This window comes from Pleurodeles waltl, chromosome 8 (assembly GCF_031143425.1).
Source record: "Pleurodeles waltl isolate 20211129_DDA chromosome 8, aPleWal1.hap1.20221129, whole genome shotgun sequence".
NCBI classification, from domain to species: Eukaryota; Metazoa; Chordata; class Amphibia; order Caudata; family Salamandridae; genus Pleurodeles; species Pleurodeles waltl.
The window spans coordinates 67951849-68096027 of record NC_090447.1 but is presented as its reverse complement, the minus strand read 5'-3'; the positions used below and the strand labels follow the sequence as shown (position 1 = coordinate 68096027).

General features: G+C 44.6%; 1 long non-coding RNA gene across 1 annotated transcript; it reads right to left on the bottom strand.

Annotated features, from left to right (window-relative positions):
- Positions 1-50908: 50908 nt before the first annotated feature.
- Positions 50909-122804, bottom strand: LOC138249055 (uncharacterized). The gene is made up of 4 exons (XR_011194689.1): positions 122788-122804; positions 98898-98927; positions 78713-78742; positions 50909-50921 (listed from the first exon to the last, which is right to left on the bottom strand). It is a non-coding gene; the product is annotated as an uncharacterized lncRNA (long non-coding RNA).
- Positions 122805-144179: the final 21375 nt, after the last annotated feature.

Here is a 144179-nt window from a genome sequence, read left to right as displayed (position 1 = left end):
GTGGATTATTAGTAAGGACAGGTAAGTACCTACACTTAGAAATTGGCCACTAACCTAGTTAGGTCTCATTAAATAAATTCCAGCTCAGCCCTTGGTAGCTTAGCAATGAGCAGTTAGGCTTAACTTAGAAGACAGGTGTGTAAACATTTGAAAATCACAGAACAGTACATAAGTAAAACACAGAACAAAATACAAATCCAATGCCAATTTAGAAAAGTGGATTATATTTTTATCTCTAAAATGACACTAAAATGACAAACATCCAATGTAGGGGACCAGAGATATACATTTTTAAATATTAAATATAATTCTGTTACTTAGAAGCAAATAGTGCTCAAAGGGTTAAAAAAGGTCACACTGGACACGGACAATGTCCAGAGTTCAGGTCGCCCACGATGTAACACTGTTACACTTACTTTCAGAAGTGCTTCTTGATACAGGAAAGTGGTCCACAGCATCGGCCAAGTGTTCAGAGGCTCTGGTTTGCCTCTTGGGGTCTGGGACTACAGTTCTCAGAATGCACCTCTTAAACTTATGGAGCTGTTTACAACAGTTGCTTCAAATGTCTCTAAATGTCTGGATCGTCATCCAGAAGTCCTTTTTGGGCCCTTGTAGTGTCCATAACTTGATCCAAGGTCCCAGAAGCTCTAAGTTGCATCTTGGGAGTTGTGACTACAATTCCCAGAATGCACCTGGTCAGAATTCTCAAATGGACACTTGACGCTGGTCAGCTGGGCTTTTCTTACAGGACTTGATGCGGGAGACTCTGGGCAACTCTTTTGTACCTGTAGCTTACAGGGAGTCCACTCCTGGAGTTGCAGAAGGAAGGCAAAGTCCTTTTCTTGTTGAAGCCCAAAGTGTACAGCTGGTGCAGTCCATGTGAGTACAGTGTCCAGGTGCAGACCAGAGTTCCAACAGGGCAGTTCTTCTTCCCCAGTAACTTCTTGCAGCAGGGATCTGAGGCGTGGGTGCAGCGCTGCCAAATGTATCCTTGCTCCTAGGGTGAAAAGCAAGGGGGGGAACTGTCCGATCATGGGCAGGACACTACCCTCTTGAATAACCACTTCCTGGGAAGTGTGTCAAGAAACAATCCCAGGGAGCAACATTCCTTAAAAATAAAAAATGTCAGAAACTATAATTTGGAGCTTAGGTCTGGCAGAGCCCACCCACAGGTGTGGCTAAAAATCGTTAACACATCAGTCTCCTGCCCTCTTCTAATCTAATCAAGAGGACCCCTGGTTTTCAAGGTTTGTAGGAAATGGGGGAGGTCCTGAGCTGCTCCCAATGTCCTTCCCTCCTTTGAAGAACAGTTTTTCTGCTCTCCTCCCTTCCTGTTTCACCATCTGCGGATGCAGATCATCCCCCCCACTCAGGCATTTCCTTTGTGTTCAGTGCAGGCACTTCACACCTCATCAAGGCAGCTTGGCAAGGCTGAACTAAGTATATTAACTCCAACAATGGCAAGTAGTTGTATTTATTATAACCACCAGTTTGAGACCAAACTTTCCTTATCTAGCTCCTTTGGAGACTTTATTAATTAAAATAAATTCTCCAAATTCTAGCATATTGAGCCTCTTCACTACAATGATGGAAAAATGCATTTTGTTATTTTTCCTCACCAGGGTTTATAAAACATATTTTATAAGGTCCCTCTCTATAGTTATACTGCACCGAACCCTGGGGGCACCTAGGGCATACCTTAGGGGTGACATCTGTAACAATAAGGTAGTTTACGACTTTGGAAGTACTTTTAATTCCATAGTCGAATGTGCATGTAATTTTACTTTAAAAGCAGCCAGCAGGAAGGTAGGCCTGCCTTTAAAATGACCCTGGGCACCTCAGCAGTGCAACTATGGGTGTACCACCTATACTGGGGTCCTTAAACCTACATGCCCCACCATATAATAGGGACTCATAGGTTAGTTGACATAGCCAAGTATAATTAGCTTATTTTGCATACACAGAGCACAGGCCCTGTGACTGGATAACAGTACCTAGGGCACTACCAGAGTGAGGAAACAACAGCAAAAAGTAGAAAAAGGGTGCAGAAAGTTAGTGTGCTTCCGCAATCAGCCCACTTTTCTCACATTCTGTAACTCCAAACACCAGCCCAGTTTTCACATGTCTAAATACCCTTGTTTCTGAAACTCTCAATTGAAGTGTACTCACCAGGGGGGATACCATTGGTATAGTGTGTATAGTAGAGGTAGTGATATGACTGCAACTCCCAGGAGGCCCTGTTTCTGTAACTCCAACAACCAGTCCACTGTTCACTAAAACAAATACCCCTGTTTGTGAAACTCTTTAGTATTTGCAAGACTGTACTCATGATTCCCCCAGATTTTGTGGTAGGTCCATACCTGCACTTCTATTTGATGCTGACACTCCATTAATTTCCCTTACTCCCATGGATCCAAAAAACCTCTTGAATAAATGTATGCTTGTTTGTGATGAGATGGTTCTTAAAGTCAATACATCAAATACAAAGTCGATGATCCTTAATTCCCATAGATTCCACATGAATGCTTTTAGCATGAATGGAATATCTTTATAGCTAGTGGAAAATGTGATTATCTAGGCATTTCAAAAGACAAATGAACCACCTGTTTGTCACACATGGGTAATTGAAGTGCTTCTCCTTTGTCTCGAGCATTTGATGTGTTGAAAATATACAAAAGCACAATATCAAAACATGTCTCCCCAGCTTCTTAAATCTACCATGCAAAGGTTCTGAGTGATGACTTATATGGAGGAGAGGTTTTGGGATATGTGGTGGAAAAAGACATGATCATTAAAGAAACCCTAATCTTTTGATCTCTGTTTAATTTGATGCAGAGTACTTCTATCATCACACTAGTCTTTAATATTGTTTTAAGTGGCTTAGTGACAAAGCAGTCTTGAGACCCCCGCTAACTGGGTGCACCATCTATCCAATGGCTCATTCATTTGAGATCTACTTTTCAAGCTATAGGTATGAACTCACTATGGAGCACTACTTCCGCTATAACCAATAACTGAAAACTAGCTATCAAATCAGCATACTGGTCCTATGCTGCAGATCAGTATCTTAGTAATAGTAATATCGGATCTTTACCATCAGCCTGCTTCAGTTAAAATGTAATGCAACCTTTGAACCATATCATGATGATATAAGAGCAGGTCTTGCAAAGGATTTATTCATCAAATTTAGGTTGGGCGCTCTCCAGATTGGGCACTACGCTAAAAGCTGGAATAATCATTCAGTAGATTTATCCTCTTGTGCCATTTGTGGAGCACCCTGCAAAAATATTGAACACCTACTGTTCTTTTACACTCAATACAAATACAGTCGTAGGGAACGGCTTATACCCCTTTGTAACAATCTCGGACTTAGAAGCTACTTAGCAGCAGCTTTTAGGGTATGAACAACAAACACAGATGGGCTCATTGTATTTGCCATGAGTGGATACCTTTATGCAGTTTGGCTACTACGAAAATGAGCTGGTAGGTCATTGTAATCATGCGCTCCCTGGTAACACTCTAGTGTCTTAGCTCATTTGTATGAGAAGTTAACTGCTAGCTAATTTTAGGCAGTTGGCAATGCCTTGGTAACCTATCTTAATTGATCTATATATTTGGGATTTTAGATGACTGTGATCGTCACAAACAACATTTAGCAATGAACTGCTGATACTGTCTTCGCACTTGATATAGCTAGATTGTCATATCATGGCAGCTGTTTTCTCTAATGGAAATTTTGTATACTGTTTTAACTTGCAGGTCTATAATACACCATGTAAGAATTGTTTTTTATGACTATTTACTGTTTCGTGGTTGTTCAGCTGTTAAATCTTAAGTTGTCATATTAGTTTTGTTAGTCAAGTGCAGAAAACTTTAATTTCATAGTGCATGTTTTAAAATAATATTAATTGAAATGTTCTATTTGTACGCTTTTTAGAGTTGTTATAATTGCATATGAGATGTTTTTCTTTCATGTATTGTTTGGGGGTATATTTAATTTGAATTACACTTGTTTTGCTTTGTTTGATTTCTGGATCATTGCATCATTTTGATTTGTTTGTTAACGGAAAAACAATTGGTTATATATTAACCCACATTTTTGTATGTTTCTGTTATTTAATTGTTTTCCTTAGCATTCCTGGATATTTTACTTTGTGGGTTTTGGATTTTTGATTTTTCAAGTTGTGTATTTTAGTTCATTCTTTACATTCATTTAGATTGTGGAATTTCATCTTTTAAGGATTACTTTGAGTTCATTGACTTCAGCTGTAACATATCGGAACTGTTTATGTGTTTTCAACTTTGAAATGTATGTGTTTTACGCATTTATTTATTTATTGATATCTATCTATGTAATATTTACCGTTCAGTTTAACTAGGTTTTGTTTAAAGTTAAATTTGTATTTGACTGATAATTAGCAATTGGTTTAATATACTGACATATGATGTTATTATTCAGAGCTATACTTTGCTTGTAAATGCAGACTTTTCTAAAGTAATGTTCTTGCTATGGAGTCTTGGTATGGTAGATCTTCATTGTTAGCAAATAGTGGACTCTGCATTGTATTAGTTAATGCTTTTGTTTGGTTTATTTTTATTGTGTAGGTTTTAATTGGGTTCTAAGTTGTGCCATTCGATATTGTTGGTAGCTTTGTCCCTTTTTAATATTTGCAGGAATTGGCAGAGTGTAGGGGCTTTGTCCTAGTATCGGTTGGAAGGAGTTGTACCACCTTTCCACTGGATTTATTTTGCTAGTTATGCCATGCTGATTTAATATGCATTCCATCATGGTGTAGGATACCTGGGATGGTGTATTTAACTTGAACTAAGCGATCAGGCTACTCAAGAGATATTAGCTCTTTCGAAAGCTATGCGTTATAATCCATTCAGTACACGCATGAACATGTTTCTTTTAGTTGTATGATATTAGCGCAATGTAAATGAGTTGTTGTTTAGGTAATAGTTTATTTTTGTGGCATTTTAATCAAGACAGTTGTAAAAACAATATCTACTTACACATCAATGTTAATATTATACCATTTTGTCACACAAAATAAAAAGCACTGAAACCATCAAAACATCTGGTTTGGAAGTGAAAGAACTTCTTCATGAGTTGTATTGTGGTTCAATATGAGAATGAAGGATTAAAATCATGGGAAATGAATGTAAATTTTAATGGTTAAATAGATTAGTGAAAACACAAACAGATGGATTGACAGAGATTAAACTGTTTACAAACAGATGGATAATGAATGCATAAATCAATGGTCATTTCATTCACACACTTAATCATGCATGTACGCTCCAATCTATCCACTAAATTTATGCACAATCTAAATGCACCTCTAACCATGAATAGAGATAAAATAGGGAACCAAATTGAGAAGACTTACAGTTTATATAACAAAACCCATTGGCTTTGGCAATGACTGTTTGAAAATATTTGCATGCTAAGTAGTTTGATGTATAAGGAAGGCAGTATATGTAAGAGGCTGTGATACTGGGGCCCTTCTATGATTTGTTTGGATAATGGACTTTTTCTTCTAGTGAGATAGAAGATGGAGTATTGGACTATTTGAATGAGTGCTTGCTAGGGGAATTAGTGTAATGAAAATACTATGGCCCAATTATGTGCGTGAATATGTGCGTTATGTGCCGAAACTCCTGTTATCACAAGTATCTTCATTGCGATTTTTGCAATACGTTCCAAGTCCACCATGTTCCCTTCATAAATTTAGGTAGATAAAACCTCTCTGCATTTACTGGAAGCAAAGGGGCATATTTATACTCTGTTTGCGCCGGATTTGCGTCATTTTTTTATGCAAATCCGACGCAAAGCTAACTCCATACTTATACTTTGACGCTAGACCCGCCTAGCGTAAAAAATCATGGAGTTTGCGTCATTTTATAGAGTGGACACCTACCTTGCGTTAATGAGATGCAGGGTAGGCGTTTCCACACATAAAATGACTCCAAGGCATTTGCGCCTTATTTAAACTCCCGTACAAAAATGACGCACGGGAGGGGGCGGACCTTAAAAAATGACGGCCAGCCGCATTTGCGTCATTTTTTAACGCCTGGTCAGGGCAGGCGTAAAGGGTTCTGTGGGCTCGGAAGCAGCCCACAGGTGCCCTTGCCTGCCCCCAGGGACGCCTCCTGCCACCCTCGCCCACCGCCACCCTCGCCCACCCCTGGAGGACACCCATGGATGGGGGGACCCATCCCAGGTAAGTACAGGTAAGTAGAGGTAAGTATTTTTTATAATATTTTAAGTGGCAAGGGGGGCCTAACTTGGGCCCCCCTACATGCCACTGTGCCCAATGGCCATGCCCAGGGGACAGAAGTCGACTGGGCATGGCCATTGGGCAGTGGGGCATGACTCCTGTCTTTGCTAAGACAGGAATCATTTCCATGGTGGTTGTGCGTCATAAAATGCCGCGAGTCAGGTTAGCATCATTATTCCCCACGCCAGCGCCGGCTAGCGTCATTCCATAAATATGACGCCCGGCTGGCACGTTGGAATGGGGTTAGCCCGCGTTAAATATTTTGAAGCAAAACTGTGTTAGCGCAGTTTTGCGTCAAAAAGTATAAATATGGCCCAAAATGTCTTACTAATAATGAGGCATGCTAGGCCTAATTTTGCCTAATTTTTCAGGCAATATTTGTTCAGAATTTATCAGAGCGGAAAAGTTCCATTCTCTTTGTTGTCTGAGTATATCAAGAGTGTAGGTTCCCATTTTCAACATTTTTTTTATTTTGTTTTTATTTTAGTGGTGTTTTCTGAACATTATAAAACAAGTTAATTTCAAAGTTTAGTCAGTTGGCCACCACCGAAAATACACAAAAACTATGTTTTGTCTAGTTTCTAAAAGCATTGCTTTTGTAGTGATTGTATCAAAGCACATATTTAAATCAAGGAGACATAATGCAGTATATGAAGTGTCTTCCCATTGAAAATGCTTCAAATGGACTTATGTTAGACTGCTCTATGCATAGAAAGTATGTGCATTGCACTGTCACACAGAGTTGCAGCCTATTACGCTCTCTCATATCTCATTATCTGTCACACTCTCTCTGACAGGACTCTGGGCCTTATTACGAGACTGGCAGCCCACCCAGCAGCCTGTCAGCCCTATTTAGAGATGATCACTGTAGTTCTGGAGGTCTTCTCTCTGGGCTAATTTTGACTTTCCTACTGGTCTGATGGGTGGGAACAAAGGGTTCCGTCATCAGCCCAGTGAGAAAGGTGCTGCACCATTGTTGCCGGCTCATAATAGACCTGGTGGAAATGCTGCTGCACACAGGGTGCACCAGGACCATTGAAATGTGCACTGTCTGCATGGGCAGTGCAGGAGGGCCCCTATGTTACCCTGCACCAATGGGCAGTGCAGGAGAGCCCCTATGGTACCCTGCACCAGATTTCCATCAGCCTTTCCATGGTGGTTGGACATCCATGGAAAGGCTGGTGGAAAGCTGAGTTGTAATCAGCCCGGGGGCACTGAGTTCAGTGCTGCTGTGGTTGGTTCCAACTCAGACCCCCATCAGCCAATCAGGAACCTTGTTCCTGGCTGGGACGGTGGTCCCATAGTGGCTCCGGCCACCACAATCATAACGTGGTGGTTGGACCACCATATTCATGGCGGTCTGACCTCTACCACAATGCTGGCAGTCAGTGGACCACTAACCGCGTACTGAAGGCCTCTGTTTGGTTTACAAGACTATTAATTGATTAAACTTTTATAATAGTAAAATATGCTATATTCAAATCTATTAACAAACAAATTCTTAGACACAGTTTGGGGCCATTCACCTTCTTTTTATTGATCATTACGACATTGTAGGGATGATCAACCCTACCAAGAGCAAATAGTACCTAGTGAACCCTTTAAAAATGTTGAAATTCCCCAGATTATTTTGTAGCTCTACATACTAAGGCCCCAGACACTCAATATTTTAAGAATACTTACAATTTTTTTTTTTTACTCTTTTCATTACTATAGTAACATGGTGTTCCCATTGTTTGCTCAAAACCCCAAAGGGTAGTTTGCCTTAATGTTATTGGAACCTATCACATACAAACAATGGGACACCTTGCAGCTATGATTTTGTATGTGGTGATACTTGTGCCATGATTTCACCACCATTCATATGGATGGTGACACCACTCTCTTAACAGGTACTAGTCCCTTCACCTTGCATTGAATGTTTAAAGTCTGTCGTGTTTGATAAGTGACCTGCTATCACTACTAACTTATTGGAAAAGAGAGCTAATGTATCAAGGGAATTCTTATCAGAAAGACTTTTAATCAATAAGTGAAAGAATTAAAAAATACCAAAAGATCATATATGTTATAATGTACTCAGATTTCCTACATTGAGTACAGTAATTTGATTAGACATAAACATTCTTCTAATCCCTGCATCTTTAATCAAAGCACCCAAATTGGAGTAAACAAAAGAAAGAAGATACACATAAACACATAGACCCTTATTATGAGTATGGCAGATTGGAAAGTCAGTCAGCCAAACTCCAGACATGGTGGGTGCCACAGTAGTGGCGACCACTCAGCTGGACCTCTTAGGAGTTTCCCGCTAGGCCGGTGGGCAGAAACCTAGGTTTCTGCCTGCCTCTCTAGTGGGAAACAGGCTACAGCATTGTCTCCGATTCTTAATCAATCCAGCAGCAATCTTGAAGCCCGCAGGGTGCACCAGCACCCTTGCAATATTCTGGCCCCCTGCACCTGTTCTCTGCCAGCTTTTCCATGGCAGAGAAACCACCATGAAAAGTCTGGTGGAGAATGAGATCGTGATCCACACAACAGATTACGATCTCCACCACCTGCAAGCCATCAGGATTACTGATCCCAGCCGTGATTGCGGAACCCTGGCGGTCTGATCGCCAGGGTCTTTATGTGGCGGTGGGACGGCCACATAAGCAGCCATTCCGCCCGCAATCACAGGGCTGGCGGTCTTGATGACCATAATCTTGGTGCAGTCTGTAGGAAAGTACCCTCTTTTTCCATGGTTACCCCCATTTTCTGCCTGACATCAGACTGTGCTTGGCTGTGTTCACTGGGATACTGCTAACCAGGTCCCCAGTGATTATGCTCTCTCTCCTCTAAATTTGGTTGTTGCATACTGGTAACATAGTATTTCATCCATAATTGGCATACTGGAGCCCCCTTATAAGTCCCTTCTATATGGTACCTAGGTACCCAGGGCATTGGGGTTCCAGGGGATCCCGAAGGGCTGCAGCATATCTTTTGCCACCTATAGGAAGCCCATGCAGAGGCTTCTGCAGGGCTGCCATTGCAGCCTGCGTGAAAAGGTGCATGCACTTTTTCACTGCCATTTAGACTGCACCAGGTCACTTATATGTCACCCCTAAAGCAGGCCCTCCAGCCCTGAGGCCTGGTGCAGAGTACCTGTGTGTGAGGGCACCCCTGCACTAGCAGAGGTGCCCCCATGACCTCCAGGACCATTTTTCTAGACATCATGAGTGCGGGGATGCCATTTTATGAGTGTACTGGACATATGTCACTACCTATGTCAGGTACATAATGGTAGCTCCGAACATAGGCATGTTTGGTATCAAACATGTTGAAATCATACCCCAAGGCTTTTGCAAGCATTGGTTGTATGATTCCATGCATTCAGGGGGCTCCTTAGGGAACCCCCAGTATTGCCATTCCAGCCTTTTGAGGTTTTCCAGGCAGCCCCAGCTACTGCCACCTCTCAGACAGGTTTCTGCCCTCCTGTTGCTTGAGCAGCTCAAGCCCAGGAAGGCAGAACAAGGTATTTCCTTTGAAAGAGGGGTGTTACACCCTCTCCCTTTGGAAATAGGTATTACAGGCTCCCCAAGCCACTTGAAATGCTTTGAAGGGCACATTTGGTGCCCTCCTTGCATAATCCAGTCTACACCTGTTCAGGTACCCCCAGTCCCTGCTCTGGTGCAAAACTGGACAAAGGAAAGGGGAGTGACCACTCCCCTGTCCATCACCACCCCGGGGGTGGTGCTCAGAACTCATTCAGAAGGTCCCTGGGTTTTGCCATCTTTTATTCCAAGTTGTTAGGGAACTGTGGGAGCATCTGAGTGACCAGTGACAGCAGGTGATGTCAGAGCCCTTCCCTGATAGGTGCTTAACTGTTTAGCTGAACAATCCCCCTTTCAGGGCTAATTAGGGTCTCTCTCTTGTATGGTTCTTAAGATGTGGATTGAAAGACTCCAGCAGGAATCCTCTGCATCCTGTACTTCACCTTCTCACTGAAGAAACTGCATCTGGACCCTCCAGGAACTCTAGAAACTGCAACAAAGAAGCAAAGACGACTTTTGCAACATTGTATTTTCAGCTCCTGCCAGCAACTGCAACTGTTTCCCGGTCATGCATCCTCAGAGGACAGCCTGTCTTCAGGCTGTACCAGAAGAGCGAAGGAATCTCCCTTGGAGTGAAGGACTCACTCTCCTGCTTCAGCAGGCACCTCACTGCATTGATGACCAGCAGCGTGGATCCCCTCTCCTGACGAGCTGCATGGATCCTGCATCTCGGGTGGGGAACTGATTTGTCCTGATCGTCCTGACGTCCTTCTGTGGAGGTGAGAACTTGCTTCCCCGCGCAAGACAGTACACCTGTGCATGACGTGTTTTGCATTTATCAAGGCTTGCTGGCATCCTTCCACCAAGTTCTTCATGCTCTGTGCAGCTCCGGCCCCCAGCAATCTATCCTGTGAGGTATATCTTCCTGAGTGGTTCTTCGGCGGCATGGGAGCCGTTGTCGTAGTGCTGCATGGGCCTGCTTTTGCACCTCCTTTGTCCCCATGCTGAGGGACTCCTGTGCATGCTGGCTGGTCTTCTGTGGGTTCTCTGAGTTGCTGTGGGCCCCCTCTGACTTTCCCTCTTGGGTAGAGTCCACCAGGACCCTCCTGGAGCCGGGCAGCACCATTTTTCAATAACCCAAGCTTTGCACGTGCCAAGGCTTGTTGACGGACTCCAGTGACGCAAACCAGACTGTAATTCTCCATCCAGCGTGGTACATCAGGTGCATCATATGCACCAGCCAGGAACCTGAATCCGTCTTCTTGGGTGCAGTCCTGACTGTTGTTCTTCACCAGTGGTTCTTCTTGTGCACCTTCATCTGGGATAGCAGGGGCTCCTGTTCTCCCTGGACTCTTCTGTGCTTCTTGGAATTGGTCCCTTTCTTCCACAGGTCTTCAGGTCCAGGAATCCACTGATAGTGTGCTTCAGTCTCTTCTGGTTCTTGCATAATCGTGTTTTTCTGTGTATTCTGGGAAAGTTATTGTGTTTTACTCCACTTTCCTGGGCTCTGGGGTGGGTTCTAGTACCTACTTTTAGTGTTTTCTAATACTCTCTAATACTCTCTTAGCCCCTCTACACAGTATACTTGCCTAGGTGGGAAACCTACATTCACATTCCACTTTCTTAGTATATCGTTTGTGTTCCCCCTAGGCCCCATTCTAACTATATTTATAATTTGTGTATTACTTACCTCCTAAGGGAGTATAGTCTCTTGTATTTTTGGCATTTGTGTCACCAAAATAAAGTACCTTTATTTTCTTAACACTGAGTATTTTCTTTCATGTGTGTGAGTACTGTGTGACTACAGTGATATTGCATGAGCTTTGCATGTCTCCTAGATAAGCCTTTGCTGCTTACCTACAGCTACCGCTAGAGAGCCTGGCTTCAAGACACTGCCTACATTTTACTAATAAGGAATAACTGGACCTGGCATAAGGAGTAAGTACCATAGGTACCCACTACAAACCAGGCCAGCCTCCTACACAGTCTTTTTTGGTACTACTTTACGTAACAAAGTTACAATGTGTGAGCCCCTTAGAAACAAATATGAATTACTGATTCTCTTTCACTTTCCTGGCGTTTTAGTTTGTGGTTCACCACATGTGTATTAATGTTCATATGTTTACATTGTTGATGGTGTTTTCCCTTTCAGAAGGATTTTATCAGTTATTATCAGCATTAAACCTAAAACAGGTTAGATTACAAGTGTGATATTTTCCCATTTTCCAGATGGAGAATATCTGGGCCCAATGTAAAATTGCATTGCAGAATTAAACAAAGCACTGTTAGCAGCATTAGACAATTAGTGAACTAGTGGAGGTCTGTTAAATATTTGAGTGTAATATCCCAATTTTCAAAATGTTCAAGATGAGAGGAATCACATAGTGCCATTTGTGGTGGCACAAACAAAATAAAGGGCTGCATGAAACTGGTTCAGGTAGTTATGAGTGCAACATCTCAGTTTATTATAAAAGAGCCTAGAGGTATAGCTCAAATTGCCTTAGCCTATTCCGTAGTTGGCTACCTAAAGCCAAACATGCAGCTATAAGATGTACAGTGCCTTAAATTATCCTAAAGAGATTGCTAGCATAAAGCCTACTTCTTTGTTAACCATGGCACTATTTAGCTGGCCTGACCTGCAATTTAATGGTGCGTCAAGTAGAGAGGAAAAGAAGATAATTGAACTGGTCAATGATGTTGAAAACTTTCAGACACATGAATAGAGCTTAGTGTCTATGGGCCAGATGTAGGTAGATTCCAATTTGCGACTTGCAAATTGCAAGCCAGAGCGACTCGCAGTTCGCGAGTTGCAAATTGGAATGTAGGATGGTGTACCTGACCCCATCTGCGGCTCGCAAGGGGGTCGCAAAGGCCCACCTTATTAATATTCATCAGGTGTGTTGCAATTTGCGACCCCCTTGCGAGTGGCGGCATTCATGTCTGTGACTGCTTTTTAATAAAGCAGTTTTTTTTTTTTGGTAATCTAGCCCGTTTTCCTTAAAGGAAAACGAGATGCATTTCAAAAACGAAAAATGAAACATGTTTGTTTTATTTTTTCAGAGCAGGCAGTGGTCTATAGGACCAAGTGATTATCAATTGAGTTCATCACTTGTTGTTATCCTAAGCTTTACTGCAAACACCGGCAAAACTATTGAAAGATAGCTGATCATTTAGTGGACTGACTTTTTCTATTCATATTATCCATGTTTTGCTCCATCACCAATTCGAGAACAGACATACTAAAATCATCAATCTGAAATTTTGATTGTGTCATGGTGTATTCTACCAATAATTGTTTGTGGTCACAATGACTCGCTAGGATATTCCCTGTGAGGAAATGTTTCATGAAATCAAACCTTAAAAACAGAATTTAAATTGTATGTATCTTACCTTCACGACATTCTAAGATAGAGAAACATTATTGAGAAAGACTAATTAGTAACATTTAAAGATAAAATACCAGTATAAAACATACCCTTCATCAAAAATGTGCATTGTGACTATTGCTGAAACCAAACTCTTTCCAAAGATGAGTTTATTACTAAAGAACAAGCAATGTTTTTTAGAAGCAACAAATGAAAATGCAATGCAAATGAGTATCAACAGAAGAAGTCAGTATTGACAAAAGTATAATATCACGTCATGGTCCATTAGAAAAATATAATTTATCAAGCTAGATATATTATCATCATTAATCCTGGACATATGAGCAGGTACAGAAGAAAGAGAAACAATTTCCTACAAGGCTGGTAGTTTAAGACGCGACCCAAGGTCACAAACCTGCATATGTTTAGCCCAGAAAGTATGGGATTGCATTAAATATGATAAAGTCAAACAAATACTAGTCCCTGACATTTGTAACATTTTTCGGAAAGAAATTCCTACTAGTTTTGATATCTAATTTGCAGCAAACTCCTATCTCAAAATATGGTGAATGAGTCACTCAATTTAAAACATGCTTGTACCAAACTATGATGGCCTCTGTATATACCAACCAAAAACGAAACCTGTTTGAACGAACAAGCAGTAAGCCTTTTACCACCTACTGATAATAGATTGAGGGTTAATTAAGTAAAACCTTCATTGCTCCTGAAATGAATTCCTCCAATATGAATGAAAGAGTGAAACTGAAGTTCTGGCTGAAAAATACTGTGAGAAAATGGAACTTTTTATGTTATGACAACTGCAAGAAGCCTTTTTGTGTAGTGACCAACTGACCAGTAACAGCTGGACCTTGATTGGACCCCGCTGGCTACAGGGATACAATAGACTGTAAGAAGCCTTTTTTGCGAGGTGCAGAGGGCTCTGCAAAAACCAAGAAAAATTTCCACAGGATGAAAGCAGTCATCGCCTGGATGGAAGTCAGCTATCTCAAACCTAACTCGACAAGACAGACACCCTTGTAATCGACTCCACCCCTTCTGCATGGAACGACCTCTGGTGGTCCACCTGGGCTCCTCTCTATCCATGACCCACCAAGTCAACACCATCTCTTCGCTATGCTTCCACACACTTTGACTCCTGTGAAAGATTTTCAAGTGGATTCCCTCCGACAGTCACCCATGGACTCGTCACTACCAAACTGGACTACGGCAATGCACTCTATGGGGCATCAGCAAAAAAATTCCATCAAGACTGCAAGGAATAAAAAATGAAGCAGCCAGACTCATCCTGGACATTCCCCGACTCAGCCACAAATATTCCCACCTCAGAAACCTACACTGGCTCCCAGTCAACAAGCGCATCACATGCAAACTCCAGATCCACACCAGCAAGCCCTCTACCTCCACATAGCCGAGCACCACTCTTTGCCAAGGACGTAATACACACAACCTTTGCCTTGTAAAGAAATATGCATAGAAATGCCTCTCCTTCCATACAACCAAGAGGGCAAACGTCTACTGTGCACACATGTCACTTCTAGGCACCCAACTCCCATTCAGTGGCCAGGAACACACTACACACAGTCTTTGCCTTGAACAAAAGTCTTCTTGAAGTACCAGCTCTCTCCAGGCAGATAAGCCAAATACGGTGGTCAAGCTCCATTGACACAACCCTTCACATTTTACAGAGAGTGTCTTATCCAGGTGTCTGGTTGACATCTGTTCGGTATAAGTCAATAAGGACGCTCAATGAAGGACCACACGTCAAGTATAAATACAATTTAGCTTTACTAGAATTGCAGGTAAAATGTAGGCATTTAGCACATTAACAATAGTAGAATAAGAATAGCAATGAAAAGCATCTATTTATATATATAAGCAAAGAATTCATTGACTAAAATGCATTGCACTACGATATTTAGGAAGCAGAATATAAATAAGTTGAATACTTCAGATAAGCTTTGATTTACTGCACACCAAAATGCATGTTTCAATTACTGCAGCAGGCTCTCACTACGATGTTCAGGAGGCAAAATATAAACAAACTGAATACTTCATTTAAGCTTTGATTTACTGCACACCAAAATGCATGTTTCAATTACTGCAGCAGGCTCTCACTACGATGTTCAGGAGGCAAAATATAAACAAACTGAATACTTCATTTAAGCTTTGATTTACTGCACACCAAAATGCATGTTTCAATTACTGCAGCAGGCTCTCACTACGATGTTCAGGAGGCAAAATATAAACAAACTGAATACTTCATTTAAGCTTTGATTTACTGCACACCAAAATGCATGTCTCAGTTATTGAAGCAGTTCACACTAATAGGTTTAGAAAGCAAAATATAAACAAGCTGAATACTTCAGGTTATAAACACACTGCTGGCATAAACAATCAGTCATAATAATAGAGCAGAGAAACAAAGGTGTTTTATCCCTGTGTGAAAACTTAACTTAATCCACGACATGCTGGGGAGCCCTCTACTGCCTGCTTGGACCTCTCTCCCCCTCAAGCACCACGAGCAAACAGGGAGGCAGCGCTGGGCCATGGCAGCTTCCACAATTCCCTCTGCGAGCTTCCTAATCCCTCACCCACAGTTCAGTGCTTAAATAACTTGAAGCTTGGATTCTATCTCATTCTGGCATTTTCTAGCTAATGTTATCAGTACTTGGCTGCTCTGCTCTGCTCCAGCCTTTGTTTTCATTCCATCTTCTCCCTGTACTCTCGTTCTCAAGGTTGAGACGGAGTCTTCTACACAAACAAGCGTGAAAATAATATCATGAACTTTTCCACGATGTTTGGGAGGGGGTTTCAACAGGCATTACGCTCATCTACACTGCTCAAGCTAATTAACCCTTCGCGTTACAATGTCTTCCGCATCTTTCCCTAATACTGCACACTCCACCCCTTAGATGAGCGTGATGCATGTTGAAACAGATATCATTTACTTTGACATTCCGCTAGATAGGTTGCTACTAATACTGGTCAACGTTATTCTAAGCGCTTGCATCTTTAGTATAAAAACTGCTTTGTGCATACATATAGTCTACATAGTATAGTCATTAGCGTAACACAAACAATCAATAACCAAATTAGCTGTTGTAACAATGTAGTTAGCGTCTTTATTGCTCCTAGTGGCCAGCCTAAGAAGATGTCATACCAATGATGCTCAGTTATTTGCTGGATGCATGAAGCAGTGTGCATAAGCTGTTTAGTGTTTATGGTCATCAGTATGGCTGTATCCTTGGTGTATTTAGCTGCCATATCAAGGTTAGCAAAGGTAACTTGTGCGTAGTGCCTGATTGCCTCTTATCTGGGTAGCTTAACAACAAGTGAGATGTTCCACTCTAACTGCGCACGCATTTGCGTCTGTAATGTGGTCATAGTGAACTTGGTCGGTACAAGATGTGAATGCTTATGTCAATAATGCTAGTAATATTACACGTACACATCACTTGCTCTCCGGTGGTTTGTATAAATCCGTTAATAAGTAAGGGATGATTAGTAACGTAACATATACTCTCTGTTCCTATCTGATATAAGTCTGTGCCATTAATATTATAACCATTCACATTCTCCTGGTATTGGGTGAAGGCATGGGTCTAGCGCCCGTCCAGTGTGGGTACATACCCACCCCTTAGACCAATCTGCACATCTAGTGGGGTCTACGGTGTGATTTGTTTGATCAATCCATTTTTGTTAGCGTGAGGTATCCACCATTCTTCACCTATTACTACAGGGAGCAATATAAAGGGGCACCATATTTCAGGGGGAAGATTACTTCTAGTTATATCAAAATGAGCATAACACATCTCTCCCTCACAATGGAATTGTATAGGCTTTACCCATATTTCCTCAGACAAATGCAATTGTTGTCTCCAATATTCACCTTGAAGCTGTCCCCATTCCGTTTTGAAGTCTACATACTGTTGATTAACAATACTTTGCCATAGTATGCACTGAATTCCTTCGGACATTGTTTGGGTGCTTTGAAAGCTTTTTTCCAAATTGTTCATAAGTGAAATTATGTCATTGCCAATCACGATACAACCCACGCAGGACTTTCCATACTTCTTGTGAGTGTGTAGGCCCCCATTGAGAAATTACTTTTATGGCCTCTCCTGTACTATGTCCTGTAGAAGATAGCTTATTCCTAATGGCTTCAACATCAAAAGAATTCAGGGCCCCTATCCCGATTCCGGTGGCCCCAGCTATCAAGGACCCTAGATCTCTCATATTGCGTAACTTTGGCAAGGGCCATAACTGTGGTGTCCATGGTGCACATAATAGATCATACTTTGAGACATTCCCCTTGACAAAATTTATCTGTAACACAATACGATTAATTATCCTTGCATGCAGAACTTGCTTACATCCTATTCTATATTGCATTATAGAAACGTTGCTTAAGTTGTAAACCATGCGTCTTTCGGTTATGTAAAACATGAACGCTGGTAATCTATTGTTCAATGTAACACCCACCATGTGTCCTGGTATCACAATATTTACATATTATGATTAGCATGTAACTCAAAGCCTTTACTGTTGCTGGCGTCCTCTCCACCTTGTTCAGTCCATTGGCATGTCGGATTTGCTGTCCAGTTACCTTCCCGGTCACAGCTTTGGCAGCCATCCACTTGCCTCCAGGTACCTCCACGTTGCAAAGTAAAACATTTCCATGGTCATCAGTTATGTTAGCTGCTTGAGGTGCACAAGTGACATGACAGACTATATTCGGTTGGACTCATACACTTTTTCCGGTTATAATCATGAACCACGTCATCGATGCAGATGTCATAATTTACGACCGTGGGGTAAGTCTCACTGCAAGTACAAATACAGGTACATTTGAGTTCTTTAAAAGTATAATATACATACTCCCCACCCCTTGACTCAATAGCTCTCCTGCCTCTGGCTTTTTTCCTGGATGGTTCACCCATTCTTTTCTTCCTGTGCTTCCAAATCCTCCCTCACCTCTCTGGGTGTTATCGGGGGGCAGATCTTTCTTCAATGTGAGGGGTGTACGCTTGTTCACAAATCACTTGAGCAAGTCTATCATGAGCTGATAACTTTTTTAGCTGCTCTTTCAACAATCCGTTATATCTCTGAATCATGCCTACAGCTTGTGGATAATAACTAAGGTACACAATCCACCGAATTCCTTGTTCCTGCGCCCAGCCCTGCACTGTTTTCCCTGAAAAGTGTGTGCCCCTATCTGTTTGGATCTCATCATGTGCCCCATAATGTTTTATCAGGTAGTTTAGCCTTCAAAAATTGGACTTTTGGTCTACAGACTTACAGGGCATACCGAACATAATGCCAGAGTAGGTGTCCACCATGGTCAATACGTAGCTTTTTCCTCCTTCCTTTGGTAGTGGCCCGATATAGTCCAATTGCCAAACTGTATTAGCTACAGTTCCTCTTCTGATATGGCCGCTAGGCTTCTTTTGCATGGGCATTTGTCTAATCCGGTTGCATGTGGGGCACTCCTTTACTGCTTTTTGCACTTGTTCTTTAGTGGCTGGAATTTGTCGTAGCTGTGCCCATGCATAAGTGCCATTCTCTCCTGGATGTCCGGATGTTGCATGGGCCCTGTTTGCTAAAGCGGCTTCAGCTTCCTGCTTGATGACCACCGTTCGCGTTTTGGCCATCTGATCTACTGTGTTGTCGAATAGAGATGCAAGTGAGGTGTCCAATGGGAAATGGGCATCCACATGTCCCACATAGATTTGACATTTGTGCCCTGTCTTCCACATCTCTTCCCATAGCTGTTCGCCTCCCGAAATGGGGGTGCCTTTAATTTTCCATCCATCCTTGCGCCAAGTCGGGGCCCAGCATGCTAGTCCTTGGTAAGTGGCCCGACTGTCAGTGTACACAAATGTTTTCTCTCTGATGGGGGCTTGTTCGATCACTGCTGCTACCCCCTGCAGTTCTGCAAGCTGGCTTGATTTATCATCCCCTCCTCGCAGCAACATATTTTCTGTAACAGGCTGGAATGCGACTATTTGCCTTTGTCTTTTTTCTTGATAGTACCGGGCGGTACCATCTGTGAACCATACATTTTGCCGTTCTTCTTCGGTGAGTTGTTCAAAAGGCGGGGCTGTTTTAAGTGGTGACTCCATCTCAGATGGCTCTGGTGAGGGGACCATTGCTTGTAAGTCCACTGCCCCCACCATATCTTCTTGTAACTTCGATACTCCTGCTGGCCCCGGTTTTGCACTCTGCTGCAGATACCATTTCCACTTCACGATGGCAAACTCCTGCACTCTGCCTACTTTATTGCCAACCCCTCCTTCTCTTGTCCAACCTAGTAAGGGGACCCATGTTTTTAAAGTGACCGGCCGATCATCAATTATGCGTTCTATTTTTACTAAGGCCCAATCTTGTGGCACCCTCATTTTTTTTCTGCCTCTGCCATAGGCTCCACATCACTACATCATCTACATCATCCTGTACTATCATTTCCAGCTCAAACGGGTCTCCTTCTGTAATGGGACCGAACGTAAAAGGATTCTGTAATGCATCTTTTGCTCCAGTGTCCCACAACCTCACCAACCATTTAAACAAAGGCTCTGCAGGCATCTGCCTAAACATACGGGTTCTCTGCAACAATTCACTCTGCGTATAATCTCTTACCAAACAAGAATTCTGTATTTGCCCGCCATTCGCTCCCTTTTCACCTTCAATTTCACCTACACGTCCTTCTCCACTTTCAACTCCACCTAGTTCTGTTACACGTACTTCCACCTCATCCTCCCAAGTATGTGGATCCCAATTTTATTTGCGTACCAATGCCCTCACTTGCACAGTTAAGGGTATTTTAGGCTTCTACCTACTCTTCTGTTTGCGTATCAGTGCCCTCACTTGCACAGTTGAGGGCATTTTAGGCTTCTGCCTACTCTTCTGTTTTGCTACTCGTACTGCTAATGCGGTGCACCTTGCCTCCATTTGATCACCCCAAGTCACTGCACTTTCTATTGTCTCTTTCATAAGTAACTGCCTTTCCTGCAAGGCTGCAACCTCATCCCGCAGTTTTATTATCTCTGCATCGTGTGTTAATGTTTTCCTGTATACTGAACGGAGCGCAGACAGGAAAAGCCATCCCACTTGCCCTGCTGCTTTCAGCTCCAGCTTCGCCCTTCTTAGCTTCACACTCTCAACCGCATCTTCCACTAAGAGAGGAGTCACTTTCTCATCTAATGCCTCCCATACCACCGGCGCTGCCCACCGGTTCAGGAGTCCTGCCACACCAGAGAACGGGTCAGTTGCTAACCACCCGGGAATTGATCTGGCTTCTGCCCCATGCTGCCTTCCGCTCTCTGCCTCACTTTTCTTACGTCCCCAAAGAGGCATTATTGACTTATACCCCACTTCTGGTACCAAATGTCTTATCCAGGTGTCTGGTTGACACCTGTTCGGTATAAGTCAATAAGGACGCTCAATGAAGTACCACACGTCAATTATAAATACAATTTAGCTTTACTAGAATTGCAGGTAAAATGTAGGCATTTAGCACATTAACAATAGTAGAATAAGAATAGCAATGAAAAGCATCTATTTATATATATAAGCAAATAATTCATTGACAGATATAAGTTTAAATTAACTGTATACTAAAATGCATTGCACTACGATATTTAGGAAGCAGAATATAAATAAGTTGAATACTTCAGATAAGCTTTGATTTACTGCACACCAAAATGCATGTTTCAATGACTGCAGCAGGCTCTCACTACGATGTTCAGGAGGCAAAATATAAACAAACTGAATACTTCATTTAAGCTTTGATTTACTGCACACTAAAATGCATGTTTCAGTTATTGAAGCAGTTCACACTAATAGGTTTTGAAAGCAAAATATAAACAAGCTGAATACTTCAGGTTATAAACACACTGCTGGCATAAACAATCAGTCATAATAATAGAGCAGAGAAACAAAGGTGTTTTATCCCTGTGTGAAAACTTAACTTAATCCACAACATGCTGGGGAGCCCTCTACCGCCTGCTTGGACCTCTCTCCCCCTCAAGCACCACGAGCAAACAGGGAGGCAGCGCTGGGCCATGGCAGCTTCCACAATTCCATCTGCGAGCTTCCAAATCCCTCACCCACAGTTCAGTGCTTAAATAACTCGAAGCTTGGATTCTATCTCATTCTGGCATTTTCTAGCTAATGTTATCAGTACTTGGCTGCTCTGCTCTGCTCCAGCCTTTGTTTTCATTCCATCTTCTCCCTGTACTCTCGTTCTCAAGGTTGAGACGGAGTCTTCTATACAAACAAGCGTGAAAATAATATCATGAACTTTTCCACGATGTTTGGGAGGGGGTTTCAACAGGCATTATGCTCATCTACACTGCTCAAGCTAATTAACCCTTCGCGTTACAATGTCTTCCGCATCTTTCCCTAATACTGCACAGAGAGCATACTCTCTCTAGACACCAAAAACTAATTAGGTGGCCAAGCCCCTGCTGCACACACCCTTTGCCTCTATACACCCAGCCCCTAATACATGACCAATCCCCTACACCATGTAGTCTTTAACTTGTACAGACATCATCATGGAGAGACCGGTTCCTCCACACACACAACACCTCTACTACACACAGGTGTAGCCTTCACCCAGTTACCATTTTGAGTCCAAGTCAATATTATGGATGCATTTGCATTTTACAGAAATGTTCTTGGTGAGTCCATTCGATCCAGGCAACTGAGTCCATTAGCTGGCAAAGTCTCTCCAACACACACCCTTTGCCTCTAGCAATCCAAGCCCCATTACATAGCCAAGACACTAGTACGCCCAGCCTTTGCCATCAGAAACCCAAGTCACATTAGGTGGCTAATCCCCTTCGAAGCAGGGACTTAACCTTGTACAAAAGTCTTCAGTGTGAGCAAATGACCTCTTGACAACTGGGCCCCATAAAATGCCCAAGCACCTAAGTTCCAATATGTAGCCAAACCCCTATTAGGCACAGTCTTCACCGCCAGACAACCAAGCCCTAATATGTAGCTATGCCCTTACCACTGCACACCCTTCACTTCAGGACCCCCAGACCCCCTACGGTGCCCAAACCCCTACTATGCACAGTCTTTCCATTGTACAGAAGTCTTCATGGAGAGAAAACACTATTCAGTCACCAAAGCCCCATAAGGTGGCCAAGCCCCTATTAGGCACAACCTTCACATTCTATAGAAAACTCTATGGAGAGCCCACTACCTCCAGACATCTAAGCCTTATTAGGTGGGCATAGCTTTTACCTTCAACAGAAATCTTAATGGAGAGCCCAATCTCTCCAGACAGCCAAGGCCCATTAGGTGGCTAAACCTCTAATAAGCACACACTTTGCCTCCCGACAACCAAGCTCCATTAGTTTTCCCAGGGCCTACTTCTCACCGCCTTCATTGTGTACAGAAGCCTTCATGAAGAGCCTGCTCGCTCCAGACATCCCAGCCTCATTAGATGGCCAAGCTACTTATATACACCATTTGTCTCAAGACTTCCCAGTCCCATTATGTGTCCAAGCCGCTACTACAGCAGCATTCAGCTTTTACAGAACTTTTCATAGCGCGCACTCCTTCCAGATCCCCAAGCCCCATTAGGTGATAGAGATAGTCCTGCACTCTCCCTTTGCCTCTGGAAACCCACACCTTTTTAGGTGGCCAAGCCACTATGATGCCCACCCTTTGCCTCTGGATACCCAAGGCACATTAGCTGGACAAGCCTCTACTAAGAACAGCCTTCACATTGTAAAGAAGTCTTCATGACATGCCCATGCCCTCCAGATAGCCAGGCAGCATAAAGTGCACAAGCTCCTACTATGCACAACTTTTACCTTGTAAAGAATCTTCATGAAGAGCCCACTAACTCAGAACAGACATAACCAATTAGCTGGCTAAGCTTCTAGCGCTGCCTATTCTTCACCTCCAAACACCCAGGCTCTATTAGTTGGCCATGCCATACTACACGCAGCCTATACCTTGTACATAAGTCTTCTTAGAGAGTCTACTCTCTCAAGACACCCAAGTCTCTTTAGATAGTCAAGCCCCTAATACACAAACACTATACCTCAAAACACCATAGCCCATAAGGTAGCTAAGACCCTATTATGCACAGCCTTCACTGTGTAGCAGAGCCTTTATGGGAAGCCCACTCGTGATAGACTTGCAAGCCTCATTGGCTGACAATGCTACTACTCCATACACTCTTCGCCGCCAGGTTCCCATGCCCAATTAGATGGCCATGACCCTACTAAGCACATATTTCACCTTGTACAGAGGTTTTTACAGAGATCCCACTCCCCCTAGACAGCTACGTCCCATTAGGTAGCTAAGCCATTACTACACCCAGCCTTTGTCTCCAGACACAAAAGCCCTATTAGGTGGCCAAGCACCTACTATACATGGCCTTTGCCTTGTACCGAAGTCTTCATAGAGAGCCTATCCCAGCAGGACAGTCAAACTCAATTAAATAGCCAAACCCCCTACTATACACATGCTTCACATCCAGGCACCTTAGTCCCATTAAGTAACCATACCCTTATTAAACACAGCCTTCAGCTTGTACAACAGGTGCTGTGGAAAGCTAACTCTCCCCAAAATACCCATCCCCATTAGATGGCCAAGTCCTTACTACACACACTCTTCCCCTTATACAGAAGTATTCATGGTAAACCCACTCCATCAATACAACCAGGCCCCATTAGTTGGTCCTGCCCCTTATACGCACACTCTTGGTATGCCACCAAAAAACCATTGGTTTCCCGTCCATCACCTTGGTGGTCCGCCAGCCTGATTTAGATGTTGGCGGGACCACAGACGTAATACCTCCTGAGTCCCGCCAACTCCACCAAGATTTTTGATGGCAGCATTGGGGTTATTGGTTCACAGTTAGACTCCAGTCACCTTTACCGCTGAGCAGATTTAAATGTGCTTTCCAGCCAAACCAGCTGTTGCTGTCTGACCTCTATGTCTGAGTTGGTGGATTGGGGGGAGTGGTGTCCAAAATGCACCTTTTCCCCCATTTCCGCTTCTGTTTTTGGCTGGACACAACTGTACAGCACCTTCCATTGCTGCTGCCACTGGACCACAGACAAAATATGACCCCCCCATCAGTGTCTCCTCAAGGTAGGAAACCTGCATTGGCTCTATACATTATGTGGGCAGCGCATATTGGCACAGGACCACTGCAGTCATACAATTAACTAAGTTACAGTGTGTATGTGTGACTTACCTCTATTCTATGGCCAGTGTCATTGTCCGATGCCCACTGGATCCAGCAATGGTCACCTTCCAACATCAATTCATTACCAGTACACTGCCTGCAGACTGTAATATCTAAAGAGGCTCAGTGAGCCGCTGCCAGCCTGATGGCTAGGAAGAGCATTCCATTGTGTGGGCGGAACACCATTGACTTGTAGGTCTATTTGGGTCTGGTGTCACTGTGGATTGGTTGTAACACTGCCAAGATCTGAATCAGGCTGAGAGCACATCCCTCTAAATAACCAAACCACATTAGGTGGCCAATGCCCTATTAAGTAGGCCTTGGCAAAATTTTACATTTGCCAGAGCAATCAGAGGAATCTAATTATTTGCATATTACTCTTGTGATGTAATATTATTGAAATTATCCAATTACTCCAGCTTGAGTAATTAAGAGCATTTTCAGGCAAAAAAAACCTACTCTTTGATCCCAGGAACTACGAACTAAGAGAGACTGAGCGGCTGCCAGCTCTGCTGTTTGTGTCCTGTAGTACACTGCAGCTGTTATTGCCCCCACCTGGCGGTAGCAGCTACTCATGCTTGCACCCGTCAGATGGAGCAATCACAATTTCCCTGCCATCAAGAGCACAGGCAAAAAGACAGAAGAGTACTTCCCCAGGTAGGAACATATTCAAACCTCTCACCTGGTGGAACAAAAACTTATTTCCCTGTCTGCTGTTCTGCAGGTAGGGAAAATCATGGTGTCTCAAGGGTGGCTTTTCAGGATACAGTTGAGGAACCGCACCCTGGGGGGGGGGTGTCTCTTGGGCCTTGTAAGGCTCGGGGATGGTGCACCCCTTTACCTAATGTTATTGTTTAGTCCCAGGGAGTAGGGTTTCCCTCCCCAAAAACTGCACACTTTGACCAATGGGGATAGGGTCTGAGTGTCTATTTGGGCTTGAGGAGGGGAGCTGCATGCCTATTTTGATTTTTTCTGCCTCAAGGATGGGATTCCCATGGATTCTGAAGGCTTTGGGAGGGGGCATGCACTCCATTGCTTTTTTAATTAAAATATAAAGGGCTTCACTCGGTGATCAAGGCCAATATCCATCAATGTGGCCTGATTGCCAGTAATCATTAATAAACATTAGGGGGTGTTAATCTATATGGCATATCCAAATTACTTCACTTAATAACAGACCCATCATGCCTAGGTGGGCTAGTAAATCCATTTTACCATATACATTCAGATAATCTTCTTATCAAGCCCTACTTGAAGAAATAATGCCCAAAATATATACAGTCCTTTGAAATCTTTCAAAGAACGCAACACTGTCCTACCTTGGCTGCATCACCCAAAGCTCCTGGCACCTAGGAAAGAAGATCAAAACCCAAACAGATTAAAATTATATTTAAAACCTCTTATAAAAACACTTCTCCAAAATCTGATTCTCTGCTCAGAGATGACTACTAAACTCAGGTGGTCATTCTGAGTTTGGTGGGCGGCGGCCACCTGACTACTAGTGCCACCAGGACACTACCGGCCATATTCCAAGTTCACTGCAGGGCTGGCTGGTGGAAACAGTGTTTCTGCCCGCTGGCCCTGCGGTGAAGAGGGCCTTAACATTGATGCCGGCTCGGAATCGAGTCAGCACCAATGTGGTGGTGGAGGGGGTCCAGGAGCACCCTTCGCGCATTTCACTGCCCATAATTCAGGCAGTGAAATGCACGATGGGGCTGTTCATGGGGGCCCCTGCACTGCCCATGCCAAGTGCATGGGCAGTGCAGGAGCCCTCAGGGGGCCCCAGGCACCCCATTCTGCCAGCTTTTTCACAGCGGTGTAAACTGTCATGGAAAGGCTGGCAGAATGGGACTTGTAATCCAGAGGGCACCACTACTTCCAGCGCTGTCCTGGCAGATTACTACCGCTGGGACTGCCAGGCTGCAGTCTGACTGCAGCCAGGCAGTGTTGGCGGTTTGACTGCGGCAGCTCAGCCTTGGTCAAAATGTGGCGGATCGGACCCCAACTACCACGGCGGTCCGACTGCCACCCTGAGTCTGGCTGATCTTTTTATTAATTGCAATAGAGCACACACATGCCCCCTAGGCATATCTGTGCTCTACATGTGCACCCCTAATTTTGGGGTGCACCAAGGGGGGCTTTTTCCCATTGCCATCACTGGTTTCTCATTTCGTAAATAGTGATTTCTTAAGAAGAAATCTCTATTAAGCAAATGCAAACCCAGCCCATTGACTCAAATGCAATGGGATTTCTTAAAACAGATTTCGTAATAGCGATTCCTACTTTGTAGGAATTGCTATTAGGTAACCTGTATCTTTGTACATAGCATTTCTACGAAGTTGCTATTTAAGAAATGAAAAATTGCATTTTTGAACATCTGGCCCAATGTGCTTGTCTTGCATGCTAGAAGAAAACTTTTAAAGCATTTTTCATGCATTTTCTCCACCTTCTCTCTTGTACATTAGTGACTTAAGTATGATAATTAGTGGGTGCTTTTTGAGAAGCAAATACTTGCAGAATTAATAGATATTGTGGGAATTTTTAAGATAAAGAGCACAACACAGACAGGGTTGAGATTTAGAATAGTTTATATACAGAAGAGGAATGTAGAACGGAAGCCAAGGTGTATTAAAGATAAGGGTAAAAGTAAAAAAAAATATTTCAAGGTACATTTTTCATGCAGGTTTTAAGAAATGCATCAGGTGGAGATTTGTTGGGATAGCATTCACTCTCTGGATGTAATCCTGTTTTAAGAAACTGTATTAAATTCTCCTTGTAAGGAATGTGACTTTTAGTAGGCTTGCTAAAGATACTTTCCTGGCATATACTTGGGTCATGGCAATAAACAAACTTAATGCTTGTTGAGAACGCCTTATGAGCGAAACAAAACAGCCCGGAGTGCGGAGGCTGTGTGTGGCGGTCCAGGCAGAGTTCTGCTAATCCACATATCGGATAAACATCCTCTCTCCCCCTCACTCTCTTTCTCTTGCTCTCTCTATTTCAATCTCTTTCTCCCTCTCACCCACCCACTCAGACACTTAGGTACTGACTCACAGACACACTCAGACACTGTGGTTTTGTACGTTTAAAATGTGAGCCTAACCATAACGTCAGTGTAAATATTGTTTTTTAAACAAATTTCGATGTTTTTTTAACTTATACTAATTTTCATTACTATACGTTAATCCAACTACTACTGCCCAAGGCCTTCGGCTGTGCAGCCTTCTATAAGCACCCAGCCTTGCACCATAACATTCCTGTAACCTTTGTTTTTTAAAATGAATATATATATATATACACTCAGACACACATATATTCACTGACAAAACTAAGGTCACAGTGAAATTATAGTTATATAATTTAGCTCAATATGTCAGTTAAAATGTACTGATTTCAAATAACAAAACCACTAAAACTCATCAGTTTTAGTCATCTCAAGTAACTATAACTTGTGCCCTAAGGTAACTATAACTTGGGTCCCCATAATGCAGTGTTGTCATCAATGATTTCGTTATGGATGTTTCAATGATGTTATCAACAATTTAGTGAGTAATGTAATATAGGAGAGAATTAGCATATATAATATATACATTGGTTAGGGTACATATGTATGAAGTTAGGTATAGTAAACCCATACTTACATTTACAATACAATAAATTTGATATTTTGGGCCATGGTATTTTATGCTACACATTCTGTTGGAATACTACTGATATATAAGCCTGGGAGTAATCAGAGTAACTTTGGAAATTGTGCATTACTCTTTGACACAAAATTGCTGATAACTATGTGATTATTCCTCCTCCTGTGATTAAGAATAATTTAGGGTAAAACATCCTGTTAGAGAACACATGTATCAAGTGCAAGAGGCTGCTTGTGCTCACTATTTGCTTTCTGCTGCATTAGAATTGTTTCCTTGCGCAAAATAATCTTCATGTCCATTTTCGACATGAATGTGCATTTTGTGCTAAGAAAATAGTGTTTAGTACCAGGAGTAAGTTGGGGGAAAGTCCTAAGCCAAGAGCAGATTTAGCACGCACGAGCAGCTACTCTTGCTTGCTCTTTGTGCTCTTTTGCATTCGGTCTATTTCTTACCTTAAAATGCATCATTGTATCCATTTTGGGCTTGAAGGCCACTTTGTGGTAAGAAAATATCCGCTAAACGCAGAATTATTTTTATTGCATAATTTGATGTAATGTTATGGAATTCCTGGGTTCCATCAGAAGCCAGGGACTCTCCATGTGAGCTCTGCTTAAAACCTTCATTTGCCATGCCAAGGAAGAGCAAGTGCCTAATGGTACAGCTATTCTAGAGATTAACATTCCATGTTCTCTTCAAGGCTCAGTGCAGTTTTCAGCACGTGGAACTAGGATGCCCTAGGATGCTGCAACTCCCACTGATGGCTTCCTAAATGTTATCTCTCCCTTGACAGGAAGGTAGCAGCCCAGCACCAGAGGAATCAGTATCTGTGATGTGATATCAGAGAACATATAAATAGAAACAAGTTGCAACTGCAAGCTAGGATTTTGACCGTGAATTAGCTGAGTTGGTAAAGGTAATTCTTTCTTCCTTGTTCTGATTTACTGTTCCTACCCATGTCTAATTCCTACATTATTCCATTACCAGCAGGGCATTTAGTGGTTTAGCATCTGTTGTGTACATTCATAAATTCCTTTTTTGCAAATGCTCCAGTTTGCCTATAGCAACAGACCATAATTTGTCCTAGTGACTGTTGGACATAGCCTGCTCTTGTTCACAGTACTATTATTTTTTTTTTTAAGTCCTGTATATAATTCCTTGCCTTGGTTTTCTCACAGTCTCCTTGCTGTCACGTTCGTCCCATATTCTGGATATTCTTTCCACTCTTGTTGTCTGTTCCATTCCAAAATCAGTCCATTGCCTATATTAGTCCAAATGCCATTGCAGTGTGACCTCTGTCTTGGCCTCCGTTCTGATCAGATAAGGGAAAGACTTCTGTTGGTATGCTCAGGTTCTATAGATTCTTACCAGTCTCAGTGTTGCTTTCTGTCTTGGTCCACCTAACACTGAGTACAACATTATCAATACCAGCAGGCCCAAATCTGACTTCTCTGTATGACTGTTAGGAGCAATCTTCCCTAAGTTACTAAGGCCCTCATTATGACATTGGTGGTAAGTCCAGCTTATTGCCATGCCGACTGCTGCCAACATACCACCGCTGCAGTGGTTTACCACTACCCATATTATGACCTACACATAGCAATCCGTCACTATACAGTCACACACACAAGTCCGCCAGCCCAAAGGTCAGTGATAAAGTGGCGGTAGCAAAACCCACACCGGTACGGCAACAGAACTACGCCCACAGCATTATGACCCACAAATCACAGCGGCGGACATTCAACCGTGATAAACCATTGGTGGTACATACCGCCATGCTCAAAATACACACAATCTAACAAAACAACACTACATTGGACAATTCAAACTTCACACACCTGACACACATACGCACACCACACACCCACACCACTATAAAACACACACTACCCACAACCATTTACCCACAATAATTGACAACAGAGAGAGAGAGACACCAAGAGCACCCACAGAACCAGAGCCACACAACACCATCACCCATACACCATCCACGCACCTTACAGCACACACCCCAACACATCACCCCACACACAACACCCATGGCACCACAAAGACACCCCAGATTCTCAGAGGAGGAGCTAAGGGTCATGGTGGAGGAAATCATTCGCCACAGCTATTCGGATCACAGGTGCAGCAGATATCCATTGCTAGGAAGATGGAGCTATGGCGGAGAATCGTGGACAGGCTCAACGCCGTGGGATAGCACCCCAGAACAAGGGATGACATCAGGAAGAGGTGGAATGACCAACGGGGGAAGGTACGTTCCCTGGTTGCAAGACACCAGATAGATGTACAGAGGACTGGCGGTGGACCCCCACCTCCTCCCCCACAACTAACAACATGGGAGGAGCAAGTCTGGGCAATCATGCATCCTGAGGGCCTGGCCGGAGTAGGAGGAGGACTGGACTCTGGTAAGTCAAATCTCTATTACTATCACCCCCCCTACCCACCACCATCACAAGCCACCCATCTCAATACCAAGCCCTGCATGCAACACTAATGCATGGACATCACTCACAGTCCTGCATGGACACCCATCACTAAAGCATGCACATTAGAGAGAATCACCTAGCCCACAAAATCACTACTCACACAAGGCAAAGCTGACAGGGCAATCACAACCATACAGGACAGCACACCCATGCACAAGATGTCACATGCAGAAACAATAACACTGCATTTACATCCCCACAGGTCCCCCATACAACGTCACCGGAGAGGAGGTGCCAGCAACATCAGGTCCCCCCCAGAAGAGGCCCACAGTGATGACAGCAGCTCTGGACGCCTGGATCTGGATGACCTACCTGGCCCATCAGAGATCTCCGGAAAGTTGGTTACCCAGACACAATCCGGTACCACCACAGAGCCTCCCTCCTCAGGAAACACCAGCACAGCACCCACCCAGTGGGCCCAAACCTCTGTCCCCAGGACACATCAGTCAGCAGTGTGTCCACCACTACAGGGACCACAGACAATCCCTCAAACACAGGACGATCAGGGACCTGGGATCAGTGGCAGTGGGCACACGGTTCAGGGGACAGAGGCACAGGACAACAGGGAAGCTGGGAGAACTGCTGTGCGACAGGGGGAAGACAGGCCCAGGGTACCGACTTTCCAGGAGGCACTCACCAACATCCTGGGAGCATACCACCATTCCCAGGAGACGATGAGCCAGATACTGGACAAGTTGCAGGAGACCCAGCGGCTGCAGGAGGGACAGTACCTGGGGATCAGGGAAGACCTGAAGGACATCCACACCACCCTGGTCACCATTGCAGGGGTGCTGTCAGACATGGCCAACACCATGAAGGAGGCAGTGGCACACCAACGGGCCCCTGACACTAGCCAAACAGATGAACAGCCTTCCACCTCCGCTGCCGCTAGTGGACAGGAGGCCAGCCAAAGGAACAACAGGCCACCAGTACCCCTCCCCCATCAGAAGGAGAACCATCCCACAAACAGTCCCTGCGATCCAGGCAGAACCCAGAGAACATTGCCAAGACCCTTATTGTCACCCTTGTATCCCACTCTGTCACCCTGTCCACCTTGAACTGCCATTGCTCCACTTCCTATGCCCCGTTGGACAATACACCTGTGATACAAAGAGACTGGACTCTATCCTGGACTTTCCTCCACCATCACCTCAGCCCATTGCACATACCCCTCTACTTATTAGCACTTAAATAAACACCCTTTGAAAAAATACAAGTATGGAGTATGTCAAATGATTTAAGTATGTATTTGTTTAACAAGGTTTAAACACTGCAATACAACTGTACATTAATATATACATAGGAATGACTTGTAATTGGCTGCAGTCAACACACCAAGTGCCAGAGTGGGGCACAGATATCTGAAAATAGAGATGTCAAAGGATGCAGTAAGTGGCCATAGAATTGGGAGAATCTGCCTGCCATGTACAATGTCAAATACAAAACTGTCAATGCAAAGTGAAGTTACAGTATCTTACCTGTGTGTCACTGGAAGTACTGTCGTATAATAGCTGTTCTGTTATCCTCATACTCATCCTCTGCCCCCTCATCTTCACTGTACACAGGGTCCACTATTGCCACACGCCCATCTCCAGCCTCATCCTCCTGCAGAAAAGGCAGCTGGCATCTCAAGGCAAGGTTATGCAACCTGCAGCTGCATACCACGATGATCTGGCACACCTTCTTGGGTGACTAGTACAGTGATCCACCTGTTAGATGGAGGCAACGAAACCTGGTCTTCAGGAGGCCGAATGTCCTCTCTATTATTCTTCCTCCATCTGCCTCCTTGAAACGTTCCTCTGCCCTTGTCCTGGAATTCCTCACAGGGGTCAGTAGCCATGAGAGGTTGGGGTAACCAGAGTCACCTGCAAATATCGTGGAATACCTGTTAGCCAAACACTAACCCTTATGGTCAATACCATACACATACACCAACATATACTGGGTGGGAACCATGGGCTCACCTATTAGCCACACCCAGTGCCTCTGGAGTTGAGCAATCATATATGGGATGCTGCTATTCCTCAGGATATAGGCATCATGCACCCAGCCAGGATACTTTGCATTGACATGGGAGATATACTGGTCCACCAGGCACACTATCTGCACATTCATGGAGTGAAAGCTATTTAGATTTCTGAAGACCTGTTCATTACACCTGGGGGCGGGGGAACAAATGCAATATGTGTACCATCAATATCCCCAATAATGTTGGGTATATGTCCCATTGCATAGATGTCAGCTTTCACTATGGTCAAATCCTCCACCTGGGGGAAAACAATGTAGCTGCGCATGTGTTTAATCAGGGCAGACAACACCCTGGTCAGCACTATTGAAAACATTGGCTAAGACATTCCTGCTGCCAAGCCCACTGTCACTTGGAAGGAGCCAGTTGCCAAGAAATGGAGCATAGATAGGACTTGCACAAGAGGGGGGATCCCAGTGGGCTGACGGATAGCAGATATCAGGTCAGGCTCCAATTGGGCACACAGCTCTGTGATTGTGGCCCTGTCCAGTCTATAGGTGAGGATAATGTGCCTGTCCTCCATTGTTGCCAAGTCCACCAGGGGTCTGTACACTCGGGATTGCCTCCATCTCCTATTCATCCGTGGTGAGCAGCTGGTCAGTATTCCTTATTTCCAGACAGTACATTGCATTGCATGTTGTGACTGTAACAACATGTTGTTGCATAGGCCCAAATGGTGCCTATGTGCACTGTGACGCAGTTAGGTGCCATGGCCTGCCCCCCCCCTGAAATGGCATCCGCCTTTCCTGTGTGGATGGACATGTGGAAATGAAGTAATGCCGCTGATGTCGAGTCGAGTACCGCCGTGCGACTCCTCAGTGGTTGTTATTGGGCCCTATGGGTTACAGTGGCCAATGGTGATGTATGCCGACGGTGACGGTACGCACTGCTGTGGACGTGGCCGCCATTTTCTATCTGTTCACTCACTTGCTACCTGACCTTCAACAGGAGAGGACCTACACTGCAAGTGCTGCTGTGACCTGTGTCTGGAACCGACCATGGCTCGTGTCACTGGGGTAAGGGCCCCTGTTTTCACCGCTGCGGAGTTGGAGAGACTGGTGGATGGGGTCCTACCCCAGGACCGAATGTTGTATGGGCCTCCAGACTAACAGGAGAGTACACTGTGAGCATGGATGCATTGAGTGCTGTGTGTGAAGGCCTCGTGTAGGGAGGGGTTGGTGGAAGGGTTCTGGGCAGCGTGCTGCATGTATGGTGGGCAAGTCTGAACGTAAGGGGAATTGAGGGCTATGGTGGGCCATGAGCGTAACAGACCGGACGGTATGACTGATACCTTTTTCTATGTTTATTTTTCTTCAGGTCAGCGCCCATCAGAAAAAGGGTATATGGTGTGCCATCGCCAAGGACGTGCATACCCTGGGGGTCTACGGCAGGCGGAGCACCCACTATCACAAACGGTGGAAGGACCTGAGACGCTGGGCAAGGTAGACAGCGGAGGCCCAGCTGGGGATGGCCTCCCAACGAGGAATGGTGTGCCCGTCGAACCCTGACCCCCCTGAAGGCCCGCACACTGGCAGTGGCCTATCCGGAGCTAGATGGGCATTTGAGGGCATCACAGCAGCCACAAGGGGGTGAGTACAGTTTCCCAATATACTACTTGCACGTGGTGTGGTGGTCTCCGGGTGGGGGATGTGGGCCTGTGGGTGCCCATAGGCCAGGCAGGACTTTGCAGGGTCGGTCCCATGTTGAGCAGGGGCTGATGAACACCACCTTCTACCAAGCTAGTAGCCATCCACTACTGGGAAGGCAGGGGTCTGTGGGTGTCAAGTATTCTGCTATTGGCGTTAGGTATTCCTGTCCATGGGCTGATGACTAGCATTGTGACTGGTGGTGCTTTGCCTAGTGCGTAGGGCTGTTCCCTGTGTTTGTGTGTCGTGTACGCCAACGGTGGTGGTGTTGCTGCCATTGACCAAGTGTCTCCTTTGTCTCTTCCCCCCCTTTTTGTTTTGTCACCCTGTTCTTATGTGCAATAGCATCATCTGGCGGAGGAGCAGAGGCACCAGTGATGGAGGGAGCTGCATCCCACAGGGCCCAGGAGGCCGAATCCACCGACGTTGAGGGCACCAGTGGGACGGAGAGTGAGGGGAGCACCATGGGGGAGACAGGAGGGGACAGTTTGGACAGTGATACCTCCTCCGATGGAAGCTCCATGGTGGTGGCGGACACCTCTGTGCCCATCCCAACTACAGGTACAGCTGCCACCCCTGTACCAGAACCGTCCTCCCAGCAGCCCCTCAGCGAGTTTCCCGTGCCCGCTCACCCAGGAGTGTGGGCATCTCCTTCGCCCAGGCACCTTAGACCCTGCCCCAGTTAGCCCTGCTGCCCTGAGTGAGGAGGCTATTGCCCTCCTGCCATCCATTTCTGTTAGGCAGCCAACCATAGTGAATGCCATCCAGGGGCTGGAAGCCCATTTGCAACAAACAAATGCATTCCTGGAGGGCATTCACTCTGGCATGGCGGCCCAACAGAGATCAATCCAGGCTCTGGCCTCCTCCCTGATGGCAGCCATTGTACCTGTCTCTAGCCTCCCCCTCCAACATCCTCTTCCCAGTCCCATTCCCCTCAACCCCAACCTATCCCAAACACACATTCAGACCAGCATGCACCCAAGTCAACACACAGGAGTGGTTCAGGCAAACACAAGCACCACACATCATCCCACAGGCCCTCACACAAACACCATCTAGAGGCAGACATACCAACATCTACTGCCTCCACTGTGTCCCCCTCCTCGTCCACCACCCTCCCAGTAGCGTCTCCACTCACACCTGCATACACTACATCCTCATCCACTACCCCCATCACCATCATGCCTATCACTAAACACCCCTCACTGGCAGTCACCACCCCAACATCCATGCACACATCCCCTGTGTCCTCTCCCACTGTGTCTGTGCCCCCTCCTCCCAAAGTACACAAACCCAAGCACTCAGGCACCCAACAGCCATCCACCTCACAACAGCATCCAGCCCGTGCACCTGCACCCAAACACTGCAGACAGACACCTCCTACAACCACTCCCTCTTCCTCCACTCCCAAACCTTCACCCTCTTCCCACCCCAGTGTCCCTAAGAAGCTTTTCCTCTCCGCCGTTGACCTCTTCCCTACCTCTCCCCCCCGTCCTTCATGTAGGGCCAGGGTGGTCATAACACAGGCGAGCACCTCAGCCACCTAGTCCACGGCCACAGTAGTGTATGCAGCTACTGCAGGTGGGAGAGGCTCCAGGGAACCAGCCATCAGCACTGACAGTGTGCCAGCACCAGCTGCCAAAGGGAAGGGCAAGGAGGCACCACCAGCTGCCAAGGGGAAGGGCAAGGATGCACCACCAGCTGCCAAGGGGAAGGCTAAGGAGGCACCACCACCAGCTGCCAAGGGGAAGGCCAAGGAAGCACCACCAGCTACGAAAGGGAAGGGCAAGGGTACTGCACCTGCAGGCAGGAATGACAGGAGGGCTGGTGCTGGGACTGATTCTGAGCCCCCACCACCAACCATGGAGGTTCAGCCATCCAAGGCTGCAGGGGAAGGGCTGGAGCCTTCCCCCACCACTGGCATCTCCGCCACCAGCACCACTGCCAGCAGCAGCAGCCCCTTTGGGCAGCCGTCCGAGGCTGCAGGGGAAGGGCTGGAGCCTCCCCCCACCACTGCCATCCCCAACACCAGCACCGCCACCAGCACCACTGCCAGCAGCAGCAGCCCTGGTGGGCAGCCATCAGAGGCTGCAGGGGAAGGGCTGGAGCCTCCCCCCAGCACTGCCTGCACTGACACCAGCACCACTGCCAACAGCCCTAGTGGGCAGCCGTCCGAGGCTGCAGGGGAAGGGCTGGAGCCTCCCCCCACCACTGGCATCCCCAAAACCAGCACCGCCACTGCCACTACTGAGCAGCCGTCACTGCAGGCGGGCAGTGTGTAGTCCTGCCTCCATGGGCTGTAGTACATCCTGGAACCTGCAAATCGTGTAGGTGTGACACCCAGGTGAGAGACTGTGACCTTGCACTCCCCAAGTGCTGCATCACAGGGCACAATGCCCCCTCCAGAACCAGTGGAAGAACGTATCCACTCACCCACTCCTTGCCAGGATGAAGCACACTGGGCACAAGGCCCCCTCCAGAACTAGTGGAAGAAGCCATCCACTCACCCCCTTCTTGCCAGAATGAAGCACACTGGGCACAAGGCCGCCTCCAGAACCAGTGGAAGAAACCATCCACTCACCCCTCCTTGCCAGGAGGAAGCACAAAGGGCACAAGGCCCCCTCCAGAACCAGTGGAAGAAGCCATCCACTCAAGAGACTGTGGCTTTGCACTCCCCAGGACCAAGCAGTGGGCAAACCACCCACTTGTGAGACTGTGGCTTTGCACTCCCCAGGAACAAGCAGTGGGCAAACCACCCACTTGAGAGACTGAGGCTTTGCATTCCCCAGGACCAAGCAGTTGGCAAACCACCCACTAGAGAGACTGTGGCTTTGCACTCCCCAGGACCAAGCAGTGGGCAAACCACCCACTTGATTTGGTCAAACCACCCACTTGAGAGACTGTGGCTTTGCACTCCCTAGGACCAAGCAGTGGGCAAACCACCCACTTGAGAGACTGTGGTTTTGCACTTCCCAGGACCAAGCAGTGGGCAAACCACCCACTTGAGAGACTGTAGCTTTGCACTTCCCAGTACCAAGCAGTGGGCAAACCACCCACTAGAGAGACTGTGGCTTTGCACTCCCCAGGACCAAGCAGTGGGCAAACCACCCACTTGAGAGACTGTGGCCTTGCAATCCCCAGGACAGAGTGATGGCCATGTTGCCCCCTCCAGGACCAGTGGTGTTGTATCATCTTCCGGCTGAGGTGCCCCCTGTTCCCCATCTCCCTGAGGTGCCTGTCTATTTTTGACCTGATGAACCTGCAGTGTTGTCTCCGTGCTGTTGCAGGAGTCAAGTGGGGCCTTGGCCTATGTGATGTGGCCCTGTGGCCCATGGACATTGAGGACTGGGCAGTGTCCCTCCATTTGTATATATGTATATACTGTTTTGATTTTGAAGCACACATTTCTACTATTCTATCTTATTACACTCACTTGAATCAATTCCTTTTGTCCTTGCATTATTCCTGAGGGGGACGGGGTACATATGTGATGTTATTGCATCTGTTTGTGTTTATGGTGTTGGAGGTGTTGCGTGTTGTGTGTGTGTGTCACTCTCTTTTTCCTCCCCCCACCCTTGTGTGCTAGGAGGCAGTACTCACCATGGTCGTCTTCGCCGGCGTTGCTGTTCGTAATACATGTAGAGGTATACAAGCATGGAGAAGATGTGAAACTCGGGCTCCATGGCGTTGTGGTTCTTACTTGAATCTCCAGAGGTGAGTCCTTTGCCTTCTGAGTACTATTTCCGCTGTGCTTTTGATGTCATTGGTGGGTGGTACATTGTCTTCCACCTGGCTGTTGGCGGTTACCGCTGCGGTGCTTGTTGCTACCACTGTGGCGGTCGGTGTGTTAAAGTGGCTGTCTGTGTGGGCGGTTTCCGCCGTGGTCATAATACATTTTTTTACTGCCCGCCAGTATTACCGCCACTTTATCACCGACCGCCAGCGTTATAATGTGGGCCTAAGTGACCTCTTGGATATATCAGTACATTTTTACTTTTATCAAAACTTGTTGATCTCCTCTCTATATTCTATACTTTTTAGTTCTGTTAGCACAATTATATTTTGGTTAGACTACTATTTAGCTTCTATTGTCAACTTGCTAATTATTATTTCTAGAACCACCCGCCCATGCCTTCATTCCCCGACAAAAGCATGTCATGTATCTTCCATTACAGCAAAAACTAATCCTGATGTGTTGATGTTTGCCAGAATATCAAATTAAAACTAATTGGTTATCAAAATATTATTGTATTTGTATTATGATTACCAAATTATTATTGTTTTAAATATACCAGACACAAATATTGTTTTAGTTCTTTATCTAAATTCACAATTTTTTTTAAATTATTTATACTATTGTCAGAAATGTGTATAATTTATATGCTATTTATTTTTGTTTTATTCCAAATGGTTATGTGGTTTAGGAACTAGATCATTTATATAGAGGTATGGGATAGTTTTTATATGATTTACCATTTTGTAAGTTTTAAATACAATATTTACTTTTATTTTTTATTATATTTTGTTCTTTTTGTTTTTTATGTATAGGAAGTTTCATTTTGCTTATGTTTTTAATATGAAATTTAGGGTTTTTTTTAGGAAATGGGTGGGGAAGGCGCCATAATACATTTATGAGTTTTTACATTCTTTTTCTGATATATATATTTTTCAAAGATACTATTCTTTTTTACAAGTAAAACATTTTAAATCTCAATTTCTTTATTTTCATGTTACATTTTATTATTTTTTTCCTTGCTAAGGAAACAATAATTTATGACCATACCATGAAGTGTACCTTTGAAATGTGTAATGTGATTAGGAAGTATTTATGTATTTAGTTATTTGCCAATTATTTATACATTTCTGTTTTTCTTTACCTCTACTATTTTTTTATTTTCGGAAATTCAATGAAAAGTGTGTAATTAAAATTGTAATGTTATTTTTTTATTTTGCAGTACTTTAAATTGTACATAGAATTAGAAAATACCTAATTATTAAGTTTCATAATTTTTATTACTTTAAAATATGTTATGAAAATGTTTTTTAATATTTATTTTGCAGTAGTGTATATGTTTATTTTTTATTTTTTAGTCTTTCTACCTCAGTTTGAGTTGTCTGAGCATGTGTGTGGTTGTAGTTTCCTATTTCTACACTCTGGATCATTTATGACTGATACTATGGTACGTTTTAGGTTTAACACTTAGGGTGATGCTTTTAGAGTTAGTTTAGTTAGTATAAATTAGTGTTTTGTGGTTGTTCATTTATTACATCTTAGGTTATCATTTTAGTTGCAGTAGTAGAGTGCAGTAGGGCTTAATTTATAGTGTATGCTTTAATGTAATATTTATTGAAATATATTATTTGTATGTGTTTTTAGAGTTGTTAGATTACATTTATGATGTTTGTGTTTTTTGCATTGTGATATTTTATTTTGTTTTACAGATGTTTTGTTTTGTGTGACTTCAGGATCATTCCATCATTTTGATTTTATTGTTAAAGGAAATACAATTGGTTATGATTTAACCAATAATTTGTGTTATATTTCCTATAATTTAATTTTTAATTAGCATGTCTGATATTTTATTTTAGGGTTTTGGATCCTATGTGGGGAATTTTAATTTGTGGGATTACTTTGAGTACATGAACTTCAGCTGCAACAGGTAGGACATGTTTATGTGTTTTAAATTTGTTGTGTTTTTATATTGGTTTATATGCAGTATTTCATTATATATTTTTTTATTGTTGTGCTGTAAGATTTAAAAATGTGTATGGTTTATTGTTTTATTCATTTATTAACATCTATGTATAAATGTTTACTATTCAGTTCAACTAGATTTTGTTTAAAGTAAAACATAAATGACTGAATATTAGGAATTGTTTTAATAATATTTATCAATAAATAAATTATTGACATTCGTGTTTATTGTTCAGAGTTATACGTTGTTCACAAATTTAGATTTTGTAGAGTAATATGCTTGCTATTGCGTCTTAGTATGGTAGACCTTCATTGTTAGCAAATAGTTGGACTTTGCATTGTATTAGTTCATGCATTTGTTTGGTTTGTCTTTGATTTTTTAGGTTTTATTTGGGGTAAATATTGTTTTATTCTATGTTGTTGGTAGTGTTGTCCCTATTTTAATATTTGTAGGAAATGACAGAGTGTCAGGGCTTTGCCCTAATGTCAGTTAGAAGGATTCCTGTCAGTTTTCCATTGCAGTGTTTTGCTTGTTATGGCATGTTGTTTTGTGATACCTTCCACCATGGTGTTGGATACTTGGGCTAGTGACATTGACCTGAACTATGCAATCTGCCAACACAAGAGATGTTTGCTCTTTTGAACGCTATGTGCTATAGTGCACCAGAGGCACATATGGACATCTGTCTTTAAGTTGTATGATAGGTGCACAATATGCATGAGTTGTGGTTCAGGTAATGGATGATTTTGTTTTGCATTTTAATCATGCATTTTTTAAAAACAATATCTACTTACACACCAATGTTATTACTACACCATATGGTCTCACAATATAAAATGGACTGAACATGTCAATAAATCTTTTTTTGACGTGAAAAACACTCTTACATAAGTTTCATTGTGGGTGAATAGAATATGATTATCAAGCAATAAATGAATGAATGAATGAATGAGAAGTTTAGTGAGAACACAAACAGATGGATAATGAATGCATAAATCAGTGGTTAATTCAAACACACACTCAGTGATGCATTCGCACATTTAAACTCCTATCTATGCACTAAGGGCCAGATATAGGTAGGTGGCAAATTGCTATGCAGAAAGGTGTCTCAGACACCTTCTGCGACTCGCAATGGGGTCGCAAAGACCCACCTCATTAATATTAATGAAGTGGGTCGCAGTTTGTGACCCCATCGCGAGTCTGGGCACTCATGGGGATGGTGGCCTGCTGGAGACAGCAGACCACCATGTCCGTGACTGCTTTTCAATAAAGCAGTTTTTTTTTCCCAAGTGCAGCCCGTTTTCCTTAAAGGAAAACGAGCTGCACTTGGAAAAAAATACCGAAACCTTTTGTTTCGGTTCTTTTCAGAGCAGGCAGTGGTCCATAGGACCACTGCCTGCTCTGAAAAAATATTTTTGTGTTCATTCACATGGGGACCCCTTCCCATTAGCGAATGAGTTACCATCCACTTGAAGTGGATGGTAACTGCGAGTTCATTTGCGACCGCTTTCGCGGTCGTAAATCAACTTGCATCGCGTTGAACACCCCTTCCTATTTGCGAGTCGGAAACGCATTTTGTGAGTCGGATCCGACTCGCAAAATGCGCTTCTGCATCGCGTAGAGTCTTTTGTGCCTCGCAAACAGCGTTTTTCGCCATTTGCGAGGCGCAAAAGCCTTGCTACATCTGGCCCCTAAGTTCATGCACATTCTAAATGAACTTATAACCATGAACACATATAAAATAGGGATTGAACTGAAAATCCTTAGAGTTTATACAACAAAAATCATTGGATTTGGCAGTGCTTGTTTGAAAATATTTACATGCAAAGTAGTTTGATGTATAAGGCAGGCAGTACGGGCCAGATTAAGTGGCTGAGGATTCAAAGACCACCAGCCTCGCAGCGGCTGTCAGACCGCCACAGCTGTTGCAGCCCAACCACCACATTATGAGGTTTGCAGGCAGACCTGCCAATTTCCTGCCATCCCCGCCATATTCTCAGATCCCATCGGGTTGATTGCAGTGCAGGTTGCACTCATCCAGGATGGCGCTGAACTCAGCCTCACCCTGCTGATTACAATCTTGCTCTCTGCCAGCCTTTTCATGGTGGTTCAACTGTCATGAAAAGGCTGGCAGAGAATATGTGCTGGGGGCAACTGGAGGGCACCTGCACTGCCCATAACCAGGGCATGGGCATTGCAGGGGGCCCTGTGCAGACAGGGAACATTTTGAGGGTGCTGGTGCCCCCTGCATGCAGCAGCATTTCTGCCGGCTCTATTATGAATTGGCGACAATGCTGCTGCCCCTTTTCTACCAGTTGGCCCAGTGGGAAAGTTAAAATGGGGCCAGCAGGGAGGTCGACCATCTGGCGGCAACCACCGCCACTGGAGTTTGGCAGACAGGTGTTTTTGTCCACCAAACTCTTAATCAGCCCTTATATGTAAGAGGTGGTGATACTGGTACCCCTTTTAGATTTGTCAGGGTGATGGATCTTTGCTCCTAGTGAGCTAGAAGATTTATTTTGGCCTGTTTAAATGAGTTCTTGCTAGGGAAATTAGTGTAAAGAAAATATTATGGCCCAGTTATATTCAGCGTGATGGTGTGCGATATGTGAAGTAACTCCTGTGATCACACATATCGCCGTTATGATTTGTGCAAAAAGAACCAAACCACCATTTTTCCATCATAAATGTAGGAAGATAAAACCTCCCTACACTTACTGAAGGCAAAATGTCTGGTAATAATGTGGCATGTTATGCCTCATTTTGCCCCATTATTCAGGCAAAATTTGTATCTTAGCAGTATTGATCACACCAGAAACATTCCGAACTCTGTGTTGTCTGAGTATATCAAGTGTGGATGTTGTTCTGTTTTCAGTGTTTATTTTCTTGTGGATTTTAGTGGTGTTTTCTGAGTGCTTTCTAAACATTTTTAAACAATATTTTATTAGTGTTTATCTGTTGTCCACCACCCAAAATATACAAAAAGGACCTGGTTACAAGTTTGTTGGTCAGACCTCAAGACTGCCATGTTGCCGGTCCCAAAAAGACTGCTGCAGCAGTGGTCCCTAGACTACAGTATTACAATGTATACAGGCAGAAATTCCACCCACCAAGCATAAAAGGTAGGCCACCAGCAGTACAGCAATCTGCTATGTAGGCGGTCTGACCTCCAGCACCATCAGCGCCTTGGCCAACTGCAGACCCTATTATGAACACAGTCACCAAGGCGGTCCCCCAGCAGCAGCAAAGCAATGGCGGCCGACATCCGTGGTCTACACTCAGCAATGTAATAGACAAGTGCCTATTGGCTGAATAAAGAAAAAATACAGCTAACACACATTGACCCAGTGGAAAAACCTGAAAATCAACTATATAACACACCCCTTCACAGACCACAATCTTTTGAATCGCCCCTGCACTCTGAAGACCACAGACCACCATTTCACCATATCAAAATAGATCAGGCACAAACAATCACATTTAAGACACTGCACACTCTTTTGTCCATCCACTCCCTATTGCACTTCCTCTGTTAAGTAAGTCCCTGTCACCCACTTTATTTGTCCACCATGCCCCACCACAAAAATCCACTTTTCTCTGAAGATGAGTTGAGTCATGGTGGACGAATTCTGAGTAGAGCCACAATTGTTTGGAGATAAGTCCAGCACACTCCTCTCATTATGAAAATAGAAATGTAGCAAAGGATTGTTGCCAGACTGAATGCTGTAGGCACCACTCTGCATGCAAAGGAGGACATTAGGAAGAGGTGGAATGATCTGTGGGCAAAGGTCAGTTTCCTAGTCTCCAGGCAGAATATGGATGCCCAAAAGACTGGTGCTGGGAATTCCATTGCCCCATGAAGATCCTTTCCCTGGGAGGAGGAGTTGGCCATCTTGAGGGCTTTACTGGAATATCTGGGGGAGTGGAGTCTGGTAATTTACCACAGAAACTCGGTCACAAAACCGCAATGTCCTGCATGGTCACAGCTCACCTTTTACCACTGTCTTGTTCATGTACTCAACCAACATTCAATAACCTGAGTTATCACTATCAATGTGTATCGTTGGACCCACCACCACAGCTACCAAGGCCCATGCCATGCCATAAGATGAAATGGTGCCTGTAAAACTTGCAATCGCGAAAACACATCCCAGGACTCATGTAACATCGAAATGTAGTGCTCAAGCCTTAATACAGTCTGTACATAGATAAGTAATACACAAAATTCGACTGATGTGTGTGTGTGTGTAGTAGAGGGAGTGACCTGACTGCAAATCCCAGGAGGCCCACTTTCTCTAACTTCAACCACCAGCCCAGTGTTCACTTGACCAAATATCCCTGTTTGTGAAACTCTCAAATGAAGTGTCCTCACCTGGGTGGTTACCACTGGTATAGTGTGTGTAGTAGAGGGAGTAACATGACTGCAACTCCTAGGAGGCCCAGTTTCACTATCTCCAAACACCAGCCCAGTGTTCACTTGTCCAAATACACCTGTGTGTTAACTATCAAATAACCTCAGCTGGGAGTATAACATTTGTTAAATGTGTGAAGTAGAGGGAGTGACATGACTACAATTGTCAAAATGCCTTGTTTTTGTAATTCCAACCACAAGCCCAGTGTTCACTTCTCCAAATACCCCTGTTTGTTAACTCTTAATTGAAGTGTACTTATCTGGGATCTGGAAGGGTAGCATTTGTCTAGTGTGTGAAGTAGAGGGAATGACCTGACTACAGCTCCCAGGAGGCCCTGTTTCTGTGTTGGAAAGTGGATTATTGGAAAGGACAGGTAAGTACCTACATTTAGCAATTGGCCACTTATCCCCACTAGGCCCAGTTAGGTTGCAATAAAATAATCCCAGCTCAACCCTTGTTAGCTTGGTAATGAGCAGTTAGTCTTAACTTAGGAGACAAGTGTGCAAAGAATTAGAAAATCACAGAACAGTAAATAAGTAAAACACAGAACACAATAAAAATCCAATGAAAATGTATAAAAATAGATTATATTTTTATCTTTAAAATTACACTAAAATGACAAAAATCCAATGAAGGAAACCAGATATATGAATTTTTAAAGATTACAAATAATTCTAGAACTTGGAAGAAAATAGCCCACAAAGGGTTAAAAAAGGTCACCCTGAACAGGGACAAAGTCCAGATTTCAGGTCACCCACAATGTAACACTGTTAAACTCACTTTCAGGAGTGTTTCTTAATACAGGAAAGTGGTCCACAGCACCGGCCAAGGGTCCAGAGGTTCTGGTTTGCCTTGTGGGGTCTGGGACTACAATTCCCAGAATGTGTCTCTTCAGCTTATGGAGCTGTTTACAACAGTTGCTCCAAATGTCTTCAAATGTCTGGATCTTCATCCAGAGGTCCTTTTTGTGTTCTTGAGGTGTCCGCAACTTGATCCAAGGTTCGAGAAGCTCTGAGTTGCTCCTTGGCAGTTGGGACTACAATTCCAAGAATGCACCTGGTCATAATCTTCAAATGGCCACTGGACACTGGCCAGAGGGCACCTGGTTGTCTGGGTTTGCATGAAATGGGCGAGGACCTGAGCTGCTCCAAATGTCCTTTCTCCCTTTAAAGACCAGTTTGGCTGCTCTTCCCCCCATCCTGTTTCACCATTTGCTAAGGCAGATCCCCTCGCCTCAGGCACTTTCTTTGTATTCAGCCCAGGCCACTTCACACCTCATCAGGGCAACCTGGCCAGGCTGCCAGAGGCTGGCCAATCAGAGAAGGGCACTCCAAAGGTGAAACTGTTAACTTTTAGTAAGACTTCTAAAACTCTTTCACTAAACAAGTTATATTAAATCCAACAATTGCAAGTTGTTGCATTTATTATAACAGTTAGTTTGAGGCCCAACTTGACATATCTAGCTCCTTTGGAGACTTTATTAATTAAAATAAAGTCTCCCCATTTTAGCCTATGAAGCCTATTCACTACAATGAAGGAAAAACAAATCTGGCTATTTTTCCTCACCAGGGTTTATTAAACATATTTTATAATGTCCCTGCTTATAGTTACACTGCACCCACCCTGGGTTCACCTAGGGCACGTCTTAGGGGTGACCTACATGTAAAAATAAGGTCGTTTAAGGCTTTGGAAGTGCTTTTAATTCCAAACTCGAATTTATATGTAACTTTAATTTAAAAGCAGTCAGCAAGGCAAGCCTGCCTTTAAAATGACCCTGGGCACCTCATCAGTGCACCTTTGGGTGCACCACCTATACTGGGGTCCCTAAACCTACATGTCCTTCCATGTACAAGCGAATCACAGTTAGGTTGCCATAGCCAATTATAATTAGTCTAATTTGCATACTCATTTTACACAGAGCACAGACCCTGGGACTGGTTAGCAGTACCTTGGGCACCATCAGAGTGAGGAAAACAACAGCAAAAAGTGGAAAATGGGGGCAAAATGTTCTGCAATCAGCCCATTTTTTTCACATTCTGAAACTGCAAACACAAGCCTAGTTTTCACATGCCTAAATACCCTTGTATGCGAAACTCTCCATTGAAGTGTACTCACCTGGGCGGATACCATTAGTATAGTGTGTTTAGTAGAGGGAGTGACATGGCTGCAATTCCTGGGACCCACTGTTTCTGTAACTCCAACCACCAGTCCGGTGTTCACCTCTCTTTGTCGAACTCTTAAGTACTTGCTAGACTGTACTCATGATTCCCACACATTTTGTGGTAGGCCCACACCAACGCTTCTATTTTCTATTGACACTCCATTAATTTCCCTTACTCCCATGAATCTACAAAACCACTGGAATTAATGTACTCTTTTTTGTGATGAGAGCGTTCTAGAAATCAGTACATCAAATACAAAGTATCTGATAATTAATCCCCATAGATTCGACATGAATGCTTTTAGCACAAATGGGATTTCTTTACAGCTAGAGGACAATTTGATTATCTAGGCATTTCAAAAGACAAATCAACTACCTGTTTGTCACACATGGGTAAAATAAGTGCTTCTCCTTACTTGAAGCATTTGCTGTGTTGAAAAGATACAAAAGCTCAATACCAAGACATTTTGAAATCTACCATGGAAAGGTCCAGAGTGCTGCCTTGTTTGGAGCAGAGATTTGGGGATATGTGGGAGAAAAGGAGGTGACCACGAAAGAAAACCTAATCTTTAGATTTCTGTTTAATTTGATGCAGAGTACTTCTATCATTCCACTAGTCTTTCATATTGATTTAAGCAGATAAGTGAAATAGCAGATTTGAGATCCTGCTAATCTGGCTGCATCTGTAGGTACTCTAGAGTTGGAACCATACCAAAATGTACTGAAGTTATGAGAATGCCCAATTCACCATCTATCAAATGGCTCATTCATTTGAAATCTACTTTTCAAGCGATGGGTGTGGTCTCACTATGGACCACTACTTCCGCTTTAACCAATAACTCAAAACCAGCTGTCAAATCAGCATACTAGTCATATGCTGCCGATCAGTATCTTGGTAATAGTATTATAGGATCTTTGACATCAGCCTTCTTCAGTTAAAATGTAATGCAGCCTTTGAACCATATTGTGATGATATAAGAGCAGGTCTTACCAAGGCTTTATAAACAAAATGTAGATTGGGTACTCTCCAGATTGGCCACTACACTAAAAGATGGAATAATCATTCAGTAGATTCATCCCCTTGTGCTATGTGTGGAGCACCTTGCAAAAATATTGAACATCTACTGTTCTTTTGCCCTTAGTACAACTACTGTTGTATGGAAATGGCTTAAACCCCTTTGTAACAATCTAGGGCTTAGAAGCTACTTAGCAGCAGCCTCTAGGGTATGAAGAAAAAACACCAATGGGCTCATTGTATTTGCTATGAGTAGATACCTTTATGCAGTTTGGCTGCTGCAAAAAGGAGCTGGTAGGCCATTGTAATCATCCGTTCCCTGGTAACAATCTTTTATCTTAGCTAATTTGTATGAAAAGTTAACTGCAAGCTGATTTTAGGCAGCCGTCAATGCCCTGGTAACCTATCTTAATTCATCTATAGTTTTGGGACTTTAGATTACTGTGATTGTCACAAGCAACATTTAATAATGAACTGCTGATACTGTCTTCACATTTTGCACTTGATGTATCTAGATTGTCATATCATGGCAGTTTTGTTTTATCTAATAGAAATTTTTATACTGTTTTAACTTGCAGGTCTATAATGCATCATGTATGTATTGTTGTTTATGACTATGTACTGTTTTGTGGTTGTTCAGCTATAATTTTGGTTGTGTTAGTCGAGTGCAGTAACCTTTAATTTATAGTGTATTTTTAAGATAATATTAATTAAAATGTATTATTTGTATGCATTTTTTAGAGTTGTTATTATTACATAAGTGATATTTTTCTTTTATGTATTTTTTGGGGGAATATTTATTTTGAATTACACTTGTTTTGCTTTGTTTGATTACTTGATCATTCCATCATTTTGATTTTTTTTGTTTACGGAAATACAATTTGTTATGTATTACCCATATTTTTATATGTTCATGCTATTTTTTATTTTTTTCCTTAGCATTTCTTGATATTTTACTTTGTGGGTTATGGATTTTTGATTTTTCAAGTTGTGTATTTGAGTTTATTGTTTTTCATTTTTTGCAATTTCGGAGAATTCAATATCGTGGAATTTTATCTTTTAAGTACTACTTTGAGTTCACTGTCTTCAGCTGTAACATGTAGGAACTGTTTATGTGTTTTAAACGTTGTATTGTAATTATATAGTTGTATAGGTGTATTGAGGTATATATATTTTTTATTGTTTGCTTGGATTTGGTGATTCTGAAATATATGTAGTTTACACATTTATTTGTTAATATCTTTATGTAGTATTTACTATTCAGTTCAACTAGGCTTTGTTTAAAGTTAAATATATATTTGACTGATTATTAGCAATTGTTTTAATATATTAGCATATGTGTTTATTGTCCAGAGCTATACCAAGCTTGTAAATATGGACTTTTCTAGAGTAATGTTCTTGCTATGGAGTCTTGGTATGGTAGACCTTCACTATTATCAAATAGTTGGACTTTGCATTGAATTTTAGTGATATCCTTAAACATAAACACATAGGCCCTCATTATGAGTTCGGCAGATGGGAAAGCCAGTCAGCCAAACTCCAGACAGGGTGGCTGCCATAGTAGTGGCAATCACCCTGCTGAACCTATTAGGAGTTTCCCGCTAGGCCAGCAGGCAGAAACCTCGGTTTCCGCCTGCCGACCTAGAGGGAAACAGGCTACAGCATTGTCTCTGACTCGTAATCGAGTCGGCAGCAATGTTGTAGCCCGCATGGTGTACCAACACCCTTGCAATGTTCATTGCCTGCATAGCAGACAGTGAACATTGTGGCTTCTGCATTGCCCATGCCAAGAGAATGTGCAGCGCAGCGGCCCCCTTTTGAAAAGGCTGACAGCGAATGAGGTAGTAATCCGCAGGGCAGCTCTGCATGCAGCAGGATCAACAATCCTGCCGTTGCTTGTGGAACGCTGGCGGTCTGACTGCCAGGGTCTTTATGTGGTCAGACCGCCACAGCAGTAGCCATCCTGACTGCCACCGCCGAGCTAGCGTTCTGAAGACCGCCAGCCTTGTAATGAGGCCCATAATCTTAGTGCAGTCTTTTTTGGTGCTACTTTATGTAATAAAGTTACATTGTGTTAACCCCTTTAGAAAGAAATATAAATTACTGATTCTCTTTCACTTTCTTACATTTTAGTTTGTGGTTTACCACATATTTATCAATGATTATATGTTTACATTGTTGAGGATTTTATCAGTTATTATCAGCATTAAACCTAAAACAGGATAGTCTACAAGTTTGATATTTCACCCATTTTCCAGAAGGAGAGGAACTGGGGCCAACTTAAAATTGCATTGCTGAGTTAAACAAAGCACTGTTAGCATCATCAGACAATTAGTGGACTAGTGGAGGTCTGCTAAATATTTAAGTGTCATCTAATCAATATTCCAATTTTCAAAAAGTTCAAGATGAGAGGAATTACAAAGGGCCATTTGTGGTGGCATGAACAAAATAAAGAGCTGGATGAAATTAGTTCAGGTAGCTATGAGTGCAAACTCTCAGTCTATTACATCTAGAGGACAGCTTAAATTGCTTTAGCCTATTCCGTAGTTGGCTACCTAAAGACAAACATGCAGCTATAAGATGTACAGTGCCTTAAATTATCCTATAGAGATTGCCAGCATAAAGCCTACTTCTTTGTTAACCATGGCACTATTTAGGTGGCTAGACCTGCAATATAATGGTGCACCCAGTAGAGAGGAAAACAAGATAATTGAACTGGTCAATGATATTGAAAACATTCAGACACATGAATAGAGCTCAATGTCTATGTCTATTAATATTTGAAAGGGGGAAGAGATTAATTTGTCTTCACACAAATGTAGGGGGAAATATCTCACCTGTAACAGAGTCTATTCTGCTTAGGATATGCTACGAAAGTATAACAAACAGTATATATGGTAGGAACTTGCTCTCAGGTGTAATTTCTAGAGCCCAGGCTCAACAATTGTAGGGGTCTTATATACTCTGGTATTAATGCAAAATATGAATTCATGATAATTGCAAGGGATTTTCCCCTGAGCCATTTAGGTGCAGTTCACATCTTTCTCCATTTAGGTATGGAACAAGTGATTCTCAATTGAGTTCAGCACTTGTTGTTACCCTAAGCTGTACTGCATGCACCAGCAAAACTATTGAAAGATAGTTGCTAATTTAGTGGACTCACTACTTTTCTGGTTATATTATCCATGTTTTGACCCATCACCAATTTGGGAACAAACACACTAAAATCATCAATCTGAAATTTTGATTGTGCCATGGTGTATTCTACCAAGAATTCTCGGTGGGATGCAATGACTCACTAGGACATTCCCTGTAAGGAAATGTTTCATGAAAATAACAAGTCACAAATCAAACCTTAAAAACGGAATTTAAAGTGTACATATTATAATTGTAATCTGTTCTTACCTTCACGACATTCTAAAATAGAGACAAATTAATGAGAAAGACTAGTGAGTAACATTTCATGATAAAATACCAGTGTAAAAAATACCCTTTTTCAGAAATGTGCATTTCGAAAGCATACAGGAAGGACCTCTTTCTAAAGATGAGTTAGTTACTTATGAGCATGCAATGCAATTTAAAAGCAACAAATGAAAATGCAATGCCAATTTATCTCAACAGATGAAGTCAGTATTGACAAAAGTATAATTTCACATCATGGTCCATTAGAAAAATATAATTTATTAAGCTAGATATATTGTCATCATAAACTCTATACATTTGAGAAAGTACAGGAGAAATAAATAAATGAATTCAAGGCTGGTAGTTTAAGATTCGACCCAAGGTCACAAACCTACAAATGTTTAGCCCAAAAAGTATGGGATTGCGATACATATGATAAAGTCAAACAAATATTAGTCCCTGACATTTGTACCATTTTTCTGAAAGACATTCTTACTAGATTTGATATCTAATTTGCAGCAAACTCCTATCTCACAATAAGGTGAATCCAGAATGGGTCAATCAACTTAAAATATGCATGTACCAAAACTATGATAGCCTCTGTATATACCAAGTAAAAACAAACGTGTTTGAAAGAACAAGCAGTAAGGGGGTGATTCTAACCCTGGCGGTCGGTGATAAAGCGGCGGCCAACCCGCCAACAGGCCGGCGGTCAAAAAAATGCAATTCTGACCCTGGCGGGAACCGCCAACACAGGCCGCCGCTTTAACACTCCGACCGCCACGGCGGAACAAACAAACAGCGCGGCGGTCACCGCCAACAGCCAGGCGGCAGACAATGTACCGCCCACCCTATCACGACCCACCAATCCGCCACCTTTTCCGGGGCGGGAGCCCCGCCGATAAAAACACGGCGGAAACAGACATTTTCAATGGAAAACGCTCACCTCGAGACACTCCACGCGGAATCCGGACAGCATGGAACCCGAATTGAACATGATACCGGCTCTCGTCTACCTGCTCATCTACCACGAGTACGAACTCCGGCGCAGACGTCAACGGTGAGTACTGCACCTACGACACACGGGAGGGGGGAGGACGAAAGGTTACGGGCACACACATATGCGTCCGCCCCCACCCCCCCAATATGTACACACCAATGCAGAGCAACAAGTCACAGTGACACCACACAAACACCCGTAAAAAATACAATGACACAACCAAATTTAGAATAAATATTTATGTACAAAAAAAGCTCCTGGAAAGTATTGACCAACCGTGATAAATATATACAAAAACAAAAAATATATACACATCAGTGTATAACTGGAGTAACAAGTCCTGCACATCCTACGAATCTAGCATGTCCGTGGGCCAATGTTCTGCGAAACAAGGGCAAAGCCCACACACGAGACCTGAGTCCTTTGGAGAGAACACTGCAGGGGCATCTGATGACAAAACTACAGGCACCTCAGGGGGAAGGGAAGGGGGGGCCACCACAGCCACATGAGTCCACGACGCCAGATCCACGAGGAGCCACCATGCCCACTGTACCATCCTAGGGAGTGCAAAGCCACAGTCTCTCAATGTCTCTACAGTGGGTGGGCTGCCCACTGGACCATCCTGGGGAGTGCAAAGCCACAGTCTCTCAATGTCTCTACAGTGGGTGGGCTGCCCACTGTACCATCCTGGGGAGTGCAAAGCCACAGTCTCTCAATGTCTCTACAGTGGGTGGGCTGCCCACTGGACCATCCTGGGGAGTGCAAAGCCACAGTCTCTCAATGTCTCTACAGTGGGTGGGCTGCCCACTTGACCATCCTGGGGAGTGCAAAGCCACAGTCCATCCGGTGGATGACAGCCTCCACTGGTCAAGGAGGAGGCATGGTGGGCACAGTGAACCATAAACAGTGCCTGAGACGGCGGTTCCCAGCGGAGCGGTGCTTGAGATGAAGGGCCCAGCGGAGCGGTGCTTGACAGGAAGGGCCCAGCGGAGCGGTGCTTGAGATGAAGGGCCCAGCGGAGCGGTGCTTGAGATGAAGGGCCCAGCGGAGCGGTGCTTGACAGGAAGGGCCCAGCGGAGCGGTGCTTGGGATGAAGGGCCCAGCAGAGCGGTGCTTGACAGGAAGGGCCCAGCGGAGCGGTGCTTGGCAGGAAGGGCCCAGCGGAGCGGTGCTTGGGATGAAGGGCCCAGCGGAGCGGTGCTTGACAGGAAGGGCCCAGCGGAGCGGTGCTTGAGATGAAGGGCCCAGCGGAGCGGTGCTTGACAGGAAGGGCCCAGCGGAGCGGTGCTTGAGATGAAGGGCCCAGCGGAGCGGTGCTTGACAGGAAGGGCCCAGCGGAGCGGTGCTTGAGATGAAGGGCCCAGCGGAGCGGTGCTTGAGATGAAGGGCCCAGCGGAGCGGTGCTTGACAGGAAGGGCCCAGCAGAGCGGTGCTTGGGATGAAGGGCCCAGCGGAGCGGTGCTTGACAGGAAGGGCCCAGCGGAGCGGTGCTTGAGATGAAGGGCCCAGCGGAGCGGTGCTTGACAGGAAGGGCCCAGCGGAGCGGTGCTTGGGATGAAGGGCCCAGCGGAGCGGTGCTTGACAGGAAGGGCCCAGCGGAGCGGTGCTTGAGATGAAGGGCCCAGCGGAGCGGTGCTTGACAGGAAGGGCCCAGCGGAGCGGTGCTTGGGATGAAGGGCCCAGCGGAGCGGTGCTTGACAGGAAGGGCCCAGCGGAGCGGTGCTTGAGATGAAGGGCCCAGCGGAGCGGTGCTTGACAGGAAGGGCCCAGCGGAGCGGTGCTTGACAGGAAGGGCCCAGCGGAGCGGTGCTTGAGATGAAGGGCCCAGCGGAGCGGTGCTTGACAGGAAGGGCCCAGCGGAGCGGTGCTTGGGATGAAGGGCCCAGCGGAGCGGTGCTTGAGACGGCGGTGCCCTGTTCAGCGGTACCTGTCTTCACGGCGGGGCCCTCTTCAGCGGTGCTCTTCTGCACGGCGGTGCCTTGTTCAGCGGTACCTGTCTTCACGGCGGGGCCCTCTTCAGCGGTGCTCTTCTGCACGGCGGGCCCTGTTCAGCGGTACCTGTCTTCACGGCGGGGCCCTCTTCAGCGGTGCTCTTCTGCACGGCGGTGCCCTGTTCAGCGGTACCTGTCTTCACGGCGGGGCCCTCTTCAGCGGTGCTCTTCTGCACGGCGGGCCCTGTTCAGCGGTACCTGTCTTCACGGCGGGGCCCTCTTCAGCGGTGCTCTTCTGCACGGCGGGCCCTGTTCAGCGGTACCTGTCTTCACGGCGGGGCCCTCTTCAGCGGTGCTCTTCTGCACGGCGGGCCCTGTTCAGCGGTGCTCTTGCAGCATGTCAAGGGAGTCAGACCTGGCCTGGACACCCTGCTCACTCGCCCTCCGAACGTGCAGGGTCAGGCCCCTTCGGGGACGGAGTCCTGGGCCCTTTGTTGTCGTCCCTTGCAGCCGGGACGGGGCTTGTGGGGCCCTCCTGCTCCGCGCTCCTGGTGGCTGTCCTCTCCGCCCTGCTGTCCTTCCGCTCCTTAGATGGGGCTCTCGGGCCCTTGCCTCCCCTGGCTGTTGTGGCAGGTGAAGTGGCCGGAGTTACCTCCTTGGGGGCAGCCGTCTCTGTCTGCTCACGGTGGCCCTTAACTTTCCGGGTCCTCTTGCCTGGGGGGGGAGGCTGGCTGTCCCCTTGCTGCTCACCGAAGTGTCACTGCCGCCAAAGGGTGGACTCCACATGCCATGCACCACTTGCACTTTAGAAGCTGGCCTGGTGGTGGCTGAGGTGACCTTGGGACTTTTCCCAGTTGGAGGGGGTGGGTCAGGGGAGGGAAAGAGGTCAAGATTGGAGAGGTAATATTTCTTGGGACCAAGGTAAGGGGTAGGAGTAGTGGTGAGAGAAGTGGAGGAAGAGGATGTGGTTGTAGGAGAGTCAGGTGTGCTGTCCTTGGGTGCAGGTGACTGGGACGTAGGCTGTCGTGAGGTGGTTGGCTGTTGTTTGGGTGTCTGCCTGCGTTTATGTGTCTTGGAAGAGGGGGTGACAGACACAGTGGGTGAGGACACAGGGGACGTGTAAATGCCAGTGGGGGTGGTGACTGCAGGTGTGCGGACTGTAGTGGAGGGTGTGCTGGTGGTGGAAGAACTGGCTGATGTTGGTGTGCATGCAGGTGTGAGTGTAGACGTCACAGGGAGGGAGGAGGGAGACGAGGAGGACGGGGACACAGAGGTGGTAGTGACTGTTGATATGTCTGCATCTGTGTGTTGCTTGGGTGAATGCTTGTGTTTTCTGTGGTGCTTATGTTTGGATGAGCTGGCCTTGGGTGTTGAGGTGTGTGCAGGCTGGTCTGATGGTGTGGATGGGATAGGCTGAGGTACAGGAGACAGAGAAAGGGTGGAGGCAGATAGAAGAGGGAGACTGGAGACAGGAACAATGGCTGCCGTCAGTGCTGAGGCCAGAGCAGTGAACGCTCGTTGATGGGCAGCCTGACCCGAATGAATGCCCTCCAGGTAGGCATTGCTCCTATGCACCTCCCTTTCCACCCCCTGGATGGCATTCAGAAGGGTAGTCTGCCCAACAATGACCGTCCTCACCAGGTCAATGAGCTCCGCACTGAGGGCAGCAGGGGTAACAGAGGCAGGGGCTGAGGTGCCTGGGGCAAAGGAGACGCGCGCCTTCCTGGCCGAGCGGCCACGGAGCGAAGAGTGAGGGTCTGCTGGGAGGGCGGTGCTGGTGCGCTGGGTGGCGGCTGTACCTGTTGTTGCGGGGGGCACAGATGGTGCCGCCACCGCTAGGGAGCTCCCAAACGAGGACGTGTCCGTGTCGCTGGTGTCTCCACCGGCCCCCGTTGTGGTGCTCCCCTCGCCCTCCGGATCACTGGTGCCCTCGGTGTCTGTGTCAGTGCCCACCGGGGCCTGGTGACCTGCAGCTCCCTCTTGCTCCGACGCCAAATCTCCTCCGCCTGATGATGCTAAAGCACAAGAAAACAAAGATTTAGGGTGGGGGGAGAAATAAAACAAAGTTGAGTGCATGCATTATCAATGCCCTTTGCGGAGAGGACAGACACAGGTGCCTCATGCACTAAGTCGCGACCTAGGGGTACACTACTCAGTACTTCTGACTAGGCCAACAGGTCTAGGGCCAACAGACGCGCAAATGGGTGATGCTGGACCATGGGTAGCTGCGCTTGGCACCCTACAGAGGTGGGGGGCGGGGGCATAGGGCCATGACTAAGGGAGAGGACTACACTACAGAAAGCGCCCTGGCCTAATGTCACCCACAGCCCTCCTCCCCCACCCAGACGCCTCCACTGCGCATACAGATAGGAGAATGTGCAGATGCTCACCCCCTTGTGTCTGCTGTGCTGTCCTCAAGCGCCCATCCAAAGCAGGGTAGGCCACCGCCAGGATCCGGGACATCAGGGGGGTCATGGTGCGACTGGCACCCCTCCTAGGTTGGGAGGCCATCCCCAGCAGTGTTTCTGCGGTCTTCCTCGTTCTGCGGCGGATGTCCTCCCACCTCTTGCGGCAGTGGGTGCCACGTCTGTTGTGGACCCCCAAGTTCCGGACTTCCTTGGCGATGGCACGCCAAATATCGATTTTCTGATGGGCGCTCACCTGTTTGACATGTACAGGGTGGGAAAGAGAAAAAGTCACATATCTGTCTGTTTGGAGTACATGCCCCCCCCTCCCCAACCTTGCCATGGGTCCCATTCTCTCATCTGTCGTGCGTTGCACTCCTCATTTCCTCCCCACCCCACCAACTTGCATCCCCCCCACACCACACAGGCATAACCCATTCAATGTGCACTGAGTGTACTCACCTGTTGGTCTGGAGGACCGTAGAGTAGCGCATACTGGGGGAGGACCCCGTCCACGAGCTTCTCCAACTCTTCTGAACTGAAGGCGGGGGCCCTTTCACCAGTAGCAGCAGCCATTGTCACTTCCAGACCGAGTTCACAGCAGGACTTGCAGTATAGGTCCTCTCCTGTGGATGATCAGGTCTCGAGTGATTAAGCAGATAGGAAATGGCGGTCACGCCCGCGGCGGTGCGTACCGCGGCGGTGCGTACCGCGACCGCCGGCGCACATCGTCATTGGCTCCTGAAACCCATAGGCTTCAATGTTAACCAATGCGTCTTCGCACAGCGGTCTTCGACCGCCTACCGCCACGGTGTGTCCCGCCAGCGCAGTGACCTCACATCCCATTGTTCCACTTCACAGGTCAGGCAGCCGCCATTTCAAGGGCCCACATGGCTTAATTTCTACTGCGTCACACAGGCCTAGGCCTTGCTATGGCACACATACAAACATAGCAACCCATACATTTACCTGTACTGTGCAAGCTGTGTTGTACGTACCTGTGAGTGGATTGACTCTGTACTCCATATTCTCCTTCCTAGGCACCATCCGCTGGGACTTGCGATGAGAAGGAGGAATCCTCGCGTGTACCGGCCGCTGGTGGACCTGTCGACAATGGAAGAACGCAGTATAATACTACGATACCGACTTGACCGAGCCACCATCCATGAACTGTGTGGCCAGCTGGAGCCAGCCCTGATGTCCCCCATCCGCCAACCCACAGGAATTCCCCCTCTAGTGCAGGTTCTGTCAGTCCTCCATTTTGTTGCAACTGGCTCATTCCAGACAACAGTGGCCATGTCATCTGGGATGTCTCAGCCTATGTTTTCAAAGATCTTGTCCAGAGTGTTGTCTGCCCTGATGAAACTCATGCGGAGCTACATCATTTTCCCAGAGGAGGGTGATTTGCCTACAGTGAAAGCTGATTTCTATGCCCTTGGACACATCCCAAACATCATTGGTGCAATTGATGGAACCCATGTGGCTTTAGTCCCCCCAAATGACGATGAACAGGTGTACAGGAACAGGAAGAATTACCATTCTATGAATGTGCAGGTGGTCTGTTTGGCTGACCAGTACATCTCCCATGTAAATGCCAAGTTCCCAGGGTCAGTGCATGACGCGTATGTTATGCGAAATAGCAGCATTCCCTATGTGATGGAACAGCTACAGAGACAGCGTGTGTGGCTAATAGGTGACTCTGGTTACCCCAACCTGCCGTGGCTATTGACCCCAGTGAGGAATCCCAGGACCAGGGCAGAGGAACGGTACAATGAGGCCCATGGGCGTACTAGGAGGGTGATTGAGCGAACCTTTGGGCTCCTGAAGGCCAGATTTAGGTGCCTGCATATGACTGGTGGATCCCTAATGTACTCACCAAAGAAGGTGTGCCATATCATCGTGGCGTGCTGTATGCTTCACAACCTGGCTTTGCGACGCCAGGTGCCTTTCCTGCAGGAGGATGGTCCAGATGGTGGTGTTGTAGAAGCCGTGGAGCCTGTGGAGAGTGAAGAGGAGGAAGACTCAGAGGACGACACAGACAATAGGGACAGAGTGATACAACAGTATTTCCAGTAACACACAGGTAAGAATCACCCACGCCATTTCACAATTGCTTATAGCCTCCTGCATCTGTACTTTCTGTAGTTCCCCCCAGATCTTTTTCATTAATTTTTGCCTTTCCCTTCCCTTCTCAGTGCTGTCTGACTCAGTACCTGACTTCTGCTTGGTTTGCCCATGAACTACAGCGTATTGACATTGGTATGTTGTCATCAGTAATTGACAGAACAGATATTGAACAGTAATATGTAATACATTTGTTAATAATACAGCATGACTCCAAACAGATTTGTGTGCAATATGTGATTTATTTACAGTGCTAGATATCGGTACATGTGATTCTAAGGGTGATGGGTGGGGGTGGAGGAATATCCATGGCAGAGTCCAGTTCTCAGTCTCACAGGTGCATTGTCCTTTTGCCTGTGGAAGGATGGAGCATAGGCAGTTCATGGTTGGACAGGGTGGCAATGTGGGACAGTGGGAAGACTTGAGGGGGTATGTCCTGCTGGCGGGGGTCTTGACATCCTACTCTGTCTTTTTTTTTGGTCTCAGGCTCCTCTTACGGGGTGGTTGTTCTTCAGCAGGAGGTGAGGTTCTGGGGTGCTGTCGTGGTGTTGGGGCCTCCTGTCCACTAGCGCCGGCGGAGGTGGTAGGCTGTTACTGGTCCAGGCTAGTGACAGGGGCCCTGTGTGGTGCAACATGGTCCCGCAACGCGTCCTCTATCCTGTTGAGGGCCAGGACGATGGTCCCCATTGCGGTCCCGATGATTCTCAGCTCCTCCCTGAACCCCATGTAGCGTTCCTCCTGCTGTGCCTGGATCTCAGTGAACCTGGCCAGTACCGTCGCCATCGTTTCTTGGGAGTGGTGGTAGGCCCCCATGAGGGTGGTGAGGGCCTCTTGGAGAGTGGGTTCCCTGGGCCTCTCCTCCCCCCCCTGTCGCACAGCAGCCCTCCGAGCTGCCCGGTTTCCCCCGGCCTCTGTCCCCTGGACGGTGTGCCCGCTACCACTGCCCCCAGGTCCCTGTTGTTGTTGGGGTGTTGGGTTAGCCTGGGTGCCCTGTAGTGGCAGACACACTGCTGATTGACGTGTCCTAGAGACAGAGGCATGGGCCCGCTGGGTGGGAGCTGTGCTGGTGTTGGCAGAGGGGGTCGGGTCTGGTGTGGCCTGTGGCTGCCTGAGGGGAACCGACTGCCCAGAGGTCCCCGATGGTCCGGGCTGGTCATCAGGTTCACTGTCGACAGAGCTGCTATCCTCAGTGTGGGCCTGTTCCGGTGGTGGGATGGACACTTCTGGACCCTCCTGGCTGGTGTGTTGTCGTTCGGGTCCTGCATGGGGTAAGAGAGTTTGGTTATTGTTTCTGTGTGTGCAATAGCGTGCGTGTTATGGGTGCCCTTGTCCCCTAGTGCAGGCATTCCCTTGAGGGAGGTGTTGTGAGGGTAGTTGGTGGGGGGGGGGAGGTTAGTGCAGTGGTCATGCTTAGGTGATGGGTGTCCATGGTTTGTGTTGGCATGCAGGGGTTGGTGTTGGGATGGGTGGGTTGTGCTGGTGAGACATTGTCAGGGAGGATGTGTGCTGGGGGGTGGGGGGTGAGGGTGGGGGTGTGGGTTGGCATGCTGGTGGGGTGGGGGGGATATAGTAGTTGAGATTGGACTTACCAGAGTCCATTCCTCCGGCTACTCCAGCGAGGCCCTGAGGATGCAGGATGTTCAAGACGTCTTGCTCCCACGATGTAAAATCGGGAGGGGTGGGTGGGGGTCCGCCGCCAGTCTTCTGGACCGCGATGTTGTGCCTGGAGACCATCGATCGGACCTTCCCCCGTAGGTCGTTCCATCTTTTGCGGATGTCCTCCCTATTCCTGGGATGCTGTCCCACCGCGTTGACCCTGTCCACGATCCGCTGCCATAGCTCCGCCTTCCTAGCTATACTGGTGTGCTGCACCTGCGAGCCGAAGAGCTGGGGTTCCACTCTTAGGATTTCCTCCACCATGACCCGGAGTTCGTGGTCCGAAAAGCGTGGGTGCCTTTGGGGTGCCATGGGGTGGTGTGGGTGAGGTGTGGGGTAGTGTATGTGATGATGAGTATGTTGGTGTGTGGTGCTTTGTGCTTCTATGTGGTGTGTGTGATGGTGTAGTGTGCCTCAGTGTGTCTTGCTATGGTTTGTCTGCTGTGTCTCTCTCTATTTCTCTCAATAATTGTGGTCGCAGGGGTTTGTGGGTGATGTGGGTGTGTGTTTTATAGTTGATTGATTGTGTGGGAGTGGTGTGTGTATGTGTATCAGGTGTGTGTATTTTGAATTGTCCAATGTGGCTGTGTTTTGGTGCTGGGTGTGTATTTTGACCGCGGTGTGTAGCGCCAATGGAATACCGCGTTTGAAAGACCGCCGCGTGGATTTGTGGGTCAGAATGGCATGGGCGTATTTCTGTTGGCGTGACGGTGGAGGTTTGGTCATCTCCAGTTTATAGCTGCCCGCTGATGTGGCGGGCTGCAGTGGAGGTCGGATTTTTGGAGGTTTGGCCGTTGTGGGTCAGAATGACCGTGGCGGCTTTCCGCGGCCGCGGCGTTGTTATGGCGGTCTTCTGACCGGCGGTAAGCGCCTTTTACCGCCGAGGTCAGAATGACCCCCCAAGTCTGTTACCACCTACGGGTAATAGATTGAGGGTTATTTACGTAAAACCTTCATGCTCCTGAACAGAGTTCTACAACATGAATGAAAGTGAAACTGAAGTTACGTCTAAAAATAATGTGAGAAAACTGCACTTTTTATGTTGTGACCCCAATATTTCCTAGATGGGATTTCTGTTTTTTAGATTCTACACAATGGGGTACTATTATCCAGTGCCCTATGTATGCAGTTTGACCCTTGAGACATGTAGAAATTGGTTAATCCATGTTTTGTCACATTTAACTTTCCTAGAAGGCTTTAGCAAATAGTGTAGAAATTGCACCCAGGGCATGGAAAGTTAAAGGGCATCCATGGACTCCAGCACTTATTGTGCCATCCACTAGAGTGAGAGTGAAAACAGGGCTTTAAGCCTAGCAGAGTAGCCTGACTGCTGCAAATTACTCCTGCTGTTGGACCAGTCAAAATAGCCTTTATTGACAAACAAATTCCCTTCTTAAGTGGTAATAAGTCACCCCTTTATAGTTCTTGTAGTTGAATGGTATTTGAAAGTGGAACATCTAGAAATATAATGTAACAATGTACTTACATTGATAAGTCCCCAAGACCTATTTTTAATCTGGTGGGCCCTGGCTGTCCTATAATGAAATGTAGGGTACAGATTGATATTAAAATATTAAGGCCTAGATTAAAACCTTCGCTGCCAAGCCTTTTCCCCCTCCTGTGCCAGGCCTTTTTTTGGCTATTTGGGGCAGTTCACGCTTAGGCCCTCATAACTTTTTGTCCACATAAGCTAGCCAAGCCAAATTTGCGTCCTTTTTTTCCAACATCCTAAGGATTCTAGAGATACCCAGACTTTGTGGGTTCCCCTGAAGGAGGCCAAGAAGTTGTCCAAAATACAGTGAAAATTTCGGCTTGAGGTTTTTTCCCTGAAAATGGCATCAACAAAGGGTTTGCTGTGCTAAAATAACCAGCTTCCCAGCTTTCAGGAACAGGCAGACTTGAATCAGAAAACCCAATTTTTCAACACAAATTTGGCATTTTACTGGGACATACCCAATTTTTACGTTTTTTTGTGCTTTCAGCCTCCGTCCAGTCAGTGACAGAAATGGGCATGAAACCAATGCTGGATCCCAGAAACCTAAACATTTCTGAAAAGTAGACAAAATTCTGAATTCACCAAGGGGTCATTTGTGTAGATCCTACGAGGGTTTCCTACAGAAAATAACAACTGAAAAAGAAAAATATTGAAATTGAGGTGAAAAACACAGCAATTTTTCTCTACGTTTTACTCTGTAACTTTTTCCTGCAATGTCAGATTTTTCAAAAGCAATATACCATTATGTCTGCTGGACTCTTCTGGTTGCGGGATATATAGGGCTTGTAGGTTCATCAAGAACCCTAGGTACCCAGAGCCAATAAATGAGCTGCACCCTGCAGTGTGTTTTCATTCTATACCGGGTATACAGCAATTCATTTGCTGAAATATAAAGAGTGAAAAATAGCTATCAAGAAAACCTTTGTATTTCCACAATGGGCGCAAGATAAGGTGTTGAGGAGCAGTGGTTATTTGCACATCTCTGAATTCCGGGATGACCATACTAGCATGTGAATTACAGGGCATTTCTCAAATAGACGTCTTTTTTACACACTCTCTTCTATTTGGAAGGAGAAAATGTAGGGAAAGACAAGGGGCAATAACACTTGTTTTGCTATTCTATGTTCCCCCAAGTCTCCCGATAAAAATGATACCTCACTTGTGTGGGTAGGCCTAGCGCCCGCGACAGGAAATGCCCCAAAACACAACATGGACACATCCCATTTTTTGACAGAAAACAGAGGTGTTTTTTGCAAAGTGCCTACCTGTAGATTTTGGCCTCTAGCTCAGCCGGCACCTAGAGAAACCTACCAAACCTGTGCATTTTTTAAAACTAGAGAGCTAGGGGAATCCAAGATGGGGTGACTTGTGGGGCTCTGACCAGGTTCTGTTACCCAGAATCCTTTGCAAACCTGGCTAAAAAAACAAATTTTCCTCACATTTCAGTGACAGAAAGTTCTGGAATCTGAGAGGAGCCACAAATTTCCTTCTACCCAGCGCTCCCCCAAGTCTCCCGATAAAAATGGTACCTCACTTGTATGGATAGACCTAGCGCCCACGAAAGGAAATGGCCCAAAACACAACGTCGACACATCACATTTTTTCACAGAAAACAGAGGTGTTTTTTGCAAAGTGCCTACCTGTGGATTTTGGCCTCTACCTCAGCTGGCCCCGGGGGGGCAGAAATGGCCTAAAATAAATTTGCCCCCCTCACCCCCACCCCTCCCCCGGGAGCGACCCTTGCCTACGGGGTCGCTCCCCTTGCATGACATTGTCGCAAAAAACAAATCCCCGGTGCCTGGTGGTTTCTGCCCCCTTGGGGGCAGATTGACCTAAAATCTGCTGATCTGCCTCCAAGGGGGGCATAAATGCTCTAAATACAATTTGCCCCCCAGGGAAGCGACCCTTGCCTAATGGGTCGCTCTGCATCTCTAAAAAAACAAACAAACAAACAAAAAAAAACCACAAAAAACAATTTGCCCTGGTGCCCAGAGGTTTCTGCCCCCCCGGGGGCAGATCGGCCTAATAACAATAGGCCGATCTGCCCCCAGGGGGGGCATAAATGGCCTAAAATAAATTTAACCCCCCCCCCCGGAGCGACCCTTGCCTACGGGGTCGCTCCGCCTGCGTGACATTGGCGCAAAAAAAAAATCCCCGGTGACTAGTGGTTTCTGCCCCCTTGGGGGCAGATTGACCTAAAATCGCCCGATCTGCCTCCAAGGGGGGCAGAAATGGTCTAAATACAATTTGCCCCTCAGGGGAGCGGCCCTTGCCTAATGGGTCGCTCCCCATCTCTAAAAAAACAAACAAACAAAAAAAAACACACAAAAAAAATGTCCCTGCCGCTTAGCGGTTTAGGCCGATCTGCCCGCAGGGGGGGCAGAAATGGCCTAAAATAAATGTGCCCCCTCACCCCCCCAACAGCGACCCTTGCCTATGGGGTCGCTCCTCCTGCGTGACATTGGCGCAAAAAAAAAAATCCCCGGTGCCTAGTGATTTCTGCGGCAGAAATGGTCTAAATACAATTTGCACCCCAGGGGAGCGACCCTTGCCTAATGGGTCGCTCCCCATCTCTAAAAAAACAAACAAAAAAAAAAAATCACCCAAAAAAGAATTGCCCTGGCGCCTAGAGGTTTCTGCCCCCCCTGGGGGCAGATCGGCCTAATAATAATAGGCTGATCTGCTACCAGGGGGGGCAGAAATGGCCTAAAATAAATTTACCCCCCCCGGGAGCGACCCTTGCCTACGGGGTCGCTCCTCCTGCGTGACATTGGCAAAAAAATAATAAATCCCCGGTGCCTAGTGGTTTCGGCCCCCTTTGGGGCAGATTAGCCTAAATTCGGCCGATCTGCCCCCCTGTCTATATACAATTTGACCCCCCCAATCCCCCCCGGGAGCGCCCCTTGCCTACGGGGTCGCTCCCCCTGCGTGACATTGGCGCAAAAAAAAATCCCTGGTGCCTAGTGGTTTCTGTCCCCCCTGGGGGCAGATTGGCGTAGCAAAAATTGGCCGATCTGCACCCAAAGGGGGCAGAAATGGCCTAAATTCAATTTTCCCCTCCAGGGGAGCGACCCTTGTCCAAGGGGTTCGCTCCCCATCTGTAAAACAAAAACAAACAAAAAATCCCCGGTGCCTAGTGGTTTCTGCCCCCCTAGCAGATCGGCCTAATCAAAATAGGCTGATCTGCCCCACGGGGGCAGAAATGGCCCAAAATAAATGTTCCCCCCAGGGGAGCGACCCTTGCCTAAGGGGTCGCTCCCCACCTGCAAAAAAAAAAAAACAAAAAACAAAAAAAAAAAATGATCCCTGGTGCCTAGAGGTTTCTGCCCCCCGGGGGCAGATCGGCCTAATAATAGGCCAATCTGTCCCCAAGGGGGACAGAAAAGACCTTCCAAAAAAATGCCCCCCCCGGGAGCGACCCTTGCCCAAGTGGTCGCTCCCTTATTCCAATTTCACACTTAAAAAAAAAAAATCCCTGGTGTCTAGTGGGCGTTTCAAAAGCCGGATTGAAAGCAGTCCGGCTTTTGAAACGCTCAGAGAGGCTTCAAAGGGAAGGAAATTCCTTTCCTTCCCTTTGAAGCCTCTCTGGGCCTCCCCCACGTGATCGAAAGAGAAATGCATAGCATTTCTCTTTCGATCGCGCTGGAAGCTGAACTTCCAGCGCGATGGGAGGAGGCCCTCTTTGTTTGTCAGCGCGCGATGAGCGCTGATGTCACTGGGGGGTTTAGGGGGGTCGGGGGTGGAAGGGGAAGGGCTTCCCCTTCCATCCCTGCCTTTTGTGCACATGGGGGGAGCGCTAGCTGTCCCCCCAGTTCCCGGGTGTAGGACGAGGTGACCTCGTCCAAGGCACCCAAGAGGTTAAAGAAAAGTGGTGACATATTACATGTAGTGCCACTTTTCTTACTGCCCCTTGCAGACCCCTACCGCTATCATTTGTGTGCCCTATTTAATATACGGAGCACCATGGCGCAGGGTAGGGGCAATAGCATGAACATTTTTGACGCTATTGATGTACTGTGCAAAAATGTGGTGCTAATCCTGCAGAGTACCTGGCGGCCCATTAAAAACAATGGTATGCCCCCTTTTAACGCATATTCTGTGCAGGCCTTAAAATAGCTGTTATTTTGCGGTCCCCGTAACTGGGAACGCCCACTTGCATACATTATGCCTGGCACAGGCATAATGTGGCACAAGGGGTCACAAAAGTGGCGCAATGCATGTTTGGCTCCACTTTGTAAATATGGCACAGTGAGATTGGCCTCGTTGGCCCACATTAGCGGCATAAAATATGAAGCAAATGTGGTGCAGGGAAGCAGTAGGCCCTCTTAATCTGGTCCTGAATCTGGTATGGTGAGTTTTAGACCAGTTACAAATATGAATAGACCACTAATTCTATTACTTATTAAATACCCAATCGAATGGAGAATTCAGAACTATAATAAATATTTTAACAAGTTACTTTTACAAAAGTTATTTATATCATTCCCGTAGTTCCTAGAGGATCATTTGCATTGCATTAACTCTCTAGCAGCTACCAAGCCGGTATTTAGAATTAGTGAGGTGTGCTCCCAGTGCACGGACTTTGTCCTGGATGGAGGGAGGAGTTTTTTCTGCAACAGGAAGACCAGTTGGAATGGGCCCAAGATCTTAATTAACTTTGACGGTGCCTGCCCTGTGAGAAGCAAATGTCAGGTGAACGGCTTATTACCCTTGACACACCTCTGGGTGGACACACGGGTTCTACACAAGGGAATAAAGGTTTCTCAATCTTTAATTTCTGTGGGGACTTTTATCCTATTGGTCAGGGAGAAATGAGGAGTCACCCCCACTCAATGACTGGTTCAATTTAAAAAGTATTCTTCTCTGAACACTTGCTTGTCCTGTGAAGAACAGAAGAAGAACTGCACAGGCTGTTTGAGATCTGTGAGGGGATATGAAGGGCTAAATCTTTGCCCAATTTTATCCAGGAGCAAAGAGGTAGACTCCAAGACTCAGCTGGCTACAGGACAACAGGGATACAATAAACTGCAAGAAGCATTTTTGTGAAGTGACCAACTGACCAGTATTAGCTGGACCTAGATTGGACCCCGCTGGCTACAGGGATACAATCAACTACAAGAAGACTTTTTTGTGAAGTGCTGAATTCTCTGCAAAGGCCAAGAGAAATTTCCACAACGGGATGAGAGCAGTCATAGCCTGAATGGAAGCCAGCTGCCTCAAACTCAGCTCGGATAAGAGAGAGATCCTCGTAATCAGCTTTACGAGCCCTGGTGGCCCACCTGGACTCCTCTCTATCCATGACCCGCTAAGTCAACACTGTCTCTTTGCCATGCTTACAGACCCTCCGACTCCTGCAAAAGATTTTCAAGTGGATTCCCTCCGACACGAGGAAGACAGTCACTCACACACTTGTCACTAGCAAACTGGACTACGGCAACACACTTTATGGGGCATCACCAAGAAACTTCAATCACAACCACAAAGAATCCATAATGCAACAGCCAGACTCCTCCTGGATATCCCCTAACATAGCCACAAGGCATCCCACCTCAGAGACCTACACTGGCTCCCAGTCAACAAGCACATCACATACAAATAACAGAACCACACCTAGAAGGCACTGTACAACATAGGACCGGCAACCCTCAACCACCGCCTCACCTTCTACGTACCTAACAGACATCCCGGTCTTCCCAGCTCTCACTTGCAGTCGTCCCCAAGATTGTAAAAGCATAGCAGGAGAAGATCCTTCAACTACCTAGCCCAGACATGGAACACGCTACCTCTCAAGCTCAGGAAGACCGCATCACTGAAGCAGTTTAGGAAGGACCTCAAGACCTGGCTATTTCAACTGAGCAGCACACCCACAAACAGCACCTTGAGACCCTATGGGTGTTTAACCATGCTCTACAAATCTCTGATTGATTGATTGATTGAGGTGCCCAACGGACCAGTAGCAACTGGGCCTTTACAGGCTGCTGGACTGAATATTAACCCCAAGTGGTATTCTTGAGGTCCTGGAAAACTGCCCACATCCAACCAGACTGCTCATAATATTTCTAAAAAATTGGGACTTAGAACAGGACAGACCCCTAGAGGATGGAGAGCAACCAATCAAGCCCATCCATCCAATGCACAATTGTTCTGGGCTCAAGAAACAAGGTTCTCATGGTTAGAGCTACCTTGATGCAGCAAATCTATCTCAGAGGGCCTTGTTGAGAAGATATCATGCCTCATAGACCTCCTCATCAGATATAACCTGCACAATTGTCTTGTTTGGGGAATTTCCGAGCCCTGAAAAACAGACAGTTTTAACACAGAAACCTTGACTGTGCGATGATGCAAATACCAATACCAACAGGAGAACATCACTGAGTGTGAAATGTTAATGTTTTCCTGCTCAGAACTTCTCATACCCAAACCAATGGGTTCAGCAGGACCTCATCCAACAGCAATTTAGCCTTATGGATCTCTTCATGGATACAGCCTGCACCCTCGCCCCACTGGATAATTTCAACTTCCAGTCCAGATACTAAGACCAAGGTAAAGTCTCTGATTGGGATCAAACCTAGATGGGGTATCTAACCCACGCTCTAATGTGGTCGGCCTCAAATAGTGCCAAGCTTCCATTATGCACAGCTGTTGCCTCCTTATGCCCAAGCTTCATTAGGTTGCTAAGCGCCTATTATGCATACCTTTTGCAATGTACATAATATTTTTCAAACAGAGCCCTCTACATCCACATAGCTGAGCACCGTTCTTCGCCAAGCACCTAGTACACACAATCTTTGCCATGTATAGAAATATTCCTCTCCCTCCATGCAACCAAGAGTGCAAGCTTCTACTACGCACATACTTCACTTCTAGGCACCCAACTCCCATTCAGCAGCCAAGTACATACTACATACAGTCTTTGCCTTGAACAAAAGTCTCTAGAGTGCCAACTCTCTCAAGGCAGATAAGCCAAATTAGGTGGTCAAGCTCCTACACCACAAGCCTTCATCTTGTACAGAGCTTTTTATGGAGAGCTCACTCTCTCTATACACCTAAACCTAATTGGGTGCACACACCCTTCACCTCCATACACCCAGCTCCTAATACATGACTAACCCCTACAACATGTAGCATTTAACGTGTACAGAAGTCATCATGGAGAGACCAGTCCCTCCACACACACAGCTCCTCTACTACACACAACTGTCGCCTTCTCCCAAGTCCCATTTGTGTCCAAGTCTGTACTATGGATGCACTTGCATTTTACAGAAATGTTCTTGGTGAGTCCATTCCCTCCAGACAAACAAGCCCATTAGCTGGCAAAGTCACTCCAACGCACACCTTTTGCCTCTAGAAACCCAAGCCTCATTAAATGGCCAAGTCACTACTATGCCCAGCCTTTGCCACCAGAAACCCAAGCCACATTAGGTGGCAAATCCCATTTGAAGCATGGACTTCACCTTGTACAAAAGTCCTCAGTGTGAGCACATAACCTCTAGATAACTGGGCTCCATAGGGTGCCCTTGCCCCTACTACGTACAAACTTCGCCTTGTAAATAATGTTCATGGAGAGCCCACTCCGTCCAGAAAGGTAGCCAAGCCCATATTAGGCACAGTCTTCACCTTCATATAACCAAGCCCTAATGTGTAGCTAAGCCCTTAGCACTGCACAGCCTTCACCTCAAGGCACCCAGACCCCATATGGTGCCCAACCCCCTATGGGCACAGTCTTCTCATTGTTCAGAAGTCTTCATGGATAGAAAACACTATTCAGTCACTAAAGCCCCATAAGGTAGCCAAGCCCCTATGAGGCACAACCTTCACCTTCTATAGAAATCTCTATGGAGATCCCACTCCCTCCGGATACCCAAGACTTATTAAGTGGCCAATCTCCTATTAGGCATAGCTTTTGCCTTTTACAGAAACTTTTATGGAGAGCCCAATCCCTCCGGCAGCCAAGGCCCGTTAGTTGTCCAAGCCTCTACTAAGGACACACTTTGCATCCCGACAACCAAACCCCATTAGTTGCCAAGGCCCTGCTTCATCCAGCCTTCACGGTGTACAGAAGCCTTCATGAAGAGGCTGCTCCCTCCAGACACCCCAGCCTCACTAGATGGCCAAGCTACTTATATACACCATTTGCCTCAAGACATCCCAGTCCCATTATATCTTCAAGCCGCTACTACAGCAGCATTCAGCTTCTACAGAAATTTTCATAGAGAGCCCTCTCCCTCTGGATCCCCGAGCACCATCAGATGGCAAAACCAGTCTTGCACACTCCCTTTGCATCTAGAAATCCACACACTCCTAGGTGATCAAGCCACTTTGCCACCCACCCTTTGCCACCGGATACCCAAGGCACATTAGCGAGACAAGCCCCTACTAAGAACAGCCTTTACATTGTACGGAAGTCATCATGACAAGCCAATGCCCTCTAGACAGCCAGGCAACATAAAGTGCATAAACTCCTACTATGCACAACTTTTGCCTTGTAAAATTTTTTCATGAAGAGCCAATTAACTCAACACAGACACAACCAATTAGCTGGCCATGCTCCTAATTTGAATGGTTAAGCTCATAGCACTGTCTAGTCTTCGCCTCCAAACACCCAGGCTGTATTAGTTGGCCATTCCCTACTACACGCTGCCTGTACCTTGTGCATACGTCTCTTTAGGGAGTCTACTCTCTACAAACACTCAAGTCTCTTTAGGTGGTCAATTCTCTAATACACAAACACTATACCTCGAAACACCAAAGCCCATAAGGTGGACCCTATTATGCACAGCCTTCACTGTGTATCAAAGCCTTTATGAGAAGCCCACTCACTATAAACTGGCTGACAATGCTGCTACTCCACATACTCTTCACCTCTAGGCTCCCATGCCCAATTAGATGGCCATGACCTTACTAAGCATATATTTCACCTTGTACAGAAGGAAGGCCAGAGCCTGAATTGATCTCTGTTGGGCCACCAATCCAGTGTGAATGCCCTCCAGGAATGCATTAGTCTTTTGCATCTGGGCTGCCAGCCCCTGGATGGCATTCACAATGGTTGACTGCCCTACAGAGATGTATCTCAGGAGGTCAATAGCCTCCTCACACAGGGCAGCAGGGCTCACTGGGGCAGGGCCTAAGGTGCCTGGGGCGAAGGAGATGCCCACCCTCCTGGGTGAGCGGGCACAGGCAAATCGATGATGGGCTACTGGGAGGGTGGTGCTGGTACAGGGGGTGGTGGATATACCTGTAGCTGTGGTGGTCACAGAAGTGTCCGCCACCACCAGGGAGCTTCCATCGGAGTAGGTATGTGTGTCAGAACTGCCCCCTCCAGTCTCCACCGTGGTGCTCCCCTTGCCCTCTGTCCCACTGGTGCCCTCAGCGACGGTGGACTCTGCCTCCTGGGTCCTGTGGGATGCAGCTCCCTCCGTCACCGGTGCCTCTGACAAAAAAAAAGGGGGGGGGAGAGACAAAGGATAAACTTGGTCAATGGCTGCATCAACCCCACCGTTGGCGTACACAGCACCCTCACACACAGGGAACAGGCCTATGCAATATGCCATAGCACTACCAGAGAAATAGTTAGCTGCCAAGGCATGGGTAGGGGCACACACCGCCAAATGCTGCACACCTGGGACCCATCCAGCCCTGACCAATAGTGGATGCCTGCGATCTAGGTACCAAGATTTGCCCTTCTGAACCCTAGCCTACGCTGCAGTGTCAGGCCTGGCCTAGGGGCACCCACCGACACACATCTCCCACCCGGATACCACCCTACCATGCATGAGCATCAATGATGGGCACTGTACTCACCCCCTTGTGGGTGCTGTGATGACCTCAATGCAGGCCATCAAGGGGGTCAGGGTTCGATGGGCACCCCTTCTCGTTGGGAGGCCATACCCAGCTGGGCCTCTGCCGTCTTCCATACCTGGCATCTCAGGTCCTCCCACTGTTTGCGACAGTGGGTGCTCCGCCTGCCATAGACCCCCAGGGTCTGCACCTCCTTGGCGATGGCACGCCATATACCCTTCTTTTGATGGGCGCTGACCTGCAGAGGCAATAAACACAGGAAAATACCATTAGACAAACAGTCTTGCCTGTTACACTTATGGCCCACCGTACCCCTTCACATCCCCATTTACCATTTACACACACATGCCCCTGCACACAACCCATACCAGAGGACATCCACTCACCCCCCTTACATGAGGCGTTCACATACACCACTCCATGCATTCATGCCACATGCATTGTGTCTGGAGGCCAATACAGCAGTCCATACTGGGGTAGGACCCCATCCACCAGTCTCTCAAACTCCTCCGAAGTGAAGGCTGGGGCCCTTTCCCCAGTAACATGGGTCATGGTAAGTTCCAGACACAGGTCACAGCAGCACATGCAGTGTAGGTCCTATCTTGTGGAAAATCAGGTAGCAAGTGAGGGATCAAAATGGCAGTCACGTCCGCGGCGGTGCATACCGTCACCGCCGGCGTAGATCACCATTGGCCACTGTAACTCATAGGGCCCAATGTTAACCAATGAGGAATTGCACGGCGGTTCCCGACCACCTCCTGCAACGGCGCGCAACGTCAGCAGAATTACCTCACTTCCACCTGTCCCTCCACACAGGACAGGCAGACGACATTTCAGGGGGTGGGGCAGGCTCTGGAAAATTGCTGCATCACTAATGAAATTAGGACATACAGGACAAATCACACTTACCCATTACAAGTTAACAGCATGTAAAGTTCTATTGTAGCTCCATTGTTCAGTTTATGACCGGCTCCTCACTCTTTTGCCCCATAGATTCCTACCGCTGCGGATGAATAGGAGATGGAGACATACCCCCATGTACAGAAACCTTGTGGACTTGGCAGCAATGGAGGACAGGCGCATTATACTCACCTATAGACTGGACAGGGCCACAATCACAGTGCTGTGTGCCCAATTGGAGCCTGACATGATATTTGCTATCTGTCACCCCACTGGGATCTCCCCTCTTGTGCAAGTTCTGTCAGTGCTCCATTTCCTGTCAACTGGTTCTTTCCAAGTGACAGTGGGCTTGGCAGCAGGAATGTCACAGCCAATGTTCTCAATAATGCTGACAAGAGTGTTGTCTGCCCCGATTAAACACATGTGCAGCTACATTACATTTTCCCAGGTTGAAGATTTGGCCACAGTGAAGGCTGAGTTCTATGCAATGGGACATATCCCCAACATAATTGGGGCGATTGATGGAACACATATTGCATTTGTCCCCCCTATCAGAATGAACAGGTGTTCAGAAATCGTACAAGTTTCCACTCTATGAATGTACAGATGGTGTGCATGGTGGGCCAGTACATCTCCCACGTCAATGCTAAGTATCCTTGGTCGATACATGATGCCTTTGTGCTGAAGAATAGCAGCATCCCAAATGTGATGGGCCAATTACAGAGGCACAGGGTGTGGCTAATAGGTGAGCCTTGGTTCCCACCCAGTAGAAGTGGGTGTATGGGTATGGAGTGGGCCATATGGGATAGTGTGTGGCTAAATGTTGTCCCTCAGTATTTGCAGGTGACTCTGGTTACCCAAATCTGTCATTGCTGCTGACCCCCGTGAGGAATGCCAGGACAAGAGCAGAAGAACGTTATAATGAGGCACATGGGTGAACCAGATGGATAATTGAAAGAACCTTTGGCCTCCTGAAGGTTAGGTTCTGGTGCCTCCATCTAACAGGTGGATCCCTGTGCTACTCACCCAAGAAGGTCTTCCAGATAGTAGTGGCATGCTGCATGCTGCACAACCTGGCCCTGAGACAACATGTACCTGTTCTGGAGGAGGAGGAGGCTGGAGATGCCCGTGTGCCAGCAGTGGACCCTGTGGACAGTGAGGATGAGGAGGCAGAGGATGAGGATTAGGACAACAAAACATCAGTGATCAGACAATACTTCCAATGACACACAGGTAGGACGGTGTTACTTCACAATTATATGACATTTGTTCGAATTTCTGTGGCACTGGCATGCTGATATTTCCCACTTCTATGCCCACTTACTTTTACCTCTGGCAATTCATTTTGCAGATGTTGGTGACCTAACATATACTCCTGGTGTGATCACTGCAGCCAGCTACATGTCATTAACCTATGCTAATTTTCTGTACAGTTAAATTGCAATGTTTGTACCTGTTTCAATGAATACATAATTGAAAAATTGACATACTCCAAACGTATTTTTTTTCCAACGGTGTTTATTGAAGTGCTAAAATATTGAGGGGCAAGTGCAATGGGATGGGGTGATGATGGAGGAAAGTCCAGGGTATTGTTCCAATCTGTATGAAGCACAGGTGCATTGTCCAAGGGGACATGGGAAGGGGAGCAATGGCAGTTCAAGGGTGACTGAACAGGACACAAGGGTGACAATCAGGAGAGTCTCATTTCCCGGTGGAGGTCTTGGCAAGTGTCTCTGGCTTCTGTCTGGATTGCAGGGTAGTTCTCCTTCTGCGGGGGAAGGGTACTGGTGGCCTGTGAGTCCTGTGGCGAGGCCTCCTGGCCACTAGCGGCAGTGGAGGTGGAAGGCTGTTCAGATGTCTGGCTAGTGGCAGGGGCCAGCTGTTGTGTTACTGCCTCCCTCATAATGTTGGCCATGTCTGACAGCACCCCTGCTATGGAGATCAGGGTGTTGTTGTTGGCCTGCAAGTCCTCCCTGATCCCCTGGTACTGTCCCTCCTGCAGCCGCCTGTTCTCCTGCACATTGTCCAGGATCTGGCCCATTGTGTCCTGGGAATGTTGATAGGCTCCCAGGATCTCTGCAAGTGCCTCCTGGAGAGTCGGTTCCCTGGGCCTGTCCTCCCCCTGGCGCACAGCACGCCTCCCAGTTTCCCTGTTGTCCTGTGCCTCTGTCCCCTGAACCGTGTGCCTACTGCCATTGACCCCAGGTCCCTGATTGCCTTGGGTATGAGGTGTAGCCTGGGGACCCAGTAGAGGTGAACACACTGCTGATTGGCGTGTCCTAGCGGCAGAGGTGTCGGTACGCTGGGTGAGTACTGTGGTGGTGTGTCCTGATGGGGGAGGCTCTGTGGTGGTGTGTGACTGGTCCTAGGTAACCGCTGTTCAGAGGTCCCTGATGGGCCAGGTTGGTCATCCAGATCCTGAAGACCAGAGTTGCTGTCATCACTGTGGGCCTCTTCAGTTGGGGGACTGGATATTGCTGGCACCTCCTCTCCGCTGACATTTACTGGGATACCTGTGGGGATGTAAAGGATGTGTTATGGTTTCTGGGTCTGACATATTGTACATCTGTGGCTCACCCTCTTTGGTTGGATTTGCTCTGGCAGCTTTCACTTGATTATGTTGGTGTGTGGTGGGATTGTTAGTTCTCTATGGTGTGCATGCTTTAGTAATGAGTGTCCATGCTGGGCTGTGAGTGGTGTCCATGCATTGGTAGAGCATGCAGGGCTTGGCATTGGGATGAGTGAGATGTGATGGTGGGGTGTGTGGGAGGTGTTGGAGTGATGGGAGTGAGGGTGGGGGTATGTGATGGCATGCAGGTGAGGGTAGTAGTGATAGAGAGTTGACTTACTAGGGTCCAGTCCTCCTCCTACTCCGGCCAGGCCCTCAGGATGCAGGATTGCCAAGACTTGTTCCTCCCATGCTTTTAGTTGTGGGGCAGGAGGTGGGGGTCCACCGCCAGTCCTCTGTTCAGCGAGCTGGTGTCTTGCTGCAATGGAACGTACCTTCCCCCGTAGGTCATTCCACCTCTTCCTGATGTCATCCCTAGTCCTTGGATGCTATCCCACGGTGTTTACCCTGTCCACAATTCTCCACCATAGCTCCATCTCCCTAGCTATCGATATCTGCTGCACCTGTGCTCCAAATAGCTGTGGCTCTACCCTGATGATTTCCTCCACCATGACCCTTGGCTCCTCCTCTGTGAAGCGGGGGTGTCTTTGTGGTGCCATGGGTGTTGTGTGAGGTGTGTAGGTGACGGTGTGTTGGGTAAAATGTTAGGGTGTGTGATGTGGTGGTGCATGAGTGGTGTATAGGTGTGTATAGTGTGTGGCTCTGGTTGTGTCTGTGGTCTTGATGTCTCTCTGCTGGCAATTGTTTGTAATGATAAAGGGTTGTGGGTAATGTGGGTGTGTGTTTTATAGTGGTGTGGGTATGGTGTGTGTATGGTGTCAGGTGTGTGTTGTTTGAATTTTCCAATGTGGTGTTGTTTTGTTTGTGTGTCCATTTTGAGCACGGCGGTATGTACCGCCAATGGTTTACCACTGTTGAATGTCCACTGTGGTGATTCATGGGTCATAATGTGATGGGCGTAGTTCTGTTGGCGTAATGGTGTGGGTTTTGATACCGCTGGTTTATCACTGACCTTTGGTGTGGCGGATTTCTGTATGTGGCTGAATACTGACGGATTGGTGTGTGTGTGTCATAATATGGTGAACGGATATCTGCTGCGGCGGCGGTAAATTGGTGGCAGTCAGCGTGGCGGTAAGTGGAATTTACCGCCAAAGTCATGATGAGGGCCAATGTCCCATTAGGTAGTTATGCCATTACAACACCCACCTTTTGGCTCTAGACACCCATGACCTATTAGTTGGCAAGCACCTACTATACATGGCCTTTGCCTTGTACAGAAGTCTTCAAAGAGAGCCTATTTCTGCAGGACAGACAGACCCTTACTACACACAGCCTTCACCTTACACAACAGGTGCTGTGGAAAGCTCACTTACCCCAGATACCCAGCCCCATTAGATGACCAAGTCCTTACTACACACACTCTTTGCCTTATACAGAAGTCTTCATGGAGAACCCACTCCCTCAATACAACCAGGCCCCATTAGTTGGTCCTGTCCCTTATATGCACACCCTTCACCTCTGGACACCCAGGCCCCATTAGGTGGTGAAGCCCCTACCCCTACTATGAACAGCCTTTGGGCCAGATTTAGAAGTTTGCGGCAATGGTCCTGCTGCCAAAATACCATCAGATTTCCCGTCCAACAGCTTGGTGGTCCGTCAGCCTGATTTAGATGTTGGCGGAACCATAGGCGAAATACCGTCCAAGTCCTGCTGACTCCACCAAGGTGTTTGTTGGCAGCAGTGGGTGTAGGGGTTGAGAGTTGGACTCCAGTCACCTTTATTGCTAAACCTTCACCTTGTACAACAGGTGTGTGGAAAGCCCACTCCCCCCAGATACCCAGCCCCATTAGATGGCCAAGTCCTTACTACACACATTCTTCGCCTTATACAGAAGTCTTCATGGAGAACCCTCTCCCTTAATACAACAGGCCACATTAGTTGGTCCTGTCTCAAAGACATACCCTTCATCTTCTAACACCCAGACCCCATTAGGTGGTAAAGTCCCTACTATGAACTGACTTTAGGCCTGATTAGGAGGTTGGTGGTAATGGTCATGCCGCCAAAAAAGTTGGATTTCCCGTTCACCACCTTAGTGGTCCGTCAGCCCGATTCAGATGTTGGCGGGACCATAGGTGAAAGAACGCCGAGTCCTGCTGACTCCACCAAGATCTTTGATGGCAGCATTGGGCTTAGTGGTTGACAGAGTGAATATGGTCACCTTTACCAATAAGCAGATATAGATGTACTTTACAGCCAAACCAACTGTGGCGGTCTGACCTTCACATCTAAGTTGGTAGATTGGGGGGAATGATGTCCAAAACTCACCTTTTCCCACATTTTCGCTTCTGTTTTTGACTGGACAACTGGACAGCACTTCCCATTGCTGCTGCCACTGGACTACAGACAAAATATGACCCCCCATCACTGGATCTCAAGTTTGGAAACCTGCATTGTCTGTATACATTATGTGGGCACCGCATATGGGCACAGGACCCCTGCAGTACAATTAGCTAAGTTACAGTGTGTATGTGTGACCTACCTCTAGTCAATGGCCAGTGTCATTGTCAGATGTTCATTGGGTCCAATGGTCTCCTTCCGTCATAAATCTATCACCAGTACACTGCCTGCACTCCATAATATCTAAAGAGGCTCTAGGAGACCCTGCCAGCCAGATGGCTAGGAAGAGCATTCAACTGGGTGGGCAGAACACCATAGACTTGTCAGTCTATTTGGGTCTGGCACCATCGTGGATTTAGTGGTAACACTGCCAAGATCTAAATCGGGCCCTTTGTCTTTTACAGAAGTCTTTACAGAGAGCCTATCCCTCTAGATAACCAAACCACATTAGTTGTTCAAGGTCCTACTAAATAGGCCTTGGCTAAATTTTAAGTTTGACAGAGCAATGAAAGGAATCTAATGATTTGTGTATTACTCTTGTGGTGTGCAATTATTGAAATTATCCAATTACTCCAGCTTGAGTAATTAAGAGCATTTTCAGGCAAAAAAAGTTAGTGTACGATCCCAGGAACTACGATCTAAGAGAGAATGAGTGGCTGCTAGCTTGCTGTTCGTGTCCTGTAGTACACTGGAGCTGTCATTGCCCCCACTTGGCCGGAGCAGCTACTTATGCTTGCACCCATCGGATGGAGCAATCACAATTTCCCTGCCCTCCAGAGCACAAGCAAAAAGACAGAAGAGTATTCCCATCCGGCAGGAGCATACTCAAAGATCTCGCCTGGTGGAAGAAAACTTCTTTCCCTGCCTCTAGTTCTGCAGACAAGGGAAAATCATGGTCTCCCAAGGGTGTGCTCTTCTGGATACAGTTGAGGCCCGACCCCTGGGGGTGGGGTCCCTGGGGCCTTGTACTGCTCAGGGGATGGTGCACCCCCTTTCCTAATGTTATTATTTAGTCCCAGTGAATAGGGTTTCCCTCCACAAAAACTGCGCACTTTGGTAAAACGGGTTCCAGTGCCAATTTGGGCTTAAGGAGGGGAGCTGCATTCCCTCCTGCCTATTTCTGTCTGCCTCATGGAAGGGTTTCCCATGGTCTCCGAAGACTCTGGGAGGGGGGCATGCACTCCATTGCTTTTTTAATGAAAATATAAAGGGCTTCACTCTGTGATTTAGGCCAGTATCGATCAATGTAGCCTGACTGTCAGCAATCATTAATAAATATAAGTGGTGTTAATCCATACGGCATATCCATATTACTTCACTTCATAACAAACCCATCATGCCTAGGTAGGCTACTAAATCCATTTTACCATATGCATTCAGATAATCTTCTTATCAAGCCCTAATTGAAGAAATAATTCCCACAATATTCACAGTCCTTCAAAATCTTTCAAAGAAAGCAACAATGTCCTACCTTGGCTGCATCAACCAAGGCTCCTGGCACCTAGGACAGAAGATCAAAAACCAAACACAGATTAAAACTATTTTAAAAACCTCTTATAAAAACCAGTTCTCCAAAATCTGAATCTCTGCTCAGAGATGACTACCAAACTCAGGGGCTCATTCCGACTTCGGTGGTCTTTTGCTTAGACCACCGAAGTCGTGGGCGCCAGAGGACCTCCAGTGCTGGCATTCCTCTGACCGCCACATTCCGAGTACTGAAGGATTTCAGCCTCAATAGTTGTGCTGGTGGTCGGCAGTGCAGAGGCTGTTCCACCGCCGGCTCGCCCTGCAAAAAGGACTCCGCCAGCCATATTGCGACCTGTAATATGGCCTGGTGGGGTCCTGATGGTGGGGCGAGGCCAGCGGTGGGAGAGCCTGGTCCTGTCCTCTCAGGAAGGAGCATCTCGTCAGATGAGGTAAGTTTCCTCCGCAAGGGAAGGGGGTGGGGTGAGTGAATGGGTGTGTGTGAGTGTGTGTATGCGTGTCATTAATGGGTGGGAGGGGATTGTTTGTGTGTGCATGCATGTGTGACCGTGTGTTAATGTGGTGATAGTGATGCGTGTGTGTGTGAGTGTAAGGGTGTTGTGAGTGAGTGTGTGTCAGGGTGTGTCTGTCTGTGGGTACGTATGTGTATGAAGGGGGGGTGGACCACTCGTTATATGGCAGTCTGCATATGGTCGGAATGACCCTCTCAGTCTTGTTGTTAATGTGCACTCATTGAAATTGCATTTATTAATTTTTTACTACCACTGATGAGGCAATGAAACACTTTACGGTGGATAGCACACTTCCTGGTCATTTGTTATGTAGGGCCAGAGATACAAAGCCTGTTTGCATTTTTTAACCATCCGATTCAGCTTTTTTTATAATGTTCAAAGCCCTTTAAGGAATTACAAATTGCAATTTTTACCTTGTAGATTTAGCAATTTGTGATTCCCAGAATAGGAGATGCAAATAGAGATTTGCCATTTGCATTTCCTATTCTGATGTACCATGTATTTCCAAAATGCGAATTGGGCATTTTGGGGATGGAATTTCTACCGACTTGAACACGGTGCTAACCAGGTGCAATTTTTAAAAAAAGCAACCCAAGGATCTTTTTCTTTAATTGCAATAGTACACACACATGCGACCCAGGCATATCTGTGCTCTACAGGTGCACCCCTAATTTTGGGGCGCACCAAGGAGGGCCTTTCTCCCACTGCCATCCATGGTTTTTCATTTCCTAAATAGCAATGTCAAGAAGAAATCGCTATTAAGAAAATGCAAACCTTGCCTATTCACTCAAATGAAATGGGTTTTCTAAATACAGTTTTGTAATAACCATTCCTACTTTGTAGGAATGGCTATTAGGTAACCTGTATCTTTGTACATAGCATTTTTTATTTCTTAAATAGCGATTGCTCTCAAGTCACTATTTAAGAAATGAAAAATTGCATTTTTGAACATCTGGCCCAATGTGCTTGTCTTGCATGCTAAAAGAAACCATTTCATGCATTTTCCATGCATTTTCTCCACCTTCTTTGTTGTACATTAGTGACATAAGTGTGATGATTAGTGGGGGCTGTTTGAGAAGCAAATACTTGCAGAATTAATAGATATTGTTGGAAATTATTAAGATAAAGAGCATAACACAGACAGGCTTGAGATTTAGAATAGTTTTTATACAGAAGAAGAATGCAGAATGTAGAACGGAAGCCAAATTCTCCTTATTAGAAATGTGACTTTTAGTAGGCTTGCTAGAGACACTTTTGTGTCATATACTTGTGTCATGGCAATAAACAAGCCTAATGCTTGTTGAGAGCCCCTTACGAGTGAAACAAAACAGCCAGGAGTGCGGAGGCTGTATTGTGGCAGTCAAGGCAGAGTTCTGCTAACCCAAATATTGAATAAACATCCTCTCTCTCTCTCACTCTCTCTCTCTCTCTCTCTCTCTACTTCAATCTCTTTCTCCATCTCACACGCCGACTCAGACACTTAGGTACTCACTCAAAGACACACTCAGACACTCATGCACGTTATAGTTACCATAGGGCTCGAGTTATAGTTACTTGAGGTAACTCTAACTATAACTGGTGGAGTTCTGGTGTTTCATACGTTTCAAATGTGAGCCTAACTATAATGTCAGTGTAAATATTAGTTTTCAAGTGAATTTCTATATGGTTTTAACTTATACCAGTTTTCTTACTATACATTAATCCAACCACCACTGCCCAAGGCCTTCGGCTGTGCATGGCCTGGCCCTCTGGTCAACCTTCTATAAGCACCCAGCCTTGCACCATTATATCCCTGTGACCTTTGTTTTTTTTTTAAAGTGACCTTTCACTCAGACACACATATACTCACTCACAAAGCTAAGGTCACAGTGAAATTATAGTTAGATAATTTAGCTTAGTATGTCAATTAAAATGTATTTATTTCAAATAACAAAACCACTAAAACTCATGAGTTTTAGTCCTCTCAAGCAACTATAACTTGTGCACTAAGGTAACTATAACGTGTGTCCCCACAATCCAGTGTTGTCATTAATGATTTCAATTTGGATGTTGCAGTGATGTTATCAACAATATAGTGAGTAATGTAATATAGGAGATAATTAACATATATAATATATACATTGGTTAGGGTTCATATGTATGAAGTTAGGTATAGTAAACCCATACATTTACAATACCAGAAATTTGATATTTTGGCCCATGGTATTTTGTATAAGATATTCTATTGGAATACTACTAATGTATAAGCCTGGGCAGAATTTCGATTACATCGGGGTAATCAGAGTCACTTTGGAAATTTTGCATTGCTCCTTGACACAACATTGCTGGTGACTACGTTATTATTCCTCCTCCCATGACTAAGAATAATTTAGGGTAAAATATCCTGTTAGAAAACACATTTATCGAGTGCACGAGGAGGCTTGTGCTCGCTATTTGTTTTCTGCTGCATTTTGACCATTTTGGACATAAAGGTGCATTTTGTGCGAAGAAAATAGTGTTTAGTACCAGGAGTAAGTTGGGGGAAAGTCCTATCCCAAGAGCACATTTAGCAAGCACGAGCAGCTAATCTTGCTTGCTGTTTGTGCTCAGTTGCATTCCATCTATTTCTTACCTTAAAACGCATCCTTGCTTCCATTTTGGACTCGAAGGCCATTTTGTGGTAAGAAATAGTTCTAAACGCTGAATTACTATTCTTGCATAATTTGATGTAATGTTATGGAATTCATGGGAACATGAAATGGAACACCCATCCGTACTAAAATCACTTGTGGGAGTCCCATTTGTGTTCTGCTGCATGCACCACAGAGATCATATGCTTGGGGCGAGAATTACCAAGGCAGTGCACAAGAGTAATGTCACAAAAGGTAACAGGAACTGTGCAAAGTCTTGATAAACTCTTTCAAATTTTTAACTATGAATAATACTTTGTGCTGGAAGCGTACCCTTTAGTTACAAAGGGCCATATGTACGAACACATTTTCCCATAGACACAGAATGGTTAAAACCCTTTGGTACATCTGGCCCAAAATGTATACTAGACATCACACATTGTGTAAGGGTGTGTGTATGAGTGAGGTAAAGCAGCCTAATGTATTCCAGCGAAGGGGAGAAAACAAAAAGTACAATACTTTAGCACCTGGAGCAATTTCCCATTCTCTCCCTTTTACACAACGTTGTGCAGCAGCTTTGGTTGCTCCACTGCATTGCATGACTTTCTAGTACACTTGCTACTCAATGTTCAGTTTACTTGATCTGTGCTTTATTTTCAAATCCCAAACATCAGAAGCCAGGGACTCTCCATGTCATCTCTGCTTAAAACCTTGATTTCCCAAGTCAATGACAAAACATGAACTTGCTCACATGTGCCATGCCAAGGAAAAGCAAGTGCCAAATGGTACAGCAATTCTGGAGATGAACATTTCCATGTTCTCTTCAAGGTTCAGTGCAATCTTCAGCATGTGGAACTAGGGTGCCCTAGGATGCTGCTACTCCCACTCAGGTCTTTCTACATTTTATCTCTCCTTTGACAGGGAGGTAGTAGCCCAGCACCTTTATGGTTGTGATGTGACGTCAGGTAACACATGAATGAAACAAGTTGCAACTGTAAACTACTTTTTCTGCTCTCCATCCCACACTGAAAGGAAGCCTATAGTTCAAATAGATGGGCTAATAGCATGTACCTGTATATGTCTTTGAACACAGCCTGAGGAGATCCAAAAAAAAAAGCAAAAGGATAATATTTTCTTTTCAGAGAAAAGGAAAACTGAAAGTGTGACGTATGAAGTAGGGGTATTAGAATTCAAATTCGTCAGAACCAATACTGTCATTGGGGTACTTGAAGACCTGCTGTGAGTGTGCTTCCATTGTGAACACTCATTTGGAAGTAGTGCTGAACACACAAATTTATTGACAGACTTTACAAATCCGCTTGGAAATCAGATCCTCTCCAGGTACAATTCCAGGGTTTATTTATCAAGTCCTAATGCTTTACTTTACTTGTATTCCTCCCTCCTATCTGAGAGGTTGAATAGAGTTTTTTGGTGAATTCTATCGTACTTTGAACTCTGAGACCCTGATTCACAAAAGTAAACCCACAATTTTGTGTAAGTCCATGACTGTTTGGTATTCACAAAGGGACTTAGGGGTGGCATCTTTACGAGTGAAGAGTCTCCGCACATAGAAATATAGATCTGTGGTGGTGAGGCTCTGCACTCGCTAAGTTACTACCAATACATTCTTTTGTGAACACCAATCAATTATGAACTTACACCAGGGTGTAAGTTTACCTTTGTGAATCTGGCCCTGTGTCATCAAATTGAGCATGCTCATGAGCTCCGGTGCATGAATTCCTCTTAAATTCTGATGCACAATTTTCACTCCAGGGTTTCTTCTGCCACTCAGTGCTTCCTAGAACTTCAGTGCACCCTTTCAGTCACAGAGATAGAAGAGGCACTTTAACTGCTGTTGCCTGCATTGACCTACATCTAGGTCACACCTATTCTAAGTTCCAAACACCCTGCGCACTGGCTGTGAGCTTAAAGGAGGTATTTAGATTATTGCTTCAACTGCCAATACGATCTCCTGCTTTTTCTCATTTACCTCGACTGCTGAACCTTTGAAATCCCGAGAGGAGTCATGTTTCCTGCTTCTTATTTTTGCACTGTCCTGTTTTTCTCTGGCAGCTGCACTGTGAAGCTTTGAGCTGTATCTGTTTTCCTTGCTTCACAATCACACCGTTCTATCTGCCTGTCCTTTTTATCCTCATATCCTGAAGTCTTTGTTTTCCCTGTCAGGCTTTTGACCATAAATTAGCTGAGTTGGTAAAGGTTAACTTTTTTTCCTTGTTCTGATTTACTATTCCTACCCTTGTCTGAATTCCTGCATTATTCCATTACCAGCAGGGCATTAATTGGTTTAGCAACTGTTGTGTATATTCTCAAATTCCTTTTAGCAAATAATGTTCCAGTATTCCTGTACCAACAGACCTTAACATTTCTTAGTGACTGTTGGACTCACAGCCTGCTCTTGTTCACAGTAATACTCTTCTTTTTTTTGAAGCCCTGTATATAATTCCTTTTCTTGGGTTTCTCCCAATCTCCTTGCTGTCACATCTGTCACATATTCTGGATATTTTTTTCACTCTTGTTGTCTGCTCTGTCCCAAATGTGGTCAATTGCCTATTTTAGTCTGTATGCTATTGCATTGTGACCTCTGTCTCGGTCTCTGTTCTGATCAGATAAGGGAAAGGCTTCTGTTGTTATACCCATGTTCTTTGGATTCTTACATGTCTTAGTGTTGCTCTCTGTCTCGGTCCACATTACACTGAGTACAACATTATCTATACCAGCAGACCGAAATCTGACTTCTCTGTATGATTGTTTTACTTTTATCAAAACTTGGTGATCTTCTCTCTGCTTACCACCATATTCTATACTTTTTAGTTCTGTTAGCACAATTATACTTTGATTAAACTGGTATTTACCTTTTATTGTCAACTTGCTAATTATGACTTCTAGAATCACCCACCCATGCCTTTGCTCCCCGACATAAGCATCTCATGTATCTTCCATTACAACAAAAACTAATCCTGGTGTGTTCATGCTTTACCAAAATTTCAAATTAAAAATACTTGGTTATCAAAATATTTTTGAATTTGTATTCTGATTACCAAAATATTGTTGTTTTCAATATCCCAGATGCAAATATTGTTTTAGTTATTTATGTAAATTCTTAAAAAATATATAATTACTTTATTATTGTCTTAAACTTGTATAATGTTCATGCTATTTTTTTTAGATGATTATAAAGAGGTATGGGATTTTTTTATATGATTTACCATTTTGTAAGTTTTAAATACAATATTTATTTTTATTTTTTATTAGGTTTTGTTCTTTCTGTTTTTTATGTAAGGAAGTTTTATTTTGCTTATGTTTTTAATATGAAATTTAGGGTTTATATGGGAAATGGGTGGGGAAGGCGCCATAATACATTTGTGAGTTTTTACATTGTTTTTGTGATATATATATATATATATATATATATATATATATAAAATATATATATATATATTTCAAAGATACTATTCTTTTTTCAAGTAAAAATTTGAAAATCTCTAATTCTTTATTTTCAGGTTACATTTTATCATTTTTTCCTTGTGAAGGAAAGAATAATTTATAACAATATAAGGAAGTTTGCCTTTGAAATGTGTACTGTGATTAGGATGTATTTATGTATTTATTTATATGTCAATTATTTATAAATTTCAGTTTTTCTCTACTTTTACTATTTTTTTATTTACTGAACTTTATTTTCAATGAATAGTGTGCGATTAAAATCATAATGTTATTTTTATTTTGGAATACTTTAAATTGTACATATAATTTGAAAATACCTACTGTTAAGTTTTATATTTTGTGTTACTTTAAAATATGTTATGAAAACGTTTTTTAATATTTATTTTGCTGTCGTGTATATGCTTTTTTTATTTTTTAGTCTTTCTACCTCAGTTTTGAGTTGTCTGAGCATCTGTTTGGTTGTAGTTCCCTATTTCTACTCTCTTGATCAGTTATGACTGATACTATGGTACTTTTTAGGTTTAGCAATTAGGGTGATGCTTTTAGATTTAGTATAAATTAGTGTTTTGTGGTTGTTCAGTTGTTAAATCTTAGGTTGTCATTTTAGTTGCAGTAGTAGAGTGTAGTAGGGCTTAATTTATAGTGCATGCTTTAATGTAATATTCACTGAAATATATTATTTGTATGTGTTTTTAGAGTTGTTATTATTACATTTATGATGTTTGTGTTTTTTGTATTGTGTTTGGGGATATTTTATATTGTTTTACAGGTGTTTTGTTTTTTGTGACTTCAGGATCATGCCATCATATTAATTTTATTGTTAAAGGAAATGCACTTGGTTATGTATCAATCAATATTTTTTAATATTTCCTATATTTTTAGTTTTTAATTAGCATTTCTGATATTTTATTTTAGAATTTTGGATTCTATTTGTGAAATTTGAATATCTGAGGATTACGCTGAGTTCATGAACTTCAGCGACAATGGGTAGGAAATATTTATGTGTTTTAAATTTGTGGTGTTATTGTGTTGTTTTTTATGTAGCATTGCATTATATTTATTTTTATTGCTTACTTGTGTGGTATGATTTAAAATGTGTGTGGGTTATTGTTTTATTCATTTATTAACATATATACATGTAAAGTTTACTATTCAGTTCAACTAGATTTTGTAAAATATAAATGACTGATTATTTGCAATTGTTTTAATAATATGTATCAATAAATATATTTTTGACATTTGTGTTGATTGTATAAAGTTATACTTATACTTATGCACTACTTATACATACCACAAATTTAGATTTTGTAGAGTAATATTCTCGCTATGGATTCTTGGTATGGTAGACCTTCATTGATAGCAAAAAGTTGGACTTTGCATTGTATTAGTTCATGCATTTGTTTTGTTTGTTTTTGATTTTTTAGTTTTTTTTGGGGGTTAATATTGTTTATTCTATGTTGTTGGTAGTGTTGCCCCCCTTTTAATATTTGTAGGAAATTGCAGCATGTCAGGGCTTGGCCCTAATGTCAGTTGGAAGGATGTGTGCCACCTTTCCACTGCATTTTGTGTTTGTTATGGCATGTTGTTTTGATACACCTTCCACCATGGTATAGGATACGTGGGCTGGTGACATTGACCTGAACTATGCAATCTGCCAACCCAAGAGATATTTTCTCTTTTGAATGCTATGCGCTATAATGCATCAGAAGTGCATGTGGACATCTATCTTTAAGTTGTATGATAGCTTCACAATATGCTGATTTATGCATTAGGTAATAGTTGATTTTTTTTGCATTTTAAAAATATCTACTTAATGCATAAATCAGTGGTCAGTTCAAACACACACTCAATCATGCAGCCACAGATTTACACTCCAATCTATTAACTAAATTCATGCACATTCTAAATGCACCTATAATCATGAATCACATATAAAATAGGGAATTAATTGAGAATCCTTAGAGTTTATACAACAAAACTAATTGGATTTGGCAATGTTTGTTTGAAAATATTTGCATTCAAAGTAGTTTGATGCATACTGCAGGCATTATGGGCCAGATTATGAGGCTGGCGGTCCGAAGACCGACAGCCTTGCAGTATCTGTCAGACCACCACGGCAGTGGCAGACCAACTGCCACATTATGAGGTTGGCGGGCAGACCTACCAACCTCCTGCCATCACTGCCAGAAACTCAGATCCCATCAGGCTGATGGCAGTGCAGGTTGCAATAAGCCAGGGCGACCCTGAACTTCGTGCCGCCCTGCTGATTACAATTTTGTTCTCTGTCAGCCTTTTCATGGCGGTTCAAAAGCAAAGAAAAGGCTAGCGGAGAACAAGTGCTGGGGTCCACAGAAGGGCCCTTGCACTGCCCATGCCCGTGGCATGGTCAGTGCGGGGCCCCTGTGCAGACAGTGAACATTTTGAGGTTGCTGGTGCCACCTGAATACAGCAGCATTGCTGCCTGCTCTATTATATACTGGTGACAATGCTGCTGCCCCTTTCCCACTGTGCTGAACATCTGAAACCAAGGTTTCCAATGGTTCATCCAGTGGGAAAGTCATAATGGGGCCAGCAGGAAGGTTGACCGCACTGCCGCGACCACTGCCTCTGGAGTTTGGGTGATGGGTGTTTTTGTCCACCAAACTCTTAATCAGCCCTTATATGTAAGAGGTGGTGATACTGGTACCCCCTCCATGATTTGTTAGGATGATGGATCTTTGCTCCTACTGAGCTAGAAGATGGAGTTTTAGTCTATTTAAATGAGTGCTAGCTACGGGAATTAGTGTAAAGAAAATACTAAGGCCCAGTTATACTCGGCGTAATGATGTGTGATATGTGAAGTAACTCCTGTGACCACACGTATTGCCATAATGATTTGTGCAAAAAGCTCCAAACTACTGTTTTCCCTCATAAATGTAGGAAGATAAAACCTCCCTTCACTACTGGAGGCAAAATGTTTGGTAATAATGAGGCATGTTATGCCTCATTTTGCTCCATTTTTCAGGCAATATTTGTATCGTATCAGTATTTATCACACCAGAAACATTCCGATCTCTGTGTTGTCTGACTATATCAAGTGTGTAGGCCTTCCTGTTTTCATTGTTTATTTTCTTGTGGATTTTAGTGGTGTTTTCTGAGTGGTTTCCAAATGTTTTGAAACAAGTTTTTATTAGTGTTTATTCACAGGTCACCCCAAAAAATATACAAAAAGGGCCTGATTACAAGTTTGGTGGTCAGGCCTCCAGATTGCCATGTTAGTGGTCCCAAAAAGACTGCTGCACCAGTTATCCCCAGACTACAGTATTAAAATGAATAAATGCAGAACTGCTACCCACCAAGCAAAAAAGTGAGGACGCCAGCAGTGCAGCAATCTGCTATGTAGGCAGTCTGAGCTCTAGCACCACCAACGTCTTGGCCAACCACAGAACCTATTGTGAACACACAGTCACCGAGATGGTCCCCCAGCAGCAGCAAGGCAACGGCGGCTGACCGCCGTAGTCTACCCTCAGCAATGTAACAGACAAGGGCCTATTGGATGAATACAAAAACAACACAGCTGACACACATTCACCCAGTGGACACACCTGCAAATCAGATTATATAACACACCCCTTCACAGACCACTATCTTTTGCATTGCCCCTGCACTCTGAAGACCACAATTTCACCATCTCAAATTAGAGCAGGCACAAACCGTCACATTAAAGACCCTGCACACTCTTTTGTCCATCCACTCCCTATTGCACTTCTCCTGTTAAGTAAGTCCCTGTCACCCACTTTAGTTGTCCATGATGTCCGTCTCCAAAAATCCACTTTGAGTCATGGTGGATAAAATCTGAGTAGAGCCACAATTGTTTGGAGACAGGTCCAGCATACTCCTCTCAGTAGGAAAATGGAAATGAAGCAAAGGATTGTGAACAGAGTGAATGCATTAGGCACCACTCTGCACGCAAAGGAGGACATTAGGAAGAGGTAGAACAATCTGTGAGCACAGGTCAGTTTCCTGGCCTCCAGGCAGCACATGGATGCCCAAAAGACTGGCGCTGGCCCTCCCCATGCCCCATGAAGATCCTTTCCATGGTAGGAGAAGGTGTTGGCCTCTTGCAACCCAAGGGCTTGACTGAAATATCTGGGGGAGTGGAGTCTGGTAAGTAACCACAGAAAATCAGTCACAAAACTGCAATATCCTGCAAGGTCATAGCTCACCTTTTGCCACTGTCTTGTTCATGTACTCAACCAACGTTCAATAACCTGAGTTTTATCACTGTCAATGTGTATTGTTGAACCCACCACCACAGCTACCAATGCCCATGCCATGCCATACGATGAAATGGTGCCTGTAAAACTTGCAATATCCAAAACACATCCCAGGATTCGTGTAACATGGTAATATAGTGCTCAAGCCTTAAGTAATACACCAAATGTGACTGGTATGTGTATAGTAGTGAGAGTGACATGACTGCAAATCACAGGAGGCCCAATTTCTCTAACTCCAACCACCAGCCCAGTGTTCACTTGACCAAATACCCTTTTTGTGAAACTCTCAATTGAAGTTTACTCACCTGGGGGGGGGGGGGGTTACCATTGGTATAGTGTGTGTGTAGTAGAGGGAGTGACATGACTGCAACTCCCAGAAGGCACAGTTTCACTATCTCCAACCATTAACCCAGTGTCCACTTGCCCAAATACACCTCTGTGTTAACTGTCAAATTAACTATGCTGTGAGTATGAAATTTGTTAAATGTGTGAAATAGAGGGAGTAACATGACTACAACTGCAAGAATGTCCTGTTTTTGTAACTCCAACCACCAGCCCAGTGTTCACTTCTCCAAATAATCCTGTTTGTTAACTCTTAATTGACGTGTACTGATCTGAGATCTGGAAGTGCAGCATTTGTCTAGTGTGTGAAGTAGAGGGAGTAACCTGACTACAGCTCCCAGGAGGCACGGTTTCTGTTTTGGAAAGTGAATTATTGGTAAGGGCAGCTAAGTACCTACACTTAGTAATAGGCTAAAAAACCCCACTAGGTTAAGTTAGGTCTCAATAAATTAATTCCAGATCAACCCTTGGTAACTTGGCAATGAGCAGTTAGGATTATCTTAGAAGACAGGTGTGTAAAGTATTAAAAAATCACACAAAACACACACAAATACAACACAACATTTTTAAAATAGAGTGATTCTTAATACAGGAAAGTGGTCCACACCTCTGGCCAAGGGTTCAGAGGGTCTGGTTTGTCTTGTGGGGTCTGGGACTACAATTCCCAGAATACAGCTCTTTAACTTATGGAGCTGTTTACAATAGTTGCTCCAAATGTCTCCAAATGTCTGGATCTTCATCCAGAGGTCCTTTTTGTGTTCTTGTGGTGTCCGCAACTTGATCTAAGGTTCCAGAAACTCTGAGTTGCTCCTTGGCAGTTGGGACTACAATTCTCAAAATGCACCTGGTCAGAATCCTCAAATGGCCACTGGACGCTGGTCAGCTGTGCTTTTCTTGCAGGACTTGATGCAGGGGACTCTGGACAGCTCCTTTGTAAGTGTAGCTTACAGGGAGCCCTCTCCTGGAGTTGCACAAACAAGGCAAAGTCCTTTTCTTATTGAAGCCCAAAGTGTGCAGCTGCTGCAGTCCTTGTGAATGCAGTGTCCAGGTACAGGCCAGGGGTCCAACAGGGCAGTCCTTCTTCGCCTGTATCTTCTTGCAGCAGAGATCTGAGGTGTGGCTGCAGCTCTGCCAAATGCATCCTTGCTACTAGGGTGACTTGGATGACCACTTCCTAGAAAGTATGGCAAGAATCAATCCCAGGGAGCAACATTGCTTAAAAATCCAAAACGGCAGACACTGAATTTTGGAGGTTAGATCTGGCCGAGCCCACCCACTGGTGAGGCTAAAAATACTTAACACACCCCTTTCCTACCCTCTCCTAATCCAATCAAGAGTGCACCTGGTTATCTGGGTTTGGAAGAAATAGGGGAGGTTCGGAGCTGCACCAAATGCCCTTCCTTTCTTTGAAGACCAATTTGGTTGCTCTCTCCCCATCCTGTTTCACCATTTGCTGAGGCAGGTCTCCTCCCTCAGGTACATTCTTTGCGTTCAGCCCAGGCTACTTCACACCTCATCAAGGCATCCTGGCCAGGCTGTCAGAGGCTGGGCCGTCAGAGAAAGGCACTATAGAGCTGACACTGTTAACTATTAGGAAGACCTCTAAAACACTTTCCCTGAACTAGTTATATTAAATCCAACAATGACAAGTTGTTGCAGTTTTTATAACAATCAGTATGAGACCAAACATGCCATTTCTAGCTTCTTTGGAGACTTTAATAATCAAAATAGTCTCCCCATTTTAGCCTATGGAGTCTATTCACTACAACAAGGGAAAAATGCATTTTTCCTCATCAGGGCTTATAAAACATATTATATAAGGTCAATGCTTATAGTTATACTACACCCTAACCTTGGGGGACGTAGGGCACACCCTATGAGTGACCTATATGTAAAAATAAGGTAGTTTAAGACTTTGGAAGTACTTTTAATTCCAATGTCAAATTTGCATAACTTTAATTTAAAAGCAGCCAGCAAGGTAGGCCTGCCTTTATAATGACACTGGGCACCTCTGCAGTGCACCTATGGGTGTACCACCTATACTGGAGTCCCTAAACCTACATTTCCTACCATATACTAGGGAGTTATAGGTAGGTTGTCATAGTCAATTCTAAATAGGGGGATACCATTGGTTTAGTGTGTATAGTAGACCAAGTGACATGACTGCAACTCACAGGAGGCCCCGTTTCTGTAACTCCAACCACTAGTCCAGTGTTCACTAAAGCAAATACCCCTATTTGTGAAATTCTTCAGTATTTGCTCGACTTTACTCATGATTCCCCACATTTTGTGGTAGGCCCATATTAACACTTCTATTTGCTTATGACACTCCATTAATTTCCCTTACTCCCATGGATCTACAAAACTTCTTGAATAAATGTACGTGTTTTTGTGATGAGAGGGTTCTTGAAATCAATACATCAAATACAAAGTATATGGTCCTTAATACCTATAGATTCCTAAAAGATGCTTTTAGCAGGAATGAGATTTCTTTACAGCTAGAGGAAAAGTTGATTAACTAGGCATTTCAAAAGACAAATCAAGAGCTTCTTCATGAGTTGTTTTGTGGTTGAATTTGAGAATGACGGAATAAAAGAATGGATGAATGAATATAGAGTACCAAGGAATAAATTATGGCTGGCATTGACCAACATGGGAGTCCCTAAAGGTCTTCTGAACCTTTTTGTTCGACTTCATGAAGGCACTTTTGCCCGAATCAGAAGTGGTAAGGATGGTGAACTAACAGATCCAGTTACTATTGAGAGAGGAGTAAGGCAAGGCTGTGCCTTTGCCCCCACCCTCTTTCTCTTATACATAAACAACTGTATTAAGTATTTAACTAATTGTAATAATGATTCACCTAGGTTGGCAGGTAAAAAAAATCCCAGGACTGCTTTATGCGGACAATACTATCATCTTGTCAAAATCACCCCTGGGATTGCAAAATCTGGTCGACCAATTTTGTTTATTCTGTAGAGACTTTGGCCTGGAAGTCAATGTCGGGAAAACTAAGTTTATGGTCTGCAGCTCGCGAAAGAAGAAAGTGAAAGCCAGTATATTAATGAACTCTATCCCATTGGAAAGGGTTAACGAGTTTGATTATCTGGGGATTAGGCTGATGGACTCAGGTAGATGGGATGCACATATTAGAAAAGGAGCACATGTAATATGTCAAAGAGGAGGGGCTTTGAGACGTAAAGCCAGAGTTGTAGTTAGCCCCCTATTAAATCCCATTGCAGAAATCTACAGAGCTCAGACCCGGGGCGCTGCACTGTATGGTGCAGAGCTATGGGGCTTCCAAAGAGAACAGGACGTCCTACAAATTAAAGAGAACGATTTCATTAGGCACATAGTCAGGACAGGGAAAGGCACCCCAATGATCCCTCTCAGACTTGATCTCGGGATGAATAGCATCAAAGACGTAGCCGGTTTGAGGCCCCTTTTATATTGGATCCGCTTTTGGAAAACAGAGGAACTAGAACGTTTTTGTGAGGCTATCAAAGACTTTATAAGGAACCAAAGCAGCTGGAAAAAGGTCAGATGGCTGAGGGAGATTAAATCAGTCTGGGACGATCTGGGCTTCTCCCAATTCTGGGAGAGCACAAGTCAATCCCTGCTAATGGGATCCCATTGGTCAAATTGAGATATTGGGAGAAGGCTAACGAGCAGACTCTCCATAGCAACAGGGTGGGCCATTTAACATCAGAATTCCTGCTTGTTAAACAGGAGCCATGGCCTGAGTAATTCCTAGATCTCCCAATACCTGCACGCGCTCGTGCTCTATTCCTTCGGTATAGTTATGGTGCCTAACCAGGTAACAGTTTCACTTCTCGATGGTCGCAGAATAGTTCTGAGGCTGACAAATGTATAAACTGTAATCTACATGTGGAGTCAACTGAACATGTCCTTTTCTTCTGCCCCCTATACAAGAGCCTAAGGGATAAATGGATCATCCCATTGTGTAAGGCTCTGTTTTTGTATGATCGTGCTGATACTCATAGAATTTGCAAATATGACCCCTCCACACTAGTAGTAAGTGCGGTTACTAAATATCTGTCAGCAGCTTGGTCCATTCGCTATAGGGCTATCACAGTGCCAGGTCCTAGTGCTTAGCCCGCACCACGGGCAAAGATCCATTTGACCATGTGGTTTGGCCAGTGCCTTGGAATAGATCTCTTTTAGGCAACATGCGGTCAATCATCCTCTGTTTCTGCCATTTTATCACCTGCGTTAGCTGTAATGAGCTACTTGTATGTATTTGTTTTATTTTTGCACGATTTTAATATGAACTTGATAATTGTTTTAAGTCATGACATAAGTTTTTGTTGCACGGTGCATGTGTCAATGATTTGACCGTGTCCAAAATCAGCTTTTATGACTGATTTGACCGTGTAGGCAGAAGGTTCTTTTTGTCATAGCATGTCATCTAAATTATTACAAAACTGTGCCACTTTATAACATCAACCTAGCATTTTAAATCTTGGGTTGGGCTGTCTGGTTTTTATTTTGACGACGGTATTAGTCGGGAAATTTGAATCTGTAACCATCTTTTAACTATTTCGATAGTTTTTAAAGAATTATATTATTTTCTCATTTTGATACTGATGTTTTAGAAACTCTGGATTGTAAATGTTAAGTTATGTATTGGGACATTGGTGGATTACACCAGGCTATTGCCTATGATTGTTTTTTTTATTGATAGTATCTGAAGGTTTTAAAAAAGTTATTGTTTACTCTAAATCTTATTTTAAGTCACTGTTAGAGCACAATGACAATGAATGCACTTTCCTTTTATTCTATGTGTAACTTTTATGACCAATGGTTGAAATAAAGTATGGCTTGATTTGAATGTATAGTTTAATGGTTAAATAGATTAGTTAGAACACAAACGGATAATGAATGCATAAATCTGTGGTCATTTGATATACACACTTAATCATGCAATCATGCATGTACGCTCTAATCTATCCACTAAATTCATGCAAAGTCTAAATACATCTCTAACCATGAACACAGATGAAATAGGGAGCCATACTGAGAAGACTTACAGTTTATTTAACAAAACCCTTTGGCTTTGGCAATGATTGTTTGAAAATATGTCCAGGCAAAGTAGTTTGATGTATAAGGTAGTCAGTATATGTAAGAGGCTGTGATATTGGGACCCTTTCTATGATTTGTGTGGCTGATGGTTCTTTCCTTCTAGTGAGATAGAAGATGGAGTATTGGACTATTTGCGTAAGTACTTGCTAGGGGAATTAGTGTGCTCAAAATACTATGGCCCAATTATTATTTTGGGTTCTGTGGGTAGGCTTGGGGTGTCTCATGAGCTTGTCAACTGTGGAGACATCCAGTGTCCTATGCCTAGAGACGTGAAACTAGTGCTGAACTCTCTATTATGTGCTGGAATCTGGCTGGGCTGGGCAGGAAACTGCTGGATCCTGAATGGGTTGACTATATAAATAAGCAGGATATATGTTTATTCCAGAAGACCTGGGCTGTGGACCCTGTCCCCTTGGATGGTTTCTTATCATATCATGTGATGGTCCAACCTGCCGACGGGGATACTGGTCACGCCAAGGGAGGTTTATTGATATTGCTAAACAAGAAATTGCAGTGCGGCCACTCTGTATTAAAAATTGACTTCCTGGATTTATTAGGTGTTCAGCTTGTATTTAATAGAGGCTTCAAGGTAATTCTAATTAATATATATGCAAGGTCAGTGCCGTGGGGATTGGAGTCCCAGACCATGACTCAGTTGTTTGAATACCTAGACACCTTGCCTCCCAACACCAACTTAGTGGTTGCAGGGGATATGAATTGCACATTTGAACCCTGATATTTAAGCAATGACCTAACGGTCGAAGAGGATGAACATTGGGGTATTCCACATTTGACGAATGAGCAGTTTTGTATCTGCTCCTGTGCTACCCTACAGTTGACATCACTGTGTCTCAAGTATGGACTTAGGGCCTGCCACAGCCGCCCGTGTTCCAATTCAAGTATTGCCTCCACCTTTAAACAAGGCCAGTAGTCTACTTTTATTGATTACTTTTTATTGGATGTCAGGTTATGGCCAATGCTGGAAGATATGAAGGTGGATTTTCGCCACGTTAGCGACCATAACTCCCTGCTCCTTACTTTACATAGTGTCGAATTTAGAAGGTCCCAGAACATCTATTACACTGTTGTCCCGGAGCCAGTCTTGGATAACAGCCATATTCGTGTTAGCTGGCCAAAAGTGTTTTCTAATCCATATATGATTAGAGAGATTTATAAATTGTTTGTTTATGCAATGGCTAACTATGAGGAACACGAGGTCACTAACATCCCAATTCTTACCATTCATGAGACAATGACACACAAGTTACAGAATATCTTTTATATGAAAATTCATACTAAGCAACTTCACCTCACACATAAAATCAGGGAGTGGTTTATCAAGGATTGCTCTAAGGCTAAACTTTCACTAAAGTTAGCCACTGTGTCCCGTCCACAGGAGGCAATTAGAACAGCCAAATGAGCCTATTATAAAGCCTTAGCTCAGGCAAAGAAAAGCTGGGATGATTCAATTTGGCAGAATCTGTTGGATGCTGCTAGATATAATAACAATGTGTTCTTTTGGAAATTATTGTCTGATAGACACAGAGAGGGTAAGAGCATAATTCACACTCATATTCAACCTGAGAGTTTGGTTGATCACTTTTTTAACCTTTATGCTCCGCTTATAATTTTTCCACTCATGATTCTCTCTCCCAGCAGTTGGCAGGAGTGTGCCCATCATCAGGAACGGATGTGCGCAGTCAGGATGACCACATTGTTTTTACACTGGAGGAACAATTGCTGCAATTAATTCCCTTAAACCTTCTAAAGCCCCAGGCCCAGACAAGATACCGGGGCATATATATAGGTCTGAGCCAGTGATCTTGTCCAGTTATATAAATATGGTATCCAATGCAATAGCAGCTGGGGGTCCAATACCCAGTACTTGGAAAGGGGCTGAAATAGTTCCCATTTATAAAAAGGGAGAAGTCTCCTGCTAATTATAGACCCATTAGCCTTATTGATAATCTCCAAAATATTTTTGCTAAACAGCTTTTGGATAGGTTTTCACCCTAAAACTAGTACCGTGGACCAGGTTTTGTAAATATGTAACACTTACCAAACAAAATGTATATGTTGCTTTCGTGGGCCTGCGGTCTGCGTTTGATATAGTTCCCAGAGAAAAACTATGGGATGTTCTATATATAGGTACTCTAATGAATATAATCCATCTTTTACAGCAGTTACACGAGGGCACATATGCCCAGGTGAGGTGGGGTAATCAGGGAGAACTAACTGACCACATTGCCATCCAGCGGGGGGTTCTTCAAGGATGTGTTTTGGCACCAACTTTATTCACTTTATATATAACTGAGGTGGTACAAGCTGCATCTTTTTGCCAAAATGATGCCCCCTCCCTAAATGCGCAAAAAATCCCTATACTGCTCTTTGCAGATGACTCCCGCCTCATCTCTAAAACTCCAATGGGTCTCCAGACTCTTGTTGATAAGTTTATAACTTTCTGTACCAACCATGGGCTGGAACTGAATGTTAGTAAAACCAAATTAATGGTGTTTAGACCAGGACTACTCAGCAGAAGTATTATCACTTTAGCTGGGGCTCCTTCGGGAAACGTAAGCTAGCTAGACTATCTGGGTGTGAGGATCTCTAACAAATTGCACTGGAAGAACAGATCAACAAGAGTGTGTCTCTTCTTCAACATAGATCTGTGGCCATTTTGCGCTTTTATAACAGTATCGCCACGAAAGCCATCTCTCTGGCTATAAAGATTTACTTGGCCAAAGCACAAAATGCTGCTACCTATGGCGCTGAGGTGTGGGGCTTTTGTAAAACCACTAAACTGTCTGTGGGTGAAAATAGTTTTGCTAGAGCACTACTTGCGTGCCCATGCAGTACTCCCTTGATTCCCATCTTTTTGGACCTTGGTTTTAACCGTATTTTGATATGATAGCTTTAAGACCGTTACTCTTTTGGGTAAGAATCTGGATGACTCCTCAGCTCATTACTTACAGGGACTCTCTTCTTGATCTTTTAAAAAGAACTAATGCAGCCTATATTCCATGGTTTAGGCATGTGTCTAACTGGTTTCATACCTTGGGACTTGGGAATTACTGGGTGAATCCACAGGATTTAGGGAAGGCCCATAAACTATCCCTGAAAACAGCTTATTGGTCCTATGTCAGGAACAACTATCTCCTTGGTACATCACATATACAACTGACCAATACATTTCTTGATTTCAAGTGGTACCCCCAGTGTGAGCCTTATTTAGATCATATTCCTGACTCTCTAGGAAAGAGTTTGTATGTCTGTTTCCATTATGGATATTCACCATTATTGTCTTTTACTGGCAGCTGGAGGACACCGTATACTTCTCCTTGATGCAAGTGGATTCCACCAGTTTGTCAGAAGTTGGGTTTTAGACAATTTGCTATTGCCCTCAGGATTTTAAAGAGTGATACTTCTGTTACTCTGATTCATGCAATTAGCAAGTTCCTTGTGGCTTCATGGTATATATGAATTCATTTTTTAAAAATATTGCAATCTGTAAATATGTACGTTTTTAGGGTATACACTGAGATAATTTTACATTGGTTTTTATTGTTAGCAATGAATGGTGTTTCTACAGTTTTAATATTTCTTTTTCTTTTTAATTTCATTTGTAACTTGTAATTACATGGAGTATTGTTATCTGCTTTGATGGTTTTATGTCCGAATAAAGCTTGTGTTATAATAAGGTGGTGTTAATTAAATTGGTATGTCCAAATTTCTTCACTTACTAACAAACCCATCATGCCTAGGTGGGCTACTAAATCCATTTTAACATATGCATTCAGATAATCTTCTTATCAAGCATTACTTGAATAATAATGCCCAAAAGATATACAGTCCTTTAAAATCTGTCAAAGAACGCAATAATGTCCTACCTTGGCTGCGTCACCCAAGGCTCCTGGCACCTAGGAAAGAAGATCAAAAACCAAACACAGATTAAAATAATATTTAAAACCTCTTTTAAGAAACACTTCTCCAAAATCTGATTATCTACTCAGAGATGACTACGAAACTCAGGTGCTCATTCAGACTTCGGCGGTCTTCTGCTGAGACCGCCAAATTCGCGGCCACCAGAGGACCACCAGTGCTGGCGGTCCTTCTGAGTACTGGGACATCAGCCTCAATTTGGATGGAAATCCTCCAGTAGTCGTGCTGGCGGTTGGCGGTGCAGAGGCAGTCCCTCCGCCGGCCCCCCCTCGCCAAAAGGACTCCACCAGCTGTAATACGGCCTGGCGGTGTCCTGATGGCAGTGCTGGGCTGGCAGTGGGAGAGCCGGGTCCCGTAACCTCCGGGAGGAGCACCTCATTGGACGAGGTAAGTGTCCTCCCCAAGGGGAGAGGGGTGGGGTGTGTGAATGGGTGTTTGCGTGTAATAAATGGGGGGTGGGAGTGGAGTGTTTGTGTGTCTGTGTGTAATTGTGGTGATGCGTGTTCGCATGAGTGTAAGGGTGTTGTGATTGTGAGTGTGTGTCAGGTTGTGGGTGGGTGTATTTGGGGGGTGAGGTTCAGTAAGGGTATCGGGGGTCTCTACTGGGGGAGTGGAGGGTCTCTCCTGGTGGGGGGGTGGTGGGGTCTCTACTGGGGGAGATAGTGGGGGGGTTACTACTAGGAGTGGGCGGGAGAGTCATCTACTGGCAACTGGAATGCAAATTCATTTTGCCGGTAGCCTTTCAGCTAGGGATTTCACGGCGGTGCTACTGCCACGGAATCCCTTGCGGAACAGGGACTCGGAATACCGCTGGTGGTATTGGGTGTCCCGCCAGGTTGGAGATTATTGTCTATGGCCCGGCGGGTGCAACCGCCCTCGTGGTAGCAACGGGGAAATGGCGGTTTGGCACAGGCCAAACCACCACACTTGTTATTTGGCGGTCTGCACCGCCACCCTGGCTGCGGTCAAAAGACCGCCGCCGGTGTGGCGGTTCAGTTACCGCCGAAGTCAGAATGAGCACCTCAGTCTTGCTATCAATGAGCACACATTGAAATTGCATTTATACAATTCTTACTACCACTGATGAGGCAAGGAAACACTTTACAGCGAGTAGCACACTTCCTGTCTGTTGGTTAAATAGGGCCAGATGTATGAAGCCTGTTTGCATTTTTTAATGGTCCGAATCGACTTTCATAATGTACAAAGACCTTTAAGGAATTACAAATTGCAATTTTTACGTTCTAGAATTTGCAATTTGCAATTCCCAGATTAGAAAATGCAAATAGGGATTTGCTACTTGCATTTCCTATTATGATGTACCATGTTCTTCCAAAATGCTATTTGGGCATTTTGGAGATGCTTTTTTTTTATTGCAGTAGAGCACACATGTCTCCTAGGCATATGTGTGCTCTACAGGTGCATCCCTATTTTTGGGGTGCACCAAGGGGAGTCATTATCCCATTGCAATCCTTGGTTTTGCATTTCTTAAATATCGATTTCTTAAGAAGAAATCGCTATTAAGGGAATGCAAACCCGGCCCATTTACTCAAATGCAATGGGATTTCTTAATACAGATTTCGCAATAGCGATTCCTACTTTGTAGGAATTGCTATCAGGAAATCTATATCTTTGTGCATAGCATTTTGCATCTTTTAAATAGCGATGTCTATGAAGTTGCTAGTTAAGGAATGCAAAATTGCATTTTTGTACATCCGGCCAAATGTGCTTGTCTTGCCATGCCAAAAGAAACCATTTATAGCACTTTCAATGTATTTTCTCCACCTTCTTTGTTGTACATTAGTGACTTAAGTATGATGATTAGTGTGTGGGGGGGGGTGGGTGGACTGGCCAATGTGTGCAAATGTGGTTATGGTGCAATGTTTAAAACGTACCAAAGATTAAAAAAATTGAAAAATTACTTCTTTTTTTTAAAGTATTATAATTAGTGGGTGCTATTTCAGAAGCAAATACTTGCAGAATTATTAGATATTGTTGTGAATTTTTAAGATAAAGAGCATAACACAGACAGGCTTGAGATTTAGAATAGTTTATATACAGAAGAGGAATGAAGAATGAAGAACAGAAGGTAAGGGGCATTAAAGATAAGGGTAAGAGTAAAAAATGTATTTCAAGGTATATTTTTCACTTTTATGGCATATACTTGTGTTATGGCAAAAAAACACGCCCAATGCTTGTTGAGAACCCCTTATGAGTGAAACAAAACTCATGTTGAGAGTGTGCAGGCTGTAGCATAGCGGGCCAGAATGGGTTCTGGTAACGCAAATATTAGATAAACATCCTCTCTCCCTCCCACTCTCTTTCTCTCTCTGTGTTTCTCTCTCTCTCTCTCTTTTAGTCTCTTTCTCCCTCTCACACACCTATAATTGGTGAAGTTCTGTGGTTTCATACATTTAAAATGTGAGCCTAACTATAACGTCCCTGTAACCATTGGTTGTTAAGTGAATTTCTATGTTTTTTTTTTACTTATAGTGATTTTTATTACTATACATTAATCCAACCACCACTGCCCAGGGCCTTCAGCTGTGTTTGGCTGTGGTTGGCCACAGGGCCTGACCTGACCCTCAGGCAAACCCTCTGTAAACATATATATATATGTGTGTGTGTGTGTGTGTGTGTGTACTCAGACATACATATATTCACTGACAAAACTAAGGTCACAGTGAAATTATAGTGAGATAATTTAACTTAATATGTCAAATAACATGTAGTCATTGCAACTAACCAAACCACTAAAACTCATCAGTCTTAGTTATCTCAAGCAAATATAACTTCTGCCCTAAGGTAACTATAACTTGGGTCCCCACAAACCAGTGTTGCCATCAATAATTTCAATTCAGATGTTGCAGTGATGTTATAAACAATATAGTGAGTAATATAATATAGGAGATACATTGGTTAGGGAAGATATGTATGAAGGGAGGTATAGTAAACCCATACTTACATTTACAATATCAGAAATTTGATATTTTGGCCCATGGTATTTTATATTACACATTCTGTTGGAATACTACTAATATATGAGCCTGGGCAGAATTTTGATTACATCGGTATAATCAGACTAACTTTGGAAATTCAGCATTACTCTTTGACACAAAATTGAAGATAAGTACATCATTATTCCTCCTCCCGTGATTAAGACTAATTTAGGGTAAAACATCCTGTTAGAGAGCACATTTTGTCGAGTGCAAGAGGCTGCTTGTGCTCGCTATTTGCTTTCTGCCTCATTTAGAACTGTTTACTAGTGCAAAATAATCCTCATGTCCATATTGGACATGAAGGTGCATTTTGTGTTATGTAAAAAGTGGATAGTATCAGGAGTAAGTTGGGGGAAAGTCCTATCCCATGAGCACATTCAGCAAGCATGAGCAGCTACTCTTGCTTGCTCTTTGTGCTCTGTTGCATTCCATCTATTTCTTACCATAACATGCATATTTGTATCCATTTTGGACTCGAAGGCCATTTTGTGGTATGAAATAGCGTTAAACGCAGAATTACTATTCTTAAATATTTCATCTAATGTTATGGAATTACTGTGCATGGTAACACGAAACGGAACGCCCATCCCTACTAAAATCACTTGTAGGAATCCCATTTGTGTTCTGCTGCATGCACCACAGAGATCATACGCTTGGGGCCAGAAATACCATAGCTGTGCACAAGTACAATGTCACAAAAGGTAACAGTAACAGGGAAAACGCTTGATAAACTCTTTAAAACTTAAAACTATGAATAATACTTTGTGCTGGAAGCGTACCCACTCAGTAGAAAACGTATGCTAGACATCACACATTGTGTAATGGGGTGTGGATGAGTGAGGTAAGGCAGCCTAATGTATTCCAGTGAAGGGGAGAAAACAAAAAGTGCAATACTTTAGTTTCTAGAGCTCTGTCCCATTCTCTCATTTTTACACAACGCTGTGCAGCAGCTTTGGTTGCTCCACTACATTGCATGACTTTCTACTACACTTGCTACTCAATGTTCTGTTTACATGATCTGTGCTTTATTTTGAACTCCCAAACATCAGAAGCCAGGGACTCTCCATGTCAGCTCTGCTTAAAACCTTCATTTCCCAAGCCAATGACACAACATGAACTTGCTCACATTTACCATGCCAAGGAAGAGCAAGTGCCTAATGGTACAGCAATTCTAGAGATTAACATGTCCATGTTCTCTTCATGGCTCAGTTGAGTCTTTAGTATGTGGAATAGGATGTCCTAGGATGCAGCAACTACCACTCATGTCTTCCTACATTTTATCTCTCCTTTGAGCAGCCCAGGAACAGTGGAATAAGTTCCTTAGGGGGTTATTCTAACTTTGGAGGAGTGTTAATCCGTCCCAAAAGTGACGGTAAAGTGACGGATATACCACCAGCCGAATTACGAGTTCCATAGGATATAATGGACTCGTAATACGGCTGGTGGTAAATCCGTCACTTTTCCGTCACTTTTGGGACGGATTAACACCTCCTCCAAAGTTAGAATAACCCCCTTAGTGTTTGTGATGTGATGTCAGTGAACACATGAATAGAAACAAGTTGCAACTGCAAACTAGGGTTTCTGCTGTCCATCCCACACTGAAGGGCAGCCTATAGTTAAAACAGATGGGCTAAAAGGAAAACTGAAAGTATTTCCAATGTGTTACATATGAAGTAAGGGTGTTAGAATTCAAATTTGGCAGAACCGATACTGTCATTGGGGTACTGCTGTGAGTGTGCTCCCATTGTAAACACTAACTTGGAACCAGTGCTGCACAACTAAGTTCATTGATAGACTTTACAAAACTGCTTGGAAATCAGATCCTCTCTTGGAACAATTCCAGGGTTTATTTTTCAAGTCCTAATGTTTTATGGTACTTGTATTCCTTCCCCCTATCTGAGAGGTTGAATGGAGCTTTTTGGTGAATCCTATTATACTTTGTACTCTGAGACCCTGATTCACAAAAGTAAACCCACACTTTTGTGTAAGTCTATGACTGTTTGGTGTTCACAAAGGGATTTAGGAGTAGTATCTTTACGAGTACAGAGTCTCAGCACATAGAAATATAGATCTGTTTATGTGCTGAGACTCTGCACTCGCTAAGTTGCTACCAATGCATTCCTTTGTGAAAAGCAAACAATTATAAACTTTATGTCTTTTGGTTTCTTCTTAAGTTGTTAGGATGGCTCCAGAATTTGCTGAGTCCCAAGATATGAAACCATCTTGAGATGTGCTTTAAACAAGGAATAGAGAGTACATTGGGTCTATCTAGAATGTCTTGAATGGACTCCTTATATGTAATTAATTCGGGGGTGGTCCAGATGCATACCCAAAAGAGAAGTGGTCTTAGAGCAATTACATCTGAGATGCCCACAAGACCAAGATCCCAGAACATTGGGATCAGTGGGGTGTTTCGAGGGCATGCCAGAAGCAATCTTACAAAACTATTTCCCCCCACTGAAAGTTTACTAACATTAGAGAACCCCCAGACTTCTGCCCCATAGGCCACAGCACCCTGGGCCTTTGCCAGATAGATTTTATTAGCTAGAGTGACCACTCTCTCAGTGGTGGCTATATGGAAGTGCAAAATAGCCCCTGATCTATGCAACAGGAGGAGTAAGCTTTTATCAATCTGGGCGTCCCATTGCATGTTATCGCTGATTCTTACCCCCAGGTAATCGATGGATCGAACCTTACATAAGGGGCTCCCATTATGAAGGATGGTATATCTTTGGGTAGAACCACGACCCAGGGTCATAAGCTTGGTTTTACTATTATTGAGCTCCAGTCCATAATCAACACAGATCAAGCAGAACCTATCCACTAGGACCTGAAGACCCATAGGTGTTTTGGAAATCAACAGAGAATCGTCAGCAAATAATAAAATTGGGATTTTCTGATTGTTCAGAGAGGGTGCATCATTTTGGCAGTCAGTTACAATTTGCATCACCTCATTAATGAACAAAGTAAAAAGGGTCGGGGCAAGGACACAACCTTGATACACCCCTCGCCTAATATCTATTCTGTCGGTGAGTTCCCCCTGACTGCCCCATCTTACTTTTGCGTATGTGTTCTCATGCAACCTTTGAATGCAATGCACTAGGCTCCATGGGGTGCCGGTTTTGATCAAGACTTCCCATAACTTATCTTTTGGAACAAGATCAAAGGCAGTTCTTAAATCCACAAAGGCAACATAAATGTTTTGTTTGGCTAGGGTGACATACTTCCAAGATAACAATGACAGCCTAAAAACTTGGTCCAGAGTATTAGTTTTGGAACAGAAGCCAGCCTGGAGAGGGGATAAGACCTGATTATCTTGAACCCATTTCGTGAGCCTGTCTAAGACTTGCTTGGCAAAGATCTTTTGCAGGTTGTCAATAAGGCTAATTGGTTGATAATTAACTGGCAAACCCACATCGCCTTTCTTGTGTATGGGAATTATTTCTGCACCATGCCACGAATCAGGGAAATAACTATCTGCTGCTATGGCATTCGACAGTAAGTTTATATACCATGCCCATATGATGGGTTCAGATTTAAACAAATCCCCTGATATCTTATCAGGAGCCAGGGCTTTCGCTGGTCTCAGGGAATTGATAGCAGCTGTTGTTTCAGCTATAGTAAAAACAATGTCCTCAGCAAGATGTTTGGTATGAACTCTACAGTCGTCATATCCAATACCCACAAGGTCCTGTTGTACAGGGGAAGCATAAATCTCAGAAAAATAAGTCACCCATCATTCAGGCTGAATGTGCATGCCAATAGTGTCATTAGCCCCTCTCAATCTACAAGCCAACAACGTCCAAAAAGAACCGTCATCTTGCTTCTTGACTGCGTCCATTAACCTCTGCCAGATCTCATGTTCCCAACTTTTTTTTTGCTCGTTCTAGGGCCCTCACATACTTGAGTCTAGCAATCCAAATGTCATCCTGTGAAAAGTTTTTTAGAGCTATTTTTAGATTAGATCTTGCATGAGCGCAATCCTTGTTGTACCATTCCCTATGAGGAAAAATATCAGATGTCTTCCTCGGGGGGTTTCCTTAAAGAAGATATCCTGTAGGGTACCTATCATTTCTTTATGGATAGTCAAGATGGGAATAGTAGCTGTCTCTTGTTCCTCAAAACCAGAAAAGAATTTTAGAAATAATAAATACATTTTCCTAATCAGGCATGGATTTGATGTCACTTTTGGCCAACTGACACAGGTTCGTCTGAGGTTGAGGCAGGGGATTGGGACATTGGTGGTCTCTAAGTGCGGGACTCTTCAAATGCATGGTTAGTTAGGACAAGACAGAGAGGGTTATGGTCGCTATCATGGCGAGGTATTATTTCCATATCTAATGTGCTTGTCCAGAGCCTAATGTCCACCAAGAAGTAATCAATGGTACTAGAAGAAAACCCTCGCTTAAGGTTGGGAGCACGATTTAGATCAGATCTAGTGCGACCATTGCATTCTCTCAGCCCAAATTTTTAGCACAGAGAGGCCATCTGCATAGCGACACAAGAGGCAAGGGGGGGCAGTTTCCTTGGATTGGGGAATGCCCCATGGCTCATCCTCCTCGGTGGTCAAGGTACTGATAGTATTAACAAATGCAAAGGAACAGTTGAAATCTTCGGCAACCATCAGAAAATCCCCGGGATCCAGGAGCGCCATAAAATCAGCTAAGTGGGTAAGAACATTAGATTCAGTACCACTTGAGACAAACCTTGCATACACATTTATTATAATCATCCTAAAACCAGGTCGAAATGTGAGATGTACACCCAACAGAGCATGAGAATTAGACCGTATCACTGAATGGTCACATTCAAGCCTATTATTCTGAGAGATCATGAGTCCCCCTATCCATCTACCGAAACCTCCAGAAGGAGATTGGGCCGCCGAAAGATAGGTTATAAACCCTTCTAGATGGTTCAATTCTGCAGCCCAAGTTTCCTGGAATAGACATACATCTTGCTTATTAATAAAGCTAACCCATTCAGGGTCCTCTAGCTTCTGGTCTATTCCTGCAACGTTCCAAGACATAATGTTACGTTTTGGGGAAATATTTGTTGCCTTAGTTCTCATTTGAGGGGTGATAATTAAATTCCCTATGCTTTCTGCTTGACTCGCCTCGATTGCTACATTGGACATCCTTTCCTGAGGGTCAGTTAGTCAGTCCAAGTCAGAAAGTGAAGGGGAAGGATTCACTGCCATAGAAGATGGCTAGTTCTCAGATAGAGTGTTGGTCCAACCTGCATGATTGTCAGGTAGACAACAACCTCTACACATCGTGTCTTCAGATGGATGCCTACAAAGACTGATGTCAGTTTCCCTACCACTTCTTAACAAGCCAGTCCGTGCATTGAAAGATATAAGATTGTTTATCAGGGTGCTATCATTAAAAAGGATTGAAATAAAATCAAATTCCGAACCCGGTTGGTTATATCTGCACACCTCTTGGATGTCGGACCGGATGACAGAGAGGCAGTTCCTCTGTGTACGTATCCAGTATATAACTTTATTGATAAGGGAGTCTTTCGACTCTCTATAGCCATGTGGCAACCCAGGCACCCTAGTCAAATATAGGTAGGCACCTTCCCTCCTCCGACCATACCTACCCTTCCTATCATAAGTCTGAGTTAGTCTCGGTTGGCCAGAGAGTGAAGCTCTGGGGGGGTAATGGGGGCAAGCGCACCCGAAGCTCCCCCAGAGTCCTGATTGGAAGCTATTTGGCGAACAGTACCAGAATCCCGTGGCCCAGAGGTATATTCATATTTGTTTATAACTGGTTTGGGAACTGGCTTGTTGGTGGCCAGTTGGTGGACTACTGCAATCCTACCTGACCGGATGTGGGAGTCCTAAGTCCTCCATTTCATTCCCAGTGGTTGATAAAGCTAGATCCTTAGAGGGGTGGCCCAGCCCAGCCTCTTCCAGGTGATGAATGGCGAAGGACGGGCCCACCCTTGGCCCGGGCTTTGCCCGGGTGCGTTCCGCGTGCGTCCCGCGCGCGTCCCGCACTGCGGGAGTTCTGGAAGCGCTTTGAGCGTTTCGGCGAGAACTTGTCCCCACCCACACTGAGTCAGATTCTGTTGCCGGGGCACTCTCCACCCGGTGTGCAGCCGCTTGATGTCCCACGCTGCGGGAGTGATGGAAGCGCTTTGAGCGCATCGGCAAGGGCTTGTCCTCGCCCATACTGAGTCAGATTCTGTTGCCGGGGCACTCGTCCCCCATTGTGCAGCCGCTTGATGTCTATTGGACATTTCAATACTATTTTTTTTTTCAAGTAACAATTTGAAAATCTCAAATAATTTATTTTCATGTTACATTTTATTATTGTTTCCTTGCTCAGGAAAGAATCATTTATGACAATACAATGAAGTGTGCTTTGAAATGTATGATATGATGTATTAATGTACTTAGTTATTTGTCAATTATTTATAAATTTCAGTTTTTCTTTACTCGTACAACTTTATTTTCAATTAATCGTGCATAATTAAAGTCATAATGTTTTTCTTATGTTAAACTATTTTAAATTGTACATATAATTTGAAAATACATAATTGTTAAGTTTTATATTTGTATTAATTTTAAATATGTTATGAAAATGTGTTTTAATATTTATTTTGCAGTCATTGTGTATATGATTTTTCTTTTTTTCTTTTTTAGTCTTTCTACCTCAGTTTGAGTTGTATGGGCATATGTGTGGTTGCAGTTCCCTATTTCTACACTCTGGATCATTCATGACTGATAACATGGTACTTTTTAGCAATTAGGGTGATGCTTTTAGGATTAGTTTAGTTAGTATAAGTTAGTTTTTTTTGGTTGTTCAGTTGTTAAATCTTAGGTTGTCATTTTAGTTGCAGTAGCAGAGTAAAGTAGGGCTTAATTTATAGTGTATGCTTTATCGTAGTATGTATTGAAATGTATTTTTTGTATGTGTCTTGATAGTTGTTATTATTGTATTTATGATATTTGTGTTTTTCGTATTGTGTTGGAGATATTTTGTTTTGTTTTACATGTGTTTTGTGTGACTTCAGGATCATGCCGTCATTTTGATTTTATTGTTAAAGGAAATACAATTGGTTATATATTAACCATATTATTTTAAATGTCCATACTTTTTGTTTTTAAGTAGCATTTCTTGATATTTTATTTTAGGTTTTTGGATTCTATTTGTGGAATTTTAATATTTGAGGATTACTTTGAGTTCTTGAACTTCAGCGGCAACGAGTAGGAAATATTTCTGCATTTTAAATTTGTTGTGTTATTATATTGGTTTATAGGTGGTATTGCATTATATTTATTTTTTATTGTTAACTTCTCTTGTATGATTTTAAAATGAGTGTGGTTTATTGTTTTATTCATTTAATAATCTATATATGTCATTTTTACTATTTAGTTCAACTAGATTTTGTTTAGAGTAAAATATAAATGACTGATTATAGGCAATTGTTTTAATAATATTTAGCAATAAATACATTATTGACATTTGTGTTGATTGTGCAGGTTATACATCGTTCACAAATTTAGATTTTGTAGAGTAATATGCTTGCTATGGAGTCTTGATATGGTAGACCTTCATTGTTAGCAAATAGGTGGACTCTGCATTGTATTAGTTCATGCATTTGTTTGGTTTGTTTTTGGATTTTTAAGGTTTTATTTGTGGTAAATATTGTTTAATGCTTTGTTGTTGGTAGCATTGTCCCTATTTTAATAATTGTAGGAAACAGCAGCATGCCAGGGTTTGCCCTAATGTCAGTTGGACGGATTTGGGCCACCTTTCCACTGCATATGTTTTTGCTTGTTACGGCATGTACCGTCCACCATGGTATAGGATACTTCAGCTGGTGACATTGACCTCAACTATGCAATCTGCCAACCCAAGAGATGCTTGCTCTTTGGAACGCTATGTGCTATAATGTATCAGAGGCACATATGGACTCTTTAAGTTGCATGATAGTTGCACAACATGCATGAGTTGTGATTTAGATAATAGTTGATTTCTTTTTGCATTTTAATCCTGCATTTTTTAAAAACAATATATACTTACACACCAATGTTATTACTACATCATATGGCCTCACAAAACAGACAGTGCACATCTTAGGGGTGCTGGTTCCCCCTGCATGCAGCAGCATTGCCGCCGGCTAAATTGTGAACTGGTGACAATGCTGCCATCCCTTTCCCACTGGGCTGAACAGTGGACACCAAGGTTTTCACCAGTTGGCCCAGTGGGAAAGTCATAATCAGGCCAGCAGGGAGGTCGACTGCATGGCGGTGACCACCGCCTCTGGAGGTTTGCGGACAGTTTTTTGTCCACCAAACTCTTAATCAGCCCCTATATGTAAGAGGTGGTGATATTGGTATCCCTTCTATAATTTGTCATGATGATGGATCTTTGCTCATAGTGAGCTAGGTGATGTAGTTTTGGCCTTCTTAAATAAGTGCTTCCTAAGGGGATTAGTGTAAAGAAAATCCTAAGGCCCATTTATATTTAGCGTGATGGTGTGTGATATGTGAAGCAACTCCTTTGACCACAGGTATCACCATTATGATTTGTGTAAAAAGCGCCAAATCACCATTTTCCCACCATAAATGTAGGAAGATAAAACTTCCCTACATTTACTGGAGGTAAAATGTCTGGTAATAATGAGGCATGTTAAGCCTCATTTTACCCCATTTTTCAGGCAATATTTGTATTTTATCAGTATTTATCACACCAGAAACATTTTGATCTCTGTGTTGTGTGAGTATATCAAGTGTGTAGGCTTTCCTGTTTTCACTGTTTATTTTCTTGTGGATATTAGTGGTGTTTTCTGACTGCTTTCCAACCATTTTGAAACAAGTTTTTATTAGAGTTTATTTGTTGGCCACCCCGAAAATATACAAAAAAGGCCTGATTACGATTTTGGTGGTCAGACCTCCAGACTGCCATGTTGGCGGACCCAAAAAGACTGCTGCACCAGCGGTGCCCAGACTGCCATATTACAATGTATACAGGCAGAATGTCTGCCCATCAAGCAAAAAAGGTAGGCCGACAGCTGTGCTGCAATCTGCTATATAGGGAGTCCGACCTCCAGCGTCATCTGCGCTTTGGCGAACCGAAGACCCTATTATGAACACACCGTCACCGAGGCAGTCCCCCAGCAGCAGTCCGCCATGGTCTACACTCAGCAATGTAACATGCAAGTGTCTATTGGCTTAATACAAAAACAACACAGCTGACACACATTGACCCAGTAGGCATACCTGCAAATGAAACTATATAACTCACCCATTCACAGATCATAATCTTTTGCATCGCCCCTGCACTCTGAAAGCCACTGACCAACATTTCACTATCTCAGATCAGATTAGTCACCCAGTTATTTTGTTCCACCATCACATTTAGGACCCTGCACACTCTTTTGTCCATCCACTCCCTATTGCACTTCCCCTGTTAAGTAAGTCCCTGTCACCCACTTTAGTTGTCCACGATGTCCCGCTCCAAAAATCCACTTTGAGCCTTGATGGATAAAATCTGAGTGGAGGCACAATTGTTTTGGAGACAGGTCCAGCATACTCCTCTCAGTAGGAAAATAGAAATTTCGACAGAGTGAGTGTTGTAGGCACCTCTCTGCACGCAAAGGGAATCTGGGGACAAAGGTCAGTTTGGTGGTCTTCAGACAGCACATGGATGTCCAAAAGACTGGTGCTGGCCCTCCCAGTGCCCCATTAAGATCCTTTCTCTAGGAGAAGGAGGAGGAGGTGTTGGCCATCTTACATCCTGAGGTCTTGACTGAAATACCTGGGAGAGTGGAGTATGGTAAGCTAGCATAGAAAATCAGTCACAAAACTGCAATGTCCTACATGCTCATAGCTCACCTGTTGCCACTCTCTTGTTCATGTACTCACCCAACATTCAATAACTTGAGTTTTAACACTGTCAGTGTTTATTGTTGGACCCACCCCTACAGCTACCAAGGCCCATACCATGCATATGATGAAATAGTGCCTATAAAATTTGCAATATCCAAAACACATCCCAGGATTCATGGTATGTCTCAACATGGAAATGTAGTGCTCAAGCCTTAACGCAGTCTGTATATAGACAATGAATATACACAATTCGACTGGTGGGTGTGTATTAGAGGGAGTGACCTGGAAGCAAATCCCAGGAGGCTCAGTTGCTCTAACTCCAACTACCAGCCCAGTGTTTAATTGACCAAATACCTCTGTTTGTGAACCTCTCAATTGAAGTGTACTCCCCGGGGGGTTACTATTGTATAGTGTGTGTAGTAGAGAGAGTAACATGAGTGCAACTCCCAGAAGGCCCAATTTCACTATCTACAACCCCCAGCCCAGTGTTCACTTGCCCAAACACCCCTGTGCCTTAACTATCAAATGAACTCAGCTGGGAGTATGAAATTTGTTACATGTCTGAAGTAGAAGGAGTGACATGAATACAACTGCCAGAATACGCTGTTTCTGTAACTCCAACGACCAGCCCAGTATTTACTTCTCTACATACTCCTGTTTGTAACTCTTAATTGAAGTGTACTCATCTAGGATCTGGAAGTGTAACATTTGTTTAGTGTGCGAAATAGAGGGAGTGAACTGACTACAGTTCCCAGGAGGACTGGTTTTTCTGTTGGAAAGTGGATTATTGGTAAGGACAGGTAAGCACCTACACTTAACAATTTGCCACTAACCCCCACTAGGTCCTGTTAAGACTCAATATATTAATCCCAGCTCAACCCTTGGTAGATTAGCAATGAGCAGTTAGGCTTAATTTAGGAGATAGGTGTGTAAAACATATAAAAATCACAAAACAATAAATAAGTAAAACGCAAAACGTAATAAAAATCCAACACACATTTATCAAACTAGAGTATATTTTGATCTTTAAAATGACACTAAAATGACAGAAATCCAATATAGGGAACCAGAGATATGAGTTTTTTGAAGATTAAAAGTAATTCTAGAGCTTAGAAGCGAATAGTGCTCAAAGGGTTAAAAAAGGTCACACTGAACAGGGACAAAGCCCAGAGTTTAGGTCACCCACGATGTAACACTGCTACACTTACTTTCTGAAGTGCTTCTTGATACAGTAAAGTGTTTCACAGAATCAGCCAAGGGCTCAGATGCTCTGGTTTGCCTCTTGGGATCTGGGACTACAATTCTCAGAATGCTCCTCTTCAACTTATAGAACTGTTTACAACAGTTGCTCCAAATGTCTCCAAACATCTGGATCTTCACCCAGAGGACCTTTTTGGGTCCTCGAAGTGTCCACAACTTGATTGAAGGTTCCAGAAGCTCTGAGATACTCCTTGGCAGTTGGAACTACAATTCCTAGAATGCACCTGGTCAGAATCCTGAAATGGCCAATGGACGCCGGTTAGCTGGGCGCCCAAAATGTACAGCTGGTGGAGTCCTTGTGTGCGTAGTGTCAAGGTGCAGGCTAGGGGTCCAACAGGACAGTCTTTCTTCTCTAGTATCTTCTTGCAGCAGGGATCTGAGCTGTGGGTGCAGTGCTGCCAAATGAATCCTTGCTCCTGGGGTGAAAAGCAAGGAGAGCAACTGTCCAATCACAGGCAGGCCACTACCCTTTTTAATAACCACTTCCTGGAAAGTGTGGCAAGAATCAATCCCAGGGAACAACATTCCTTAAAACTTCAAAATGGCAGAAACTGAATTTTGGAGGTTAGGTCTGGCTGAACCCACCCACCTGTGAGGCTTAAAATCCTTTTCACCCCCTCTCCTTCCCTCTGTTAATTTAATTAAGAAGGCATCTAGTTGTCTTGGTTTGTAGGAAATGGGAGAGGACCTGAGCTGCTCCAAATGTCCTTCCCTCCTTTGACGACCAGTTTGGCTGCTCTCCCCTCATCCTGTTTCACCAGCTGCGGATGCAGATCTTGCCCCGGTACTTCCTTTCTGTTCTGCCCAGGGCACTTCACACCTCATCAAGGCAGTCTGGCAAGGCTGCCAGAGGCTGGCCAATGTCAACATCAGGGCAGTGCGCGCTCTACGGGCGAGTGGAATCCAAAATCCCAGTACTTATGAGATAACGTAATTCATGCATTATGTTGATATGCTGTTGTTTAACCTTTTGCATTGCAGAGTTTAATCCTGAAGACTTATATTCAAGGTGCTTATAAATACTGTTCATTTTAAATGTATTGCTGCAGGCTTTCAGAGTGTGTCAGGGTGTGGTCCCTTTCCAGGGCTTTCTAGAAGCTTTCTCTGCAGCATGAATCGGTGTGGTTTGTGGGCTGGGCAGACTCTATAAAAGGGAGCAAGCCCTGCTCCACGTGCTCACTATTCAGAGGTCCCAGTGCAGAGTAGCAGCATCTTTCTGAGCTCCTGTTTTTCTTGATCAGAGCAGTAAGACGGAGGTCGGGCTGGGCCCCCGATCCCGTTTTCAAAGGCATCTGAGTTCTTGGGCCTAATTTTCATGTTGAGAGATTTTACCTTTTGCGTGTTAATGTGCTCTTGGTTTTTCTGGCATTTACATGTTGATATTCGAATCGGCATTCTTCGTGTTTAACCCTTGATATTCATTGTGCGCTACCATTTCTTGGCAGTTACATGGTGGCATTCGAATCGGCAAGACGTGCGATTCATTCCTTGTGTTTATCTCCTGATATTCATTGTGCGCTACCATTTCTTGGCAGTTACATGGCGGCATTCGAATCGGCACGATGCGCAATTCATTCCTCATGATTAACTCTTGATATTCATTGTGCGCTACCATTTCTTGGCAGTTACATGGTGGTGTTCAAATCAGCACGACGCGCGATTCATTCCTCGTGTTTAACTCTTGATATTCATTGTGCGCTACCATTTCTTGGCAGTTACATGGTGACATTCAAATTGGCAAGACGCACAATTCATTCCTCGTGTTTAACTCTTGATACTCATTGTGCGTAAGCATTTCTTGGCATTTGCATGGTGACATTCGAATCGGCAAGACGCGCGATTCATTCCGTGCATTTAACTCTTGATATTCATTGTGCGCAAGCATTTCTTGACATTTGCATGGTGACCTTCGAATTGGCAAGACGCGTGATTCATTCTGTGCATTTAACTCTTGATATTCATTGTGCGCAACCATTTCTTGGCATTTGCATGGTGACATTCAAATCCGCAAGACGTGCAATTCATTTCCCGCATTTAAACGTTGATGTACACATCGCTTACAGTGTGCGCGATCATTTTATGGCATTAGCATGTACCTGTGAGAATCAGCAGTGTGCGCGATTCTTTTCCCGCATTTAAAACTTTATGTTCAGATCCCTGACAATGTGCGCGATCATTTTATGGCAATCAAAACTTTGATGTGTAGTGTTTCCTGAAGTACACACAATTATCCAGGGTCCTTGAATTTTCTGCAGAGGTGTTAAATTCAAGATGTTACATTCTATGTGCATGTTAAGTCTTTAGTACAATTCCTATTGTTTTCCAGGGAATGTTTGGATGGCCTTTTGTCCTCATGTAATGAGGCAGTTTTTGTTCTGGGACATTGTTCTAGAAGGTTCTTGTATTCCTAGGCAGTATGTTACAACTCATGAAAAGTCCATATGAAACATTGTACTAACTATTCTTGATTCTTTTCCAGGTACCTAGATTTCTTGAGGCCTAATTAGAGTCTAGTTCTAGGCCATTCATGTTTCCTCAGTCTAAATGTTATTTCACTTTCCGAGTATCATTGAACTATAGACTCAATAGAGTGTTATTTCATGTTCCGAGTATCATTGAACTCTAGACTCAACAGAGTGTTATTTCACGTTCCGAGTATCATTGAACTCTAGACTCAACAGAGTGTTATTTCATGTTCCGAGTATCACAGAACTCTAGACTCCACAGAGTGTTATTTCTTTTTCTGAGTATCATTGAACTCTAGACTCAACATAGTGTCATTTCATGTTCCGAGTATCACTGAACTCTAGACTCAACAGAGTGTTATTTCATGTTCCGAGAATCATTGAACTCTAGACTCAACAGAGTGTTATTTCATGTTCTGAGTATCACTGAACTCTAGACTCAACAGAGTGTTATTTCATGTTCCGACTATCATTGAACTCTAGACTCAACAGAGTGTTATTTCATGTTCTGAGTATCACTGAACTCTAGACTCAAGAGAGTGTTATTTCATGTTCCGAGTATCACAGAACTCTAGATTCAACAGAGTGTTAATTCAAGTTCTGTGTATCACTGCACTCTAGACGCAATAGAGTGTTATTTCATGTTCCAAGTATCATTGAACTCTAGACTCAACAGAATGTTATTTCATGTTCCAAGTATCATTGAACCCTAGATTCAACAGAGTTTTAATGAATCTAAATGTGATTTTATTCTGATGTTGTGTTGTTGAACCTTTTGTTTCCTGCAGGTCTCCTTCCCAGCTGTTCCCCACCTAATCCCCTTTTCCCCACTTGGACTCTCTTAGACTCTGTGACATTCTAATCAGAGTATTGGAGCTGTTTTGTGGTGGACATGTTGGGAACGTGCGCAGACCCCGAGGATCTGGTGACTCTGACAGCCAATCAGAGAAGGGCACTACAGAGCTGAAACTGGTAACTCTTAGGAAGACTTTTAAAACTCTTTCACTGAACTAGTTATATTAAATTCAACAATGGCAAGGTGTTTTATTATATCAATCAATTTTAGACCAAACTTGCCATATCTTGCTCCTTTGAAGACTTTATTAATGAAAATACATTCTCCCCATTTTAGCCTATGGAGCCTATTCACTGCAATGAGGGAAAAACGCATTTAGCTATTTGATAAGGTCCCTGCCTACAGTTATACTGCACCCAACCTGGGTGCACCTAGGACACACCTTAGGGGGGACTTCTATGTACAAATAAGCTAGTTTAAGACTTTGGAAGTACTTTTAATTCCGAAGTTGAATGTGCATGTGACTTTAATTTAAAAGCAACCAGCAAGGCAGGCCTGCCTTTAAAATGACCCAGGGCACCTCAGCAGTGCACCTTTTGGTGCACCACCCATACTGGGGACCCTCAACCTACATGCCCTACCATATACTGGGGACTCATAGGTTGGTTGTTATAGCCAATTATAATTAACCTAATTTGCATACTCATTCCACACACAGCACAGGCCCTGGGGCTAATTAGCAGGACCTAGGGCACTATCGGAGTAAGGAAATCAACAGCAAAAACTGGAAACTGGGGTCCAATTGTAAAGGGGCCTCTGCCATTATCCCAGTTTTCTCACATTCTGTAACTCCAAACACCAGCCAAGTTTTCAGTTGTCTAAATACCCTTGTTTGTGAAGCTCTCAATTGAAATGTACTCATCTGCTGGGATACCATTGGTATAGTGTGTATGGTTGAGGGAGTGACATGACTGCAAATCCCAGGAGGCCCTGTTTCTGTAACTCCAACCATCAGTCCAGTGTTCACTAAACCAAATACCTCTGTTTGTGAAACTCTTACCTGTTTGCTAAACTGTACTCATGATTCCCCCAGATTTTGTTGCATACCCATACCAGCACTTCTGTTAGCTGATAACACTCTATTAATTTCCCCTACTCCCATTGATCTACAAAACCTCTTGAATGAATGTACGCATTTTTGTGATGAGAGAGTTCTTGAAGTCAATGCATCAAATACAAAGTATATGATCCTTAATCAACCTAGATTCCACATACATGCTTTTAGCATAAATGGGATTTCTTTACAGCTAGGGGAAAAGTTGATTATCTAGGCATTTCAAAAGAGAAACCAACCACCTGTTTGTGACAACTGGGTAAAGGAAGTGCTTCTGCTTTGCTTGGAGCCTTTGCTGAGTTGAAAAAATACAAAAGCACAATACCACGACATGCTTCCCCAGGTATTGAAATCTACAATGCAAAGGTTCAGAGTGCTGCCTTGTATCGAGCAGAGATTTGGGGATATGTGGGGGAAAAGGAGGTGACTAGTAAGGAAAACCTAATCTTTAGATCTCTGTTTAATTTGCTGCAGAGTACTTCTATCATTCCACCAGTCTTTCACATTGGTTTGAGCGAATTAGTGAAATAGCAGTCTTGAGACCCCTGCTAATCTGGATGCACCTGTGCTCTAGTGCTCTAAATTTGGAACCATACCAAAATGAACTGAAGTTATGAGAAAGCTCAACTCACCATCTATCAAATGGCTCATTCCTTTGAAATCTACTTTTCAAGCAATAGGCATGAGCTCACCATGGACCACTACTTCCACTAAAACAAATAACACAAAACCAGCTGTCAATTCAGCATACTGGTCCTATGCTGCGGATCAGTATCTTAGTAATAGTCGCATAGGATATTTGACATCAGTCTTCTTCAGTTACAAGTAATGCAACCTTTGAACCATATCATGATGATATCAGAGCAGGTCTTTCCAAGACTTTATTCATTAAATTTAGGTTGGGCATTCTCCAGATTTGGCACTACACTAAAAGCTGGAATAATCATTCGGTAGATTCATCCTTTTGAAAAATATTGAAAACCTACTGCTCGTTTGCCCTCAGTACAAATACTGTTGTAGGAAATGGCTTGAACCCCTTTGTAAGAATCTAGGGCTTGGAAGCTACTTAGCAACAGTTTCTAGGGTATGAAGAACACACACGGATGAGCTCATTGTATTTGCCATGAGTAGATACATTTAGGCAGTTTGGCTTCTACAAAAATGAGCTGGTAGACCATTGTAATCAACCGCTCCCTGGTAACAGTCTAGTATCTTAGCTCATTTGCATGAGAAGTTAACTGCACTGGTAACCTGTCTCAGTTGATCTATAGATTTGGGATTTTAAATGACTGTGATCGTCACAAACAAAATTTAGCAATGAGCTGCTGATACTGTCTTTGCACTTTGCACTTGAGGTATCTAGATTGTCATATCATGGCAGCTCTGTTTCATCAAATGGCAATTTTTATACTGTTTTAACTTGCAGGTCTATAATGCATCTTGTATGTATTATTTTTGTTTATGACTATTTATTGTTTTGTGGTTGTTCAGCTGCTAAATCGTAAGTTGTCATTTTACTAGTGTTAGTCGAGTGCAGTAACCTTTAATTTATAGAGTATGTTTTAAGATAATATTAATTGAAATGTGTTATTGCTATACATTTTCATAGTGTTATTATTACATAGGTGTGTTTTTCTTTTATGCATTGTTTCGGGGGATATTTATTTTAAATTGCACTTGTTTTGCTTTGTTTGATTTCTGGATCATTCCATCATTTTGATTTTTTGGTTTACAGAAATACAATTACTTATATATTAACCTACATTTTTATATGTTTCTGTTATGTTTTGTTTTTTTCCTTAGCATTTCTTGATATTTCACTTTGTGGGTTTTGGATTTTTTATTTTTCAAGTTGTGTATTTAGTTTATTCTTTACATTTGGTGCAATTTTTTGGAGAATTTTATAATTGAAGGATTACTTTGTGTTCATTGACTTCAGCTGTAACATGTAGGAACTGCTTATGTGTTTTAAACTTCATCTTGTAATTATATTGTTTTATAGGGTGTATTGAGGTACATATATATTTTGTTTGCTTGGGTTTGGTGATTTTGAATCTATGTAGTTTACCCATGTATTCATTAATATCCATTTATGTAATATTTACTATTTAGTTCAAATTGGTTTACTTGATTGATTATTAGCAATTGTTTTAATATATTGACATACGTGTTTATTGTTCAGAGCTATACTTAGCTTGTGAATGTGGATTCTTCTAGAGTAATGTCCTTGCTATGAAGTCTTGATATGGTAGACCGTCTTTGCTAACAAATAGTTGGACTTTGCAACGTATTAGTTCATGCATTCGTTTTTTTTTGGATTGTGTAGGTTTTAATTGGGTTCTAAATTGTTCAATTCTATATTGTTGGTAGCTTTCTCCGTTTTTAATATTTGTAGGAATTGGTAGAGTGTAGGGGCTTTTTCCTAATATCAGTTGGAAGGAGTTGTACCATCTTTCCACTGGATTTATTTTGTTTGTTATGCTATGCTGTTTCAGTATGCATTCCATCATGGTGTAGGATACCCTCGCTGGCGTCTTTAAGTTTGGAAGTGAAAGAGCTTCTTCATGACTTCTTTTGTGGTTGAATATGAGAATGAAGGAATAAAAAAATTAATGAACTGTTTAATGGTTAAATAGATTACGGAGAACACAAACAGATGAATAATGAATGCACAAATCAGTGGTCATTACATTCACACATTTAATCATGCAGCCATGCATGTTCGCTCCAATCTATGCACTAAATTCATGCACAATCTAAATGCACCTCCAACCAGGAACACAGATAAAATAGGGAACCATATTGAAAAAAATTTACAGTTTTTTTTATAACGAAATCCGTTGCCAATGATTGAAAATATTTGCATGCAAAGTAGTTTGATGTATTAAGTAGGCAGTGTATGTAAGAGGCTGTGATATTGGGGCACATTCTATGATTTGTCTGGCTGATGGATCTTTGCTCCTAGTGAGGTAGAAGATGAAGCATTGGACTATTTGACTGAGTGCTTGCTAGGGGAATTAGTGTAATGAAAATACTATTGCCCAATTATGTTTGGCGTGCTAATGTGCAGAAACCTCTGTTATTACAAGTATCATCATTACGATTTTTTCAGAAAGTGCCAAATCCACCATTTTCCCTTCATGAACTTAGGTAGATGAAACCTCCATACATTTACTAGAAGCACAATGTCTAGCGAGTAATGAGGCATGTTAGGCCTCATTTTGCCTAATTTTTCAGCCAATATTTGAATTTGATCAGTATTTATCACACCGGAAAATTTCCATTATCTGTGTTGTCTGAGTATATCAAGAGTATAAGTTTTCCTGTTTTCAATGTTTATTTTTTTTAATTTTAGTGGTGTTTTCTGAGTGTTTTCCAAACATTTTGAAACAAGTTCATATTATTGTTTAGTTGGTTGCGCACTACTGAAAATATACAAAAACTATGTTTTGTCTAGTTTCTAAAAGCATTGTTTTTGTAGTGGTTGTCTCTAATCACATATTTAAATCAAGGAGGCAAAATGCATTCAATGGACGTATGTTAGACTGCTTTATGCATAGAAAGTATGTGCATTGCACACTCACACAGGCTTGCAGCCCATTACCCTCTCTCACATCTCATTATCTGTCACATTCCTTCTGTCAGGACTCTGAGACTCATTACGAGTCTGGAGGCTCACCCGGCTGCCCAGCTGCCATTTTTTAGAGACGTGCTCTGCACATCCGGAAATCTTTTCTCTGGGCTGATTTTGACTTTCCCACTGGGCTGATAGGTGGGAACCAAGGTTTCCATCATTTGCCCAGTGGGAAAGGTGCTGCAGCATTGTTGCCGGCTCAAAATAGACCCAGCGGCAATCCTGCTGCACAGAGGGTGCTCAAGGACCCTTGAAATGTGCACTGTCTGCAGACAGTGCACATTTCAAGGGGGCTGGGCAAGTGGACCCCTACACTGCCCATGCCACATGCATGGGCACTGCAGGAGAGCCCCTGTGGTACCCTGCACGATATTTCCATCAGCCTTTCCATGGTAGATGGAAAACCATGGAAAGGATGATGGAAAGCTGAGTTGTAATCAGCACGGCGGTGCTGAGTTCAGCACAGCCGTAGTTGGTTCCAACTCAGACTGCCATCAGTCTATTGTGGACCTTTTTCTTGGCTGGGACGGTGGTCCCATGGTGGCTCCGGCTACCAAAGTCGTAATGTAATGGCTGGACCACCATATTAGCGGCAGTCTGACCTCCACCATGATGCTGGCAGTAAGTGGACCACTAGCCACATAAGGAGGGCCTCTGTCTGGTTTACAGGACTATTAATTGATTAAAATGTTATAGTATTAAAATATGCTATATTCAAATCTGTTAACAAACACATTCTTAGACAGTGTTTGGGGCCAGTCACCTCCTCTTTATTGATCATTATGACATTATAGGGATGGTCAACCCTGCCAAGAGCATATAGTACCTAGTGAACCCTTTATTATGTTGAAATTCCCCAGATTTATTTGTAGCCCTGCATTCTAAGGCCCCTGACACTCAATAGTTTAAGAATACTTACAATTATTTTTCGTTACTCTTTGCATTACTATAGTAACATTGTTTTACCATTGTTTACTCAAATCCCCAATTGTAAAGGGCAGTTTGCTTTAAATCCATGATTACTGGAACCTATCACATACAATCAATGGAATACCTTGCAGCTATGATTTGGTATGTGGAAATACTTGTGTCATGATTTCACCACTATTCATATGGATGGTGACACCACTCTCTAACCTATTGGAAAAGAGAGATAATGTATCAAAGAAATTCTTAGTAGAAAGCCATTTCATCAATAAGTAAAAATATCATATATGTTATAATGTGCTCAGATTACCTTCAGTGTGTAGAGTAATTAGATTAGACCTAAAATATTCTTCTGAGCCCTGCTCCTTTAATCAAAGTACCCAAATTGGAGTAAACAAAAGAAAGAAGATACAATATTTTAGTGACATCCTTAAACATAAACACATATTCCCTCATTATGAATTGGGCAGAAGGGAAAGTCAGTCAGCCAAATTCCAGACAGAGTGGCCACCACAGTAGGGGCAACCATCCTGCAGGACCTATTAGGAGTTTCCCGTGGAATGGTGGGAAACATCATCCATGTTTTGCCCCATCACCAATTTGGGAACAAACACATTAAAATCATCAATCTGAAATTTTGACTGTGCCATGGTGAATTGTACTAATAGTTGTTTGTGGGTCACAATAACTTGCTAGTATATTCCCTGTAAGGAAATGTTTCAGGGACATGAACATAACAAGTCACAAATCAAACCTTAAAAAGTGAATTTAAATTGTACATATTATAATTACATTCTGTTCTTACCTTCACGACATTCTAGGATAGAGAAAAATAAATGAGAAAGATGAGTTAATAACATTTAATGATAAAATACCAGTTTATAAACATACCCTTCGTCAAAAACGTGCATTGTGAGTATTGCTGAAACCCTACAGAAGGGACCTCTTTCCAAAGATGAGTTCATTACTTACGAGCAAGCAATACAATTTAGAAGCAACAAATGAAAATGCAACGCACATGTATTACAACAGATGAAGTCAGTATTGACAAAAATATAATTTCACATCATGGTCCATTAGAAAAATATAATTTATGTAGCTAGATATATTGTCATCATAAATCCTATACATTTAAGAAAGTACAGGAGAAAGAAATTACACCCAGGGCATGGAAATGTAAATGTTACCCCTGGACTGCAGCACTTATTGTGCCATCTAGAAGAGTGAGAGTGAAAACAGGGCTTTAAGGCTAGTAGTGTAGCCTGACTGCTGCACATAAATCTTACTGTCGGGCCAGTCGGAATAACCCTTTTTGACAAACAAAATCCCTTCTTAAATATTAATAAGTCACTCCTTTATAGTTCTTGTAGTTCACAAGGTAGAGTGCACAGTATTTAAAAGTGGAACATGTAGAAATATAATGTAACAATGTACTTACATTGATAAGTCACCAAAAGCTATTTTTACTCTGACAGACTCTGGCTGTCATATAATGAATTCTAGGGCACAGTTTAATATTAAAATATTAAAGCCTAGATTCAAGAAATGTGTCACTACATTACATGTAGTGCTACTTTTCTTGTGGCCCCTTGCACACATAACCACCATCATATGTGTGCCAAAAATGTGGTGCTAATCCTGCAGAGTACATAGGGACCAATTGACCAATTGAAAACAAAGGTATGCCCCCTTTTAACTCATATTCTGTGCAGGCATCAAAAATAGCTGCTATTGTTGCCCCCTTGCATACATTATGCCTGGCACTCACTCACTCACTAATTAAAACATCAAAGTGATACAAAATGCACTAACAATTTCACAATAATAAGCTTTCAATATATTACATTTTCAATAGCCTTCTGTCTGTAATTAGTCCACCATAATTAAATTCATGATCTGTTAGTTTTCAATATATATTCGATGAATTACAATTTCAATATTTACCCAATATGGCATGATATAGAGTCTTTATGAATAAAGTGCACCAAAATAGTATAAGGTAAAATCAAAATTGATTGGATGCGCCAACACGCATTTCGGTGTCTGTTCTTCCAACTGAACCACCTTCTTCAGTGCTGTCTAATTCCCAAGATTTGCTTGGGGGATAATTATTTGGGGTAATATGGTACTGTGGGCTTTTCCTCTCTAATATGGTAGAGTGTAATCTCTTTTATATCCGCCCAAAGAACAACTGTAAAAACATATATATATATATATATATATATATATATATATATATATATATAACCTTAGACACTCCTTCAAATATCAGGAGAACCAGGACACCTCCAATATGAAAATTCTATTTATTTCAGCACAAAATCCAACGCGTTTCGGCAACAGCCTTACTCATGGATACCACATAAATAAAGTGCTTCACATATATAGCCCAAGTTGGTCATAAAAATAAAAAACAGACAAATCCTAATTCACCCACTAGAGAACACGTATTTGTGGTGGCCATCTTTAAAGTGCACATTCAGTCTTAATACACTGTAATAAATGTTAAATAGTTTTTAAATAGTTTTTAAATCACATTAATATCCCCCATAAGATTTTCAATATCAAAAGACTTATTCAAAATTATTTCTCATGATGTTATTCTCCAAACAATTAATACAAAATATAATAGATGAATATTTGTCCTGGTTCTCCTGATATTTGAAGGAGTGTCTAAGGTTATATTAGGGTCTCTCGGAACCCATCCAGGACCGCTGTGTGGAGCACCTGCATTCCGGTACTTGGTTACGAATATATATATATATATATATATATATATATATATATATATACAAGACTTAAGAGATAAGATTTAAAAAGTTAGCAGCACAACAGAGAACACAAAGAGAGAGAAAGGAGAGAAGAAAGAAAACTCATCACCATTATATTGCATGAAAACCATGCAAAAGGTTAAAGTGTGCCCATTACAGGTTTCTTAAGTGGATAATACAATAAAGTGAACCCCAATTAGTGCTGTAATCCAAGATTCCTTGTGTTTGCATGCTATTAAAAACCAAACGAACGTACTCACTTCTTCTCTTAATATGAGTCTCTCTGACTCTCATGTGTCCCAAGACACTGGAACTACCAGCTATATACAGCATAGTAGTTAGTTACCGGATCACACTCTGTGGGAAACATATAAGGGGTAGTTGTAATGCTAGAACCACAAACACTAAACCGGATATCAGTCTCGAATGGGACACACCCACACCTCTTGAAAGTACCTTCAATTGTCTCATTTCGGTATATTCCCAATGTCCATGTGTGTTCCTTTATAGAATAACACTTATTACAGCCCAAAATGGGGAATCTGTGGTTAATAACATATAAAGGTAACCCTGCTTCAGATGGAGAATGTACACGATAGACTATGCTTTAAGGAGTGATTGTAGCACTCTATCTTAACATATGGAGTATACCTCACTTACTACTTTTTTAAGGCTGCAGCCTGTTTAGTGATTATATATAAATCCATGGCTATACGTCTTACCTTTCCTAGATGAGTTACCAGATAAGTTCCTTAATGAAAGGCTACTTAACAAGTGATACAAACAGGGGATATAATGAGAGCAATTGCAGCATGACTACAAATATTGTGATCGTGAAATGACATATCTCATTTAAACTAACATACGCACATGTCGAAAACTAGATAGTGCCCGAATGATACAAATATTACCTGCATATTATGCCGATGGACCCCCTGCATTCTCTATTTTTTGGGTGAATCTCCAAGCGAATTTTCTATCTAGGTTACTTCTATTTATGTGTTCCGTATCCTGGTGCACCATGGCTCTGGTGAACTGTGTCATATGATTGGAACCGGAAATAGAAAGCTATCCATACAGTTCTCGGGAATACCTTGGGACAAAAGCTCTGCCATCTTGGAGTGCTCACCTGAAGGGCAGGCTAATAATATTATCGATTGTAAAAATCATAGAGAAATAGAGAGGTGAAGAGTCTTTTGATATATGGAACTTAAACCTCTAAGCTCCCAAATGGAAATAACTGGAGGTCTACAAAAGTGTAACTATAGGACTAGAGCAAAATTAAATTTACAAATCCAGAGTGTGGAAACTAAATTGTCATGTCCCTACGATTGCGTACCAGAATAAATCAGAACATTCCAGTTTATCTCCATGGTATGAAAAAGAGAGTGAATGTCTAAATCACTCCACTGAATGAACTGAAAACACACCCATGGGGTTGTTCAGCACAAATCTTGGAGGTAGGATGTAAGATAAATCACTATTCTAGGGTAAATAAATATTCAAATATGCTTCATAATACAGGAGCCTATTGGGAAATACTATTCTGGTCTCCCACTGATCTTATATGATGGTATTTTCCCATAGGATAGTTTGATTGACCTAATCTCATACAGATCTTATATAATAGCGTTTTCCCATGGGATAAATTCCTTTAGTCCCTGTTCCCATGTGTTTAGAGTAAAAATCCAATACACTTCTCTTTTCTTTCTCATCTTGTTGATATCAGTTCCTTGTGTCCCCCTAACCTTCTCTAATATTGTCCAGGTAAGATCTGACTCCGTATGTTTCATGAGCTCCCAATGTTGAACAAGGGGTGCTCCTTCTCTTTTATTTCGTATATTGGATTTGTGTTCAGTCATTCATACATCTCAACTCACGTCCTGTCTCTCAAACATATCCTTGGCCACATGGGCAACAAATGAGATATAAATATTGGAGGATCTACAATTAGTCATGTCTTTCAATTCAAATTCTCTGCTACACCAAACTAGAACATCTGAGACATTGGCCCGCACATATCTGACATGTACCACATCTGTGGTTATCCTTGATGGGTTCCCTCCTGTTATAGATTTTTGGCAATAATCTTTATTAGGCAAAATGGCTGAATGAACTAGCCTATTCCTTATGTTGCGATTGCGTTTGAATGCCACTATCAGTATCTGAAATTGGGGTGCCTCATTATTCACCTTGAGAATGTGCCACTGTGAGAGGATGATCTTCCTGATTCTTTCATTCAAATTAGAGTGTTGCACTACAACTATCAACCTATCTTCCTTTTCCTTTTGTCTAGTTTCAAACATACTGTCTCTGTTGTAATATTTGGCTCTCTTGTAAGAGTCTCGGATAAGGCATCTTGGATATCCTCTTTCCAACAGTTTTTTCTGGAGAACATCTGCATGTATACTGAAATCATCTAGACTGGTACAATTTCTGTGAATACGTAGGAATTGACTAAATGGAATGCCTCGTTTCTGACATCTTGGATGAAAACTATCAAAATGGAAGATTGTATTCCTGGCTATAGGTTTAGTATAAAGGGACACCTCAATCAATTGATTATGATGTATCCATCAGTCTAGAAACTTCACCTTATTCTTGTTTTTATTTGCAGTGCATTTAAGGTTGGAATCACAGGCAAGGCATTGATCCACCTGCAGAAATCATCCAATTGATCTTCCTGTCCTGTCCAAATGAAAAAGATGTTGTCAATATATCTTGACTAATGATGTATGTTTTAATAAAAGGGGGCCATTTCATTGTATATATTCTTTTTTTCAAAGACACCCATATAAAGATTTGCCACGCTTGGGGCACAGGCCGCTCCCATATTTACCCCCTTCTTTTGCTGGTAAATGTTACCTTCAAAGTAAAAAAACAAAAATACAGGACTATTCTTCTAAGACAATCTCTAGACATTGTAAACAAATTTGGAATAGTCTGTCAAACCATGTAGTTCCAAAATCTCTTTCACTGACTCCATAGCTCTATTCTGGGGGATATTTGCAAACAATGCTTCAATATCCATGGTCACCAAAATTTGCGTCCATGGATTGAATGACTTACCTTCCAGTATAAAAATTATGGGCCAGATGTTTCAAAGCTTTTAGCATTCGCAAACGGTGCGAATGCCCGTTTGCAAATGCAAAAAGCCCTTTCAGAATGTATCAAAGGCATTCTGAATGCAATTTTTATGAATCGCTAAAATAGTGATTCCTTAAAATTGCGACCCTGTTGAGAGAGTCGCAAATCGGGACTCTCTAAATAAGAAATCGCAAATAAGGAATCATTATTTGCGATTTCTGAAGCACATGTATGAAGAAATTCCTTAAGGCGAATTGGGCATTAAGGAATCGCTATTACCACCAAGTTGAATGCATTTTTAAAATTTACATGTAAAGCACACATGCCCTTTTAGCATGTGTGCACCTTACATGTTGTTAAAAAATGTTTTGGGGTGCAGCAGAGGGGGCCTTAGGGCCCCAGCACCCTGGACTTTGCATTTCGAAAAAATTGCGAATTCCAGTTAAGAATTCGCAATTTGGGACATGCTAAATATTCAGAAATATGGGGCGACAGGCCCATAGATGCGAATGGGGGCTGTATCACAATTTGCGATTCGGTAATAGCATTTGCGACTTTTAAGAAATCGCTATTACCGAATCGCAAATTTTATACTTTGCATTTTGCGACTAAGAAATAGCGCTTTCTTAAAAATCGCTATTTCCAATTCGCAAAATGCATTCTTGATACATCTGGCCCTATGTGTCCAGTATCCTTGATAAAAGCTGGAAGGGAGCTCACTAGTGGTTTGAGAAAAACTTCCACATATTTAGATAAAGGTTCTGTAATAGAACCAATGGTGGACACAATGGGGCGTAGCGGAGGATCCAGCTAATTTTTATGGGTTTTAGGAACTCCATATATCCGTGGAACTCTAGTATGGTTGGGATTCAAAAAATCACATTCCTGGTTACAGATAAGACCCCTATCTAGAGCTTCCTGGCTAATTCGTTCTATTCTGGACCTCGTTCCTATTTCCCAACTGCCTCTACCTCTACAGTAATGTCCTGATATACTGAGCATAGAATACATTTTCTGTTTATATGCATCTGTATCCATAAGAACAATCCCTCCTCCTTTATCACACGGTTTGACCGTTATTTGTCTGTCTTTCAGAAGGCTCAAAAGAGCTTCATATTCCTGTTTGGTAAGATTATACTGTGGCTTCAGAATTGATTTCAACATATTTTGGATTTTTGTTGAGACTGTTCTCTCAAAAATACCAATTTCCGGTCCAATAGAGTCAAGTGTGGGAGTAAATGTTGATATAGGTTTAAGACCCGACCTATCGCTGGTCTGTTGCTAAAATATTTCTTCAATCTAATACGTCTGAAGACCCATCTGACTCCTCTCTATCCATGACCCACCAAGTCAACACCATCTCTTCACCATGTTTCCACACCATACGACATCTGTGAAAGATTTTCAAGTGGATTCCCTCTGACACAGGAAGACAGTCACCCATGCACTCGTCACTAGCAAACTGGACTATGGCAACGCACTCTATGGGGCATCACCAAGAAACTAGACTACAAAGAATCCAGAATGCAGCAGCAAGACTCATCCTTACCATCCCCCGACACAGCCACAAATCCTCCCACATCAGAGACCTACACTGGCTCCCACTCAACAAGCGCATGATATACAAACTCCAGATCCACACCTACAAGGCACTGCACAGCATAGGACCAGCATAGCTCAGCCACCGCCTCGTCCTCTATGTACCCAACAGACATCTCCTTTCTTCCCAGCTTTTACTTGCAGAAGTCCCAAGATATGGAAAAGCACTGCAGGAGCAAAATACTTCTCCTACCTAGCAGCCTAGACATGGAACACACTACCTCTCAAGCTCAGGCAGACCACATCACTGAAGAAGTTCAGGAAGTACCTCAAGACCTGGCTCTTCGACTTAGCAGTACACCCATAAACAGTGCCTTGAGACCCTATGGGTGATTAGCCGTGCTCTACAAATCTCTGATTGATTGATTGATTGATTGATTGATTCAACTGACCAGTAGCAACTGGGCCTATATAGGAACCTCCTTGTGTCCTTTGCTGGACTGAATCTTAACCCCAAGTGGGATTCCTAAGCTCCTGGAAACTGTCCACATCTAACCATACTGCTCATCACATCTCTAAAATATTGGGACTTAGAACAGGACAGGCCTATAGAGAATGGAGAGCAACCAACCAAATCAATCCATCCAATGTACAAATGTACAGGGCTCAAGAAACAAGGTTCTCATGCTTGGAGCTACTTTGATGCAGCAAATCTGTCTCAGAGGGCCTTGGTGAGAAGGTATCATGCCTCCTAGACCACCTCATCAGATCTAACCTGCAAAATTGTCTTGTTTGGGGAATTCCGAGTTCGGACAAATATACAATTTTAACACAGAACCCTTGACTGCGTGATGGTGCAAACACCGATACCAACAGGAGAACATCACTGAGTGTGAAATTTTTATTGTTTTCCTCCTCAGAACCTCTCACACCCAAACCAATGGATTCAGCAGGACCTCTTCCAACAGACATTTGGTCTTAGGGATTTCTTCATGGACACAGGCTGCACCCTAGCCCTGCTGGAGAATTTCAACTTCCAATTCAGATACTAAGACCTAAGGTAAAGTCTCTGACTGTGACCAAACCTAGATGGTATATTTTTTCCATACTCTCTTATGGTCGGCCTCAAATAGTGGCAAGCTTCTATTATGCACAGTTGTTGCCTCCTTATACCCATGCTTCATCAGGTTGCTAAGGGCCTATTATGTATACCTTTTGTATTGTACAGATTTGTTTTCAAACAGAGCCCTCTACCTCCACATAGCTGAGCACCAATCTTCGCCAAGCACCTAGGACATACAATCTTTGCCTTGGAAAGAAATATTCATAAAAATTCCTCTCCCTCCATACAACGAAGAGGGAAAGCTTCTACTACACACACACTTCACTTCTAGGTACCCAACTTCCATTCAGTGGCCAAGTAGATACTACACATAGCATTTGCCTTGAACAAAAGTCTTCATAGAGTGGCAACTCTGTCTAGGCAAATAAACCAAATGAGGTGTTCAAACGCCTATGATACAAGTCTTCACCCTGTACAGAGCATTTTACAGAGAGCCCACTCTCTCTAGACACCCAAACCTAATTAGGTGGCCAAGCCCCCATTTTACACACCCTTCACCTCCATACACCCAGCCCCTAATACATGACCAACCCTGTACAACATGACACTTTTGCGTGTCTATGACTGTTTGGTATTCACAAAGGGATTTAGGGGTAGTATCTTTACGAGTGAAGAGTCTCTGCACATTGAAATATAGATCTGTGGTGGCGAGACTCTGCACTCGCTAAGTTACTACCAATACATTCCTTTGTGAACAGCAATCAATTATAAACTTACACCAAAGTGTAAGTTTACCTTTGTGAATCTGGCCCTGTGTCATCAAATTGAGCATGCTCATGTGCTCCGGTGCAGGAATTCCTCTTATATTCTGATGCACAATTTCCACTCCAGGGTTTCTTCAGCCACTCAGTGCTTCCTAGAACTTCAGTGCACCCTTTCAGTCACAGAGATAGAAAAGGTGCTTTAACTTCTGTTGCCTGCATTGACCTACATCTAGGTTACACCTATTCTAAGTTCCAAACACCCTGCGCACTGGCTGTGAGCTTAAATGAGGTATTTAGATTATTGCTTCAACTGCCAATACGATCTCCTGCTTTTTTCTCATTTACCTCCACTGCTGAACCTTTGAAATCCCGAGAGGAGTCATGTTTCCTGCTACTTATTTTTACACTGTCCTGTTTTTTTCTGGCAGCTGCACTGTGAAGCTTTGAGCTGTATCTGTTTTCCTTGCTTCACAATCACACCGTTCTATCTGCCTGTCCTTTTTATCCTCATATACTGAAGTCTTTGTTTTCCCTGTCGGGCTTTTGACCATAAATTAGCTGAGTTGGTAAAGGTTAACTTTTCTTCCTTGTTCTGATTTACTGTTCCTACCCTTGTCTGAATTCCTGCATTATTCCATTACCAGCAGGGCATAACTGTTGTGTATATTCTCAAATTCCTTTTAGCAAATAATGTTCCAGTTTTCCTGTACCAACAGACCTTAACTTTTCCTAGTGACTGTTGGACACAGCCTGCTCTTATTCACAGTAATACTCTTCTTTTTTTGAAGCCCTGTATATAATTCCTTTTCTTGGTTTTCTCCCAATCTCCTTGCTGTCACATCTGTCACATATTCTTGATATTTTTTTCACTCATGTTGTCTGCTCCATCCCAAATTTGGTCCATTGCCTATTTTAGTCTGTATGCTATTGCATTGTGACCTCTGTCTCGGTCTCTGTTCTGATCAGATAAGGGAAAGGCTTCTGTTGTTATACCCATGTTCTTTGGATTCTTACCTGTCTTAGTGTTGCTCTCTGTCTCGGTCCACATTACACTGGGCACAACATTATCTATAGCAACAGACCCAAATCTGACTTCTCTGTATGATTGTTTTACTTTTATCAAAACTTGTTGATCTCCTCTCTGCTTACCACCATATTCTATACTTTTTAGTTCTGTTAGCACAATTATACTTTGATTAAACTGGTATTTACCTTTTATTGTCAACTTGCTAATTATGACTTCTAGAATCACCCACCCATGCCTTTGTTCCGCGACATACGCATCTCATGTATCATGCATTACAACAAAAACTAATCCTGGTGTGTTGATGCTTTACCAAAATTTCTAATTAAAAATACTTGGTTATCAAAATATTTTTGAATTTGTATTCTGATTACCAAAATATTGTTGTTTTCAATATCCCAGATGCAAATATTGTTTTAGTTATTTATGTAAATTCTTAAAAAAATATAATTACTTATATTATTGCCTTAAACTTGTATAATGTTCATGCTATTTTTTTTTAGATGATTATAAAGAGGTATGGGATTTTTTATATGATTTACCATTTTGTAAGTTTTAAATACAATATTTATTTTTATATTTTTATTAGGTTTTGTTCTTTCTGTTTTTTATGTAAAGGAAGTTTTATTTTGCTTATGTTTTTAAAATGAAATTTAGGGTTTATATGGGAAATGGGTGGGGAAGGCGTCATAATACATTTGTGAGTTTTTACGTTGTTTTTGTGATATATATATATATATATATATATATATACATATATATATATATATATATATATATATATAAATCCAAACTCTCCAAAGAGAAGACACACACTCAGGAATTCAAAAGCAGAAGTGTTTATTCAACACACTCTTTGGAGAGTTTGGACTTATGATATAATTAACCGGAGTGCTCTGCCGGTTGTAACGCACCACCCCTCTAGGGCCGCTTGGAGTCCGGTTCTGAGCATTACTTATGTGGATATATATATATATATATATTTATATATATATATATATATTTTATTTCAAAGATACTATTCTTTTTTTCAAGAAAAAATTGAAAATCTCTAATTCTTTATGTTCAAGTTACATTTTTTAATATTTTGTTATTTACTGAACTTTATTTTCAATGAATAGTGTGTGATTAAAATCATAATGTTATTTTTATTTTGGAATACTTTAAATTGTACATATAATTTGAAAATACCTAATTGTTAAGTTTTATATTTTGTATTACTTTAAAATATGTTATGAAAATGTTTTTTAATATTTATTTTGCAGCCGTGTATATATTTTTTTATTTTTTATTTTTTCTACCTCAGTTTTAAGTTGTCTGAGTATCTGTGTGATTGTAGTTCCCTATTTCTACTCTCTTGATCAGTTATGACTGATACTATGGTACTTTTTAGGTTTAGCAATTAGGGTGATGATTTTAGATTTAGGGGGTCATTCCAACCCTGGCGGTCGGTGTTAAAGCGGCGGCCAACCCGCCAACAGGCTGGCGGTCCAAAAAACGGAATTCTGACCCTGGCGGGAACCGCCATCACAGCCCGCCAACTTAACACTCCGACCGCCACGGCGGGACAGACAAACAGCGCGGCGGTCACCGCCAACAGGCAGGCGGCAGACAATGTACCGCCCACCCTATCACAACTCACCAATCCGCCACCTTTTCCGGGTCGGGAGCCCCGCCGATAAAAATACGGCGGAAACAAACTACGAACGGGAAAACGCTCACCTCTATGCACTCCACGAGGACAGAGAACAGCATGGAACCCGAATTAAACATCCTACCAGCTATTGTCTACCTTCTCATCTACCACGAGTACGAACTCCGGCGCAGAAGACAACAGTGAGTACTGCACCTACGACACAGGGGAGGGGGGAGGACGAAAGGTTACGGGCACACACATATGCGACCCCCCCCCCCAAACTATCTACACACCAATGCAGAGCACCAAGTCACAGTGACACCACCCAAACCCACCGGAATAATGCAAAGACATAATTAAAGTGAGAATCAAAATTTATCGATAAAATAGGTTCGTTGACGTCATGGTAAAATAGCAAAAAGGAATGTAACAAAATCAAGTAAGAACATTGCGAAACCGATAAATATAGGCAATAAGTCCTGCACAGTCACTTAAATTTCCACTGTCCGTGGGCCAAAGTGTATGAACACACGGGCAAAGCCCACAAAGGAGACCTGAGTCCGTTGGAGAGAACACTGCTGGGGCATCAGATGACAAAACTACAGGCACCTCAGGGGGAAGGGAAAGGGGGTCACCTCAGCCACATGAGTCCACGACGCCAGATCCACGAAGGGTCCACCATGCCCACTGTTCCATCCTGGGGAGTGCAAAGCCACAGTCTCTCAAGTCTCTACAGTGGGTGGGCTGCCCACTGTGCCATCCTGGGGAGTGCAAAGCCACAGTCTCTCAAGTCTCTACAGTGGGTGGGCTGCCCACTGTGCCATCCCGGGGAGTGCAGACACATAGGCCATCAGGTGGATTACAGACTCCACAGGTATTGGAGGAGGCATGGTGCCCAGAGTGCAGCCTGAACACTAGCTCGACACGGAACCAGCACTGTCAATGGGCCAACGGTGCTTGAGACGGCGGGGCCCAGCGGTGTGGTGCTTGAGACGGAGGGGCCCAGCGGAGCGGTGCTTGACAGGAAGGGCCCAGCGGGGCGGTGCTTGAGACGGCGGGGCCCAGCGGAGCGGTGCTTGAGACGCCGGGGCCCAGCGGAGTGGTGCTTGACAGGAAGGGCCCAGCGGTGCGGTGCTTGAGACGGCGGGGCCCAGCGGTGCGGTGCTTGAGACGGCGGGGCCCAGCGGAGCGGTGCTTGAGACAGCGGGGCCCAGCGGAGCGGTGCTTGACAGGAAGGGCCCAGCGGTGCGGTGCTTGAGACGGCGGGGCCCAGCGGTGCGGTGCTTGAGACGGCGGGGCCCAGCGGAGCGGTGCTTGACAGGAAGGGCCCAGCGGAGCGGTGCTTGAGACGGCGGGGCCCAGCGGAGCGGTACTTGAGACGGCGGGGCCCAGCGGTGCGGTGCTTGAGACGGCGGGGCCCAGCGGAGCGGTGCTTGACAGGAAGGGCCCAGCGGTGCGGTGCTTGAGACGGCGGGGCCCAGCGGTGCGGTGCTTGACAGGAAGGGCCCAGCGGTGCAGTGCTTGAGACGGCGGGGCCCAGCGGTGCGGTGCTTGACAGGAAGGGCCCAGCGGAGCGGTGCTTGAGACGGCGGGGCCCAGCGGTGCGGTGCTTGAGACGGCGGGGCCCAGCGGAGCGGTGCTTGACAGGAAGGGCCCAGCGGTGCGGTGCTTGAGACGGCGGGGCCCAGCGGTGCAGTGCTTGAGACGGCGGGGCCCAGCAGAGTGGTGCTTGACAGGAAGGGCCCAGCAGAGCGGTGCTTGAGACGGCGGGGCCCAGCGGAGCGGTGCTTGAAACGGCGGGGCCCAGCGGTGCGGTGCTTGAGACGGCGGGGCCCAGCGGAGCGGTGCTTGACAGGAAGGGTCCAGCGGTGCAGTGCTTGAGACGGCGGGGCCCAGCGGTGCAGTGCTTGACAGGAAGGGCCCAGCGGTGCGGTGCTTGAGACGGCGGGGCCCAGCGGTGCGGTGCTTGACAGGAAGGGCCCAGCGGAGCGGTGCTTGAGACGGCGGGGCCCAGCGGTGTGGTGCTTGAGACGGCGGGGTCCAGCGGAGCGGTGCTTGACAGGAAGGGCCCAGCGGGGCGGTGCTTGAGACGGCGGGGCCCAGCGGTGCAGTGCTTGAGACGGCGGGCCCAGCGGAGCGGTGCTTGAGACGGCGGGGCCCAGCGGAGCGGTGCTTGACAGGAAGGGCCCAGCGGTGCGGTGCTTGAGACGGCAGGGCCCAGCGGAGCGGTGCATGACAGGAAGGGCCCAGCGGTGCGGTGCTTGAGACGGCGGGGCCCAGCGGTGCGGTGCTTGAGACGGCGGGGCCCAGCGGAGCGGTGCTTGACAGGAAGGGCCAAGCGGTGCGGTGCTTGAGACGGCGGGGCCCAGCGGTGCAGTGCTTGAGACGGAGGGGCCCAGCGGAGCCGTGCTTGACAGGAAGGGCCCAGCGGAGCGGTGCTTGAGACGGCGGGGCCCAGCGGTGCGGTGCTTGAGACGGCGGGGCCCAGCGGAGCGGTGCTTGAGACGGCAGGGCCCAGCGGAGCGGTGCTTGACAGGAAGGGCCCAGCGGTGCGGTGCTTGAGACGGCGGGGCCCAGCGGAGCGGTGCTTGAGACGGCGGGGCCCAGCGGAGCGGTGCTTGACAGGAAGGGCCCAGCGGAGCGGTGCTTGAGACGGCGGGGCCCAGCGGAGTGGTGCTTGACAGGAAGGGCCCAGCGGTGCGGTGCTTGAGACGGCGGGGCCCAGCGGTGCGGTGCTTGAGACGGCGGGGCCCAGCGGAGTGGTGCTTGACAGGAAGGGCCCAGCGGAGCGGTGCTTGAGACGGCGGGGCCCAGCGGTGCGGTGCTTGAGACGGCGGGGCCCAGCGGAGCGGTGCTTGACAGGAAGGGCCCAGCGGTGCGGTGCTTGAGACGGCGGGGCCTTGTTCAGCGGTGCCTATCTTCACGGCGGGGCCCTCTTCAGCGGTGCCCTTCTGCACGGCGGGGCCCTCTTCAGCGGTGCCTATCTTCACGGCGGGGCCCTCTTCAGCTGTGCCCTTCTGCACGGCGGGGCCCTCTTCAGCGGTGCTTGTCGTGTCTTTCAAGGGAGCCTGACCTGGCCAGGACTCCCTGCTTAGTCGCCCTCTGACCGTCCAGTTGCTGGACCCTTCTGTGACGTAGTCCTGGGCCCGTGGGTGTCGTCCGTCACACCCGGGATGGGGCTTGTGGGGCCCTCCTGGTCCGCGCCCCTGCTGGCTGACTTCTCCGCCCTGCTGCCCTTGCCCTCCTTAGATGAGGCTCTCTGGCCCTTGCCTCCCCTGGATGTTGTGGCAGGTGACGGCCCAGGACTTTGCTCCTTGGGGGCAGCCGTGTCAGCCTTCTCGTGCCGGCCCTTGACTTTACGGGTCCTCTTGCCAGGGGGGGGGGCTGGCTGTCCCCTTGCTGCTGACCGATGTGTCACTGCTGGGAAAGGGTGGACTCCAAAAGCCATGCACAATGTTGAGACTTGAAGCAGGGCTGGTGGTGGCTGAGGTGCTCTTGGGACTCTTCCCAGATGGAGGGGGTGGGTCAGGTGGGGCAAAGAGGTTAACAGTGGAGAGGTAAAGTTTTTTAGGACCAAGGTAAAGGGTAGGTTCAGTGGTTATGGGAGTGGAGGAAGAGGATGTGGTTGTAGGAGAGTCAGGTGTGCTGTCTGTGGGTGCAGGTGCTTGTGACGTAGGCTGTGGTGAGGTGGTTGGCTGTTGGGTGGGTGGCTGCCTGCGTTTGATTGTCTTGGAAGAGGGGGTGACAGACACAGTGGGAGAGGACACAGGGGACGTGTAAATGGCAGTGGGGGTGGTGACTGCACGTGTGCGGACTGTACTGGAGGGTGTGCTGGTGGTGGAAGTACTGGCTGATGGTGGTGTGCATGCAGGTGTGAGTGGAGACGTCACAGGGAGGGAGGAGGGAGACGAGGAGGAGGGGGACACAGAGGTGGTAGTGACTGTTGCCATGTCTGCATCTGGGTGTTGCTTGGGTGAATGCTTGTGGGATCTGTGGTGCTTATGTCTGGATGAGCTGCCCTTGGGTGTTGAGGTGTGTGCAGGCTGGTCAGATGGTGTGGATGGGATAGGCTGAGGAACAGGAGACAGAGACAGGGTGGAGGCAGTTAGAAGAGGGAGGCTGGAAACAGGGACAATGGCTGCCGTCAGTGCTGAGGCCAGAGCATTGAACGATCGTTGATGGGCAGCCTGACCCGAATGAATGCCCTCCAGGTATGCATTGCTCCGATGCACCTCCCTCTCTACCCCCTGGATGGCATTCAAAAGGGTAGACTGCCCAACAATGATGGTCTGTAGGAGGTCAATGACCTCCTCACTGAGGGCAGCAGGGGTAACAGGGGCAGGGCCTGAGGTGCCTGGGGCGAAGGAGATGCCCGCATTCTTGGGCGAGCGGGCACGGAGCGAAGGCTGAGGGGCTGCTGGAAGGGCGGAGCTGGTGCGCTGGGTGGCGGCTGTACCTGTTGAGGCGGGGGGCCCGGATGTTGCCGCCACCGCTAGGGAGCTCCCATCCGAGGACGTGTCGGTGTCGCTGGTGTCACCACGGGTCCCCATTGTGAAGCTCCCCTCGCCCTCCGTATCACTGGTGACCTCGGTGTCTGTACCATGGCCCACCGGGGCCTTGTGAGTTGCAGCTCCCTCGTGCTCCGATGCCAATTCTCCTCCGCCTGATGATGCTAATGCACACATGCACAAGAAGATAAAGAAAAAGGGTGGGGGGAGAACAAAAAGAAAAGGTTGAATGCATGCATTGTCAACACCGTTGGCGGAGAGGACAGATACAGTAGCCTCATGCACTACGCCGCGCAATCGGGGTACAATACTCAGTACTTGTGACTAGGCCAACAGGTCAATGGACAACAAATGCGCACATGGGTAATGCTGGACCATCGATTGCTGTACTTGGCAGCCTACAGAGGTTGGGGGCGGGGGCACAGGGCCATGCCTAAAGGAGGGGACTACACTACAGAAAGCGCCCTGGCCTAATGTCACCCACAGCCCTCCTCCCCCACCCAGACGTCTCCACTGCGTGTAAAGATAGCTGAATGTACTGGTACTCACCCCCTTGTGTCTGCTGTGATGTCCTCACGCGCCCATCCAAATCGGGGTAGGCCACCGCCAGGATCCGGGACATCAGGGGGGTCAATTGTCTGCTGGCACCCCTCCTACGTTGGGAGGCCATCCCCAGCAGAGACTCGGCGCTCTTCCTGGTCCCGCGGCGGATGTCCTCCCACCTCTTTCGGCAGTGGGTGCCCCGTCTGTTGTGGACCCCCAGGTCCCGGACGTCCTTGGCGATGGCACGCCAAATGTCGACTTTCTGATGGGCGCTGACCTATTTGACATGTACAGGGTGGAAAAGTAAATATCATTAATTCTCTGCATGTTAGAATTGATTGCCCCCCCCGCAACCTTGCCATGTGGCACATGCTCTCATCTGGCGCTGCCTTGCACTCCTCATTCTCTCCCCACCCCACCATCTTACATCCACCATCCAAAACCCAGGCATAGCCCATTCAACGTGCACACAGTGTACTTACCTGTTGGTCTGGAGGACCGTAGAGTAGCGCATACTGGGGCAGGACCCCATCCACAAGTTTCTCCAACTCTTCTGTAGTGAAGGCAGGGGCCCTTTCCCCAGTCGCAGCAGCCATTGTCTCTTCCAGACCGAGTTCACAGCAGCACTTGCAGTATAGGTCCTCTCCTGTGGATGATCAGGTCTCGAGTGATGAATCAGATAGAAAATGGCGGTCACACCCGCGGCGGTGCGTACCGCCGCAGTGCGTACCGCGACCGCCGGCGCACCTAGTCATTGGCTCGTGAAACCCATAGGGTTCAATGTTAACCAATGCGGCTTGGCGCCGCGGTCTTCGACCGCCTACCGCCACGGTGTGTCACGCCAGCGCATTGACCTCACATCCCACTGTCACACTTCTCAGGTCAGACAGCCGCCATTTCAAGGGCCCACATGGCTTAATTTCTACTGCGTCACACAGGCCTAGGCCTTGCATTGCCACTCATACAAGCCATTAAATGCATAGCGATTCGTGTACTGTGCAAGCTGTAGTTACGTACCTGTGGGTTGCTTGACTCTGTACTCCATGTTGTCCTTCCTAGGCACCGTCCGCTGGGTCTTGCGAGGAGAAGGAGGAATCCTCCCGTGTACCGACCGCTGGTGGACCTGTCGACAATGGAGGAACGTCATATAATACTTCGATACCGACTTGACCGAGCCACTATACATGAACTGTGTGCCCAGCTGGAGCCAGCACTGATGTCCCCCATCCGCCAACCCACAGGAATTCCCCCTCTGGTGCAGGTTCTGTCAGTCCTCCATTTTTTGGCAAGTGGGTCTTTTCAGACAACAGTGGCCATGTCATCAGGGATGTCTCAGCCTATGTTTTCTAAGATTTTGTCCAGAGTGTTGTCTGCCCTGACGAAATACATGCGGAGCTACATTTTTTTCCCTGAGGAGGGTGATTTGGCCACTGTGAAGGGTGATTTCTATGCCCTTGGACATATCCCCAACATCATTGGTGCCATTGATGGGACCCATGTGGCCTTAGTACCCCCAAAAGACGATGAGCAGGTGTACAGAAACAGGAAAAGTTACCATTCTATGAATGTGCAGGTGGTCTGTTTGGCAGACCAGTACATCTCCCATGTAAATGCCAAGTTCCCTGGGTCAGTGCATGACGCGTATGTTATGCGAAATAGCAGCATCCCCTATGTGATGGAACAGCTACAGAGACAACGTGTGTGGCTAATAGGTGACTCTGGTTACCCTACCTGCCGTGGCTACTGACCCCAGTGAGGAATCCCCGGACCAGGGCAGAGGAACGGTACAATGAGGCCCATGGGTGATCTAGGAGGATCATAGAAAGGACCTTCGGCCTCCTGAAGGCCAGGTTTAGGTGCCTGCATATGACAGGTGGATCCCTAATGTACTCACCAAAGAAGGTGTGCCAGATCATCGTGGCCTGCTGTATGCTTCACAATCTTGCATTGCGATGCCAGGTGCCTTTCCTGCAGGAGGATGGTCCAGATGGTGGTGTTGTAGCAGCTGTGGAGCCTGTGGAGAGTGAAGAGGAGGAAGACGACGGGGACGGCACGGACAACAGGGACACAGTTATACAACAGTATTTTCAGTAGCACACAGGTAAGAATCCCCCACGCCATTTTACATTTACTTCAGGCCTCCTGCATCTCTACTTTCTGTGTTTCCCTCCAGTTCTTTTCAACTGAATTGTGACTTTCCCTTCCCTTTTCAGAGCTGTATGACCCACTGCGTGACTTCTGCTTTGTTTGCCCATGGAGTAAAGCACATTGACATTGGTATGTTGTCATCACAATGTAACTGAACATTTTTGAACCGTTATGTGTAATACATTTGTTAAGAATACAAGCAGACTCCTGAGTGTTTTAAGTGCAATTAGTGATTTATTTAAAGTGCTACATATAGGTCCATGATAGTAAAACGGTGATGGGTGGGGGTGGAGTAATGTCCATGGCAGAGTCCAGTTCTCAGTCGCACAGGTGCATTGTCCATATGCCTGTGGAAGGATGGAGCAGGGGCAGTTCAAGGTTGGACAGGGTGACAATGTGGGACAGTGGAATGACATCAGGGGGTATCTTGTGCTGGCGGGGGTCTTGGCATCCTACTCTGTCTTCCTTTGTGATCTCAGGTTCCTCTTGCGGGGTGGTTGATCTTCAGCAGGAGGTGGGGTTCTGGTGGCCTGTCGTTGTGTGGGGGCCTCCTGTCCACTAGCGCCGGCGGAGGTGGTAGGCTGTTCCTGGTCCAGGCTGGAGACAGGGGCCCTTTGGGGGGCCACATGGTCCCGCAATGTGGTGACTATTTGGTTGAGGGCCAGGACGATGTTCCTGAGCTCCTCTCTGTACCCCATGTACCGTTCCTCCTGCTGTGCCTGGATCTCCTGGAACCTGGCCAGTACCGTCGCCATCGTCTCCTGGGAGTGGTGGTATGCTCCCATGATGGTGGTGAGGGCCTCTTGGAGAGTCGTTCCCTGGGCCTGTCCTCCCCCCCCCTGTCGCACTGCAGCCCTCCCAGTTCCCCTGTTTCCCCGGGCCTCTGTCCCCTGGACGGTGTGCCCACTACCACTGCCCCCAGGTCCCTGTTGTTGTTGGGGTGTTGGGTCAGCCTGGGTGCCCTGTAGTGGCGGACACACCACTGATTGACCTGTCCTGGAGACAGAGGCATGGGCCCGCTGGGTGGGAGCTGTGCTGATATTCCCAGAGGGGGTTAGGTCTGCTGTGGCCTGTGTCTGTGTGTGGGGAACCGACTGTCCAGAGGTCCCCGATGGTCCGGGCTGGTCATCAGGTTCTAGGTCGACAGAGCTGCTGTCCTCACTGGGGGCCTGTTCTGGGGGTGGGATGGACAAATCTGGACCCTCCTGGCCGGTGTGTTGGTGTTCGGGCCCTGCAGGGGTAAAAGAGTATGGTTATTGCTTCTGTGTGTTCCATGGCGTGCGATTTGTGCGTGTCCTTGTCCCCCAGTGCTGGCATTCCCTTGTGGGAGGAGTTGTGAGGGTGGTTTGTGGGGGGGTATGGGTATGTGCAGTGGTCATGCATAGGTGATGGGTGTCCATGGTTTGTGTTGGCATTCAGGGTTTGGTTTTGGGTTGGGTGGGTTGTGCTGGTGAGACATTGGCAGAGAGGATGTGTGCTGGGGGGTTGGGGGTGAGGGTGGGGGTGTGGGTTGGCATGCTGGTGGTTGGGGGGGGGAGTAGTTGAGATTAGACTTACCAGAGTCCATTCCTCCGCCTACTCCAGCGAGGCCCGCAGGATGCAGGATGTTCAAGACCTCTTGCTCCCATGCAGTGAATTCGGGAGGAGTGGGTGGTGGTCCGCCGCCAGTCTTCTGCACAGCGATGTTGTGTCTTGAGACCATCGACCGTACCTTCCCCCGTAGGTCGTTCCAGCGCTTTCGGATGTCTTCCTGGTTTCTGGGATGCTGTCCCACAGCGTTGACCCTGTCGACGATCCTTTGCCATAGCTCCGCCTTCCTGGCTATTGTGGTGTGTTGCACCTGTGTGCCGAAGAGCTGGGGCTCTACCCTTATTATTTCCTCCACCATGACCCTGAGTTCTTGGTCCGAAAACCTGGGGTGTCTATGGGGTGCCATGGGGTGGTGTGGATGAGGTGTGGGGTGGTGTTTGTGGTGATGTGAGTGGTGGTGTGTGGTGATGTGTGCGTAGATGTGGTGTGGTTGATGATGTTGGGTTCCTGTGTGTGTTGGGGTTTTCGATAGCTGTGCTCTCTCTCTCTCTCTCTCTCGCCTTCTGTCCGATTTTCTAGTAGTGGGGGTTTGTGGGTGATGTGGGTGTGTGTTTTATAGTTGCTTGGATGTGTGGGAGTGGTGTTTGTATGTGTATCAGGTGTGTGTATTTCAAATTGTCCAATGTGGCTGTGTTTTGGAGATGGGTGTGTATTTTGAGCGCAGCGGTGTGTACCGCCAATGGAATACCGCGGTTGAAAGACCGCCGCGTGGATTCGTTGGTCGTAATGGCATGGGCGTGTTTGTGTTGTCGTGGCGGTGGAGGTTTGGTCATCTCCAGTTTTTCGCTGCCCGCTGATGAGGCGGCCTTCCGTGGATGTCGGGTTTTCGGCGGTTTGGCGGTTGGAGGTCAGAATGACCGTGGCGGTTTACCACGGCCGCGGCGGTATGATGGCGGTCTTCTGACCGGCGGTAAGGGCCTTTTACTGCCGAGGTCAGAATGACCCCCTTAGTATAAATTATTGTTTTGTGGTTGTTCAGTTGTTAAATCTTAGGTTGTCATTTTAGTTGCAGTAGTAGAGTGTAGTAGGGCTTGATTTATAGTGCATGCTTTAATGTAATATTCACTGAAATATATTATTTGTATGTGTTTTTAGAGTTGTTATTATTACATTTATGATGTTTGTGTTTTTTGTATTGTGTTTGGGGATATTTTATATTGTTTTACAGGTGTTTTGTTTTGTGTGACTTCAGGATCATGCCATCATATTCATTTTATTGTTAAAGGAAATGCAATTGGTTATGTATTAATCAATAATTATTTATATTTCCTATATTTTTAGTTTTTAATTAGCATTTCTGATATTTTATTTTAGAATTTTTGATTCTATTTGTGAGATTTGAATATCTGAGGATTACATTGAGTTCATGAACTTCAGCGGCAATGGTTAGGAAATGTTTATGTGTTTTAAGTTTGTGGTGTTATTATATTGTTTTTTATGTAGTATTGCATTATATTTATTTTTATTGCTTACTTGAGTGGTATGATTTTAAAATGTGTGTGGGTTATTGTTTTATTCATTTAT